Source organism: Syngnathus acus, chromosome 10, assembly GCF_901709675.1.
Source record: "Syngnathus acus chromosome 10, fSynAcu1.2, whole genome shotgun sequence".
Classification (NCBI taxonomy): domain Eukaryota; kingdom Metazoa; phylum Chordata; class Actinopteri; order Syngnathiformes; family Syngnathidae; genus Syngnathus; species Syngnathus acus.
This window is the reverse complement of record NC_051095.1, coordinates 22,239,269-22,343,380: the sequence shown is the minus strand read 5'-3', so window position 1 is coordinate 22,343,380 and position 104,112 is coordinate 22,239,269. Positions and strand designations below refer to the sequence as shown.

At 40.6% G+C, this 104,112-nt stretch overlaps 7 protein-coding genes and 1 long non-coding RNA gene across 14 annotated transcripts in view; 3 read left to right on the top strand and 5 right to left on the bottom strand.

The window, feature by feature from the left end:
• Positions 1-5,296: 5,296 nt before the first annotated feature.
• Positions 5,297-16,331, top strand: slc7a2 (solute carrier family 7 member 2). 2 transcript variants are annotated; one of them, XM_037262249.1, is made up of 12 exons: positions 5,297-5,459; positions 6,259-6,636; positions 6,729-6,884; positions 7,028-7,193; positions 7,293-7,429; positions 7,618-7,840; positions 9,538-9,674; positions 12,610-12,712; positions 13,329-13,543; positions 14,022-14,188; positions 14,285-14,393; positions 15,102-16,331. In XM_037262249.1, the coding sequence occupies exons 2-12, from the start codon at positions 6,267-6,269 to the stop codon at positions 15,254-15,256; spliced, it is 1,938 nt and encodes a 645-aa protein (XP_037118144.1). In that variant the 5' UTR covers positions 5,297-5,459; positions 6,259-6,266; the 3' UTR covers positions 15,257-16,331. The 2 variants fall into 2 exon arrangements, with proteins under 2 accessions (XP_037118144.1, XP_037118143.1); XM_037262248.1 differs by lacking the exon at positions 9,538-9,674 and adding an exon at positions 9,187-9,326.
• Positions 9,747-11,239, bottom strand: LOC119129165. Its single transcript, XR_005099138.1, has 2 exons — positions 11,163-11,239; positions 9,747-9,866 (listed from the first exon to the last, which is right to left on the bottom strand). It is a non-coding gene; the product is annotated as an uncharacterized LOC119129165 (long non-coding RNA).
• Positions 16,332-17,039: 708 nt separating the features above from the next.
• pdgfrl (platelet-derived growth factor receptor-like) lies at positions 17,040-22,522 on the top strand. The gene is made up of 6 exons (XM_037261964.1): positions 17,040-17,258; positions 18,783-19,056; positions 19,186-19,337; positions 20,514-20,807; positions 20,907-21,043; positions 22,202-22,522. The coding sequence occupies exons 1-6, from the start codon at positions 17,204-17,206 to the stop codon at positions 22,388-22,390; spliced, it is 1,101 nt and encodes a 366-aa protein (XP_037117859.1). The 5' UTR covers positions 17,040-17,203; the 3' UTR covers positions 22,391-22,522.
• A 960-nt stretch (positions 22,523-23,482) lies between these two features.
• Positions 23,483-42,422, bottom strand: mtus1a (microtubule associated tumor suppressor 1a). 2 transcript variants are annotated; one of them, XM_037261963.1, is made up of 13 exons: positions 42,240-42,422; positions 38,218-38,457; positions 37,774-37,872; positions 37,145-37,258; positions 33,533-33,741; positions 29,710-29,776; positions 26,900-27,114; positions 26,645-26,750; positions 26,468-26,541; positions 26,298-26,390; positions 25,841-25,957; positions 25,644-25,741; positions 23,483-24,429 (listed from the first exon to the last, which is right to left on the bottom strand). In XM_037261963.1, the coding sequence occupies exons 3-13, from the start codon at positions 37,802-37,804 to the stop codon at positions 24,201-24,203; spliced, it is 1,353 nt and encodes a 450-aa protein (XP_037117858.1). In that variant the 5' UTR covers positions 37,805-37,872; positions 38,218-38,457; positions 42,240-42,422; the 3' UTR covers positions 23,483-24,200. The 2 variants fall into 2 exon arrangements, with proteins under 2 accessions (XP_037117858.1, XP_037117855.1); XM_037261960.1 differs by lacking the exons at positions 37,145-37,258; positions 37,774-37,872; positions 38,218-38,457; positions 42,240-42,422 and adding an exon at positions 36,263-36,727.
• Positions 42,423-53,112: 10,690 nt separating this feature from the next.
• On the bottom strand, positions 53,113-58,431 carry sybl1 (synaptobrevin-like 1). Of its 3 annotated transcripts, none has more exons than XM_037262123.1 (8): positions 58,283-58,431; positions 57,751-57,918; positions 56,792-56,849; positions 56,430-56,567; positions 54,595-54,685; positions 54,340-54,407; positions 54,150-54,242; positions 53,113-53,995 (listed from the first exon to the last, which is right to left on the bottom strand). In XM_037262123.1, exons 2-8 carry the CDS (start codon positions 57,894-57,896, stop codon positions 53,930-53,932), a joined length of 660 nt encoding a protein of 219 aa, XP_037118018.1. In that variant the 5' UTR covers positions 57,897-57,918; positions 58,283-58,431; the 3' UTR covers positions 53,113-53,929. The 3 variants fall into 3 exon arrangements, with proteins under 3 accessions (XP_037118018.1, XP_037118020.1, XP_037118019.1); XM_037262125.1 differs by having other exon boundaries at positions 58,230-58,292; XM_037262124.1 differs by having other exon boundaries at positions 58,214-58,290.
• A 179-nt stretch (positions 58,432-58,610) lies between these two features.
• On the top strand, positions 58,611-62,378 carry polr1d (RNA polymerase I and III subunit D). The gene is made up of 5 exons (XM_037262127.1): positions 58,611-58,753; positions 59,226-59,323; positions 59,410-59,486; positions 60,775-60,857; positions 62,112-62,378. The coding sequence occupies exons 1-5, from the start codon at positions 58,715-58,717 to the stop codon at positions 62,157-62,159; spliced, it is 345 nt and encodes a 114-aa protein (XP_037118022.1). The 5' UTR covers positions 58,611-58,714; the 3' UTR covers positions 62,160-62,378.
• Positions 62,379-64,118: 1,740 nt separating this feature from the next.
• LOC119129082 (endothelin receptor type B-like) lies at positions 64,119-77,925 on the bottom strand. The gene is made up of 8 exons (XM_037262114.1): positions 77,771-77,925; positions 73,224-73,743; positions 71,693-71,805; positions 71,399-71,603; positions 69,849-69,998; positions 66,129-66,262; positions 65,907-66,015; positions 64,119-65,146 (listed from the first exon to the last, which is right to left on the bottom strand). Exons 2-8 carry the CDS (start codon positions 73,608-73,610, stop codon positions 65,006-65,008), a joined length of 1,239 nt encoding a protein of 412 aa, XP_037118009.1. The 5' UTR covers positions 73,611-73,743; positions 77,771-77,925; the 3' UTR covers positions 64,119-65,005.
• Positions 77,926-102,564: 24,639 nt separating this feature from the next.
• Positions 102,565-104,112, bottom strand: part of cysltr1 (cysteinyl leukotriene receptor 1) — a 1,972-nt gene continuing 424 nt past the window's right edge. For 2 of the 3 annotated variants that reach the window (XM_037262531.1, XM_037262534.1), the window contains exon 2: positions 102,565-103,693. In XM_037262531.1, coding sequence (XP_037118426.1) covers positions 102,722-103,687 — 966 coding nt within the window. In that variant the 5' untranslated portion in view covers positions 103,688-103,693 and the 3' untranslated portion in view covers positions 102,565-102,721. Of the gene's footprint in view, positions 103,697-104,112 lie in introns of all 3 variants that reach the window. The other variant, XM_037262532.1, reaches the window with a different exon arrangement.

Here is a 104,112-nt window from a genome sequence, read left to right as displayed (position 1 = left end):
CATGGCGGCCTCCGTATGATATCCGGTCTGCGATGGAGATTAAAAAAACAAACAATGTTTGACAATAACACACCATCAAGGATTGCACCATCGCATCAAACGATGTGTCGTCAATTATGAATTTTACTGACTAAGTGTGTTGGGCAGGATGGCTGAATGCGATGCGCGATTGACAACAAACAAGAAGAAAGGTGTGATTTCAAGTTTTATTTCGAGGGAGATTTTCTTCAAAAATTGTTGTACCCATGCATAATGCGCACCCCAGATTTTAGGACAATAAATTAGTTACATTTTGCGCATTATGTATGGAAAAACATGGTAAACTTATACATCCACCTGCAGCAAACCATAAAATAACATTTTCTTCTGTGTTCCAGCCAGGCATGGCTCCAGGATTTTTTTTCTCTTCCACAGGCTCAGCCCCATGATATATTCTCTCCCGGGGCTCAAAGGGTGCTTGACTGATCGGGTGCTTAAAATATAATGTATATAGTGACTGAAATATGTATTCAACACATCACCAATTTTATCACTAAATATATTTCCAGCAGTAGTACCAACATAAGATTTTCATCAGATGTCGGGAACAACCCAAGAAATACATACATGCACAGCATATTTTGGAATATCAAATAAAATGATGATGATGATGAAATAAAATGCTGAAGGTGCTTAATCGGGGCTACACAAATATCTTAATTTAATAATAATTTTTTAGATACATACAGTAGGGGGGCTGAGAATATAACTTCTAAATATATGTAGTCTGCCTGAAGCCAGCAAAGATACATATGTTCCAGCTCATTGCAACCTTGAACTGCACATGTAATAAATAAATAAATAAATAAATAAATAAATACAATTAAAAAGACGTTGGATGGATTTCAGTCTATGCAACATCAGCTGTGTATTCATTATCTTCAGCAACAAAGCAAACATCTGAATAGTAGTAAATCTGCTGAGTTGTTTTATTGTCAGTGACCATCAATTTTCTCAGATACTACAAAAACATGGTGGAACATATTCAGACAATTTTTTATATTCAGCATTGTTTTGCACACCACTTGGAAGATCAGCTGTTTTGGGAAAGTAGAGAGATGAAAAACAGTAAAAGTAGTTAGTTAAACTAAGCAGAAGTTAGTAACTTACTAATGCCTGGCAGCGTCAGCATGACCGTTCTGCATCCATGCGTGAGAGAGGCTAAATTGTGCTCTGATTACATAACACGACTCAGAAGCCTCACCTCTGCTGAGATGAGCTATTCTATTATGGTCTTCTGCTATTTAACAATCTGCCAATCTTGTTGTCAGAACACAATTGATATTTGTTACATGACTGGTGGATGTAGAAAATATTGTATCAAAGGCCTTGGAAAGTATCTTTATCTTGACCTCGTGTAGAATGAGAACCTCGAACAAATATTGAATTATCCTGAGGTTGTAATGTCATAAAACCCCATTTGGTTGGTTATTGAATGCTCTAGAGGCAGAGATGGGGACTCGAGTCACTGTGACTTGGACTCGAGTCGACTCGAGTCGCTGTTTTGATGACTTGTGACTTGACTTGACAAAAATAAAAAAAACTTGAGACTTGACGTGGACTTGGAAGTTAAAGACTCGGGACTTGACTTGACTTGGGACATGATGACTTGAATGACTTCAGTGTTATTTAGTTTATGTTTTCAGTTTGAATATAAAATTAACAATACATTTAAAAAAGTAATATCGATAACACGGTAGGAGCGCAGGCTGAGAATGGCGTTGTCATGATTGGATCGCTACCCTGTCAATCAATCAGTCGTGCCCTCTCTACCTACCTAACGTGTTTATTGGAGAATCACGCCCCTTTATATCAGACATGCACAAACATGTCAGCGGGAGCGGTACCGCGAGTCATCACCTTCAGCTATCGTAATTACCTTTATGACGGCAAAAGACGGACAGCACAGTGCAAGATATGCAACAGAAACATTTCAGACAGCCAGACGACAACTTCAAACTTTGTCCGTTTGAAGTTTATAGAGCTCTGGTGTCTCCAGATGTTACAGATGAAACATAAAATGTTTCTAATGCTCTTTAATGTGTTTCTTCTTTCAGATTTTTTTCAGATTATTTTTTCATATTTACAACTCAAATGTGTCAGACACTGTCGGCAGACGTTCATTTGTTTAGATTGAGCTGTCAATCATTGTATGAGGTAATTTCTTTTTTGTTTGATTCCATGGTGTATTTTACTGAATATCAGTAATTACAGTGCAAATCCAAATTATTGTCATATTTTTTAAACAGGTTAGACACATTGGACAATGATGGTTACTTAAAGTTACTTATATCTTGTCTTTTCACGTTACTAAAATCAGATTCTGCGGGTAAAATTGCAATAATAAGGTGACTTGACTTGGACTTGACTTGACCTATTTAAGGACTTGACTTGGACTTGACTTGACCTATTTAAGGACTTGACTTGAGTTGACTTGCCCAAGAAAAAAATGACTTGGGACTTACTTGAGACTTGAAGGTGAAGACTTGAGACTTACTTGAGACTTGTGTGACTTGGTCCCATCTCTGTCTAGAGGTAATCCAGGACAAACATGACCTACATTTAATCAAACGATTTCTACTTCATTTGCAAAATTCACTTATCTTTTTGTCATCTGCCTGTCTTTGTTTTGTCACTTTGGAGTTTACTGTCCAGATACATTTCGATCATGCAAACGATTTGAGGTCCTTTTTATTTAATGTATGATGGATGACGTAATCTCCCACAGTGGTCATACAGACTGACAAAAGGTATTTGGTGACATTGGACAAAGTAAAGACCCTTATGTGAAACATTCCAAACTACCATAATTTGTGGACTATAGGCCACTACTTTTTGCACAAGCTTTGAACCCTGCGGTTTATAGTCTGGTGCGGCTTATCTGTGGATTTTTCATGATTCTTATGATATTGTAAAATCATTTGTTTTGGTGTTACAGGTAATTGAAATGAGTATATTTCATTTAAAACACCTGTGGTTTATTGTCTGGTTCAGCTTATACATGAACAAACCCCCTTCATGTGTTGTTTGTTACAGATTCTAAATGACAAAATAATTACTTCTTTTCATTACCGTTGTGAACATCATTTTCATTTATGGCCTGACTCCGAGACTGACTGACTCATATAAAGACAGGAAATCACTCTCAGCAGTGCACTTAGGTAAAACATAAGGAAAAACAAATGCACAGATAAGACCTCATCCCGCTTAATAAAAAGAGAATTAAGTTACGTAAGCGCAGGTTTTTGTCTGCTGGCTCCTGTGCTGATATTGAAGAAAAATTACTACATGTAAAGACTTTGTACCGTTGACCTCAATTCGAGAAGCATAAAATCTCATCATTTGTAATTTACACCTCTACACCAAGAGACAGCGGAGATGGAGGTGTTAATGGTGGTGACTCTCTTGCACTCGTCCCCCATTTAGCAGATAAAACAGATTCCTTGGTAGGGTTAGGTCTGGAGCTTGATTTGGTCACTCCAGAATCTTTCACTTTATTGACTGTGTTTGTTGTTTTTGGGAGTGTGTTTTTTGTTTCATTATCTTGTAGCATGATACAGAATTTCATTGAATTCTTAATTTGTCATAAATTGACAGAATTGTGTGTGGGAATATAGTACCTTGGTTCTCAAGGGCAAAATATGCATTCTAAACAACCAATTGTGGAAGAATTAAAAAAAACAGCAAATGTCACTGGACTCTTGATAAGGCTGAGTAGGGCTGGATTAAAGAATAGAGGCCCATATGTTTAAGTCTTCAGCTTTTCTATCGTGTTGGGAAAGGCACAGTATGGTATTTGTCTCATCAGTTTGTAAAACCTTCTCCCAGAATATTTAAGACTCCTTGACCAATTTTGACCTGGGTCTTCTAATTCTTCTTGTTAATATCTACTTTGCATCTTCTGGTGTAGTCTCTCTGTAAAGTAGAATGACTTTTAGTGAGTCTGACTGTGAGTTGTAACTTTACATAGTAGGTTTAGGTGTTGACTTTGCCCCAAAATTAATTTTCAGTCCTTTTCTAAAATATACCAAGTTCTTGTCTACCATCATAGTAAAAGTCCATTCAAGCATTTCTTGGTGACACCGGTGTTAATTGGAGCGAAAAGTCCGGCGTCCCAAGACAAACACCACTCAATCTGACCATATCCACATTTTTGAAGCTGGGTCACTCAGCCATTGGTGGGCAAATAAATTCAATTGGCTTCACACAATTAGTGCAAGTCAACAATGAGGTGGAGCAGCAGGTTGCTTTTCAACCGTTCCCTAGTAACGGTTGTCTTACATGTGGGTGATTATTTCTATGCTCTTATATTGTCCGCAACACCGTTTTTTTCTGTCATATAACAAGCCAGCTGCCACTTTCCCACTGGGGTTCTAAGATTGCTTGAGCAAGTTTTGTCAGAAATATTCCCTGATAACCAAGAGTTGCGATCTGAAATTTTAGATTTTTTTTCCCCCTTGTGACCCTCGGTGAGCATATGTGAGGCAGAATATTGATTCATATGCGGTGGTCCAATAGCTCATAGAAGATTGAGCAATACCTGTCATCCATTAGGAGGGCGACCCCCCCCCCCCCCTCTTTCCTGTTACTTGTCCATCCTTCAGTGACCAATCAGCAGCTATGCTTTTAGCAGCACTCCTCTTGCCTGCACTGGGTAAACACAAATGTTTGACACATTGTTTGTCAATGCCAGTTGCTCAACTACTTATCAGTGCTTGCTAAGCAGCATCTGAACCTGCACCATAGGCCTCCTTTTGCCTCAACTAGATATGATATTAATATTATAAATATGATAATGACAATAATAGCAACTTGTCTTGCATTGTATATTCTTATACACATATATACATATGAAAAGACATTACTGCCGTAAAAACAAATATCAAAATGTTTTTATTCATTTTTTACAATATTTTCTTTGGAGAGGACATCGGGACTTGGTTATGGCAAATGTGAAAAGCCGAGGATGTCCTCCGTAAGGGCCAACAGGAATAGCCAGCAGGAATTAACAGGAATTAACTGTGGAGGACAAAAGTGAATTGCTGGGTCTCAGGAGGAGATACATATATGTATATATATACGTACATATATATATTTAAACTTACGTTGTACATTTATATTCCAAATAACAAGCATGGAAATGAGGAATGGGGGCATCTCTCTCCTGGGGCGAGGCAGGGCAGATCCTATAAAGTAATACTGAGAACAGAGGGGAGGAGTAAAAATCCTGCTCAACAGTTTGCACAGTGAGGGAGGTGAATTAGTCTGGAAGCTAGTTTTCAGTCACAACTTAAGGCTGGAGCTCAAGCGATCGCCAGTCTGACTATAACGGACCTGCAAAGTTTCCATGCAGAAACATCTTGATACTTGTTACTTTTTCTTCCGAATTTTGGACTATCCTTGTTGAATCATATTCACAGGTAGGAGCGTATCTCTGATTGGCTATGATCATAAATGCTTTAAAAAAGTAAATCTGTTTATTTTGGGGGGTAGGGGTTATGCAGGATCCTTTTAGGCAGATAAGGAAAAAGCTGCACAACATATTCTAAAACAATAAAAATAATTAAAAATGACTCAATTTGGTCTTTAGGGTCTACATTTTTCATGAACTCTAACACCATGTAGACCATATAATGGAGCTGAGCTGTCATCCAAAATCCAGTTCTCGTGGTTCTCTAATGGTGATTAATGCACAGTTAAATTAAGTTAAAAACCTGAAGAAAATGATTCTTTTAACTGGTAAGGAGAAGGAATTAACTTTTTTTTTTTTTCAATATATATTGTATTCACAAATGGAGTTATTTTAATGAAACTTTGCACTACACTTTCCGGCGGATTCTCTGTTTCTAGTGCAGGATAATTTATATTGAGCGATATTGGAATGCGGTTGCTGGGTCATAATGATGCATTCATGCTCAGTGAGTGAATGCAGTCCTTTGAATTGTCCGATCTGCACCATAACTCTAAACAATTGATTCCTAATGGAATGCTTACTCAATGAATGGTACCCCATTGGCAGCATTCCCAAAGTGTGTCCCATTTCTCTTGAGGCGCATTTCAAATTGCTCATTTGCTCTTTCTGCCCTCACCTGGCTTCTTTTATGTGTGCTTTGGTGCTGATGCATAAGAGACAGAGCTTTTCATCACGATGAAATTCAGTACAAATAGTCACGCTTTAACTGCTTACATATTTTCAGAAATTCTTTTCTGTGTTCACAGGCGACAACATGTTAGAGCAGGTTCTGTCCTTTGGCCGTTCCCTGGTGCGCCGAAAGTTGGTTGACCTTAACAGTTTGGAGGACTCCAAGCTCTGCCGTTGCTTGGGAACTGTGGACCTGATTGCCCTCGGCGTGGGCAGCACTCTGGGCGCGGGTGTCTACGTCCTGGCTGGAGAAGTAGCCAAGGGAAACTCCGGTCCCAGCATAGTCATCTCCTTCCTCATTGCTGCACTGGCTTCTGTCATGGCCGGCCTTTGTTATGCTGAGTTTGGAGCCCGCGTCCCAAAGACCGGTTCGGCTTACCTTTACAGTTATGTGACTGTAGGGGAGATATGGGCCTTTATCACCGGTTGGAATTTGATTCTCTCCTATGTGATTGGTGAATTACCGCCACATTATTGACATACGTATATCTCTGTTGGTATGTTCATCATAATTCACGTGTATATTTTGTCCTCTTCTTTGTAACAGGTACATCCTCAGTAGCTCGGGCTTGGAGCGGAACATTTGATGAAATGACAGGAGGACATATTGAAATATTCTGTAAAACTTACTTTCGCATGAACTCTCCTGGTCTGGCTCAGTATCCTGACTTCTTTGCAGTCTGTTTGATTCTGCTGCTGTCTGGTAAGAAAATAAATGATCCTCACTATGTATTTTGTATTTGTTTTCCCCCTTAACCTAATTGTAATCAAGCATAAAACAAACTGAATTGCACTAATAGCAATGGATTTGTAGTTTTTATGCTCATTGTGTTTGTACTCATGCAGGGCTCCTGTCATTTGGGGTTAAGGAGTCAGCCTGGGTCAACAAAGTCTTCACCTCTATCAATGTGCTCGTGTTGTTCTTTGTTATCATCTCTGGCTTTGTAAAAGGAGATGCAAACAACTGGAAGATAACAGAAGATTCTCTAGTAAATCTTACCATAGCATCCAGGTGATTATTTTCCCATTGCACAAATTGTACAGTGGCTTAAAATGTTTATTTAAATACCAGTAAGAATATACTTCCCTTGACATTTTGTTGTTGTTTTAGGAACTTATCAGCTACAGGTAACGTGAGCAGTGATTATGGAGCTGGAGGATTCATGCCATACGGTTTCAGTGGAACATTAGCTGGAGCCGCCACCTGCTTCTATGCTTTTGTGGGCTTTGATTGCATAGCAACTACAGGTATGAGCTTGGCCTTACGGTTGTAAAACTTAGTTTTTTCATTTCTTTTGATAAGTATTGCATTCAAATGTACTCATGGCACAATTCTCTGCCACACTGAAACAGAAATTGGAGTGGAAAAAAGCATGATGTTAGATTGCAACATTACGACCGATGTATTGTACAGTACTTGTTGTTTTCTACTGCAGGTGAGGAGGTGAGGAACCCTCAGAGGGCCATTCCTATCGGCATAGTGGTGTCACTGACTGTGTGTTTCCTGGCGTACTTTGGTGTTTCGGCCGCGCTCACACTCATGATGCCTTACTACCTGTTGGATGAAAAAAGCCCTTTGCCCATGGCTTTTGAGTATGTGGGATGGAGCCCTGCCAAATATGTGGTCGCTGTAGGTTCATTATGTGCCCTGTCTACCAGGTAACTCAAGTGACTTTTTTTGTACATTCAACGTCATAATTTGTGGATACAAATATATATCATTGTGCATGCTGCCAGTCTTGCTATTGATTCGAAATGATTATATATGGGCGGCCAAACGGGAGTGTGGGTAAATGACTTGTTTTTTTGCATCGCTGATTACATATCAAAATTCACATTTTGCGACTCATATATAACACACATGAAGAGCAATACTGTGAGACTCATATATAACACACCTGAAGAGCAATACTATGAACAACCGTCTCTGTGGCAAAAATAAAAAAAACGGTGTCGTGTAGTCAACACAGACCTTGCACGTGAATGTTTTTGATGTATAATTTAGATTTCAAATTTTCTGTTAGTTGGCAGCTTTGCAAAACCAGATCACGCGTTCTGTAAAATGTCTTATTTCCTATTTCTGAATATTTGATTGTTCAATACTCAAATATCTCTAAGCTGCAGCCCAAAATTTAAGTCCCCAGTTATGTCCTTATATTTACTGAATTACCGGGAAAAAAAAATGCTCCTCAAAATTTGAAAATTGTTACACAAATGAAATTATTGATGAGCGAATCTGCTTCACAAATCTTTAAAAAAATGGAGAGCCTTGCATTATATACAGTATATATTATATAACTACGGCAGTAGATGATCCAAAGGGCTAGTGTGAAAGTGAAGCACTCAAAACCCATCAGCTCAGCTGTCATCAAATTAAATTGTCAGTCATTCAAGCCATAATTTAATGAGTCATAGAAAAACGAGTGTGACCAAATAAAAGGTCGTAGAACCAAAATAAAAAACAAGTCTGAAGCCCATTGTGCCTTTCTTTACTGATATGTTTATTTTCAATCTCATATTTCTGTAAAGGAACATAAGGTCATGTTCATTCTTTAATTGTTTTTTTAAATTAACTTAGATTGATTGACAATTTTTCCACGGTCTGCTATTTGTGATGGTGTAATATCCTGCATTGGTGATTTTACAACTGATCAAGTTGTTTTTGCGGTTTTGCCCCATTCTCATTATTTTGTTTGGCTCCATTTCACTGCTTGATCATTGTTGTTTTCAAGCACAAAATGCCGTGACATCAAAACAATAAAAGAACATTATAAGAATAGCACCAACAATGCTTTCCTTGGAGGATTAAGTTACATCTACTTGAAAAAAAATTCCACTTGATGTTATTTGGACTGACTAATGCCCCATCGGAAAAGAAAGGCACACCCTCCCTCCCACTGTGAAGCTTTTAAGATGTGATTGTGGTTGCTGTGTCCTTGTGTGCGTGTGCTTTTGGGTGTCTTGACTAACGTGTTGGTCTTGCATGTCTCTGCTGTCTCATGCAGTCTGCTGGGCTCCATTTTCCCTATGCCTCGTGTAATCTATGCTATGGCAGAGGATGGGGTGCTTTTCAAAGCCTTAGCCCGAATCAATCCTAAGACGAAGACCCCCCTTATTGCCACTATGAGTTCCGGTGTAGTAGCAGGTGAGAGCAAGGGAGCAAAGAGCTTCTCCACCAATCAACTGTGAAAGACACTGCCCAAGAAAAACTCATAGCTACCCATGTGCACAATTTGTGGTTAAAACAATTAACCCTCCCTCATCCCTGCCTTTCACGTGTGCTTTCACAGTTGTGCAGGTGAAATGTGTCCTTTTCTCTGTGTTCTCCACTTAACCATGAACCCTCTTCTCCATAGCCTGTTGGGCGCCATGTTCCCACTACCACGCATTCTCTTTGCCATGGCACGAGATGGCATTCTGTTCAAATTTATGTCCAAAGTGAGTAAGCGGCAGTCGCCTGTGGCTGCCACCATGGCGGCAGGTACCACCGCGGGTAAGCAGCCATACAAGCTGTATACAGGCTTGTGGTGTGGACTTTGTTTGGCTTTGAATCGTCGTCACGCGGTGTCGGTGGTGATGGCTGCATGTTCATGTTTGTGATGGTTTGCTAAAGTGCATGTCAATTCCAAGTCAAGTGAGCTGGTCAACAGGACAAAATAGAAGCTGAGTGTGTTGCGAGTACACGCTAGAACAGGGGTGGGCAAAGTTTTTGACTCGCGGGCCGAACTGGGTTCTAAATTTGGACCGGAGGGCCGAACCAGGAGCAGATGGACGTAGTGTTTGTGTGAAGTAATATAAGCGACCTGTAAAGGTCATTGCATAAAAGATTTTGGCCTTTAGTAGGTAATAAAGCATGGATATTCCAAACAAGTTTTTTGAAAACAAATGCATTTATTAACAGCATTAAAAAAAAAATCACTAAAAAACTGCTATCAGTGATTCTCATAAAATACGACACTATTATTATGAATAACAGTCTCCATCACTTCAGTGACTGCAGGTCAGATTAATGAAAAATGTTTATCTTATGAGATCACATCAAACAGCAAACATTCTGACCAAATATATCATCTTGAAGACTCGGTGAAAGCATACATCCAAATAAAGTAATCAAAACGGCAACACGGTGAGGGGTATCTGAACATCAGAGCAGAGTTTTAACTCACAAACACCTGGTAACAGAGGTGAGGAAACGGGAAACACTTCCTTAAAGTAAGCCTTAAGAACTTTACAGGTTAAGATTAGTCGCAAACAGGTGGCGGGTGCGTCAATGTCCTTGAGCATCCTGCATTGTTTGAAAATGAGAATGGTCGCTAGTTTCAATCCCTGCTATGTGTACAAATCATATTCAAAATGCATTTTTTTACAACAAACGTGAGAGCCTCCCCTTCATTTTCAGTGGGAACAGTGTTGTTGGTCTCCCTTTTTTGCTAGTGCATCATAGTCTGGAGTAAAATTTGTTGTGGCAATTCTTAGGAGAGATCCGTTTACCTCGATCTGTGACGGGTTGATGTGGCTGAACGTCACGTCGCGTACGTCGAGCCAAATTGGCCACTCTTTTAACATTCGGCACTCACTTCTTTTCTTCGGGCCACTCATTTTAATGGAAGGATTCCAGTGGAAGGTTTGTGGGTGGCTTTAGCGTAAAACTGTATCTGAAAGCTCAGCGAGCGAAGTACAAGAATGCTGTCGTCACAGCCCACGCTCTAAATTCGGGACTGATACAAATAGAGCGCGAGTGCGCCATGTCCGTACTACTGAGTACGTACGTACACGCACTTGTGAGTGTGCACCGAGCTTTCTGACACGGCTTCCGGTAGTAAATGCGCAGGCGAGCGGTTCCCCATCTACTGGGGAAACGCAGTCATTGCAGGCAAAATGACAAAAAAAAAAGTTTAATAATACAATTAATTCAGGGTTGGCGGGCCGGATTAAACGGTCCCGTGGGCCGGATGTGGCCCGCGGGCCGTAGTTTGCCCACCCCTGCGCTAGAACATCATTTTTATGGTGACATTATTTTGAGGAAAAATGGAGACCCCCCCGAAAAAACCAAATAGACCTTTTGGGGGGATTTTGAGCATTATTCTTTTTCTGATAATAAATGTTCTAAATGAAATGTCAACTATTTGTAGAATTAGATTATCGCTTGGATACTTTCCACATTGAGAAGATGATGCTTATGGAATAAACTACAGTAATGTCAGCTGCTGAAACAAAAGAGATTATTTAAATTTTTCATATCGGCAAATTGTTCCTTTCCAATGATTCTGTAAATATTATCCTTTTTTTTGTCTGCCTGGTATCTATACTCTTGCCCAGTGAAAGTCTGGTGGATGGCGTGGCTTAAATCTGTACATGTGCAGGCTAGACTAGTTTACTAATTTCACAGAAACACAGTTGGCACACTTTGACACAGTTGACATTTTTTGGGCCGTTGTCGATGTGAACACAGCTGACTTGCCAATGAAGCTGACGGCCAATGAAAGTGGATCCTCTGATTTATTTTAAGATCAGCACACGAGAGGCGCACAGTCCTAATTGACATGGTGGAACCAGAAACTGATTTGCTGGAGTCTGTGCAGGAATGAAGCCGATACGCAAAGTATATTTATGAGGTACTGCAAGCAGACATCCTCGGGGGGATGATGTGAAGTTGACTAGGGCGATCACAGATCACCGCTGTGAAATGATCATATTGCACGTGTCCGTGTGTGACCATACAACCAGGAGGGTCTTTTGAAAAATAAGAAATATGATGAAGATGACAATAATGCATTCTATGAATTGATTTCTCGAGTGATTCAGAGAGTTCGTATGCACCCTGTTGTCATGTTCATGAATGAAATACAATGAAGTCCAGACACGTATTATTTTTTTAATCTGCTGCTCTTTTAACTTGCCATGTCAAAAACAAACATGCAACTTTTTGTTCCAATGCAGCGCCACTTTTACCGTGCAAAATAAGACGTCCAGCTCAGTAGGATGCAGTTGCACCCATAGAGAGTTGTGTCATGCCGGCATACAAAACAACTTTTTTGAATTGTGGTTTTATGTTATAGCACGACATTGCAAAAAGCGGCAGAATTGCACAGACCAGCTGAGATCAACTCCATGCTAGAGTCAGTTGCTGGGACACAAGAGAGGGAGCTGTGAGCAGCACCAAAGTGTCATATCAAACTAAACTCAGTATGGAGATGATGTCTGCTAATTTATCAGATGAAGGAAATATACTGCTGTGGAAATGACTGCATGAAATGTTTATGGTCTTGCTCGATCTAAGTCTTAGCTATAATCTGGTGCTGTCTATTTATGGGAAAAGATTGAGCTTGCAGATGTCCAGGTGGTGGTCCAGTTTTGTGTACGCATATGTTTTGGTGTTTTTACGTCAAATGTGCTAAGTGTGTTTGTTTTCTTTGCTTGCGGTATAGCCGTCATGGCTTTCCTGTTTGACCTCAAAGCTTTGGTTGACATGATGTCTATTGGAACTCTGCTGGCCTACTCACTGGTTGCTGTGTGCGTACTGATTCTCAGGTGAGTACATTTACTCAGTAAACAACAACAATCTTATGTTCGCAACATTTATTTCTACTTGAAAAGCCACAGGAATGATTACCTAATTCTATAAAGTGCAACTTGTGATGTAAGAGCTGTAAATGTGGCTCTTGTATAAATATGAAGGGGGTGACGAGGTAACAGTGTGTACTCTATGCTCTACTACTCAGGATGTGGGTCATTTTCGGATCACTCGATTCATAATGGCACTTTAACAGCACATAAGGACACTTTACAACATATTTTTTCTCATTAGCATTTTTTATTATCTTATTTTTATGTGTAAATATCTCCTACTGCCTCACCTTAAAATGTAGTTGTCACAGCAATTGAAATTACTTTAAGATTTATGTGTTGATCAGGCCTGACAATCACTCGTTCCTCCCAATTGTCCTTATTAAGTTCTCTGATAAGATGGCAGCTATCCCATCTGACTTTGGGCAAGGGGCAGAGTACAACTTAGAGAGGCTGCCATACAACCTATAAAGCTCAAGTTTGCGCTGTGTAATATTTACTGTGTAATGTGTCATTTTAAGGTGTTTGAACTGTAGAAAAATGGCCGGAGACTACAGAACCAATAAATTTTCACCTCCAGGTATCAGCCAGATGGCGCTTTGGAGCGTCAAAGGGAAGGTGGCTGTAAAAGGGACTATCTGTCCTCTAAGGAGGGCGAGTCAGAACTGACTGAATCCGAGTCCCACCTCAACACGCTAAAAGCAGAAGGCTCAATTCTGCAGGCGGTCCTTCACCCACCTGCATCCCCCTCTGAACATTCATCTGGCACGGTCAACTTTTCCATTTGTGTGCTAGGTGAGGCAAATGTCTCATCTATTCGACATGATCAAATAGGACACAGGTGTCAAACTCAAGGCCCGGGGGCCAGATACGGCCCGTCACATCATTTTAGGTGGCTTGCGAAGACAAATTGTGCATCAAATTCTTGTGTCATTACTAGAATTGCAAATTGTCTTCACTTTTAAAAATATATATTTTTTGAATATTTTACCAGTTTTTACTAGTCTGATTTGAAAACGAGTTATCTGTTTTGTAGCTTATACTGGATATAATATGAGGTGCTCATACATTTATTTGGGTTGACACATAATGGCCCTCCGAAAGAAACTATGACTACAATGCGGCTCGTGAAAAAAAATGAGTTTGACACCCCTGAAATAGGAGATCCAGACGAAACCATGAAACTAGTGCAAGTGCCTGACTCATGTTTAACAAAATTAAGATATACCGTGTATGAGTAAGAATTGTTTACATGTCTCTTGTTTAAACACAGTGCTGCTGGTATGTGTGATCAGCTATCTGACCACTTACCACATCGACGCCATCATTGGCATGGAAGTATGGATCTTTGCAACTCTGTCTGTGTGCTTACTTATCTTTGTCGGTTGCGTCGTCATGATTTGCAGACAGCCACAGACCGCTCAGAGGGTTTCCTTCATGGTATGTACCGCACATCTGAAAATTATTGACTGATGTTGAACACAAAAACTCATAGTTATTGTCTGCCTATGTGTGTGTGTGTGTGTGTCACGACAGGTTCCCCTTTTGCCGTTTCTGCCGATTCTTAGCATATTTGTTAATGTTTACCTCATGGTTCAATTGAGTGGAGACACTTGGATACGTTTCTCCGTGTGGATGGCGCTAGGTAAGTCTCTTATCTTATTGATTGCCACCCCAATTAAAATCAGTCTTTTACATCTATAGCCGCCAATGGCGATGAATGAGTTCAAATTAAGCAGGATTATAGTTTTAAACAAAAATCTAATGAAATTATAAAAGCGTGGAGCTGCCATTGTTGAGTAAACATTTTGACTGGCAAATACGTTCTAACATACTCTGAGGTACGTACTCGGGAATACATTTGAATGAACTTGGAAACATTTGAACGTACTCGTCAATAGGGTTGTCGTGAAATACTACAAACGTAGCATTTTCCCCATAATGCCACGGACTATTGACTTGTGCATGCGTGAGAAAAAAGAAGCTATTTTCTTTAAAGCATTTGGCTACTTTAAATATGTTCAAAAATTAAGTGAGCAAAATTGTTTATGGTTTTATTGTGGCTGCAGTGTACTTTTTCCCCCTTGTGCAATGGGATATTTATTTCTGCATGTTGAAAATAACAGAAGTAGATTAATCATGATTAATTATAAAAACGTGCAAATAATCAGTTAAAAAACTAATATACATCACCGACAGCATATATATATATATATATATATATTACTGTGTGTGTGTGTGTGTGTGTGTGTACATATATATATATATATATATGTATATATATACACGTGTGTGTGTGTGTGTGAGAGTGTGTACAGTACATTTATTTTTCCCCACCTGTTCCCTCTCTTAGGCTTCTTGATCTATTTCGGTTATGGCATGTGGCACAGTGTGGAGCGCCAGCGCTCTCTCCAGGGCACAAGCAGTACTGCCAAACAGGCCGGATTGACTGCAGTCGAGAAGCAACAGGAGCGCTTCATCTGCCCAGAGAAGACCAGCCAGTTTTAAGATTCCTTCATTTTAGTGCTAATATACTGTGAGGTGAAACCCAGGCCCAACATACATAATAGCATAGCTCCAGGAACTCATATAAACAGTTTCACCAACGTGGGCCTCACTACATTCGGTCTTTGAAAGCCATGTCAGTATTTTGTGTCAGTGGTCGCATGATGAGCGACTGCTCTGACATTGTGTCTCGGGCACAATGGAAAGGACAGGTAACACACTGGAGAGTGATTTCCCTCAGATTGACACAGTCAGTGCAAGACTGAGATGGTTTTAGTATGGACGTTACTTGTTAGAGAATTTGCTTTTCATTGTAAGAAGGTTGCCTTTGCAAAACTATTTTTTGAATTCCTCTGTTCATTTAATGGTGCAAGTGTATTTTTAGTCTTTTGATAAGCAGATTTTGTGCTATATGCCACAACATTAGGTACACCTGCACAATGGAAAGCAACACTACAACCACAAAAACACATTAAAGGGATACCTTTCTATCCAAGCTCAACATGTGTATTCAGATACTTAAATACAGCGCTTGCGTTACATATCATGACGTACATTGTGCAATGTGTAGCTAATGCTGTGATTGGTGAGTGTAGTTTAAAGCACTTTTATTTTCTTTCATGTTGTACAATGCTCAAAATGTCAATCAGTATATTTTAGATGATTCATCAGTTGTTTCATGTGATTACAATGTCTCGACAAATACAAATTATATTTAGATTGATATGCAGTCTCAATTTAGAAGGCATGTATTTGTTGCTTTTGTTTATTCATGATATGCTAGAACAGAGCAACAAGTGTTATGTAACGATTAACTTTACAAAGAGTCTTATTTAGTGGCCTTTCTGTACGTTTCAACTGTTACAGTCTGAATGAATGATATTTGATTATAATTTCTTACAGTAATTATGTGTTTTTATTTTTTATCACACTATGGCAAACTGGGCTTTAATACTGCACATTACTGATACAGCCTTAGGGACATAATATGTTTCCCAGGTATGTGGACTGTATTGTCTTTATACAGCTTGTACAGCTTCAAAAGATATTAAAGGAAGAGCTCGATGTAGGGTTTTTACATGCTTTCTCCTCTTGGTGTTTAGAATTCTCAATCGTGAGAGCTATATAGGTGTGTGTGTGTGTGTGTGTACAGTGATCCCTCGCTACTTCGCGTTTCGTTTATTGCGGCTTCACTACATCGCGGATTCTTTTCCAAATTAAAAAAACATTTAAAAGTCAAAATAAAACTTCTAAATTGAGGAAGCATGTGTCTAACCTTTAGGACAATGTAGTATTGCTCCATATGTTCGTTTACATTCCTTTAGAAGTCCGTTTTCGCGTGTTGGCACGATCGCGAATTAGCATCTTTCCGCTAACTCGTTAGCCTGCCCAGTACTTCTTGTTGGTGACCGTATTTCGCGGATTTCACTTATCGCCGGTGGTTTTTGGAACCAATTATCCGCGAGAAACGAGGGATTACAGTATATGTTTTTCTTTTTTTTTTTCAAATTTAATGGCAAATATAGGCCATTAGGCTTGGCTCACAAAGGTGTAAAAAGGACTGCCTCATTAACCATAAACCTCACCGCACCGTCAATGGACTGCCATGTACAAAACGACCGTCATTCAAGTAAAAAAACACGATGAAAAGTGCAGCTGAGGTGGTGGCGGTGTTGTACACATTTTTGGCCAGCAGAGGACATTAAAGAACATTTGGGTCAACTGATCCATAAGAAAGGAGGGACGTTCACCAAAGTTCGCTGAGTTTTTTGTTTTTTTTATACTTTCCCTTCCCTCTCATTCCAGAGGAGGGATGGCGCTGGAAAGCTGAAGAGTGCAGCCGGAGCCTACAGACTCTGACCTACATTACCACCCTGAAGCCCCTTTAAAAGCCCCCTCTTGAGAGATCTTTTGCGCTGCTCGGCCTTGGGACCCAACATCCAGCACAGCATGAAGCTTTTTGTTGTGCTTTGCCTCGCACTGTTTTGGGTGGCGCTCCATCATGGTAAGTCTGTTGCAACATTTGTTTGACTTCCTTTTTGGAGTTGCCATGTTCTCCTCATCCTTGTTTCTGTTTTAACGCATACTCCAGCTTCCTCCCACATTCCAAAAACTTGCATGTTTGGAAAATTGAACACACTCATCGTCCATGACTGTGAATGATTGTCTAATATGTTCCTATAGCCTCTAGCACAAACTCAGTTGTGGTAGGCTCCAACCCTCCCACGAGGACCGTTGCTAAATTCTAGAAAAACTGAAACAGAATATTAGTTTGGGGGCACTTTTGTACAATCACATGCAGTTCTCCGAGTTTGTAGTTTCACTACACATGTTTTTGATAAACATGCCTTGTGCTGGAAGTGGTCCTCCATTCGTTATGAAAGTGGAACACCTCATCCGCATAAAGACTGTTTTGTAGATTTATTTTAGTGCTCCTTGAGAATGAAATGACCACCATCAACAGTGAGAGTATATTGGGCCACATATGACAGAACAAAAGGATTTCAAACATCTTGCTCGAATGTTATTATAGCTGCTGGAAGCACACGCGCAAAGAATCCCTAGACACCAGTGTTCAACTTGGGCTTGATTTTAGCCAAGGTTCAAAAATCCGGATGTGAGTTGTAATGAGCACTCTTACGAGACAAAAACAAACATGGACGAAATTGCTGGTACCCCTCTGGCAATGAAAGAAAAAACCCAAATATCTTAACCCAAGTAACTTAAATGTTATCGATTGGGAAAAGGGGAAGTTCGCAGAAGCACCTCATCCACAGTCGCTCACAAATCAAAGAGCGTGGCTGGACACAGTAGTAGAATAAGTGGCTGCTATATTCTCTCTTCCATCCATTCACATAGCATCAAAATGATTTACTAATCTGCCAGATATTGTCTTCTGCGTATTGCTTCTCTTTTAATAAAATGTCAACAGACTCTGATGTGTGTATGTGGAGCAAACGGACTCCTTCGGCTGCCCAACAACATGCATGACCTAAATTAACGTGACAAAGGTCCCCTTCGACTGCCTAAAAAACAAGCCTTTCTAAAAAAAACAACCCACCAAGACTTTCGTTACAACGTGCTTTTGCGGTTAACGCAAGTCCCAAATTCTGGATTCCAAAGTGCGCGCAAAATCGAGCTTTAGCTGTAGTACTGTTGACATAAGTAAATGACCCCTAATTAACATTACAGCTATTGTCAAACTTGTAATCAGTCAGCCTATTTAAAGGGTGACAAATAGTCAAATTGCTAACCTCTCTGGATGTCAGGAAAATCAATAATTTCAAGAGATGAATAAAAATTAACTGTAGGCTAGAACGACTTCCAAAGAAATGAAAGATTAATTCCATGGTCAATGTCAGATCGCACCATCCGCCATTGTTTCCGACTTCATGGGAAGATGGGAGATGACCAAGGACATCACTGTTGAAAATGAATCATAAAACAAATTGAGGCTGGAATTTGCCAAGCATTTCTAAAACAGGTAGCAAACGGTAAAAAAAATAGATTCTCTAACTCTCTTTTAAAGGCTCTTGCCAGCAAGCCAAGAGAAGAAAGGATTCAGGGGAAAATCGAATCAGACCGGGAGGGAAACGGGGGAAGATGCGTCACCCCAAACTGAAGGAGGTAGGAGGGAGAGGTCACAGCCTCCTGACACAGGTATTGGAAAAAGGCCGTTTCCTGCGTCTGGGCCAGAGCACCATTCTGGCCCCCGGGAATGACATAGAGCTGCGCTGCAAAGGCTCCAACATCGGGTGGTCTTATCCCACATACCTGGACACCTTCAACGACTCTCGGCTCAGGTGATCAGAACGTGCATTCATGAACAGCTCTGCAATGTGTACATAAGGACAAATAGCGTATTAGTGCATGGACCTCGAGCTGGATATCACAGTATCACTTCCCATACTTTCTATGTTTTCCTCCTTCAGCATTATACAGAGCGACAAGTACAGTCAGCTCATCCTGACCTCGCCCTCAGCTGCTGACACTGGACAGTACAGTTGCTGGGTGATCGTGTGTGATGGTGGTGAGTGCGAAAAGGACCATGAACGTGTGTATGCCTCCCACATCTATTTTGCAGGTGAATGAACATACAGCTTTTGTAGACATTGTTGATTTTTTTTGTTTTGTAATGCATTTTCATTACAAAACTTCATCAATTATTGTTGTTTATTTTGTGATTACAAAAACTAACAGACAATGACGCAATATTACATGACAGAGATTGATGTTGTGCTCTACTCACCAACCTTTATGAAACTGATTCAGTTCCAGAAATCAGAGAATATTTACGGTTGAGATGCTGAAGTCAGCGTATTTGGACAATTTGAAGATAATAGGGGCTCTAAACCAGGGGTGTCAAACACGTTTTTTTCACGGGCCGCATTGTAGTCATAGCTTCTTTCGGAGGGCCATTATGACCGTCTACCCAAATAAATGTATGAGCACCTCATATATACAGTAAAAGTTACAAAACAAACTGACGAATAACTCGTTTTCAAATCAGATGAGTAAAAACTGGTCAAATATTAAAAAAAAAAAGATATTAAAAGTGAAGACAATTTGCAATTCTAGTAATGATACAAATTTGATGCACAATTTGTCTTCGCGGGCCACATAAAATGACGTGGCGGGCCGTATCTGGCCCCCGGGCCTTGAGTTTGACACCTGTGCTCTAAACGATTAGTGGAATATCAAAATAGTCGTAGATTAATTTGATAATAGTTTGTCAAATAATCAACTGATTTTTGACAGCTCTAATCAAATCACTAACACATTTTGTTTTGTCAAACAATTTGTTTCAAACAATTAAGGCATATTAAGTTCTTGAAGATTTTATGAAGTATGAATGACAAGGGAAATATAGTAGGTGTTGTTTATTCGTTTTTCCCTGCAATATACCCCGTTTGTCTCCCAAAGATAGGCTTATCCACGACTGATGAGATGAATGCATACTTGTGTTGCATGGAAAAATTCACAACCTGTGATTACCAAAATCCATGGCACTGATTGGTAAATGAGTGGGATAACATCATGACAATCTATAAACACCAAGGCTAAGATCTGGTGTTTGGACAAAATTTAAGAAGTGATAGGCAGATTGGACTCCTAACAACACACTCTACCACTCCACCACCGCTATATTTTCTCAAATTTATGGTTCCTTGATTCTTTAAATACGTAGCGGCTTCATGATTAATAATTGTCAAACCTTAGTAAGAAGTTGACAATAATCAATGCCAAAAATCTTTTACAGACAAGGACAACCTCTTTGTCCCATCGGACATCCACTTCCAGATTGTGTACCTGCGCCCAGACAAGCCGGCCGTGGTACCGTGTCGCGTGACCACTCCGCAGGCCAAGGTGTCGCTGCACAGAGAAGTGCCGCCTGAGGAGATCCCAACCAATGAGACCTTGGTGAACTATGACCCCGCCAAGGGTTTTGTCCTGCAGACACCTGACCACGAGTATCAGGGGGTGTTCTACTGCAAGGCTGTAGGCAAAGGAACACCGCAGATCTCCACCAAATACCAGCTGCTCTATGTAGAGGGTAAAGCTGTCTTGTACTTGTTAACTGTCTGCTTATTGGTTCAGCTAAAGTTAGGCTAGTTGGACCTGACCATTCTTGCACACTTCCCACTGTCAACAGTCCCCAGCAGTCCACCATTCGTGAGCCTGAAGGCTTCTTCTGAGCAGGCGAGCGGCGGCGACAATGTCAACGTGACCTGCAGTGTGATAGGGGAGCCGGACGTCGACGTAAGCTTCACCTGGTCTTTTCCCGGGCAGGTGAGAGGGATGTCTTGTTCAAAACAATTAAACAGTCAGCTCACCAGTTTTATGAAGCTGTGCCGTGATCGATTTTGACTTGAGACCTGTCAACTGTGTCATTTTAAGTCGAAAGTAAGTGGCAAAATGGCCGCCTCCTGAGAGGGATGAAAACAAGTGGATTTTGCTGCGTAAACTCATATTCCACAAATGAAATATTAATCAGAATGTGGTGTTTGGACTAGTGGGGAAACATTATTGTACATGTTACTGGGGTTGACGTCCCCTTTAAGTCACGATTCAAACATTTCTACTGGGGTAGCAGCTCTAATTTCTGCAAGAAGGGCTTTCCGGAGTTATAGAGCCCAAACAGAAAATGCTCTAGAAGCTTCAGATTTGTTTTTTGGCTCCCAGAATCACAAAAAAACCTGCATTTCGGTTCTGCGACAGAACGCACATTACCACTAAATTGGCAAGATAAGTTTTGGTTGAAAAGTGTTTTCTTTCTGGATTTTAATGGTATTTTTTATTTTTGCAGGTGTTGGGTTTAAAAACAAAACAAAAAAAACTGTTCATAGCCTTGATGTGCATTTGAAAGTGGAGTTGAATTAAATGGTTTTTTTTTTTTTTGCAGTCACTTTGGAGGATTGTGCTTTTATCTTAATTGCCGTTTAATCAATGATATGTTACAGACACTAAGTTTTTCCTCACACACCTTGTGTTGTCCCACGTCAACTGCGTCAAGTAAAATTATCTGTAAGCTACTTTACTTATAAGGCTAGTGCTTTAAATATTTATGAGGGGAGGAATCATACTTTGTGGTATAGTAAAGATTTGAAGTCAATTTCTAAAAATCGATTCAGCCCCTATTGCGTGAGAATAGATTTACTCTACTGACTTGTGATCAACTCCATGTAATACTGATCATACTAGTTAGTCTATATGCAGTATTTCTTGAATATATTCCTGCGCTGTAAAAGTAAAAAAAGTCAGGTGAACTCAAGTTTTCAAGGAAACACACTATGATCAAACTTTAATTTGGGCAATTCATAATATTTTAAGTTTTTCTGTTGTGAAAAAAGTTGTTGAAGCTTAAATTACTTGTTTTAGCCCCTCCCCACTCCCCCTAAATACAAGTTATGATTTTTACAGAGGGATATGATTTGTTGTTTGTTTCAGGGCCAGCGTCCCGTTCACACCCAAACCTCATGGAGGCTCGTCAATCGAGGGCGGGGTCAAACGACACGTATCACACAAAGCGTTCTCAGCGTTGACGACATGGAGACCATTGATTTTGGAAAGTACATCTGCAAAGCCAAGAACCAGCATGGCGAGACACTTGTCATGACTAGCATCATGTCCAAATAGCTTTTCTCTTTAAAGGGAAAGTCAACACCCAAATTTTCTTTGTAATATGTTCTCTCCAACTGATTGAATCACATTATTTTGATAAATGTTTCGTTTGTGGAATCTGAATAAACACCAGTTTTCTGAAGCTGAGGCGTGATTGGATGTGACCTGTGATTTGGCAACTGTGATGTCATTGTCAGTCGACAGCGTATGGCAAAAATGGTCGCCCCCTGAGATGGGTAAAAACAGGTGGATTTTGCTGCTTAACTCAAATTCCACAAACGCAATGTTAATGTCATGTTTAGACTAGTGGGGGCACATACAACATACTGCTGAGAAAATTTTGCGTGTTGATTTTCACTTAAAGTTGCTTTATTAAAAACACAAAGTGAAACACTTCTGCTCACTATTTAAGTGTCGAACGTTAAAAAGCTAATTGAATACATTGCGAGTCAAATTAAAAAGACAGCTTCCCATTTCCTCCAACATTAGAATGCACTTAGCTGCTGTGTTTCTTCACAGGAGAGGGAGACAGCAGCATTAAGAGATTTGCTGTGGCTTTGTAGCTAGTCACGAGAAGAATCTGGTTAAAGCTGAGAATTTTGCCAAGCTGACATTCTAATTTGCTCCATATGTGGAATGCGTTACACGTGCCCAGAACGTGTTTTGTTTTAGAGCTGCTTCCTTCTGACTTTCAACAATAGAATTCTGCAGAAATTTGAGTATCAATGTCATTATTACTAGAGCATAAAACAATTACCTTCATCTTTCAATATATCACGTCTCCACAACAATATTGTTCACAGTCAGTTTTGATCAATATAAAAACTTCACATTGTACTCACCACAGTAGGTATGTGACAATTGACTTGGCTCCGTCATTACTCATGATGCCATTTTTTTGCTATCACACCATTCAAGTGTTAGCGCTCCTCTAAAAATAATGCAAAATTAAGGCATGTGAACGAATTGTGGAATGCTCCTTGCAAGCATGAACATGAGCCGTTGTGTTGTAGGAGGTTGGTGACCCCTGTTCTAAAGTTTAGAGATCACATTAAGTTCATGTAGTGTCTTATTTTTGCCCAGAAGCCAAATATACCCAACCTTTAATGTTAAAAATATATTTTTATTAGTTTATTAATAGCATATTTCAAACAGCGCTAACTCTCCAAGAATCAAATTTAAACCCAAATTCTACGTCGGAGACATTTCCAAAACAACATGCTGAAGCAAAGCCTCTCCTTGCCAACAGACCCCAGTTTTAAAGCTATATGAGGATGATTCCTTCAGGATGAGTGACGTTGGACAACACATCAAACAGTCAGAATTGGGATTGGCCCTGTGGACCTGCCACAGTATCAGGCTAATGTCTTCTGGAAATTACTATGTTTCATTCTACCAAGACAGTTGGGGGTCACACTTTTACATATTTGTGACTAACCGTGCAGGAATCCACAGCCTCAATTCTGTATAAATATGTGCATCAATGTGCATGCAATGCGCGAGTGCCGAGCATCCAGACAGACAAACCACCAGTGGCTATAAAAATAAAAGATTGCATTTTGTGATACTCAAGTCCTGAGTCTTTGTACCCTCACCCCCATTCTCATGCCTCTGTAGACAGCCAAAGAACAACATGGCCTTGGTTAAGTGCTCGCGTGCAGCATTTTAACAGTCTGTGTCTGTCTAAATCATGACACAGTTCATCTGAAAAATATGATCCACCCCCCACAAGCCGATAATGTTGCTTTGCCAATAGGTCAACAGGGTGACCTTTAAGATGGATAACTTGAGTCTGTTTGCTTCCTGGAAGCGGGGGGAGCCATCGTTATCTGGGTGAGAGCGGGAAGGGCGAGCAGGCCCCAGGGCTGGGAGGTGACTGTAGGCTGAAGGAATGGGATGGAGATGCAGAGCTAGGGGATGCCTTCTGTGGGCTGCTTGGTTCCCCGTTGTGGAGTTTCCAGAGCAGCTCTTCATTCTCCATCGACAAATGCTTGTTCACCTTGGACTCCTTCTGAAGGGATTCTTGCAGCACAGCCTGCTCTGCAAGCAATTGCCTGCAAGTTACAAATACATCAGCTTAAACAACCTGCAAGACCGTCAAAAACACACCTCCACCAATCAAAACAGAAAATGAATGATTATAGATGAGCTGAGCGCATGTTCGAAACTTCCTCATGCATTATGTGCATTAACAAGCGGATGAAATTCAAGTGAAGCCGTATTACTTTGCGGAAAGACATCAAGTAGGGGTGCAACGATTCATCGATACACATCGATTAATCGATATAATGCTCTACGATTTATTGGCATCGATGCTAAACGTAAACATCGATTTATATCGTGTTTGACCTCGGACATTAGACGCGACTTTATTTTGAAATCCAGTTCATTGTTGCTTGCTTCCTCTTTCCGGGAGCAGTACGCGGCGTGTTGTGTTGTGAGCAGAGCAGGCACGTGAAAGGGGAGCCGACAACTACGCGGCTCCTGGGCTGGTGCTATGGCTAGTGTCCAAGAAGACGAGGAAATTCGCTCCCCTTTGGGCTTCAAGTCATTCGTTTGGAAGCACTTTGGATTCCAAAGAAAAGATGGCTCAACGGACAATTAAAATTATTGTAAATAAATAGTTCAGTAATGCACTTTAAAGTTAATGGTATTACAAAAAAAGAAAGAATATTCATTTTTCTTTACTTATATGAGAAAAAATATAGGAATTTGATAAAGTTCAGTGTTAAAATAAGCACTTTGTATACTACAATACTCTTGTAATTTCCTAAATAAAGAGTTTGCAGTACCTTGTTGATTTTGCGTATGAATTGTTATAAATCAGGATATTGTTCTATATTTTTTATTTAAAAAAAAAAAAAAACGATCGTGGAGCACTATATCGTGATGTATCGTGAATGAATCACAGCAGGCTTTAAGATATCGGCAAATATCGTATCGTGGTTCTTTGTATCGATATGATATCGTATCGTGACAAAACCCGTGATTTACACCCCTAACATCAAGATTCGGGAGGCACACTGTATATGTTATGTTCATAAAATGAGTCAAAATGGATAACCAAATTCTGGGGTAAACCTACTGTAAATACACAAGTTTAACCATACACGCGAAGTAAGGAGGGTTAAATTTATCTTTTTGGCCACAGGTGGCAGTAGCAATTTGAAACGCGAAATCCCGTAGAGTGCAGATTTAAAATGAGCAAGTTCCTAGGGCAGCAAATGTGATCTCCTATGCGCGAGGAAGAAGATTGACCACGACTTACTTTGAGAGCATAGAGTATCTCTCCATGCGAGCTTTGAGGTCCTCGTTCTCCTGCTGGACCTTCTTAAGGCTTTCGTCTAACTTCACATTTTTCTCAAGCTGGCAGACAAAACATGTGAACAATGCTTGACAGCACGACAATTTTAATTCTTGTATAACAGGTTGTATAACATGCCTTGTCTCTATTCTAGAACTTACCAGTTCATCAATTTTAATCATCATCTTCTCCTGTTGGTGAAGTTGTTTGTTTTTGATATCCAGCACCACCTTGAGGCTTTCCAGCTCTTGCTCCAGATACACAGTGTGCGAGTCCTTCTACAGGGAAAGAACAAGAATTTTCAGGGCTCTTTTGGAACGTTAAAATAAGATCCCAGTAAAGCAGCGGCAACACACATATTGTAAATAATAAAAAAACTTGAGCACTCTTAATAAAGTTCCCTTAATTACATGGTTGACTGCTGAGTGGGTTCTGAATCAATACTGATATGGAAAAGCAGACTGTCTTTAACACTGCACTTCAAACAAATTTGAAAGGGCAGTGTATTCAGAGAATTGGTATTGGGCCCAATTCAGATCATGATGCCAACCATTCAGGGAAATAAATGAATGGTTTGGTTTATGATTGACATAAACATCACGATGCACAAAGCAGTACCTGTCCCACCGCCAGCTCTCTCCGCTTATTCTCTTCTGACGTTAGCTTTTCGAGCAGGTCAACGTTTTCCCGAGTCAGCACTTGAATTTGTGCCTGCAGGAAAAAGGCGGGGTTTCTTTAAAATACAGTATCACATGCATTCGTATTGGGAGAAAAACTGTTCAGCTTACAATGAGTGCCACTTCTGAATCCTTCAAACTTTCATCCAATGACTCCAGTTGCTGAGTGTGTAATTTCTTGAGCTCTGAAGAAGTTATGGTATAAGATGGAAGAAAACAATTCAACTCACTCAACACACCTCAACTCACTTCACCCCACCTCACCTCACCTCACCTCACCTCACTTACCTTCCAGTGACTGTTCATGTTGTTGTTTAACACATTGCAGCTGTTCTTCATGGCTCCGCTCTAATTCCAGCTTCAGAGTGTCATGACTTCCTTCAAGTTGTTCCATCTTTTGGTGAGACATGGGAAACCGATCAATTACTAGCTCATCCCTATTACTAAAAAGTTGTGCATTTATTCACTATTTATTATGAATGTTTTTGCATTTAGTCACTGGAACCCTATCGGCTCAAGACACATTTGGTGAAGGGGACAAACCTGCGTTTGTAGCAGAGCTTTGTACTTGTCTGCCTCGCCCTGGTAACTGAGGTGGACCTTGTCCCACTCAGCCTGGTAGAAGGCCTGCAGTCTCTGCTCCATCTCTTCCAGGTCCTTCTGGTGCTGCTCCTGCAGTCTCCGCATTGCACACTCCAGAGCATCCTGCAAGTCCTGCTTCTCCTTTTCCAGCCGTTCGGATGAATTGACTGAGCACTCTGCAAAATGCAAAGTGTGTTTAGTCCTCCTATTCTTGAGCTCGGTGATGCCCGGCGAGGTTGCGTAGCTGCAAAATGTGAACCTGGTTACCTTAGAAAGGTTGTCATAATTGTGTTGATGTACATAAACAACTTCAGAATGGGGCCCTTACAAAATGTGTTTAGGATGACAAAGGTGGCACTACTTTTTAATGAATGTCAAAGAAACACATGGGTAGCGCTGGCTACACTGGACGACAGGATATCTGCCAATTACGGCAAAGTTATTTATGGCCAGAGGTTACATATTTTCACATTGTGAAAACTGGACCATGGGTAAAAGATTTCAGCTGGGGCTCTTGTACCTTTTGAACAATGTTTAAGCAGAGGCGTTAGCTCAGCTTCTGTCGACTAGTCAAACTGTCTCAACACAAGCTGCTCAAGGGTAGTTATTAGTGAGTAAATCTACAATGCAGCTTTCATCAAAGGTGACATATGGACCAATTCATCCCACTGACATTCACCGAATCATCCAAAACAACAACGATGTCTGAGAGTCTGATAGTTTAAACTGTATGTTAAGACAGTGGAAGAGAACATGACCGCAAAAGCGTGAAGCAGCAGCACCCGCGACAGAGTGGAATAACGGCAGCAGAGCCAGGAGTAGAGGCAAAGCCAATACTGGGACCAGCTATCAGGCTCTGGCATGCAGAGGCCAAGAAAGTGCATTCCGCAACCATGTGCAACTGTGATCTGGTCATATGAGCCTTTAGTCCAATTCCGCCCATGGAAACAAACACCATTTGGCTCATATAGTGTCTGCAGGTCTGCTTTATGCCAGAACTAAAGTTAGATGCTCTGGCCCACAGTCTGACATGGGATGGACTTTTGGGAGTAACGGATGCAGATCGTGTAGCATAATTAGGGATGTATGGCACTGTCAATATCACAGGACTGGTTGACACATCAATGGATTCCTTTAGGAAGAATGTAAATCCGGCGACAGAAAGTTGACGGGAACACTTTCAAACAGTTGTTGCTACAGTGCGTGTAGCCAGGTCAACTTGAGGTTAGGGTATCTGAAGGACCATTCAACAAAAGAATGTGTTAGAACAGTGCTTAGAATTTAATAGTCATGTGGAAGTCGAGAGGCACTTTAAACAAGGTGCGTGTGTCTGCATAATATGAGGATAAGATCAAATTAATGCAAATTGATCATTTATATATAATAATAAAAGATTTATCACAAGGGTCAAGTGGACAGGAAACAAGATATGGAATTATGGCTGTTAATTTTCCTCACTGAATAGAGAAATACTGTCATTACTCCACCACTGTTGGATCACTCACAATTTCATTTGATTAGTGCTACTGTTCCACTTGGCTTCAATAGTGTTATTATTTTCAAGCTACTCAGAGTCACTATTACCCTATCACCTCATACATACAGTTCCTTGATGACGAGCAATAAAAGCTTAGTCAAACACTGATGAGGTAGCCCCGCGGCAACATACACACATCTATGTATAACTTCAAAATACTGTAGTTCCTTGACACCTCTTAAGTTGCTATGAAGCGGAGCTTTGACGCCATTTGGAACTTATAAGAGCAGCAAAACAGACAGTTTTTCAGTGACGCTTAGCTGAATGCAGTCTCTACAGAAAAAAAATTGAATAGGAATAGGCAAATTCAATAACTGCATATAGCTGGCGTACACAGGAAGAAAAAGTTAACGCTTAATTTTCTCACTATTTTCTTTTAATAATAAACAAAAAGTTTGTTTTATTGACGATTGGTTTGGTCAATCATTTTGGAGATCTACTTGATGCTTTGCACACAGAGCACGTTTTGCTAAAAACGAGATTCAAGCATAAAATACAAAGTGACAAAATTCATTAATAAAAGATGGTACAGATAATGAATGTAATCATTGATGAGTGGGTATTTTTGAGATGGCCCTACTACTTGGGGTGTAAATGAAAATCGCTTTGAATCAGAAATTTGTTTTATTTAACCAAACTGAATTCTTACCATCATAAAATAGACCATCCTTTAAGTGTAGCGAAATACATACCAGATCACCCCGTATGAGAAATGCAGGAGGTACCGTAATTTTCGGACTATAAGTCGCGGTTTTTTTTCATAGTTTGGGTGGGGGGGCGACTTATACTCAGGAGCGATTTATATACATATATATGGGGTTTTTTCACTTTTTTGGGCATTTTATGGCTGGTGCGACTTATACTCCGGTGCGACTTATAGTCCGAAAATTACGGTAATAATCAGTATGAAACTATTCAATGTCGTTAATTACTAATTGTTCCTTTGAATCTAATTAACTTTAGTCGGTTGGGCTTTGGAAATCTTTTACATGTTAATAAACATGACAAAATCCACACCCAATTGAACTGGTCCGCTTCAAAATGTGCTGCTCTTGAATCCTAGTGTACCCCATGCACCAAGATACATATGTATTGAATCATCTTTTATCGGAGAGATGCACACCCATTGATGACTGATGGGTGTCAGTTATGAAACATGAAACCAAGTATGAGACAAGTGCCATACATACTGTATATGCGTACAGTCCCAAGTGCATGGCCCGGACCATCTTACCTAACTCTCCTTGGAGGTTGACCAACTGCTGAGAGAGTTCTTGGCACTGCCCCGTGGCTTCATCACGCTGCACAGAAATAAGAACAGATCCAACATATTAAAATCAAAGCAACAGGACAAATATATGAAAAATATTTATTTTCAAAAAAAAAGTGACAGAATTTAGATTGTTACATTAATAATACCATATTGCAACCTATTATTGATAAGTAGAGAAGGTACACTCACAACATGAAAAGACACAAATGTAATTCAAATGTTTAATGAATGCAGTTACCAAGCCAGGATATTAGCAAGAACAAATATAGGACTGCAATATAACCGCAGGTGCTGATGAAAGTAAACATCAGGAATAAGGCAAATAAAAGTTAAACTTGTTAGTCTACTCATGTTGAGTGTTAGCTCATCATTCTTGCTGGCATAGTTGCTTTACTTCCAACACTTGCTGCAGTGCTCTTCAAGGTTTCGATTTGACACAACTTAAGAGAAACAATTCCTTAATTATGACACTAAACACGTGACATCATGAATGGTCATACATGTAAATGTTAAAAGACGCCAGAGCAAAGGCGAGTCAAACATCATTCTCCAATATAAAACAAACACAAAAGCCTGCCCACTGCCATTTACAACAGTACCTACAAATTAAGTGTCAGTGTAAGTTACCTGCTTTGCAGCACAGGGAGCTGTGACGCACAATCTGCTGCCTGTACAACCCATGACAGCCTTTGAGCCCCTGCCCCGCACTGGGGTTTGGACCCACTAAGTAAGCCAGGACAAACAGCGGTCCAGGTGGGCGCACCACCTCCACTTACATCGTCCTGGATTACAAGATGCTTCTCCAGCTGAGCTAACTGACTGCTAAGTGCAGTGCTGTAATAAAAAAAACACACACTCACACAAAGGGGCAGGCTTCCAAAAGAAGAACAGGCTCCTCCCGACTGAGGTGAGGTCACTTTAAGACAGCAGCACATGCAAGCATTCAGAATGGAGAAACCAGATCATTTGTAAAGATGATGGAACAGCCTTTAAGATGGGAAGTGACCTTCCCACAGGGACATGGGGAGAGCCTTCATCACGACCATCCCCCATTCTCATCCAAGGCAGCATTAAGTCATCCACTAAACCTCCGCACCACTCCCTCCTGTGGACCTCATGCTCACAATTCCACTGGTACACACCCTTTTACGACAGTGACAGATCAGATTTCCAGTTTCACTTTCAAGCAAATAATCTCAGGCAATAATGATCTGTAGCTTGTGGATCAAACTCAAACAGGTCAAGGATTTAGAAGCCAGTTCTCAACCATCTGACTGGATGAGAATGACTTCACAGTGAACTTAAACATGATATATTTTAAGAGAACGGTGCATTTGTTTCCTCCGATGCACACAGATTAAAACTTGTGAGTGCTGCAATTGTGTGTTTCTGTATAGAAGCATCTTGTATCCCATATTTTTAGTAAACCACTCCACAAAACATCAACCTACCCACAACAATCCAGTTTCTTTCTACCGGTAGGGTATTTGCCTGTGCCTGCTGGTTTCATAGCCAGTCCACTACATTTTATCTCACAATCCAAATCTAACAGAAGATAAGAAACAAAGTGCAGTGCTGGCTAAGTGGCATGGTCACTCGCTCATTTGACCATATCAAGGCAACAGCTGACAGCATTCTCACACGGTGATGGTAAGAGCCATCTATTCTTGGGCCTTTGAACGACTATACTCTCCAATGGGCACTACCAACACACAACAGATAAAGGTATCCTTAGCTTCACAACACTGTATATGGAATTTTCAGTAATTACTCCAACAACTGTAAGTTTTCCTATTGGAGCTGATGTACACTGTCACTTAAGGAACCAATGAGGAGATCAGTGATTGGGTCAAAAGCATCAGCAGGACATTACATGTGGACAGGTACAACACAGGGATGTTCAACAACTACCATAATTTCCGGACTATAAGTCGCTACTTTTTGCTCAAGTTTTGAACCCTGGGGCTTGTCCTCCTGTGTGGCGTATCTAGGGATTTTTTGTGATTTTTGTGATGACTTGATCACTTTTATACACTCGTAAAAAGGCTGTGGACCGCTGTTGTGCGGCACCGCTTTGCTCGGCGGAGGGATATGTGACACGGTCACTAGGGAGAAGAGTGGTGTGATGATCGCATGTCCATCCGCCAGGCAAATAGTGCCGTATAATTCACACAAAGAGACAGAACGAGATCAAGACGGACATTACTGACAAAAGGAAGCTTTTATACACAAACCCTCATTATGGGGGACAAAAGAAATGCATATGATGCCGCTTTTAAGTTAAAGGCACTCGATTTGGTTCTTAACGTAGGAACTACAGCTGCTCATGCATTGTAGAGGTTTCTTCCGGTCACTAGGGGAAACTGGGCTATTGTTGATGACATCTTGTTGCGTCACCCTTTTCTTTCTTTATTTCCTGGTCACATCTACTCTGGAGCTATATGTGTAGCTCGCTAGTTTAATGTAACTTAGCTCTTCGTGCATGAATAAAATTTGCATGAACAGACCCTCATTATGGAAAATGCTAGAAGAAATGCATAAAAGCGACAATGGAAGAGACTGAGAAAGTGTGTGGCGAAGTATCAAGTATTCCAATCGGACACTGAGGAGGAAGACTTCGATGGTTTCAGTGGCCAGGAGGAACATGAAGACGACGGCTCTCAGTGACTTTTACTGGTATTTTTTTTAACCAGCCCTGTTAGTGCTGTGCTACCGTGTTGCTGCTTTGTTACCGCCGTGTCTCGGTGACTTTTACCGGTATGTTTTTTTCTATAAGATAAGATAAGATAAGATAATCCTTTATTATTCCCTCAATGACAGCCCTATTAGTGCTGTTACTTTCGTGTTGCTGCGGTATTACTGCCGCGTCACAGGCAGTGTTTGGAAAGAAATGTTATAGTATGTTACTAAAACTTTAAAAAGCCTTTCTGTGCACCGTCTTTCTTTGTAAATAACTCACGTGCACATGCGACTTTTAGTACGGTGCAGCTTATTTATGATAATAAAATAAAAAAAATCTTCCTAAAATTTTTGCTGATGCGGTTTATAATCAGGTGCGGCTTATAGTCCAGAAATTACGGTATATGATCAAAATGGCAAATAATTTACTGTAAGCATTTAATTCGCAGCACATTAAGAAACCGAATTGTGGTTATTTATTTATTTTTTATAAATAATATAAAAAATCCCTCATACAAGTCAAACAGTTGAGCACAAGCATATTAAAGAAATAAAAGTAACATCCAATATGTAACCAGCGATTATGACAGTCTACTTTCCCAAGGCATAATTTTGTTTTGACAGTCAAAAAATAAGGAACAAGACTCGAGCTGTATTCTGATGTGAGAAGCTTGTTTATAATGTAGTGGCAAACAATCCCCAGAGGAACTTGGTTTCTGGAAACTAATCACATGACACTGCTTGACACACCATATTCAAACATTGTTTAAATGTGTTTGAAGATCCATGTTTAAACTGCTGAGCGCATAAATATTTGCACATACAAATAGCATTTGGGTTGCATTATTATTGGCATCTATAAATGCAACGTTGGGTTCTAATTCCAGCATTGCAGCAACAAATAACCGATTTCTTTACGTACTGAGGACTAAAATACCAAAACATTTTTCCTTCAGTGTTTTCCCACTTAACGTTATAAAAAAAGTATGAAACTAAACAAAAACAGTTGGGATTAAATATGGCTGTTATTCTCAAAACAAGTGCACATTTATTTTGGTTTAATTGTGAAAAAAAACCTTCAAATCCCCAAAACAAATGATCCTACCTCAGACAGAATGTGCTGTAAGACGATAGTGACAGCTTGAAATCTGCAGTTAGAGGCCGCAAGCAGTCCCTCAAGATTCTGGATCCTCTGGTCATTTCTGTCATCCCGTGGGAGACTGGGTGGCACCACATCTGGAGGTCCTTGATTCTCTTTTGCCTGGGATGTTGACACTTGCTGCCGGGACGAAGTCTTGGGCTTGTTCTTTTCCACTGTAAAAGAATACGCATCAATAGTTGAGACAATGTTCATGATCAACTTCAAACTTCCTTCCATAAGCACAGTACAGTATATGGTCCGATAATACCATACCAGCCTCAACTCGATACTGTCAAGTTGTGGATGGTTCCACCGCCCACAGATGTTCTGACTATTCCCAGTGCTGCTTCACAGATAGCCCGGCATAAAGATGGATCCTCTAAATACAATTAGTTTTCCATTTCCCAATTCAATAGCGAGCGCTGTGGACCTGGTCACTGAGGGCAGCTTGTTCTGCTAGTGCAATTATTTAGATTCCCAGAATCCAGCAAACAAGCAACCTTTGTTTATTATCAACATGTGTGATAATAAAAAAACAACATGCTTGCATCATTAGACTAACAAATAGAATCATTATGTTTATGTATTATAAAATATAAATAATTCCCACCTGCAAGAAAACATGTTTTACAATGGCCAGTTCACCAGGAGGGAGCAAACAGTGATACAGTGTTGTGTAACATGGCGATGAGGTTAAATTGAAACATATCTGGAATACCAGCTTTCAGTGAGTGGAATTTAATGAACCAAAGGGTCTAGTGGGAGTACTCAGAGGATTGTCAGTCCACTCAAGCAGTAAATAGACACATTAGCACCAATTAGTGGTGGAGGTAACATCACAGTAATATTACATTTAGGTGATAAAAAATTAATTCCTTAAATTTTTGTACCATCTTTACAATTACTGGGTCCAGTAATGTGTCACAATACCAAGGCCATAAGACAACATTAGACAAAGCAGGTTGAATCTCTTCATCAATAGAGATTTTTGCTTTTAGTATTACACATTCCTGATCTACTGTATCTCATTTTGTTATTAATTGTATTGAATCTACAATATGTTTGACCAATAATACTTCATGATAATAGGACCACATATTGGCAATATGAAACTTGGCTTTCCCATGTGTGCAAGTTACTTTGAGTACGTTGCTAATTTTATGGTGAACATTCTGTTTTTAAAAAAAAAAAAAAAACTGGGATAGGCTCCAGCACACCTGCGACAGCGGTTCAGAAAATGGATGGCTGTACATTTATTCATATTGGTCTGATTTCATTCCTCAACTAAGCACAGGAGGAAAAAAAATGAAGGAACATTATTATGCACTATTCTGAGTCAATGCTTAAATCAGACCAAACAAAATGCATTTACACATTTAGGCCCTAAACCATAAAACGCAACACAAGATTGTTCTTATTGCAAATTAGTCAAACATGGCAGGCTAGCAGAATTTTAATATGATTTTTTTAAGTATATTACACAATACCTGGATAAACAGGTAAAGTTTATAGTGGAGCAGATTAAAAGTTGGATAACAAGCATTCAATTGATGAACAGGATGTGATCTTTATAATTCTTGTTACTTCTCAGCAAACCTGTGGGTTTATCTGAACGAGATTGCCCTCTGCTGTATGCACAAGAACCATCACTTTCAAACATGAGCAATTAACATGAATCAATGTTTGTATGCACCGAGGTTTTGCTGTGCAGTTTGATAAGGAGATGAAAGATGGAAAGATAAATTCAACAACTCAACTCTATACCTCAAAACGGCCTCTTTAAGATAATATAAACACACAGAGGTAATGTTATGTAACTCAAGGGACTTCCAAGAAATAATGAAAATCTGCAAAATGTTGGAGACTGCTCCTCTTGCTCTGACCATAGATCTCAAAGGTAAAACAAACAATCTATTGTTAAAAAAAAAAACCATCCAAGTAGATTTTAGAACAGTAGTTTTGTAGGCATGTAAGGAGATATCGCAGCATAGAACTGGTGATGAGTTGTGCTGTTTATCACATCACTGAGTTCTTTGTTAGCATAGTGACAGAGAATTCAGTTCAGGCTCATTCTCATTGACATTATTGGAACACTCCATTCGTTAACTACAGTGCCATATTTGTAAACCAAATTATTGTAGTAGTTCTATTTGATTAACACCATTGGAATTGTAATACCCGATGAGACGAAAATTCCTTCAAAATTTCAAAACTAAAAATAGCATTCAAAGCATTCAACTTTTATCGGAACCAAAACTAGTTTCCCAACAGAACTGATCTACTGTCACTGTGAGGCTTCATGTAGAGTCCAAAATAACCTTGGTACATTTCAGGCTGAAATAGGATAAGTGGGTCTCTCTATGTGGCCAATATGAAAGGTCCGTCTTCTTTTTGCCTTTCTTGATCATTTACACACAAATTTAAAAACAAAGAATGGACATGATAGCTACTGCATAGTGAAACCAATCTAACATTTTAATCTTGCTTGAATTCAGCAGTATACTGGGTGAAATTATAGTCACTACTGTAGTTAAATGAAAGCCGAACCTCCTGCTTAAGAGACAAGTAAACAGCCATGCTAAACATAGAGGCACACTTTTTGAAACACAGGTCAAGTACTGTAAATAACAAAATGTTTAACTCAGAGACCATATGGTCAAGTCAATTTCAATATAACAAAATGAGGTGACTAACCTGCTTGGAAAACCACCGTGTTTTTCCAGCATCCTGACAGCAGGTGAATGTTTCTTAGTAGGCCTTTTGCTGTCAGGCGCACGTGGATGTTTGACGGTGAGAGCTTTGGAGACCATAACATCTCGCAGTAGTAAAAGAACGCCACCGTATACATATACTCAAGTATTTGCCAAAAATTAAATTCAATGTTAAAATCTTGGTTAGAAAGCCAAAAAAATCATCCGAGGCAAGAGGCACCCCCACCCCCCCAAAAAACACTGCCAATGGGACATAATAGACAGAAAAAAGTAAAAGCCCTCAGAGGTCACAATGGTACAGCATCCATGTAGGACATTCTACTATTTTCCATAGGCCTTGTAAACCTTAATCCTGCAGGTCAAAGTAGGCTTCAGTCATCGGCCAAAACACCAGCAGCACTTACATAACACGATGGTGGAAGTGCTGTAGCGGGGGCAAGATGCTCGAGCAGGAAGGTGGGTGGGGTGGGATCACAGGGTGGAGAGTGGCGATGGGAGGGGTTAGCAGGAATATTGTAGCCAATGAGAATTGTAGCTCGCTTTCCGTGCTTTCACAATGTTACGCCATTTCTGCCTCAAACTGAGATGAGCAGAGATGACAGGCCAGCTCTCTGCAATGCTGTCACTGTTAACTGAACTGAAAGCAGTGCAGCTGAGATGCTGACATAGCTGTCCCCAGTACTGACTGTGCAACATTCTCAAGTTTAAAAGAGGGGGCTGAAGGTTATTTTAGCAAGACACCCTAAAACGCAGTGTCACGTGTGTTGAAGAGAAAATATTTTTAACTCCTCCCCCCAAGAAAATAGATTTATATCTAAATTAGTTATTTCTCACTGCACTCACCTATGTTAGTGACGACACTTACCTGGTATACTTGGTGTTAAACCAACAAATCTCGAAGACGCAGTTCTTTTGAGAGGACCCGGAGAGGAAGTAGAAGCTCCTTTGTAGGTAGTAGAAGGTTTATTTCTGGGCACAACTGTTGTAGACACCAACACACACATACATACAAAAAACATTTTAGATGCTGGCTCTAATAGATCTTTATCTTTGATGCTGTTTGTGTGTCAATAGTAAAAAGTTACATTGGGATATGATGAAACGTTTAAAAAAAATAAAAAAAAAATAAAAAATAAAAACATCGGATCATAATGACACAATATAAATAAATAAAATCAAAGCTAATAAAAGTTTATTCTCGGACAGGCAATATTGTGCACCAACGTGAGATAAATAAATAAATAAAATCAAAGCTAAAAAAAAGTCTATTCTTTGACGGGTTATATTGTGCACACCAATGTGAGTTTAACGCAATGAATGTGGACATTCGTGCTAATCACTTTAAAAGCATGCATAATTCCTGGCGTTTGATTAAAGCAGCAATATCCGAAGACCTTGAGTTTTGGCATTCAGCTGTGAGAATTTGTTGAGTTGCGACGCATTCCAACAGGCGCATAGATAGGACACCGTTTGTGTAAATGGGTGCGATCTTACTTGGCCCAGTACACCTTTCAAGGGTTGGCATCCATCTTGCTTTCGTTGGAACAGCTTTAACAGGGGTCTGTTTATGTGTAGTGCCAGTTACCCTAGAAACTGTCAGACAAGCATGGATAAGCAGTTGAAAACGGAAAACCGCCATGTGACAAAATAACAAGAAGCCATCGTGATACAACAGACTGACATTGAATTATAGGTCAGCTTTTTACATCTATTTTTTTTTTAGCGGTCAGCAATTTCTTTAGAATGAGTCTTTAGAATGTACTCAGTCTCGCTCTTTCAATGAATTCTATCATTCCATTCTAAGTGAGGTCCTTAACATCACTTTAAAAATAAATAAATAAATAAATAAACCTCACCCTTCAAAAATAATTAACAAAAGCATTATTTTATACTACAAGAATCACATTCTAACATCTCCAATGTGTTGGATAGGCTTACCTTGTGTACTTGCTGCACCTACATTCTGATCACTGTGAATGTGTTCTCTCTTAAGGCTCCTGGATGTCAGCGAGGCCTTTAAGTAGACGCGAGGTAGACGAGAAGTAGGGGGAGGACCACTAAAAGAGGAACCTATGGGAGTTGCAAGAGGTTGGGATATATTCAATTTGGGCTTGACATGTGCTGCCGTGGCTGGCTCAAGGGATGCTTTTCCTGTTGCCCAATTCCTGTGACTCCCTGCTATGACATGAAATGGGGAAAGTGGTTAGGTTGGACATTACACTAGGTGGTACATTTCGCAGGAGTCAAAGGCAACATTTCTAAAAAAACATGTATTACTTAATACTGTTTTTGTTTATCACTTATTGAAAAACAATCAATTATTTTTTTTAAATACCCATACTCCAAAAATTTGTTAAGGCACCACTGCAGTCAAAATGAAAAATTAACAAAACAATACAACCTCATGAACATTGAGTTTCCATGTGAACAGCAGTGCGGAACTTAGATTCCCGCCCTTTCCTTTGTTTTTCCCAAACAACCAAACGACTTCCCATCACAGGAAGACTTTTTCCTTCCCCATGACTGCTGACTGCTTAAAGTGGATGAGTAAGGGAAAACTAATGGGCTGTTTAGACTCATGAGATGACAAGACTTCAGACATGAGAAAGGGCTGTTCGCCAGAATACACACTGGTAAATGTCACCTAACAGAGAAGCTGCTAAACATTTGAAAATATTGTTACCACGTTAAAGGCATTACAGACGATCTTTCCGACAGCTCAGAAACCAGAGCCTATTTGTCAGTTTTTGAATACAGTGATCCCTTGCTATTCCGCCGTTCGTCTTTTGCCGCCTCAGTGCATCGCGGGTTTTTAAAAATATTTAATATTGCGGATATTTCGGTGCATTGCGGCTTTTTGCGGCGTCACTTGGCACGCAGGGCTTCATTTGCCCATATGACTTTACGACACAATTAGCCGGGAGAGGATAATTGCTGACAGCTAAATACTTTAACATTTGTTTTACTGTACTTGTATTAATCAAAAAATACTATACAGTAATTTGAATCCATTTTGATAGTATGGAAAATACATTTTGAACACAAATACCGTATTTTCCGCCCTAAAAGGCGCACCTAAAAACCTAAAATTTTCTCAAAAGCCGACAGTGCGCCTTATAGGCCAGTGCGCCTTATATATGGATCAACTGATGAATTTGTTGATCCATACTGGTTGTACACAGTGCTCTGCCAAAATGTTTCAGTACGTTTTAGTACGACTAGTAAATTACAAGGTCGCATCGCTTCCCAGCATTACGGCAACTGTAGTCAGAGGGCGTCACCGAATAGCTGTTGTACCCGCGAGGCTATTTCATGTCAAAATAGGCTGCTCTGTTAATGTTTCGAGTACCGTATTTTCCGCCCTAAAAGGCGCACCGGGTTATAAGGCGCACCTTCAATGAACGGCCCATTTTAAAACTTTGTCCATATATAAGGCGCACCGGATTATAAGGCGCATAAAATAGAAGCTATACTGCATCAAACTGAGGTTGACTAGGGTTGCGGTATGCATCCACTAGCCAATAACCAACGAGCCCTCTGTAAACAATCGCGTTTCTCAAACGATCTCCTATAAAATGATCAGAACTGACTAAAGTTCGATCTAACGCATTGGTACTACTTACCTATGTTTCCCTTCCATATCGATCCGTAGATTTACTCGAAACATTAACAGAGCAGCCTATTTTGACATGAAATAGCCTGGTACGTATAGCAGCTATCGCAATAGCATTACCCATCCGCAAAGTCTCACGAGCCTCAGTTCGCAATCTCCCATGAGCCTCAGCAAAGTGTAAACAATCGCGTTTCTCAAACGATCTCCTATAAAATGATCGGAACTGACTAAAGTTCGATCTAACGCATTGGTACTACTTACCTATGTTTCCCTTCCATATCGATCCGTAGATTTACTCGAAACATTAACAGAGCAGCCTATTTTGACATGAAATAGCCTGGTACGTATAGCAGCTATCGCAATAGCATTAGCCATCCGCAAAGTCTCACGAGCCTCAGCTCGCAATCTCCCATGAGCCTCAGCGAAGTGTAAACAATCGCGTTTCTCAAACGATCTCCTATAAAATGATCGGAACTGACTAAAGTTCGATCTAACGCATTGGTACTACTTACCTATGTTTCCCTTCCATATCGATCCGTAGATTTACTCGAAACATTAACAGAGCAGCCTATTTTGACATGAAATAGCCTCGCGGGTACAACAGCTATTCGGTGACGCCCCCTGACTACAGTTGCCGTAATGCTGGGAAGCGATGCGACCTTGTAATTTACTAGTCGTACTAAAACGTACTGAAACATTTTGGCAGAGCACTGTGTACAACCAGTATGGATCAACAAATTCATCAGTTGATCCATATATAAGGCGCACTGGCCTATAAGGCGCACTGTCTGCTTTTGAGAAAATTTTAGGTTTTTAGGTGCGCCTTTTAGGGCGGAAAATACGGTAAATCTACGGATCGATATGGAAGGGAAACATAGGTAAGTAGTACCAATGCGTTAGATCGAACTTTAGTCAGTTCCGATCATTTTATAGGAGATCGTTTGAGAAACGCGATTGTTTACACTTCGCTGAGGCTCATGGGAGATTGCGAGCTGAGGCTCGTGAGACTTTGCGGATGGCTAATGCTATTGCGATAGCTGCTATACGTACCAGGCTATTTCATGTCAAAATAGGCTGCTCTGTTAATGTTTCGAGTAAATCTACGGATCGATATGGAAGGGAAACATAGGTAAGTAGTACCAATGCGTTAGATCGAATTTTAGTCAGTTCCGATCATTTTATAGGAGATCGTTTGAGAAACGCGATTGTTTACACTTCGCTGAGGCTCATGGGAGATTGCGAGCTGAGGCTCGTGAGACTTTGCGGATGGCTAATGCTATTGCGATAGCTGCTATACGTACCAGGCTATTTCATGTCAAAATAGGCTGCTCTGTTAAAGTTTCGAGTAAATCTACGGATCGATATGGAAGGGAAACATAGGTAAGTAGTACCAATGCGTTAGATCAAACTTTAGTCAGTTCCGATCATTTTATAGGAGATTGTTTGAGAAACGCGATTGTTTACACTTTGCTGAGGCTCATGGGAGATTGCGAGCTGAGGCTCGTGAGACTTTGCGGATGGCTAATGCTATTGCGATAGCTGCTATACGTACCAGGCTATTTCATGTCAAAATAGGCTGCTCTGTTAATGTTTCGAGTAAATCTACGGATCGATATGGAAGGGAAACATAGGTAAGTAGTACCAATGCGTTAGATCGAACTTTAGTCAGTTCCGATCATTTTATAGGAGATCGTTTGAGAAACGCGATTGTTTACACTTTGCTGAGGCTCATGGGAGATTGCGAGCTGAGGCTCGTGAGACTTTGCGGATGGCTAATGCTATTGCGATAGCTGCTATACGTACCAGGCTATTTCATGTCAAAATAGGCTGCTCTGTTAATGTTTCGAGTAAATCTACGGATCGATATGGAAGGGAAACATAGGTAAGTAGTACCAATGCGTTAGATCGAACTTTAGTCAGTTCTGATCATTTTATAGGAGATCGTTTGAGAAACGCGATTGTTTACAGAGGGCTCGTTGGTTATTGGCTAGTGGATGCATACCGCAACCCTAGTCAACCTCAGTTTGATGCAGTATAGCTTCTATTTTATGCGCCTTATAAGCCGGTGCGCCTTATATATGGACAAAGTTTTAAAATGGGCCGTTCATTGAAGGTGCGCCTTATAACCCGGTGCGCCTTTTAGGGCGGAAAATACGGTAATTTAAAACAATTTATCATGTATCATTTGCATGTTGTGTAGCGTGCGTAAGGTGCGTCGTGACGTAATTCGTGCTGATTGGAATCACTAAGGGAATTGTGAGCAAAATAAGAAACAATTCCAAGGAATTGGTCATGTGGAAACCAGTTCTTGTCGCAATTCCCATCCGTACTTGCAATGTTTCTTTACCTGCAATCCTATTCTTCTTTGACTGTGCGGTGCCCACAGCCAAATTATCTCCTGGTCGCTGCCCGATAGACTTCGTAGCAGGTCTGGGACTGGCAATGGAAGGCTGCGGAAGATATGTCCCTTGTCGTTGGTTTGGGGATGTCTGTCCTTGCCTTCTGCTCTTTTCCAATGTGGCTGAACCCTTCCTTCCAGATTCTGTCTGCAAAGATATTGGTGCAAGATTCCCATCTTTTAATTTTTCCACTGAGCCTAATACATTGGACAAACATGCAAACTAGTTTAAACTAGTTTTCACATTTGTTCAAGTCTAGACCCCTTGTAACTCCTACAGAAAAGTACCTTTAATATAGAGGTAAACAGTTCTTTGGAAAACATGGCTCACTAATTTTCATAATCATACAATAAACATTTACTCATCACTCGGCTGACGTTATTAACCTCTGCAGGACTTGTGTTTGCAGCAGCTCTTTTGGAAGCCTCAGTCTGTAAGGCCAATTTGCTACGGGAAGAGTTGTTTAGGGTCGCAGGTTTTGCTTGTTTCTCATGTCTAGGAATTGTAATGGTACTTGAGGACATAGAAATTGTTTTCCTTTGCTTGGATGGTTCCGATGAAGCCAAAGTCTCTGAAGAACATCGAGGCCTTGTGTTGACTGGACGCAAAGCTGAGACTGACCTGACCTCAATTTTGGATGACACGTTTTTCTTTGGAGTTAGTTTCTGGTCTTTCCGGAAACTTTTAGCAGGGGATTTTTGGGGGGATAACAAACAGAAAGTTTGGTTGCCAGTGGACTGAGCTGGGGAGTGCTCTACTTGGCGTAAAGGAGGACTTGCGTTTGCAGCAGCTCTTTTGGAAGCCTCAGTCTGTAAGGCCAGTTTGCTACGAGAAGAGTTGTTTAGGGTCGCTGATTTAGTTTGTTTCTCATGTCTTGGAATTGTAATGGTCCTTGGGGACATACAAATTGTTTTCTTTTGGTTGGATGGTTGGGATGAGGAAAACAAAGTCTCCGATGAACATCGAGGCCTTGTGTTGACTGGACGCAAAGCTGAGACTGACCTGACCACAATTTTGGATGACACGTTTTTCTTTGGAGTTGGTTTCTGATCATTCTGGAAACCTTTAGCAGGGGATTTTGGGGGGGATAATAAACAGAAAGTTTGGTTGACAGCGGACTGAGCTGGGGAGTGCTCTACTTGGCGTAAAGGAGGACTTGCGTTTGCAGCAGCTCTTTTGGAAGCCTCAGTCTGTAAGGCCAGTTTGCTACGAGAAGAGTTGTTTAGGGTCGCTGATTTAGTTTGTTTCTCATGTCTTGGAATTGTAATGGTCCTTGGGGACATACAAATTGTCTTCTTTTGGTTGGATGGTTGGGATGAGGAAAACAAAGTCTCCGATGAACATCGAGGCCTTGTGTTGACTGGACGCAAAGCTGAGACTGACCTGACCACAATTTTGGATGACACGTTTTTCTTTGGAGTTGGTTTCTGATCATTCTGGAAACCTTTAGCAGGGGATTTTGGGGGGGATAATAAACAGAAAGTTTGGTTGACAGCGGACTGAGCTGGGGAGTGCTCTACTTGGCATAAAGCAGTTTGCTCCATGTCTGTGCTGGCCTTGCTGCATTGGGCTACAGGAGCAGATTTAATTTCTGTCGTGGATATGCTACTATTGCAAGTTCCAATACTCTCAGGTGACGGTTTGGTTGTTAAATTCAGGTGAGGAGCCCCTGGAATTACTTGTCTCTGAGCACGGTTTGCTCTTTTAGTAGCAAGAGGAACATTCGAGGATAAAATGGGACTGCCTGCATATTCAGGACAATATTTTAAAAGGGAAGCAGGCATTTGGCTCCCAATGTTTTGTATTGGTGTGGAAGTCTGGTTACACTTATCCATGTCCTGTTTAGTTGACGGAGAAGGCTCAAAGGAAATACATTTTTCTGGGGGTAGGGCTTCAGGCATATGTGCCAATGCCTCTGATTCAACACAGGCTAACCATTTTTTATGATCTGGAGATTCTTCACACACAAAGGTCGTCTGAAGACCCCTATGATTTTCATCTGGCGAAACGCTCGATATGGGCAAACTCGTATGGTCTTCCTTAGCAGTAAGCTCACAGTTTTTAGACACTGTGAAAATCATGCCAATGTATGGATGCTCTGAGTTCTCAGTATTTCTTTCACACAAAACAGGCAAGGCAGGTGTGGTCAGTATATTGGATTCATTATGCAATGCTGCAAGCCCAGCAGATGGTGAAGTGGAAGACTCATCAAGGGAAGAAAATACCAAGAAGGTCTGGTCCGTCAAACAAAAGCTGTTGCTCCTTAAAACCATTTCACCAGAGCTCATGGAGCAGATATCATCCTCAGTCGATCCTCTCTGAGAGGTTTGACATGAACTCAGTTTTCCGTCTGCAATAAAGTCAGTCACAATACTGTCACTTCCATTCTTCTTGGAACCATTACAAGTGTGGGACTGCTTTGTAGCTTGATAGTTTTGTGCGCTTGAGCTGGTATTGGAGAAATCAACATGGCCACTGAAAGGAGTGGGGAAGCATGTTTGGTTCAGGCTCATGCTTGTGTTACAGAATGATCTATCCTCTCGCGGGGAAGTGTTTTCCAAGTTGTTTACGAATGCACCTTCATTTTGGAAGTGTTCTAGCATGTTAGGGTCAGATGAGCTGCTGGCTTCTCCATCACTGTGATTAGCAATACTACTGGAAGAGTCCGGTGACAGAGACACATTGTTGTAAGGTCTTTCAGCAGGAAGACAAATATGGAAGTTTTTGTGTGGTCCAACAAATTCATTGTATGACAAGTTAATCGTTGAATTAGACATGGAGGGGTTCCGCCAACGTAATATCTTCACATCTGTAGATGAGAGGAAAAAAAAAGTCACTCCTGATGACATTCTAAATGTCCATGAATGCAAAGTCCCACAATTTCTCCTCTTCATTTATTATACATTATTGATAGTTGTGAAATAATCTGGCATATAACTTTGCAAAACAATTGTAAGCATTCTTCCTCATAAGAATTGCGCACACCCCAGGTAATGAATAACAACGGTGCCGTGTCAGTGGAAATTCAGCGACTTGTGTGTCAAAGACGAAGGGAGAGGAGGAAAATGTATCCACAGCACAGAGCTTGATAACACAAGCTAGGGTAGGGTTAGCAGAAAGCTGGAACAGGTGAAAAGGCCATAGTTAGAAGCATAAGAGCAGTGGTCCTATTATCTTAACCATGCTGTCAGTGGCGTAGCCAGGAATTTTTCCAGTAGGGGCGCGCGCCCACAGGAAAAAAAAAAAAAATCGAACACCACCCATGCCGTTCGCTGATCGCTAAAACAACATCCGGGTCCGGGAGGCAAACGGTGAATGGATAACATCGCGCACATAGAATAGCGCAAGCACATTCGCGCAAGACCGAAAGAAAAAAACGGCATGAAAATGAAGAATCGAAAAAGCTAGATTTTTTTCAACCGGGGCGCAGGGAGTCCTAACCGGGGCGCCGCCCCGGCTCGCCCCGGCTTGGCTACGCCACTGCATGCTGTAGATAAGAAGAGAAATGGAGTAGGACTGATTTTGTATACACAACACACTCAACCTGCGTGCAAAATAAGAACATTTCGACACATGTATCACCGAATGAGGCACATTGTGATATGCAGTGCCAACAGGGAGCAGTTGGGGAAAGATTTACAAAGGTTGAGGCATGCACCAGAACGGAGAGGAATTAAAATTAGCTGAAGAACGGCAGAATATATGTGCACGCATAGTGGGGTAGGGTGGGAAGGGGAAAAGAGTCAAATTACAGGGAGAAGACCTCGCCAGCATGGGGGACTTTAAATAGCGGAGAAGTTTCAGGTGCGGCATGTGATAAAAGAGTCTCTACGAGGAGAAAAGATACAATTTATAAAGTGGTGAGGTCTGCCCTGTTGCATCAGTTTTCAGATAGTTGCACTGAAAAGATGACACGAGGCAGTGATGAAGGTGGCGAAGATGATTATAAGGTTCTCGTAATAAAAGTGACCAATGTGTGGAATGGAATGAGCTCAACACGCTGCGTTGCGACAGCCAGAAACAATGATGGCACTTGCAAGGCAGAAACGCTCCAAAGTTTGACTACGTTTCACTAAGAAGGATGAGAATAGAGCGCCATGCAATAGTTGCAATGTTGAAATTTCAACAGAGGAAGGAAATGCTTCTAATATTCAAAGGCATTTGTACACGCAGCATGCCATTAGTTTAGTCCGGTGCGGAGGGACAGTCAACAACCTAACACCAGCAGCAACATTAGCCCAAGCCTGACGTGCAGGTTTACTGCAGGTAACTAACTAACAATGCTTTTTGTGCTAGCTCAATTTCTATAATTTAGAATTTTGTTATAGACTATTTTATCATTAATATTTGTTTTTCAAAAACATTTCTGATTTTGTTTAAGACTTCACTCTAAATTTTGTAGAGTTTATATTGCTAAAATGTTTATGTTATTGTTACTGAACATACTTGACACAGAATATTTAATTTTGTATTTTGGTATAGACTATTTTATTATTTAATTTTCAAAATTTCCATCTATCCATCTTCTATACCACTTGTCCCCATGGGGGTCGCAGGCATGCTGGAGCCTATCCCAGCAGTCATCAGGCAGTAGGTAAGGGACACCCTGAACTGGTTGCCAGCCAATCGCAGGGCACACAGAGACTAACCATTCGCACTCGCACTCACACCCAATTTGGAGTGCTTTTTTCAAAACTGTTTTAACTTAATTTTTTAAGACTTCACTCTGTAATGTCGTACTTACAAAGTTGCAATATATAAAACAAAATATTGTAGTCGTTTATGTGCCCCTTTTTTCCCCCAAATGAGAATCGACAAAATAATCAAAGAGTTGAATCGTTAAACGAAATAGAAATCATACAAATCGTATCAATTCCCATCCCTCGTGTTGACCCCTATCAGGACAAACAAAAAAGACTGACTATTATAAAATGATGCTTGTGGTTTCAAAACATTTGCTTGCACTCATCAACGTCCACCATTGTAACAGTAGCTGGATGAACAAATTATTCATGACTTTTTCTGCCCACCAAGACACAATGAACCATCAACAATGTAACCTTGAGGCAGAGCACAGGACATGTTTCTGAAATGAATCATGAGAAATTCAATAAATGTATGTTACAATTAGGGAGCTCAAAAGACAACAAAAGCATCATTGTCAAAATCAAATCACCAGTCAAGTTGAAGCCTTCAGGTAGGCAGACATTGTGCACTTAAGTTTCAACTACAGTTTAAGTGAATTTAAAAATGTCTTGCTGTAGCATGTTTCACTGAGATTTTCTTTTCATTCATTCTTTCATTAGCAACCCAAATTTGTGTCTGTGGAAATGCTGTTCTTGATGAATGAACCAAGTTTTGGTGCAGTGCAGGGATCCTTAGACCAACAAAATAGGGGAAACCTATTGACTTTCTTTAAAAAAGGGAACCAACAAATAGCAGGAAAAAGATAACTTCATCTGATCCTGCAATTATTGTCTTTGTTTGATATTACTCAAGCTAAAAAATTCACAGTAAACACAAACTAGAAAGTGTTGATGTTAAGAACAACAAGCAAACACTCTTAATATATAGATTAACCATTTCTCATCACCAAATTATGGTGTGACGTAATGGATCAGTGTGCACATGACCAAGGCTCAAGTTCAACCAAGGAATATTCACAAAAGTTAACAAGGAATACGTGTGACGAGGACACACCATAACAAATGAACAGAGAACAGAGCACTAGCTAAGCCGCTGTGTGCGTTATAAAAAAAATGGAGGATTATAATTCAAATCATGCTTTTGTTTGATCCTTGCTAGGGCCTGTAATTCTTGGACTTGATCCCTGCATTAAGAAACAAAAGGACAGGGCACACATTCTGCTTATTTGATCTAGTAGGCTCATGTTAAAATGCAAACAAATCCTGACATTATTTATGGGCAAATTAAATATCATGATTCACAATACCTTGGAAAAATAAACACGTCCAAATGCAGCTCCTTCCTCGCTCGTGTTGTCAACTGTGCAAAGCTAATGTTACAACTTGGGTTAAGGTAGCCTGTGTACTCCTCCTTAGCGCTTCTCTTTTTGAAGGCCTGTGGTCAAACGTGACATTGCTTACAACTCAAGTATTAAGGGTCAAAGACTGTGCCCAGACCCAAGTCAACCAAGAAATGAACACCTTAACTCATCCCTGCTGAGCTCAGTGCAGGGGGAGTGGCCTCAGATGCCAGGCTTAGATGGTATTCACTGTTGCTAAGCAGCCAGAGTCTCTTATGAGGGAAAGGATCAGGAAGAAGATTGGAATGCAGTGTCACTGAGGAATACTGCACAATCCTAAATTCTAGACGCAAAGTAGTTTTAAGTAAACCTTCTGGTACTCCCTCTGTCAAGACACCAGACGATCGTCACTGAAAACGTCTCTGGGCACATATCCTATGTGAACACATATCACTTGACACTTGATCCCAACGCTATGCAGCAGTGTGACACCAGAGTCTAAGACACCTGAAACACTATTTTCGCTTAATCTATCTGTTATGGTAGGACACCTGAGAAGTTGACAACCACTTGTACAAGTAAAAGGCAAAACATTCTTACTAAAAATTGTTTGTCCCTCCAATATGTTGTTCCATGCTAAACTGGCAAGTAGTAGAACAATCGATTAAACAACAAGCGGCCGTTAGCTAAATATTATCAGGCATGGAGAAATTTGGGGTGCGAGTCCAGGCACTAATAATGACTAACAAAGACATGGAAACCAACAGCATGTATCATCATGTTCATGTCAATGTTCTCTTACAGCTCTTCAGGCTGCTAATCGACAGAGATGTTTGTGGCTCGCAATCATAGCAACAGCTTAGTTTCCGGTGATCGTTTGCTTTTCTTTTGGGTGGGTGTAAAATCCTTGGTTTGTTTGATTTTTAGGAGTCGAAAGAAACCTTTCACCCCCGACTAATACAGCCAACAATGACTCCTGTACAAGACATGACCAATGGCAAATGGCTAATGAGGCTAGACTTTCAATATGTACGCCGGCAATGCATTATGGGAGAGGCAGAAAGGTGCAAATCCCTCTTAGAAACTTTGGAAACAGTGGATAAGATGTGACAGGACGACAAAACAGCCATCATTAACGACTACGATCCCTACACAATTGAAACATCCAAAAACGGGCAGAAATAAGACTATTTCACTTACTGACTCATAATTGTCGTCAGCTTGTCTTACTTTCGCTAAAAGAGCACTGGCTTTCCCTACCATTAACCTTAAGGCTAGACAGAAGTTATGTTGGGCTGCTATTCAGGACAGAATCTGACATTTTCTGGTATATGTATACCTTGGCAACAATCACCCAATATCCAACGTAAAATGTACACTGAAATAGTAAGCTCAAACTCTGCAACACTGGCCATCTTTTGTACCCCCTACTTGTATTATTGCAGTCAAACAATTCACAGTAATTCACCATCTCTTGACGATGGCTATCAAATGTATCTAGTCCCTCGATAAGCACCAAAAGAAAACGATGTCGGTCTTCATACAGCATGACAGACACAGATGTGTGATGTCACTAAAACTAGCAGTTAACAACATTATTGAGTGCCTGGACATCACTGCCTGTCTTGACTTGACATTTTCACACTAGCATGATAATTTAAACAAATATTTTGAGCGACAAAAGGCATTTTATTTTGGATGTCCCACTGTACGCCAATTGGGTGTTTGCAATCTGTAGGCAATACCGGTACATAAAAATAGCCTAATAGATTTTGATGAAATCTTAAAAGTTTACAAAGGCATTCATTTGTGATCTATAATATCAACACTGCATGGCACTAGTAGCACTCGTATGTGAATGCCACTGAATGAGCAGAGTATGTATGAATCCTGTTGAGATTATTCGCCAATAAGTTAATTTAAAATCACCTGTTTCCGAAAGTTAATTTAAAATCACCTGTTTCCGACTGCCAAACATACAGAACAGACGGATTATCCTCCAACAAGTGGTCTCTATGTATAGATCAGGATTTAAGTATAGGGTGCTGACAAATATCTGGTAAATGCCTTCTTAAATTCCCACTGCTGGCATAAATCATGCCAAGATAAGGCTACATAAACACTATTTAACTTTATCTAAATGCTTGGTAGTTAATGCTACAAATGGTAACGATCAACTGTTTACAATATTGATTTTAAAATACCCTAAACTAACGCGTTACAACTCGCCAGTGAGAGAAATAGTTTTGACGCCACCAATACGGCATCAGTTGTTCAATTATTCGAAACAGCTTGCAAAATAAAATTACAAATAAATAACAGAGGCGCAAAATAAAGTTACAAATAAATAACCGAGGTGCAAAATGGGCGTTGTAACATCGTTTGCTATCACGAGAGAGGTTGTATTCTTGAATTCATGTACTTTACCCAATAAGGCCACAGGTAATATGAGAGGTAAGCGCACGCTATCCACTGGCGATCAAAGGAGTCAATATTTGTTATGTTTATGGAATAAACATATCGAAACAAAGCACGTGTGTACCTGTCACCTGCAACATGAAGAAACACCGGGAGCGCGCCTTGTATCGTGATGAGGCAAGGACTTCTTATTTCCGCAGATATTCAACTACACGATGTCAGGAGTGTGTGAGTTCGGCCCCTATTTCCGCAATGGGGATGCTCGTGTAATTTGCACACGTGTGACCCTTGCTTTTTACCTGCGTGAACTTTGACCGCCACCTCCACGCCCACCCTCCATTTATGACATGACAATCGCTTTACTTCAGTTACGTCGATTAAAAAACTACAGCGCAGAATTTGTTTCTCCCACTCTTTCTTCATTGAGTTTTAATATACTTTAAAGATAATGTATTTGTTTATTAGTCATTTCCAATGCCAATTTTTATACATACAAGATAAGATTCCTCCCCCACCTCCCCTGCCCCTCCCCCACCTCCCCTGCCCTCCTGCCCCCCTTCCCTGACCTCCCTCCCTTCCCCTCTCTCACTGCCTTCTCCCTTGTCAACTCCTCCACTATCCTAGACATCATTACCTCATCCAAGACAACCACCTGCTCTCTCGACCCTCTTCCAACGACCTTAACTGAGGCCTGCCTCCCTGTCCTCCTCCCCCACCTCACCACCCTTTTTAATCAGTCTTTATCCCTTGGCCACTTTCCCACTGTCTATAAACTTGCAGCCATCACCCCCATCCTCAAAAAGCCCACCTTGGACCCACTCAACCTCTCCAACTACCGTCCCATCTCCAACCTTTCATTCCTTTCCAAAACCCTAGAACGCATTGTCTCCACCCAACTCCACACCCATCTCCAGTCCAACAACCTCTATGAACCCTTCCAGTCCGGATTCCGCCCACTTCACAGCACTGAAACAGCTCTAGTCAAAGTCACCAACGATCTCCTCATTTCTGCAGACTCTGGTGCCCTCAACATCCTACTACTACTTGACCTTAGCGCAGCCTTTGACACTGTGAACCATTCCATCCTCCTCCAAAGGCTGCGCCAACTAGGTGTTGAGGGCACTGCACTCGACTGGCTCACCTCCTACCTCACCAACAGAAACCAGTTCATCTCTCTCTCCGGTCACACATCCATCCTCTCCCCAGTTACACAAGGGGTCCCCCAAGACTCAGTTCTTGGCCCCCTCCTATTCATCTGTTACCTCTTTCCCCTTGGTACTGTCATCCGCAAACTCAATCTGGACTTCCACTGCTACGCTGATGACACCCAGATCTACATACGTACGACACCAACCCGTAACCCTTCCCTCACTCATTTTGAAACCTGCATCTCTACAATAAAAGCATGGCTGACCCACAACTTTCTCAAACTCAACAGTGACAAAACAGAGCTCCTCCTCATAGGCACTAAATCCTCCCTTAACAAAACTGGATCCATCACACTCACCATCGACTCCTCAAACATCACTCCCTCCCCTCTGGCACGCAATCTTGGCGTTATTTTTAACCCCACACTGTCCTTTCAACCTCATGTTAGCTCAGTTGTCAAGACCTCCTACTTCCACCTCCGACGCATCGCTAAAATCCGGCACTGCCTTTCTCTCCCTGCCGCTGAATCTCTCATCCACGCCTTCATCTCATCCCGGCTTGATTACTGCAACTCCCTTCTCACTGGAATCACTGCTCACTCACTCCATCGACTTCAACTAGTCCAAAACTCTGCTGCCCGCCTCCTTACCCACACCCGGTCCCGTGAACACATCACTCCTGTTCTCCACTCTCTTCACTGGCTCCCCATGAAGGAGCGTATCATCTTCAAGATACTCCTCCTCACCTTCAAAGCCCTTCACCACCTGGCTCCCACTTACCTATCCGACCTCCTTGTCCCCTACTGCCCCAACCGTCCCCTCCGATCCTCCAATACTTCACGTCTGACAGTCCCAAAATCCAAACTCAAATCCTTCGGTGACAGAGCCTTTTCCTGCACATCACCCCGACTCTGGAACTCTCTCCCCCAGTCTGTCTGTGACTCACCCACACTCCCCACATTTAAGTCCCGTCTAAAAACTTACCTCTTCTCCCAAGCGCATGACCTCCCCTACCCATAACTGGTTTTCTCTTCTTAAGTTTACCCGATTGTTTCTTCCCCGTCCCCCTCCCCTCATGTATGTCTTTGCCTTGTTCCCTGTAAGCGTCTTTGGGTGTTTGAAAAGCGCTATATAAATTTAATGAATTATTATTATTATTAAGATTATATATAGTCTTAGTGTTTAAGAAATCATGGCAAAAGATCTATAAGTTTGCATTTTCCAATTTTTAACAAACCTGCCATTGTTTAATTGCTGCAGACGTCAACATATTAGACATATCAGGTTTTTATTTCAAATCAGAATGTACAGAATTTATAGTCATTTTATACTTGCGTGATTATGAACAATATGAATACAAAGCCTACACTCGAAGTAAAAGACAAAAAGGTGCATTATGAGAGACCTTAGCATTATGCTGAACAAAAATCACATTTTGAATTGGTAATCAACAATCATCAGTAACATGCCAGGTATTTAATTTTACATACGTAATCATTCAGAGGTACAATATATATTGTTTATTATCTGACTTTCAGCATTTACTGCATGATACACTATGTGATTAGTAAGAAAACACACAAAGGTTTACAACATCTGTTTGTTTCCTAGGTTACTTGTTACATGTATTTTGTCCAACATGAGTATTGGGTAAAAGGACCGTGTCTGGTAAATCTTCTCAACATAACTAAAGCTTGTAGTTTTCATATGTCAAGGTTCTTCAGTCCACATTAAGGAACAAACATGTAAATCAGCTGTTGGTATGTTTTGTTTTCAGTTTGAACGGATGGAAAACATAGATACAGTATGAAAGTGCTACAAATTAGACAGACAAAATGGTTTAAGATGGTATTACTTTGCCACATCAGTTGTTGGCCATGTTGCTGCTGTCCATTTTGGAGGTTATGATCTGGTGGTGGGGGGTGGACCTCCGCTCCTGAAGGCAAGTGTACGCTATCAAAGCAGCAGCAGTGGGAGCAAGTGTCTTTCAGGCAAACTAAAGAAGTAAAGCAAGGATAGCGTCTGTCCATTGGCAACCACAGGTTGAAAAGGTTCATCTCCTTTTCCACATGAGCCCATGGTCTCTTCATTTGACACAAGAGGGCCAGGAGAGGCCACCACAGGACGCAGAGACAATAATGTAAATGACCACCTTAAAAGACAAAAAAAAAAAAAAAAGTTAATTTCTTACAATGACATCCAATAGTTAGTTCACTTTTTTTTGTTGGTTTGTTTTAGTTTTGATTTAACAAATAAATGACCCAATGTTAGGCAGGTTCTCAATTATATGAGATACAATTACTCACCAGGCACACCAGCGCAACAACTAAGGTCAACTTGAGGTTTTTCATACACATGGCCCTGGCAAGATTCCGACTTGTGGTCTTAAACGTGACAGACTAAAATAAAAACAGAAAAAGGAGTTTTAGAATTACTTCACACAAACAGACAGCTGTTATCAGTTATTACACCAGGAAAAAAGGAGAAAATACTCACAGAATCAACCAGATTTTCTGTCTTGTCAATCAACAACTCCAATTTCTCCCCCCTCTGAGCAACCAGATCTGGATATGAGATAATTTAAGCATAAGAACATGCACTCGTGTCCAAAGTCAGTCAACAAAGGTTGCTGTCCATAAGATCCGATTTGATGACTAATTGCAACTACTACTATTGGTGACTAGTTAACTCACAAAATAGTCATTTGTGGTAGTCTTACAATCCACAACCCTCTACACTGATGACACACACCTATGTTGCGGACCATAATGCCCTTCAGGTCATCCACTTGCATCTGTGTTTCAGTAAGCCGATCTGATCCCCGGGGATCCGAGTGGTGTTTCTGCAAGGAAATGGAAAGGAGACATGTTCAGTCCAAAGCTAATATCACAAATGGATCATTATTATCAGTATCATTTTGGAGTGGATGATTAGGACAATCCTCTGGACCAGATTTTTTCAGATGGACATTATTAAAGATTAAGTTTAAAGATTAACGTCCCAATGATCGTCACACACACACCTGGGTGTGGTGAAATTTGTCCTCTGCATTTAACCCATCCCCGTGTGATTTTAATCCATCCCCTGGGGGAGAGGGGAGCAGTGCGCAGCAGCGGTGCCACGCTCGGGAATCAGTTGGTGATCTAACCCCCCAATTCCAACCCTTAATGCTGAGTGCCAAGCAGGGAGGCAATGGGTCCCATTTTTATAGTCTTTGGTATGACCCGGCCGGGGTTTGAACCCACAACCTTCCAGTCTCAGGGCGGACACTCTACCACTAGGCCACTGAGCTGGTTTAGCCTGGCTTGCTGACTTCCTGATGTTTTTACAGCAATTTTGACAGGACTACAGAGGTGATTCTTTCTGGATACGTTTGGGTTTCCTAACCATGCAACAACATAGAAGGACAAAACACATTCAATTAAAAGAGAGTCATCTCAAGCTTACCTAAAGAATACAATTATTGATTAAACCCATTGGAGGTGACATCAACATGAAGTCAAAAACACAGCTTATTGTCAAGGACCACACCCAGATATTTGTATTCCTCCACAATCTCAATTTAAGTGAAATGATAAGAGAGGCTGTCTGCAAGCAGAGGGCACTGGATGCTATTGAATGCTGAGGGAGGAAAATTCCATAAAGAAGAGTCTTGCATGCGTCTTATGCCCCTCAAGATGTCTGGACAAATAGTGTAGCCCGTTGCCAACCCTCTATGGAAACTGCATTGACTCAAGGTGCTGTTCAACGTGCCATGCCAGCGTGTGTGGCGGCAACCAGATGAAGAGTACAAAGACAAGTGGGTCTTGCCTACATGATGGTGGGAGCGTCATGGTCTGGGGCTGTATGAGTGCTGCTGGCACTGGGGAGCTACAGTTCATTGAGGGAACAATGAATGCCAACATGTACTATGGAACACTGAAGCAGATTGCGAGAATATAAATACATAAAAAAAACTACTATACAATGAATAAACAATTTCCAACACAGTCTCTTTGCCACATTGCCATTTCACAAAGCCTCCGCTTCACCCCCCCCGTAATAATCTGTGTATGTCCGGCACACTGCAGTTCTCCGATTTTGTGAGATCAGGCGTGAGTTCACGAAAGCTAATTATGCCAATAAGCTGTCACAGCCCCAACAAAGGCACAAATGACAAACAAAACTGTTAGCGAGGTAAGAATTCCTCTTTGTACAAGAAATATGAATGAACCCAGAAAATCCTAATCCATCAAATTACTGTTCAGGCAATGCTTAATAATTTTGAGGGTTGATATCAGCAACACAGTGAGCATATAATGTATGACTACAGAGAAAAAAAAATGCTTTCTAAGGGCAATTTTTTCCCCCCCACAGGTGCATGTTGATGAGAAATTACGTTAATGTATTTTTATTTATGAAATTAGTGCGGGCAACATATCTTGTCACTTCGAAGCATTTAATTTTTAAGTAGCCTAATAAAACAAAATGAAAATTCAAAACTGCTGAAACTACCTCAGAAGTGGTACTATCAATGAGACATGATAGTTACAGAAGTAGAAGGGGGGCAAAAACTAAAACTACGCAGGTACTCCTGTCATATTCACCATCTGAGCAGCCAGCGTCGATGAGAACTCGCTGTTCATGGCGTACGGCAGGGCTGTTTGTGCTCGTGAGCCATATGTGGTCTGGAAGCGCCGCTTGATCTCACTGAGGAAGCTGAATGCACGAGACCTTTCAAAATCCTTTCACACACATAAAAAGGGTCCATGAATAAACAAATACAAACATAATACATAATCTGAAATGAGACATGCAACCCTCCCGAGTGCATTTTTAGCGTTTTAAAATAAGTCATGCCAACAAAACATCAATCCCGTGTTTGATTGTACATCAGTTTTGATAAGTGGCTGAGGTTCCAAGACATTTAGAAAAAGAATATGTCATGATGGCGTGAACCAGTACTTACATCATCTGTGATACACAGGTATATGATTCTGTCATGGCAGATGTAATGAAAAAGATAGCTGAAAGATAAGGGGGTTTGAAAGAATATTATTTCATATTCTACCCTGTTTGAAAGAACACACTACTGTAGACAAAAGCCGCCATTATTCTTCCCAATGAAAGAAACGAAAAGCCCCTCTTTCCTCATCAAAGTATTTGCTCGAGGATGTTAATTTTTTCTTCAATTATGATTAACCACTTTAGAAAAAACACATTTTGCTACTTTCTGTCAACCGTAAATGACATCACGTGCTCAGCAGGTAACAACAAATAACAGCCCAGCTTGCGAACATCACATGAGCCGTTATTGGTTGGTACTACTGTTATAGGTTCCTGCAATTAATGTGATAACTTTTTTCTTCATTTCTGATTAACCACTTTAAAAACACATTTTGCTACTTGCTGGCAACTGGAAACGACATCACATGTGCTCAGCAGGTAACAACCAATGACGGCCGAGCTTGCGAACATCACATGAGCCGTGATTGGTTGGTACCACTGTTATAAATTTCCCTTTAATTAGACAAATGTGTGTAATCTCCTACCAAGTGCTTGTTTGCAAAGAAGTCAACTAATAGGTAATTGTCAAATGAACTAAGTACAAAAACTACTATGTAAAGATACAATATAAGACAAGAATAGATTGCTTACATTTTACAAACTTCAGTGCACACTTTTTTTCCACGCGCACGCACACACGCGCGCACGCACACACACACACACACACACACACACACATATACACTGCTAAACTGCGAATGCCCGAGTATTTCAACCCTATTCTTGAAAATGTCGTATGTAAGACTCAATCAACTTAACGGCGATACATACGCTAATATGGTAACACAATGGCAAATAAATGCGAAGTCCCACATGAGGGTGAAAACGTAAAATATGCGTGAGGAGCAAATGCCCACCTACCTGCCATGGCTGTATGTCAACTTGTTATTCTCAGAGGGAATTTTGGCTAAGATTTGCTCAGTTACTTCGAGGAAGTTGCCGCCACACCATGCATGCTTGGCTAGGATGGTTGTTCCACGAGCCACCACGGCAAATAGAATTGCCATGGCTACAGTTGTTGGCACAGACCTGACAACACAAGAATATGAAAAGATGGGGAGGAGACAAACCAGAAACGCACCTGTCGAACATTTTCATGATAAGGCCTAATGGAAATCTCTGCGTCAATATTCAAATCAGATTGTGAATAACTCCCAAAACAGCTGGTGATCTGGCTGACGGGAGGTACACAAAAGAACTACAAACTATGATGACATATTTGAGTTTTTTCTAATGTTGACAACACTCGGCATAAGACGTTACTGCAGATCCAATTTTGCACCAATAGTAATACAATGTCACATTTAATGCTTAGTCAAAAAACCTTGAACGCAAGCAGCCTTCAAAGAAGCACGTTTACACAAAACTCCAACATCTCAGACGACTTCCTCACCTAGCAAATCCCTTCCGAGTGACTTCTGCTTTGTAAACCAGCACCCGGACCTTCGGACCGGAAACTAATGTACTGGGTTAAAGGGTAGTGTAGTCCACATTACGTTTCATTGATGTATGCTCCGTGGAACCGGTTAAATGTTGGACTACAAGCAGCGACTTTCTTTTTCGGCAAGGTTTTAATACGTCATAATATTACGACAAAACTTTAATAATTTTTCCTCCGTTTATTCTTGCAGGTTATTTGGAGAGAATTTGTTCTGTAACTGTATTACTTGCAACACCCACATTAAAAAATAAGCTGATATAAAAAATCTGGTCGGTTAAAACATACTTTGAAGCGTTTTCATTGGACGTAAACAAACTCACCTCAGCCGTTACCTGTCAGACAAAACTATGGGTAAACCCGTATGGGTCCGCGTGAGTGTGCAGCATGGCTGAAGAAGGCGAGAAGAAACGAATTCTCGAAATGGTAAGAGTCTTAAACAAACCCTACAAGATTGACACTGACAATATGTAAATATGATTTTAACAATAACCCGACGCTACCTCGGCACCCGACAGGTTTTACTATACATTGCATCCGTAGTGTGATACTAGCATCTGTGGCGCGGCAAGCAAATTGCCCGGTTGTTTACACGTGAAACATTGGTGATAAAAAACAACAATGGTGATCAAAATCAGCACCACTTTAATCAACACTCAAGCTTTACACATTACTGGTGATCTAAAGTTTCACTATAATGCAACAGAGAGGACTTAACTTACATACCTTGTTTACGTTTTTTTTCCACTAGGGATCGCTCTTGATTAGGTGAATTTAAATCTGATAAAAGTTGAACTGTTTTTTGTTGTTGTTGTGTTTGTTTATTTCTGCAATGCGTTTTAGGTCCAATTAAGGCCGGCAAAAGTGAAACAGTTATTTTTTCTGCAATGCGTTTTAGGTCCAAGCCGATGGTTCTGATGAGGGCAGTGTGACATTTGTGATGCATGATGAAGACCATACCCTGGGCAACTCTCTGCGATATATGATCATGAAAGAGTCAGTGCTTTTGACCAAGTTGGCGAAAGAAATGTTTTTTTAGTTTAAACCAAAGGTCACTTTTCCTTTTTTTGTGTTTACACCAGCGAGTCTGTTGAGTTTTGCGGCTACACCATCACCCATCCATCAGAGAACAAGATAAACTTTCGGATTCAGACACGAGGTAAAGAACACTGGCTACCAGTAATGGTGTTTTAGAATATTTTTGTTAATTTGACCAAAAATGTGCAAAATAGTAAGTAGACATTTTCTTTGTCTGGGCTACAAAACCCCACAGGCTTTTGGAAACATACACTTCACTTTGATAAAAGAGCTTATACAATATTTGTGTGTGCGTTTCCCCCAAATTGATACCACGTTTCTAACATTACGTTAAATTGCTTTTATTTTAGTTTTGTCCAGTTATATTTGACAATCAGTGAGGTGGGTAGATGTGGAATTATGTTAGCAAAACACTGGCCCAGACTAACATCACATTGTTTCAGTATTCTACAAGATGTTTTTTTTTTTAAGCTCATTATGATCAATCAAGGGCAAAATAGAATGGAATAGAATAGATCTTTATTGTCATTGTCACACATGTACAACGAAATTTAAAAAGTGCCAACCGATCAGCGCATGAGATAAAAAAATGAATAAATAGAATAAAAAAGATAAAAAATACAAGCTAAAACCCACAGAAGAACATACACAGACATATTCATTTACGTTTAGCGGCATTCAATGTAAATAATGTTTGGGATGGATGAATTGTAATGTTTGGGATGGATGAATTAGTAGACGAACAGATGATGGACGTATGGATGATGGATGAACAGGTGAATGGGGAGGCGGTTGGATAGATGGATGAATGGATTGATTGCATGTCAGTACAAAAGTATTTCAGTGCTTCATCTTTGCTTACAAGTATCTGGTAGAATAGAATATATATTTTTTCTCTCTCCAGGATAAAAGATGACAGCAGAAAAATTACACTTTACATTATACAGACATTAGTGCAAATACTCATCTATTGGTTTTGTCTCTGGATTAACTAGTTAAAATACTAATCTATTGGTTGAACAAATATTTTTGGTGGATTAATTATGAAATTGTTCTGTATTCAGACTGCCATTGTGTTTTACAACATTTTTGTTCCTTTGAGCAAAAATGTGCAATATAAGAAGAGTTGCCAGTTATTTTTCCTATGTAGCGTTGTGAACGTGACCTGAATATGTCTCGTGGCTTTGAGTAACCCGCTCATTCTGCTTTGATGAAAGAGAGCAATGAATATGTTCCCCCCCTTTCCATTATCTGAACTACTTTTCCTCACGAGGTTCAAGGACCGCTCTTACAAAACCCTTAAGATTTTTCGACTGCGGTTTCATCACATGAATGATCTACGCAAAAACGAATGCGTTGGTAGGCCAGTTCCTCACAAGTACCTGCTGTTTCCTTCCCTCCCCCCCTAGATGGAACTCCAGCCGTTGAGTCTCTGAGGAAGGGCCTGACTCAGCTCCGGGAAGTTTGTCAACATGTTCTCACCACTTTTGAGGTAGGCCTTGACAGACTTAAACAAATGAAGGCAAAGTGCAACATTGAAAAAAACATGCTGCTTCAGTTTACAAAAGGTGGTTTGAATCAAAAGTAAAATGGATAAATCATCTTTATCTTAGATCTCACATTAAAGAGCACTTCAAATAATCAGTACCACTACACACAGGCTCTTTCTTTTGGTACATCAGGAGTCTGATCCAAAATGTGTGAAAACCTTCAGATCCAAGAAAGATTTGGAGTGGCTTGGGGGGAACGTCACATCATATGCTCGATGTATGCAAAGACGAGCTTTGATGTTCGGGTTATTGTAGGAGCACTTTGATGAAGCTGGGATTACGTGATAGTCACCGCATGACCACAAAATGGATAATCTTCCTGGAAAACAACCAATGTCTTTGTTTAACCGAGCTAAGACAGACAAATGAGACATAAAGCATTTGTCTCTTACAAGTGTCTATACATTGGCGCAGTTTCCTTAGGAAACATACAAATGCATATGCAATGAAGCAAAGTTGAAACCCAGCAGTTAACTGCCCCCAAAGTGGTGGAATTTATCAACCAACATTTTCTGAAAAAAAGTCAGTTAAAGTCAAAATCATCACATTGAATTTTAATGGCCCTACCGGTTGCCAGCCAATCGCAGGGCACACATAGACACACGACCACCCGCACTCCATCTGGGCAATTTGGAGTGCTCAATCAGCCTATCATGCATGTTTTTGGGATGTGGGAGGAAACCAGAGTGCCCAGAGAAAACCCACGCGGACACAGGGAGAACATGCAAATTCCACACAGGGAGGGCCAGAGGTGGAATCAAACTCGCACCCTCTGAACTGTGAGGCGGACATGCGGTAGAGGGGGGGCAGGAGTAATTGATTGACAAAACAATTTTGTAGTTCAACCAAAAATATACTAAACACTTTGATACCTAAACACTTAAATGATATTTCATAGTAATCTTACCCTTAAAAACCAATTGGCTTATTTATTTTGGAAAAAAAAGTCTGTACACGGTGACAAATAAGTACATTTACTTGAACACTTCAGGCTAAACTTTGATTTTCCCCAACATAGAAAAATATCGGACTCGTGATCCAAATAATACTTGGAAGGGATTACTGTCCTCTTCCTTTAGCGTCAGCGAGCACTGCTCAGATGGCGGTTTTTGAACCCATGACAGGGCCTCTCAGCAAGAGACCCTTGTGTCAATGTTGTCGCAACTCAAGCTGAATGTTCTCTTGTACTATTCCAGGCAAAAGTGAAAGAGTTCAAAGAAAACCAGGAGCAACCCATGGAATGAAGAACATCAAGCCAAATGAAAGAACATAGTTTTATTTATTTAGTAAGTATAGTTTTATACAAAAGGTTGTTGAAATGCAGCCATGCAAATGCTTGTCCAAAGATATTGATTGTCCCCTTTTTTTGTGGGGAAAAGCATTTGGGTATTTTTTTCCCTGTTCCGTATTTCCCGAATTGTTGGCTTGAGGAGGCAAAACATTAAACTCCAGAACAAAAATGATCAGTGTCACGTTGTGTCCTATTTTTTCATTCCTCAACTCCCCCAAGACTAGTTATTTCCTGTGCTATGAATTGTCGCAACTGCTCCTTTTAAAGCAGGGGTCTCAAACTCCAGTCCTCGGGGGCCGCATTCCTACATGTTTTCCAAGTTTCCCTCGTTAAACACACCTGATTCAATTAGCAGGCTCCTGCAGAACGTGAGGATGAACTGATCATTTGAATCAAGTGTGTTTAACGAGGGAAACTTGTAGGAATGCGGCCCCCGAGGACTGGAGTTTGAGACCCCTGTTTTAAAGGATTTCCAAAGCATTGATGTAATCCTTGGAACACAAAATTGTTTGCATCTGTCCTTTTGAAGAGGTTTTTGACATCTCAAGGGAAACTATGGATCTAAAGATTTCACAATTGGCAAAAAAACGCAGTCTGGGTTATTTTGCATTGTGCCGCCAAAGCAGATGCAGAAAAAGAACGAGGGTACTGAAGTTTGAATAATAACATGTAAGGTTTGGAGGGTTAAGCATATCCGTCTGTCACATGGCAACACATAGCTGCGTGTGTGGTTGACAGCTTTGGGAACAATCGTCAACACGTGGTTTTCAAAAAGGAATTTCTATGGTGCAACAGTTATCTCATGTTTTCCACTTAGCCTTGCTGCACCGATAAATTCAAGAGACATTTAGATGTGCAAGTCACAAAATTGATGGACATTCTCTGCAGTGGAGCAAGAACGGGACAGACTGCCTGTATGTAGCTTGATGACAGTCATTCTGTCCTATGCTTCAAGTAAGCAATGTGTACTATATCAGGGTTTTTCCACACTTTACAGTCAAGAAAAGGGGAGATTATTATTATTATTTTTTTATTTTTTTTACAAGAACCCCCTCTCAATCCTTTTGGCGATTAAACTTTATCCAGGGCCACAAGCATAACTCTGAGCAACCCTAAATACCATGGACATAGTTATTTTTTGCAACCTTAATATTCAAGAGCTATTTGATAGAAATAAATCAATTTCAGCTGAATTCAATGCAATAGTCATCCATCATCATCACTAACAGCATAGCTGCAAGCAGAGGGGCAACTTTCCAAACGGACAGTCAATATTTGCTATATTTAGTGAATTCGCATTTTAGCAACTACTTTTCAAAAAAGCAACAATGTCAGTCCTACCAGAGCTTTGGATGGATGGATGGATGGATGGATGGATGGATGGATGGATGGATGGATGGATGGATGGATGGATGGACGGACGGACGGACGGACGGACGGACGGACGGACGGACGGACGGAACTGACAAACAGGTGGCCTGGCTGCTGGTGAATGACATTGGCCAAATTTACTGATGCGTTCATCAAAATAACCCATCTTAGATTGAGGGATTTTGACCTATCTTAAAATAAAGCCAAAATGGGTAAAAGGTTTCACAACCTAGGAAAATGTTGGGGATTTTCCTTTCGTTTTAGTACTTTGCATGCCCTGGTAGAAACATAAATGATTTGGTACGCTGGTTTATTGAGCAGCTCCCTAATCTGTTTGCACAATTAACCCATAAAACCATGGGGCAAAAATTGCTCCCGTTTTTAAATTCCATGACAATCATCAGTGGGAGTCAAACCTTCATAAAAATATTGAAAAAAATAACTTTACTACTGTGACACACGCAATGTATGCGCATTATTTTGCATAGCACACACATACACACACACAAATATAACTAAAAAAAACACAGTAGCGGGCTCGTAGACAGATGAAATATTTTATATACATTATATATGTACATTGACGTAGGGAAATGGCAGTCGACATTAAAAAAAATCTTTCTCAGACAAAGTCCAACATCTTGTACAGTGTTGCCACTTCTATCCCATTCAGAGTTCCCGAAGGTATAATAGCCAGGTGTCCTGACATTTAAAGTGTACTGTATGATGGCACAAAAAGTCTTGTCACAAAAGTTGACTTCCAGTCCAAACGAAATATATAAGAGAATGAGAATGTATAAACATATGCTTCATAAAGACATATAAACCAAAAAGTGCTTTTCAACAGCACAACTAATTAAACACCATTTAAATTTGTCTCTTGGAAGTGATTTCCCGTTGTGGGCCGAGCCACAGTCTCAACAACAGCAACCACATGACAGAGGTGAAAAAAATTACTAACATGAGGACCATCTTAATTAATTTTTCCTTCAAACAGAAACTGGGCAAGACTTTATAGACAGAACAAGTCATAACAAGCAGGGTTAATAAAATAATAGCATCCCGCTCCTCAGTATTGCAAAACGGCAATGGTCTGTTCTACAAAATTTCCTCAAAAAGGCTCCTCTTCACTTAACATTTGGCAGCGTGACATCACTACAATTTCTCCTCTATGATTATGAAGGCGCGTGGGAATGACTGTGCTCAATTTTACAAAATGATTCAATTCATATGCAGAAGCAGCTCAGGGTCATCTCTTCCCATTTTGCTTTTTCTCTCAGGTTATGTGGATATATGTACTATGCATACACACAGTATATATGCAATTATGCATACATACGTATAGACAGATAGAGCACCTCCATTGCCATAGCTTACGTGACATGGGGTTTGTAACAAAAGAAGAATGGTTTAAGTGTGCGAGTGTATTCATGAGGAGCTTGTGTATTTCTGACTGGAGCGGGAGCTGGAGCGATCTAGTCCGTTGCCGTGGCAGGAACCTTTCCACCCTGGGACAGACCCCCGTTCATCTAGTGTAGATGTTCCATAGCACCAGCAGCACAGGCAAGACTGCAAGGACAAATGGTTATTACTCATGATTCAAGCAAGAAAGTGCTAATCTTTTTTATTTAAATACAAGACTTAGGTTGTATGAACTGTGAACTGATGTAACTGAATCAACGCTTCTGTTTTGGGGTTGAATCTTCACATCAGGGGTGTCAAATTAATTGTTTTCGCGGGCCGCATTGTAGTCATAGCTTCTTTCGGAGGGCCATTATGACTGTCAACCCAAATAAATATATGAGCACCTCATATTATATACAGTAAAAGCTACAAAACAAACTGACAAAAAACTCGTTTTTAAATCAGACGAGTAAAAACTGGTCAAATATTAAAAAAAGAAAGATATTATTAAAAGTGAAGATAATTTGCAATCCAATAATGACACGAATTTGATGCACAATTTGTCTTCGCGGGCCACATAAAATGATGTGGCGGGCCGTATCTGGTCCCCGGGCCTTGAGTTTGACACCTGTGGTTTACATGATCCACAAGTTCACATATAGAGCATTGTTAGGGGAGAATGAATATAAACAAAATTTGTACATTACACTACATTATAAATTGTACAACAGCTATGTACATTCCTTGAAAATTTGTTTTCTGCCAGATATTTTATATACTATTGTTCCACTGGATCATTGTGTTTTATTGTATTTAATTATTTTTTCATTTTGATTCATTTAAAAAAGTGTGTGTGTGTGTACCATTTTTTCTTGATTTTCATCAATAGTGACAACTGTCTTGAATTTTGTCTTGTCAATCTCACCTGGAAGCAGTTTTTGAACTTCTGACTGACAAAGTAGAGGGCAATGGGGTTGATGCAGGAGTTAAGGGAAGCCATGTTGATCCCGATGTAATCCATCACTAAGAGGAAGCTGAAACAAGGAGTGGAGACGGGGTTATTCTGTGAATTCAACAGGAAGTCACAAAACAGAGAACAATGTGTTCTCATGACATGTGCAGGTTGTTTGCCTACGTGTACGCCAACCTGAGGAGTTCACAGCGGTTGGGGTCATTTTGGTCGTAGACTGTTTTCTTCAGAATCCGGCTGAGGTGAAGTGGCAGCCAGCAGAGAGCAAAAATCAACACGAGGCAGAACACTGTCTTGGCTACTTCCCTCCTCTAGACGAAGACAAAATGATGCTCAACTTGGGTGTTTTTAGGTTGACTGCAAGTTACAACACCTATGGGTAGAAATCTTTCACCACAATTGGTAGGGCTATGATTCAATTCACTTATTGTTGCATCATATGTCTTATCCTCTCGAGGGTTGCGGGTGTGCTGGGGCCTATCCCAGCTGACTTCGGGCAGCAGGCGAGGGACATCCTGAACTGGTTGCCAGCCATTCGGAGGGCACACGTAGAAGAACAACCATTCGCAGGGCACACATAGACGAACAACTATTCACACTCACAATCACACTTAAGGACAACTTAGAGGGCTCAATTTACCTACCATGTATGCATTTGGAATGTGAGAGGAAATCAGAGTACCGGTGCCAGGAGAAAAGCCATCCAAACGGAGAGAGAACATGCAAACTACACACAGGAAGGCCGCAGCCCGGATTCAAACTCACTATAAATACTTTTTTTTTGCATCGATGAAGTATCAGCAGGTTTCATATTATATCTTAAAGGATTGCTGGTGCTGCTACCCGAGAAAGAGGCCCAAAGAGAACCTTTTTTAACTCTATTTAGACCAACCTTCAACCTCCACGTGTAACTGTCTATTCAAAACTATTGACTCGCTTCTCACCCCCTTCAGCCTATTTGCAGTCTTGTGCAAAATGTGCAAGAGATCCCTGTACGTTTTCATTGATAAGGTTACTACAGGTTAGGTAAGGTTACTCATCTTAAACACCACACTTGACCCCGGTGTCTATGTTCCTTGCTCAATGTTAAATTATTTTAAAGCAGTTTCCCCAAGGTTTCTATAATATACAGTTCACCAGATTAAGCCATTTGACTCCCCTTATGACCCCATTTCTTTCGGAGGTCCTCCCGAGTATTGGTCAGTTTTGGCCATTATCAACAGCAGTCTATAATCTGGTGTAGTCCCTCAACCTTTTAAACATGCTGTGGTGCAACCCCTGCTCACGATAACTGGTCTTGATCAAGGTGTGCTGTGGAACTTTACAACCATTTGATTTATTTCAAATATTCTGTGAAAAGTGATGCACACTCAGTTGAAATCTTTTTGGGATAAAGAAGAAGCTGCATTGCAGTCAGTCTTATTTTAGTCTTTTAATGACATTCTCATTCTAATGACACAGGAAACTTTGTGTGTCGGCTTGTTTGCAGAACTATAGGTGGGCATTAGTGCTGACATCCTATTTGGCAGGCTGGAGTTTTTGTGTGAACCTTGGTTGCTCTGAGTCCCACTCTGGCCCATTGTCATATGGTGTTCCACAGGTTTCAATTTTGAGGCCCCTGCTCTTTTCATAATATTTGCTGCCCCTGGGTTCCAATTTAAGAAAGGATGGTATTTCCTGGCACTGCTATGTGGATGACAGTTGTCCCGCTGAGCATTTAGGAGGCTTTCTCATTAGGGTCACTTTTGGCTTGTCTGGAAGACATCAAAGCCTGGATGGCACTAAACTTGTTGAACTTTAAGAGAACCAAAGTTCTGTTGTTTGGTCCCAGTCGCCTTCTCACCCTGGTGACCTAGGTACCCTGGCATCTTATGTAAAGCCAACAGTCTCGAATTTGGATTTTAAATCAGACAGCGATTTTAGATTAGACAAGCAAAATGGTGCGCTTGTTAAATCTATTTGTTTTCTTAGCCAGCATGTTAAAGTGAAGCCTCCCTTTTCACAATAGCACTTAGAAACAGTGATCCATTTTCATTACATCTTGGGTGGGTCACTGTATTTGGTCTTTATTTTGGAGGGAGCCAGTTCTCCCTCAAATGTCTCCAGTTTGTTTCCAAATCTTTAAATGATCTTACCCCACCTTTCCTCTCTGGACTTCTCCACAGCTACATATCTTCCCCGTGCATAAAGATTAGTGGACTGGACACTGCTGGAGGCGCCAAAAACTAAGCAAAGGTTCAGAGGGGATCGAGCTTTTTCTGTTGCCAGTCCCTCCCTTTGCAATGGCCTTCCCTTAAACCAGGTGTGTCCATAGTCCGGCCCGTGGGACAATTGCAGCCCGTATTCAAATTTCCACCGGACCACAGTCTCTGGCCTTAAATTAATCATGTGTGGCCCGTCACAGTAGAACATAGACAAATACAAGTTGTTTTATATTTCATGAGAAGATGGCAGTGGATCTGTGGCCGCAACTTTGGGTGTTTTGAAAATATGCACGGCTCATTACGAAACTCGCCAAAAGCACTTTGGATGCAGCTGTGGTTGTTTTTAAAGTGCTCTATAAAAGAAAGTTGAGGTGAGTGGACATATTTCACTCATACTCGGGCTGCACAATATTGGAAAAATGTGTATTCTGGATTTTGAACATAGCGGTATCGATATTATTGCAATTTTCATACAGCAAAACAAGCAAGGTCGGTGTAATTAATTTTGATTCCCTAAGATAATGTTGAACTCTTGCATGGCGATGAGCAATGAAGTTTGCAAATTCTGATAAAACGATACAGTTCCACTAAAAAATTATTGCATGTCTTTATGATATGCGTATTGCATAGGCCTTTATCACGATATTGATATTTTGTCTACACAGCGGAACCCCCAAAGTCACCCGCCTCGGCACTCGACTTAATCGGGGTTTTCGACACAAAATGGCGGGATCTTTGCCTCGGTTCTCGGACAAAGTTTTAGAAACCGACGTTAATTGACGTTGTTGTTTAGCGGGTTTTAAACCATTGTGATGCTCGACTGCAGTTCTGGAAAGCTGCACTGGCAAGACCACGGGGATTCACGCTGAAGAGTTGAGTTCACGGGATAACAAGCGTGTAACAAGGGAGCTACTGTAAATATTTAAGTGCCTGGATGACGGATCTTTTTAAGAGCAAGCTTTAATGTGGGGCCTTTTCAGTAATGAACATTTCCACGAGATGCAACACACCAGCTCAACTTGTGCAGTGACAAGGTAGGCCCGGGTACTGGTATGCACTTTCATTCGTCACACTGTATTTGTAAACAATAGCCTTCCTTTCATTCACATTGATTCGCTTTGGGACATTATTTCCACGTCTTTGGCTCATCTACCATGGGTAGATACGTTTTGTGTTTAAATAGTGTTATTTTGTCATGTTTGTGTCACGGGTGGAATGAGCAGGGTGACCAAATGCAGCTTGGACCAGGGTTTATTGAGGGAAGGAAGGGGGCGAACAAAGACACAGGCGGGTTAGAGACTCACGGCCAGCAGACAGACAGAAGTCCACTCAGACACCGGAACAGATTCAGACTGTGAGCCTCCAGACAAGACCGGGGGGAAACCGACGAGTAGCCACATGCGCTCCAAGGCTGTGCTCCAAGCTTTTGCTGTACTGTATTTTGTTGTTTTTGTGGTATTATGTAGTTTTAGACAAAATTTGACCAATTGCTTTCAATGCGCCTTCTGAAATGGGTTAGCGTCGAGATCCTCTATATTGTCCAGCCATAACCCGCCAGCATTACCCAATTTAACAATGAATCGTTTAAATGTATTAAGCAACTCACAATCAACATTGCAATGCATCACATAATTGATCCCCTTCCCCCAACCCCCTTAACTACCACAGAGCACCACAATGCTTGCAATCATACCTGCATCATGTGGTCGTTGAGTGCAATTCGCATGCCTTTCTTGCGACTCAGCATCTCGCAGGACATGAGGGTGTAAAAGATTGCTGTGCAGGCGAGTGGTAGGCAGAAGTAAAAGCCAAACAGCCACCAGACTTTTACATCCTGGTAAAACTGGAAAGATGCAAACACACTCAGAGGAAGTGCACTTTCAAACTCTTTAGTATGAACATCTTAACATTGATAGATGTATCCCCTTGTTGCTCTAATCACTCAACTAGACATAATAAATCTTTTTGGGGATACCAGCAGCAATTCCAAGACAGGGGGGGGAGTTGTGTGAAAGACTACTGTTACCCTAAAATCCTGTGTATAATATGCACATGTTTAAAATATGCCTCCTCAAAAGGAACCCGAAAAAGTAGTGTTTTTCTCTGTACCCGTGTATAATACAGTACCCCAATTTGCTGGTATCATCTGTTTGAATTGTTCAAGTGAATGTTTTTAATGCTCCCGTAAGGCAGCCCACTATACACTATAAAACATGATGGTTTTTAAGTTGCCCTCTTTGTCACTGAGAGTGCCGGGAGGGTGTGCAGGAACAAAAAAATATATACATATTCTTTGGATTTCTTTCAATTCTAGTAATATAGAGTACATCAGTTGCATGTGATTAAACTATATTAAACTAATGTTTTATTGCATTATTTACAGAATAGGCTGTAGATAGATATGATGGTGTAATGATAAGTTTTGCATTTTGCTATTGAATGTTTCTGTTGAGGGGTTGTAATAAGCACCCCAAGCTAAGTACTACGATTTACGGGCTCATAAACGCACAACTTGTTTGCGAAATGATGTCACGACAACAGTAGCAATTTTGCCAGCACATTTAAATTAGCCAAACTCTTCTTGGTCTTTTGGCTTAAAAAAAAAAAAAAGCATGTTTGAGTCAGCCTGGTTTGTTAAAAAGTAATTAGTAGCAACAACAACTGTGTGAGACTGTCAACATTAAATTGCCCAGTCATTTTTGTCATTGCCTCTGAAAAACAATGAGATCACTCTTGCCAACTTTTCGAGCACTTGCTTATCTATTAGCTAACGCAGGAGTCAATGCTGCCAGCAGGAGCCGTATAATACAATAGCAGCATAATTATTTTTAGCATCCTTAAATAACAATTGAACTTGATTTCAGGATGATGTGTTGGTGCTAAGTACAATCAGGATTACGCGTAGCAACAGCCGTCACGCCACGGCACGCTGCCAGGAAAAACTAATATAAAAATAAGCGTCCTAAAAGGATTGGTATTAAAGGCATATGTTATTTGATAAAGTAAGGTTCTTTTTGGAGTAGGCCTTCTCATTGAGATGGTGGTGTGTTATTATCATGCATAGCATAAACACTTGTAGCAGTTGGCTTTCTTTATCTTGACAGTGTACACTAAATAGAACAAAATAAATGATGACCCAAGGCAGAAAGAAATCCTTTGAGAATTTTTTGAATAGAGGTAGTAAAAAATTCTAGACTGCATGGTATTTCCTTTAAATGGAGTGATGAATATAGTTTTGCCTACCTTTACAAAGCTGGAGCTCTGCTCTGGATGCAGCAGACACACACGCAGCTTGTTGCCTCTGTATGGCATCTCCAGCATGTCAAACGCAAGCGCCTCAGGGACTGCTAGCAGCAAAGCAATCACCCAAATCAGTGTCGCCTCCACTGCCTTCCATGCAGGGATCCCCATCCCTTTCACCCTGCTCCATGATGTTACTGCGTGGTAGCTGCACAGACAATGCACACACATATTTGTTTTGGCAAATTCGATCACTGCAGGTCTGCACAATTGATTGTGGATTGCGAATATACACACCGGTCCACACTTAGAGCACACAGGCTGAGAACAGTGATACCCACTGAGGCTTTTTGAATGAATGGTATCATCTTGCAGACGTATACTCCAAATGGCCAGTCCTCTGCTATTAGCTGCATGAAGACAGATCATTTTGTGGTTAGGGAACTGTTTATTACATCAGACTGGAATTGTATTCCTGTTTTTCTTACGTGACAGTCAAAGACAAAACTAACACTGCAGTGTGTCTCCTTTCAAAAAAATTATATCTCCCAGAGGCTGATTAAATCAGTTCAGCATCAGAGCAGTGTCTCAAGTTATCGTGTCTTGAGAGAGAGAAAAAAAACCTCAACTTTCTAAACCCCAGTGGCCTTTTTAACAAACGCTGACAGTTTATTATCAAGCCTTCAGCTTACATTCCAGTGTTGGAGAGTAGACTGAGTTGCACCACACGAAAATACTCAGTATTTAAGACATGTTATTCATGATTATCCAATTAGATTCAGGAAATTGAACCAGTCCCGTTCAGTTTGTGTGATAAGCATAACTGACTGTGGTTTCCACTACATTCAATCCAGCTGGAAGTTTCAACACAAATGGCAACAATGCACTTGATACAAGAAGACTGTTTTAACTTCCCTTTGTCAATTTTAGAGCTGCTCTCAACACCTATGATGTAATAAAGTAATAATCCATCCATCCATTTTGTGAACCGCTTAGTCCCCACGGGGGTCGCGGGAGTGCTGGAGCCTATCCCAGCCGTCATCAGTAGGCGGGGGACACCCTGAACCGGTCGCTAGCCAATCGCAGGGCACACAGAGACAAACAACCATTTGCACTCACACTCACACTCACACTCACACCTAGGGACAATTCGGAGTCTTCAATTGGCCTACCAAGGATGTTTTTGGGATGTGGGAGGAAACCGGAGTGCCCGGAGAAAACCCACGCGGGCCCGGGGAGAACATGCAAACTCCACATAGGGAGGGCCGGAGGTGGAATCGAACCCGCACCCTTCCTAACTGTGAGGCGGACGTGCTACCCAGTGCGCCACCGAGCCGCCTAAAGTAATAATTATAAAATAATTTATTAATCTGTCAATCATTAATAAATTAGATTTTATAATGAAACAATCTGTCCAAATTTTAATTCCAATTTCCAAAATTCCAATTTACAAAATTCAGTTCCTGGTTTGATGGGGTGCAGTCTTGAGGAAAGGTGGGACGCTGCTCGCCAGTTGGCTGCAGGCTGAAAAATACATGCTGTGGGTGATCATTTTTGTGATCGTCAACGACAGACGTTGATCGACATGTCAGTCACATTCTTTTCCATGGAAATTGGCCGATCATGATAAGTGGCTGAGCAATAGTATTTGTAAGCCCAATTGTTGGGTTGCTATCTGGATCCTGTCTGTTTTGCTTTGATCGAGAGCACCTCAATGGGTCTTAGTAACGGTCTCCTAAATGACAGGCTACATTCCTAAACCTGCAGCTGTGGCTGTCTTCAGGGCAACATAAAACCACAGACAGCCAAAGCAACACAATTTCTTTACCTTATACACAGTGATGGGGATGGCGATGATGACATAAAGTAGGTCCCCCAGTGCCAGGCTGCCAATCAGGACGTTGGGTCCATTCCTCATACACTTGTTTTTGTATATAATTCTGAGCAGCGTGGAATTGCCAATGATCCCGACCACAAAGATCAGGCAGGACACAATGGTGTTCACATACTTGAAGGCGTGCTTAATCTCTGTAGGCTTTATGCACATGGGAGGGAAGGAGACCCTCGGCCGGCCCGGCAGTGGGGGTTGACGTGAGATGGAAGCATTATTCTCGAAGACTTCAGAAGTGTCAGGCACAGTCGGGGAGTCCCGGATGAACCGAGAGGCCTCAACCTCCACAACCATCAGGAAGCAGAGCAAAGCGATGGCTTTCATTGTGCAGCAAGGGAGGTTCTTTCACGGGGAGGCGTTTCCTCAGTCAAAGGCAGACTCAACATACACAGTCTCACATACCCATTTTCCACACGTATTTGCTTTTGGCCTGGATCCCTTTCTCAAGATGTTTGTCCTGTGGAGAAAATAAACAAATCATTATGCAGGACAAGCTACAAACCAGCTGTGTGTATTAAGAAGGCAACTTTCAAACAGGCTTGCAGGATTATTGCATTAACGCTGGAGGCTGAAACCTTCAACACGTCCTGAATTCATTAGCCTAGTAAAGTTAAGTAGTTAAGTATCATATCACACAATTTATGGATTAACAAAACGTTTATTTGTATTCTAGTATCCATCTTTTCTCTCTGCCAGATGACTGCGATGGCAGAGTGACATCACATATCCGAAACTGCAGCTGAAGCTACATGCATGTAAAAACATCACAACAATAAAAAAAGATGACATTTATATAGAGTGAAAGGCAGAATACAATAATCCCTGGTTTATCGAGGTTAATTGGTTCCATACCCACCCGCGATAGGTGAAAATCCGCGAAGTAGAGAACATACATTATTACAATATCCACACAAGGATTTTATGAACTTTTATTTCATTTTTAAACACTTTTATGTACTTTTTAACGTTTTTTGTATTTTTAAACACTTTTGTAAACATCTTAAAGTCAAATTGACTTTTAGAAATATTCTTATTCATTTAAATAAATAAGAAAATAAAGGAAATGAAAGTGTAAATGTATTGTTACAATAAATTCACACAAGACTTGTAAATTTTTATTGTAGTTTTAAACACTTTATTGTTTATTAAACACTTTTTTTTGCATTTTTAAATACTTTTGCAAACATTTTAAAGTCAAGAAACATTCTTGTTTACTAAATATTTAGTAAACACTTTTGTGAACATTTTAAAGAGAAGCTGACTTTCAGAGACATTCTTATTTACGAACTAACTACTTAAACACTTTGGTAAACATTTTCACTATAGTCTCGAAGTAAAAAAAACTTCGGTGATGAAGCGCAAGTCTGATATGTTAACACAGACAGTGCGGTAGGATGAGCTAAATTGTGGTTAGAACTGCGAAGCCAATCAGCTGCAAGGACACACCTCAACATGTTCCAATTGGCCATTAGTGTCGTATGGTTAGACAAAGCCGCGCGTTCCAAGTGACGCCCGAGGTCGCTGATGGTGGAGGGGTGCACTTGCCTGTCTTGTGTGCTTCATTCCTGCATATGACAATGTGAATGTGTGCGTGAGTGAGACATGAAAAAAAAAAAAATCCGTGATGCACTGACTATCCGCAATATTTGTTTCGAAAAGAATCTGCGATAGAGCGAGGCCGCGATAGGTGAAACGCGAAGTAGCGAGGGAGGGATTACTGTACACCCCAGACTGTTCGCCAGTTAATCACATGTAGATCAATTGTGAAGTACACATTGTTTCAGTATTCATCTGATTCCAGCTATACTAACCTATACCATAAAAGTCCATGTAAAAAATCAAAGGATTTTTTTTTTCTTACCGTAGCGGTAAATTTTGCAAAACCTTTGGCATTAGATTTATAACTCTATGAACACATTTCTGGCAGAAGGAAGACCATCCCTAATGCAAAAAAAATGTTTTAGAATGACATGAACAGAGTGCTGCTATGCGTTAAACAGAGCCAAATGTTAAACAAATGGAATGGTGATAATAGGTACCAATTTATGAGTTGGACGGGAAACTAGTCTGCAATGAGTGCACATGTGTGTCTTGGCTTTGCCAAGGGCATCTCTTAGGATTAAAAAAAAAATCTGTTTACAATCATACATACTACATGCACAATCTCTTAATGCAACATATGTGGAGAGACTTCCTTGACATAAAATGTGCATGTGTTTAAATTCCAGAAATATATGAAAGCACCACAAACTCCACCCCTCCAGACCATGCATTGTGCTCTTTATATTAACAATCTGAATATCTTGTTTCTACATTCTTTACCTGTACAATGGAAAATCACTTAAAACAGTGTAGATTGCTCCTGGAACAGCACTAGTTTCCTCAAACAATAAGAGTAAAAACAATAAATTGTGAAACAAACCCTGTCAGTGCTCGTGTTTTTCTCGTGACTGGTGTTTTTTTTTTTTTTTTTAAATAGATTTTATTCGTCCTTTTCCCCCTTTTAAATAATGTTCTGGGATTAGACTGAATGCTCATGTTAATATATTAATTAATTCTTTATGGACAAGCAACATTGGACTACTGAAGAAACTATGCATTGGGACATTCAATGCAAGCAGACATGTCATCATCTGGAGCTGAGGAATAATGATGTATGATCACAAAAAAAACAAAAATACTCTCAGGGATTTGGTGCTAACTAATGTGATTTATGGAGTTTTGGATTCTGACTCTAGCCATGAAACGGATAGCATCCTGGACTTTAATTGTTATGCAAACCCACAAATAAATTTTTGGAGGGTAAAACCTGCAATAACAAATAAGATTTAGGAGCTCTGTTTCCACTATGTAATTGTAAAACTCCAACACACTGACGATGTGTGCTTTTATTACACATGTACATCATTGTGGTGAAAAGCACACACATTGACCCTTAGCACTAGATCAGGGGTGTCAAACAATTCTTTTTCGCGGGCCGCATTGTAGTCATAGTTTCTTTCGGAGGCCCATTATGACTGTCAACCCAAATAAATGTATGAGCACCACATCTTATATACAGTATAAGCTACAAAACAAACCGACAAATAACTCGTTTTCAAATCAGACGAGTAAAAACTGGTCAAATAAAAAAAAAGAAGATATTTTTAAAAGTGAAGACGATTTGCAATTCTAGTAATGACACACGAATTTGATGCACAATTTGTCTTCGCGGGCCACATAAAATGATGTGGCGGGCCATATCCAGCCCCCGGGCCTTGAGTTTGACACCTGTGCACTAGATCATCCCACAGCTAACTGTTATTTTAGGTGCACGGTGACAAAATCTGTCTGCACAAGCTAAAAAAAAAAAAAAAAAAATCCACTGTATTTGACAAGGATCAAAGAGCCAAATATATATATATATATTTGTACTTTTAAATACCGTCTATACAAATAAACGTCTGGATTGTGCAACGTGGATTTTGTTTAGTTTTACTGATTAATCTACGGTTCTGCAAGTCTAAAAATTTGTAAAATGCCGTAACAAAGGGCCGTTTTTAAATTGCTGGTTTAATTAGTACACTGATTACCAAATGACTAGACCATTAAAACGATTTGTCCAGATATCTGATACTATAAAGTGCTTTCATACAGACTCTTTCAATGTCAATGCATTTTGAACGGGAATAAGGAATTTAAAACTGAATATATATATATATTATATATATATAAAAGTGGAGAGAATCGAGTACAAAAAGTCTTAAGCTACAGTACCAGATGGTGGTCCATTCCTTTCCACTCAGGGGCAATGTTAGCCCTGTAATATATTACTTCACTGGTTCTTCTATATCAAACAATTTTCTTAGGTTCATTTACCTGACATGTTTCGGCGGGTTCTTCCGCCTTCATCAAACCCGCCGAAACATGTCAGGTAAATGAACCTAAGAAAATTGTTTGATATAGAAGAACCAGTGAAGTAATTGAAAAAGAAAAAACAAGATGAACCTAGTACAACTACCTGTAATATATTGTTCATAATGTTCTGGTTTTATATATATATATATATATATATATATATGTATATACTATATAACTGACTTTTCTGAGAAGTCACAAATTAATTGAGCATAATAATTAACCAACAGAAAACACAATTCACAATCCGCAATGATCGAGAATCAACACAACAATAATAAACAAACCACGACCCAGTGACACTGCGGACCACGAGAAAATAAAAGACGGCTGGCTTGACCGCAGTCCCAATGACGTCGTGTCCGTCACCTACCTTAAATTTCTCAAGCTCTGTAACTTCATAAACGGATACATAGGACCGTCTGATTAATTTATCATAATTTACTTTTTTTTTTTTCAGAGCATGCGCTAAAATATAAACGATGAATTGATGTCAAGGCAGTCACCAAGAGGTGTATCATTTATCCAACTTGTTAAAAACAAATATAATGATTAAATATTTCGTCAAAACCAATCAAATAGCTTACCAAAACACAGCAAGTTGTACACGGGATTAAAGTCTCCACCTCATCAACATTGCACCAGCGTTCCAGTAATTGTCTTGATAAAAGTTGCCAAAGTTTTTCCTCGGGTTTGGCTCCTTTCCACTCTCTCTTCTTGCGCGAGCTCCTCTGACCTAACCGAGCGCAAAGCGCCACTTTATATGCGCCAAACACTCAACCAATCACGTGACAGTATAGCTGCCCCAACTGCGCCTTAACTATGATTCAAGATTCAAGAGTTTTTATTCGCCATAACTATGTGCGCTTTTCTTTTTTTAGATATCTCTTGTACGGGCTATTGGCAATTATGGTCAACCTCTCCCAATGATCACATTCGGATTTTCACTTCACTAGCCACATAATTACACCTGTCGTTGGCAATAGATACTTTATTAATCCCCGGGGGGAATTCACCTACCAGCAGTATCCACACCCAAAAGTGGGCACACAAGAGGGGTCAAAGAACCGATATGCAGTAGATACACAAATTATGACACACAAAATAGTATGCCCTCTTGGGAGCTTCAGATCAGGGGATGCTTTGAGAATAATTGTCAATTTGTTTTGTATATGTGAAGCCCTTTGAGACTGCTTGTGATTTAGGGCTATATAAATAAACTTGACTTGACTATGAATTAATAATCAATTAACAATAAATAAATAAATAAATAAATAAATAACGGTCACGACAAACACGAGAAACAAGTAAGAGAGGAGACTAGATGTGCAGTAGATGCAATAGATACCTGTGACTAAATTAATAAACAATAAACAGCAGTTGAAAGTGTCAATGTATCAATAAACAACAGCAAACATTATTCATTTGCCAACCCAAGATTATGACCGTGAACACACGCCTTACCCAAGTTGAAAAGTCTCACGGCATGGATGGAAAATGATCTCCACCAGTACACCATCACATAGACTGATAAAATATCTGCAGCATCACATTGCAGAAGTTGAAGGATGCCAACCGGCTGTACTTCCTCAGGCGGTTGGCATCCTTCAACTGTGGCCTGGGCCTCCTGAAGTCCAACACCATTTCCCTGGACTTGGCGGTGTTCAGGTGCCATACCAAGTGGACAAACTAGTGAGGGAGGCTCCTGTACTCCTTCCGTCCATCTCGAATACAGCCAACAATTGCAGTGTCGACCGCAAACTTCTGCATGTGGCAGAACTCAGAGTTGTACTGGAAGTCAGAGGTGTACAGAGTGAACAGGAAAGGAGCACCGTTCACTTTTCCCCAACTTCCAGTTTCACTAATACAACACTGTTTTCAAATCTTCCAGATGTGGAATTCCTAGAGGTAATTCACTTTAATCTTCAATGTTTTGGGTTTTTGGATGTAAAAAAAAAATCATGATGAAAGATCAGAGAATAAACATTGTTATGTAAATGTAGCTGCAACATACCAGTTAGCATTTCTGTCCAAACAAAGTATGCAAATAAATGTAACTGCTGGACGTTGGCGTGCCTCTCAGAACCAAGCGGTTACAGTGTCCTGTTGTTTTAAGGCAGGATGTCCAATTTACTCAGCGTCTCGCTGCGCTCACTCTTAATGACTTCAGAAAAATCATAAATGTTGACATTTGTGGACATTTCTGCATGGATTAGATTCTGTTATTTTTTCGCAAGTTAGTTGGCGATGACAAAGCAATAGCAGGGCAGTCGTTTTGAAGAAAACTGATTTACGTTTGACATTTGAGTTTGATGTCTGCACGCAACACGGTATGAATTGATGGTTATCATTTTACACACTGTTTCCCTACTACACCAAGGACATTTAACATTAGCCTGGCCAAGAGTTTTTCAGAAAAAAATGTGTCAAGAGATGCAATATCTTGTTACAGTACATATTGCACACCGGTCTCCTGGTTCATTCAGCTGAATAAATATGCACATTCAGCATATTTGTGCACATACTATCATATTTACTGACTACATAGATTCAATGGGACCACAACAGGCAAGATAGCAGAACATTTCATAATATTTGAGATGACCTTCCCTGTTCGTTCACCACGCAACCCGGTTATTATTTCGCGAAATTAACTGTTGAATGCTCAAAAGGCATCAGTACACTGATTACCAAATGACTAGACCACAGGTGTCAAACTCAAGGCCCGGGGGCCAGATACGGCCCGCCACATCATTTTATGTGGCCCGCGAAGACAAATTGTGCATCAAATTCGCGTTATTACTAGAATTGCAAATTGTCTTCACTTTTAATATCTTTTTTTTTTAAATATTTGACCAGTTTTTACTCGTCTGATTTGAAAATTGTCAGTTTGTTTTGTAGCTTTTACTGTAAATAATATGAGGTGGTCATACATTTATTTGGGTGGACAGTTATAATGGCCCTCCGAAAGAAGCTATGACTACAATGCGGCCCGCGAAAAAAAACGAGTTTGACACCCCTGGACTAGACCATTAAAACGATTTGTCCAGATATCTGATACTATAAAGTGCTTTTATACAGACTCTTTCAATGTCAATGCATTTTGAACGGGAATAAGGAATTTAACTGTTGAATGCTCAAAAGGCATCAGTAATATGCAAAAAAAAAAGACTTGTATTTGGGGAGGCGTGCCTCCCAAGACAGATGCTGAACACAACTACTAGTGTTGTGCTGAAGAACACACTTTCCAAGACCAAGACTTGCTGAGACCAGAACTCACCAAAATCAGATCACGACCTAGACACACCAAGCCAGAGAAAATCCCAAACCAAGACCATACAAATATAATTTAATAATCATGACATGATTGGACAGATTCTGTCTTTAATTTAATTTAATTTTCTACCTCAATTCTTCTGCCAGCTTTGGCCGGTCAAAGTGGTTTTAATTTGTGTCTGAGAAAAAAAGATATTGAATGTATAGGACATTTCTGGTAGAGGCTAAATGTTACATCAGATAAAATGTATGGAGCAGAGGAGTAGTTGCAACAAAAGGATGTTCATGATTTACGGTCAAGAGGATGGATGCATAAGCAGGCTTGGCCAGTGCATCTTCAGCCATTTTAATACATGTGTCCGTTAAAGGTGGCAAGAAATGCAGTACCATAGAACATTTTTAGTCGTAGTAGTAAAATAGCCTACTGTATTTTGTGTGTATTTGCATGATACAGCACAAATTCCATTTTATAACCCACAAAGTGTATTTACAGTGTCATACTGGCTAAAAAATGGTATATCACTGCTGATTTTAGTCTTGTCCAACAGTGTACAATACTTTTGCTGCCAGATAACAAGTGGATGAAATCAGACGTGATGCGTTGCCATGACAGACGTACAAATTGATTTGTTTCTATCTGTGAGCCACATTAGGATGGCTAATTTGGCAGCTGTGGCTGGGCCAGTCCTCTAACTAAAAGTCACCTGGGATCACCTCGAGCTAACTCATCACCCTAGTCTCTCATATCTGTCTCTCTCAAGAGATTACAACCTGCATTCAGTCTCTCAACATCTGAGTTCTCAACTCTGGAGAAAATACCTCTTGTCATGTTATGTTACTTCATTCATGGTCAATCAAATAAGCTCCTGTCATTCCCTAGTCCAGGGGTGTCAAACTCATTTTTTTCACGGGCCGCATTGTAGTCATAGCTTCATTCGGAGGGCCATTATGACTGTCAACCCAAATAAATGTATGGGCACCTCATATTATATACAGTAAAAGCTACAAAACAAACTGACAAATAACTCGTTTTCAAATCAGGCGTGTAAAAACTGGTCAAATATAAAAAAAAAAAAAGAGATTATTAAAAGTGAAGACAATTTGCAATTCTAGTAATGAGACACGAATTTGATGCACAATTTGTCTTCGCGGGCCACATAAAATGATGTGGCGGGCCGTATCTGCCCCCCGGGCCTTGAGTTTGACACATGTGCCCTAGTCGCTCACTGGCAGTCATGACGTGGGCGAAGTGGCCACATAGAGATTCAAAACATCTACGCCGTAAAGTGGGCACTCGGACACTGCTCCAAACCCACAATTGTTTAGGTGCTCCCCACAGCTGTGCCAACAGATTTGTTCATATATTTTATTTACTATGTACACTGAAAAAAAATTATCATTTGAATATTTTAGAGGTTTGTTGTTTGCCTGGGTAAATAAAGGTTAAATAAAATTTAAAAAAAGGCTAAGAGTAGGAAATTATGTCAGTTGCCCACATTTTAATCATGTACAATTGAAAGTTACGTTTTTTTTTCAGTCTACTACTGCTAACTCATAATGACTGTTTTTATTTTTTTATTTCACTCTCCCCATAGGAGGCAATTTAATTCTTGATTGCCAGAAATTCCTATTCATCACCTTACCGTACTCCTAAATTACATGTTTTTCTTACAACAAAATTAGGTTTTCCTCAGTAGTCGACACTCACTTGACAATAAAGCATAATGTTGATCACTGAGTCATACAAAGGTTTTAGCCTATTAAATATGGATGGATGGATGGTAGTGTATGGCACATCAACACTGATGTTCACTGACCTTGGGGCGACAAAAGCAAGGCATCATGGTCTTGTTTTTAGCCCAGGTCCATGTGCCAGTCATATGACCAGTCTGGTAAACATAGTGAGGAAAGTAAATGAAGTAACTGTGTGTGTGTGAGTGTGTGTGTGCATGCGTGTGTGCGTGCATGTGTAAGGCAATATAGTAGGGCAGTGGTCCACAGCTTTTTTTCCTTCATGGATTGGTTCGTGGACTGTAGTTTGAGGCCTGTGCTCCAGTAGATTCTTTATGCCTAGTAGCGGCCCTGTCTCTGCTCAGAATAATGCAAAGGTCATTACGAAGGTGGTGGGATGGGAGGTTAGGTTAGTAATACATGATTGTACTAGGTTCATCTTGTTTTTTCTTTTTCAATTACTTCACTGGTTCTTCTATATCAAACAATTTTCTTTAGGTTCATTTACCTGACATGTTTCGGCGGGTTCTTCCGCCTTCATCAGAGTGTCTGATGGGACACTCTGATGAAGGCGGAAGAACCCGCCGAAACATGTCAGGTAAATGAACCTAAAGAAAATTGTTTGATATAGAAGAACCAGTGAAGTAAGTAATACATGAATTGAAGGTATTGGTTGTTTTACCAAGTGCCTCTACATAGAGTATGTATTTAAGGTCACGAATGTCAGATCAGTGTTGGTCTCAACTAGTCTCGACACTAGTCTCGACAAGACCCTAAAAATGTGGACTTGAGATCAAGACCGTAGAACACAACGGCCACACTCATAAAAACGAATCACTTACCCGACCACCGTGGCTGTATTGTCGGGAGAACATGAACAAGAAATGACTTCCAAATGAAGACACAACAAATGAGAAACATGCTGAATGCATCTGGTTTATTATTGTCCAACATGTGTTTGGAGGGAGAACAATTGGTTAGGTTGTGTCAGGGTCTGTGCTCTGTTTAGCTAGAATATAAACATAAAGAAGAAGGAGCCAGGATGCGTGGGTACTTCCTTTTTACTCTGGCTCTTTGCAGGAAACTGCTGATACACAACGATAGCAGCAGGAGATAAATTCAGATCTGTGGTTTGTGGTTCACATTCAGTTTGGGAAACCTAGATATTACAACTATTACAACACAAACAAATAATGTGTATGTTTCGGAGTCACATGCTTATGTATGCAATTACATTCTCCCCTTTCTATTTTTTCTTCAAAGATTCCACAAATATTTTGTTATCTGCAAGCTAAACTCGCAAGTCTTCAGCATCTACCCTGCAGGTCAAAGGTCAATAGACACTGACAACACAAAGAGGCCAATATCTTGACAAGACCCATGTCAGAGTGAGGTTGACCCAGCCTGTTGTGTGGTTAGCCTCTCCTTCCAGTATAGCAAGTAGAGTTGGGTGATGTGGACATAATTTCATATCTTTATATTTGCACCAGCTATTCTATTCTATTCTATTTATAAAGTATACTTCCTCCATCAGATGTGTGCGATTGAAAGGCTTTAAATGTCGATTAACACCAATCTTGGAAGCAGGATTGTGGTCGGATTGGCTCGAGCTGCACATGGTAACATGATCATGGAAAGTCCATGGCTGACATTGTCTTAATTTGTGATATTTGAACATTCATATGTACTGTAGCTATCGATAGGATAATGATATATCGCCCAGCCCTAATTTCAAGCACAATTGTCTGTATTTACGTATATGTACTGCTGGTTGCATGCTAATCCCCTTGAACTGCATAAAGTTTAAACACGCAGGGAATCGGACAAATGTTTACCATATGCTTAGCGTTTGCTTCTATAGAGAACCTCAAAGGGGTTCATTGATAAGTATCAGCTCTGCAGTGGGGCCAGCACCTTGTGGGTGTCTGCCTTTGCTATGATTTATGAACAATACCATGCTGGACAACGAGCTGCATTTGGCAGGGTGCCTTTTCGGGTCAATCCATCTTCACCTCGGTGCATGTGCTTTTTTGAGTTTCTAAATGAGAAACAAAATGTTTATCATGAAACTCTGGGAACTCCAACTTCCTAATTGCTCATCAAAGTGTTGAGAAGGTTCTTTTCTGTGATGGTTCTATGTCCATAAAGACATGGATGAGTTTGTTGTTAAAGAACTTAAAGTTCACTAAGCACAACCTCGGACCAAATAAATAATCCTTAAAAAATTCTCACACTCATAATTCTCAGTTCTAAAGGGGAAGTTGATATAATCTCAAGGGGCGATGAACTGAAAAGAAAGATTTCATAAGTTATGTGTTACTCATAACAGTAAACACTTTAGAAATGATTTAGGGACACGAATTCCTTAAAATTCCTTCATCTTCCTTCCTCTGACCTTCCCAGCTAACACAAGTATTTTTTATTTGAATTGAAACAACAGGATTTCTAATGTTTTTAAGTTACAATTCAAGTTAAGTAAGTTAAGTTAGAGGAAAGGCACGGGTGAAAACCCCTCCTTACTTAGAAGGTTCGAGCACGAGACCTATTATCTTGTAGGGTCAGTTTGAAGTCACTTTACTTTTTCTCAAGGTCATTTTGTGCACATACTCAACGGTGTTGTCCATTCTTCACTTGAGAGATAGCGTCTTTGAATGGTGGCCTATACGTCAGTATGTGTGTGGCCCCCCTGTCAGGAATGTTGAGTATTTGTTTTGAGAGAATGAGTTTGTTCACTTCTGTTTGCTTGCAGTGTGCTTGTGTGTACAAATATTTGGATCGTTTCGAAGAAGAAGCTCACAACCGACCTCCTAATGAAGTTCTCATGTTCTACATTACTGGGAGACTGGCAGACTGTAATTGAAGACGCAAAGCTACTTGTTGTTTTTTTGTTTTTCTTTGATCAACATACTTTGCACATTTGTGGCCGGGACATTTCGCTGCGGTTTATTATTTTTTATACCACAATGAAATCACAGGGGAGTTAGGCTCTTAGGCATTTAACCTAAATCCTGTTTGAACGGTTGTCCCATTTCAGCAATAAAAAAAAATTAATAAAATAAATAAAGGAATGAATGAATTAAATTCAATTAAATGACTATTTGTGGAATGAATTTGAAGACAAGATTTGTAGCTTTGAACTCCTCACTTTAAATTGAATTTTTCCTCATTTGAGGTTAGTTGTACCACCAAAGTCTGCTGAATGTCTTGAGCTCATTTTGGCCATTACTGAATGTAGTGACATATCCCAAAATGCTATAATGGCTGCACATCTGCTTCATATTTCTTATTGCTCTGCCATGTGAACTGAGTTGTCATCGTCACGGTCGAAAGGAAAGAGGCCCTACAGTTGGACTACAACGGTGTGGACAATTGTACTTTTTTTCTGAACAGATATGACATTATAAAAATGTTATTCTAAGTACAATAAAGCAAAACAAACATACAAAAAATAATAATGGTCCCTTGAAAGTTGCCCTTCCTTGTCTCTGTACTCAAAAATATGCGTTTTATACTTCTTTTCGAACAGGTGTCTGTTTGGGCATTGTTGCAGGTCAGTATTCAGTCAGTATTTTTATTTTTTTAAAATCTTTATTTAACCAGGCAAACAATTAAGAACAAGTTCTTATTTACAACTGCGGCCAGACCCAAAGAACAGTGGCTCTTTGAGGGGGATGGGGGACAGGGTGCTAATAAATAAATAAATACATAAAACAAGGTTATATAACAATAAACAAAACAAAAACAAAAAAAACAGTAAAACTATATAATATGACATGCTTAAACGAACAGCTGCAAGAGTTGGTTAAAACTTGTTGCAATTTATGTTTGAAAACTGTGAATGATGTGATGACATAAGTTTAAGGGTATTTTGTATAGTATTCCAATCATAAGCTGCAGAGAAATGGAAAGAGTTGTGACCAAAAACTGTACGGGCTTTGGGGATGGTGAATTTGATAAGATTACTGGACCTTAGATTGAGGGAACAATGATGATAGTGCAGAAGGGAGGAAAGATAGGGAGGTGACATACCAAGTATGGATTTGTAAATGAGGTGAAACCAATGGTGGAGTCGTCGGGTGTGGAGCGATGTCCAGTCAATTAATTTATACAAGTCACAGTGGTGAGTGGAGGAAATGCGCACCTATGGCGAAGCGGATGGCGGAGTGGTGAAGAGGGTCCAACTTACTGAGAGTGGAGTGGGATGCCATCCTATAGATCAGGGGTGCCAAACTCGTTTTTTTCGCGGGCCGCATTATGATCATAGCTTCTTTCGGAGGGCCGTTATGACTGTCAACCCAAATAAATGTATGAGCACCTCATATTATATACAGTAAAAGCTACAAAACAAACTGACAAATAACTCGTTTTCAAATCAGACGAGTAAAAACTGGTCAAATATTTTTAAAAAAAGATATTATTAAAAGTGAAGACAATTTGCAATTCTCGCAATGACACACGAATTTGATTCACAATTTGTCTTCGCGGGCCACATAAAATGATGTGGCGGGCCGTAACTGGCCCCCGGGCCTTGAGTTTGACACCCGTGCTATAGATGGTGTCGCCATAATAGAAATGGGCAGGATGGTCATTTTGACAAGAGAGTGTCGAGCTGCACGGTCTATTTCAAAGTTTTATTCCACATATACATATATTTTTGCTATAAAACATGCTGGAGATAAATTGAGAATACCAGCAGTTGTAATTTTATCTCTGCTGCACATGATACGGAGAACTTGAATAATTCAGACTTTGCTTCTTTAGTTCTTAACATTTAAACATTTAATGATTTCTCTAGTTGTCACACACTTGCTTCCTAAATCCATAAATGTATAACTCTTTCAAGCACCTTCCTGTGAATGGATAGATGAAACAAAGAAATCTGAATAAAAGGTGCCTGAGTAATGAGCATCTAACTGACGGACATTTGTAAATTCAAACAAACAGAGGTCGGCATTGCGTCCGGGACTGACTGACGGACGGCCATCTTGCAAATGAAAGACAAGGGATGAGAAAGTTCAAAAAAGGACGGACATTCTTGGCTATGACTAACGGCAGTGTCTTATGATTGACAAAGCTTTGAACTGTTGACCTTCCAACATGAATCACAAGTGTTGACTGGTGAGAAAAAAACAAAAAAATCCCAGTAGCAAAAGTACTGTACTATCTTTCGTTGTCACAGAGCCTCTTGCTGTATAGAGCCAGAGGCTGCTAGGCCTCTGTTCACACACCACTCACCCTGCATAGTTGTCAGTGTCGATTGTGAAGGTGACTCAGGCGATTTGAGATGGATGTGCCACCAAAGCAACAGCAGCCAATATAGTTTTAGCAGCATCGATGCTGACCGGTCCATCTCCTTTGAGGTGTCTTTGAGGTAGGCTGCACGACAAGAAAATGGTTGTAGAAAATCACTCTGCCCAGGAACTTCTCAAGGGACTTTATTGTGTACTGCTGTGAGAAACTGATGACATCTTCCACCTTAGATGGAAGAGGGATAACCTTTTGTAGAGTGCCGTGGCAACTGAGGAAGGGTCCGGACGATCAGCTGAGCTTGACAATGAAGCCGTTCCTCTGTCAAAGTAAATGAACTTGCAATTTAGTGAGTGCTACTGAGGATCTTAGCAAAAGACTGCAATCTTCGGGTGAACTGAGTGTTTGGGAAATTTGGGAAATGTGATGAGGACGCTTTCTCTACACTATGATGACAACAATCAGCCCATTGTGAGTATCAGGGTGTAGAATTTTCTGGATGGGTCTGATGGTAGTGTGACGGTGGATGTAGTTGAAGACAACGCTGATGAGGAGACTGTGACCAGGTATCATGTGATGGTAGAAACAAACACAATAACCTCTAGATCAACAAACTAAACAGCCATTTTCCTCAGTGAAGAAGGTTAGTGACCTTTGCCATAGTCACATGCTCCTAATAGCGTAGTCACACACAGGGCTGTAGCTCAAAAGTGTTTACGATCAACCACCCGTTTTGGATTGTGGTTGAACATGAGGCTTTTCCCAAAATGTTCACATTTTACTTTTCCTTGGTGCAAGACTATGTTTTGGAATCATTGTCCTTTGAGAATGACCGACTTAAGGCTCTTCCTCTTCTTACTATTGCAGCCATTGTGCAGAGCACCATTACAGCTGGCAACCCCAGCACATGATGTGACTGCCACCATGTTTGACAGTGGGTGTAGTGTTTTGGGGTTAGAAAGCTTCTCCTTGACTCACTCTTCCAAACATAGCTCTCATTATTGTCATTGCCAAATAGCCCAAACTTTGTCTTAAGTTTTGTCCAGGTGGCATCTGGTTTATCCATGTGAGCGGCTGCAAATTTCAGTTGTCCTTTATTGAAGCAAGGGTGCTCTCTTGGGTGACACCCTCTCAGGACACAGCAATGTAAAACCTAGCAAAGAGCTGAGATTCAGATAACCTGTATTTATTTTGGAGACTGTCTTACACCTACGACTGTATACGTGCATCCGGGTGTGATTACAATGCGGCTTTGGTAGCAGCAGCAAATGCCATTAACCAGTGAGAAAATATGACATGAAGACCAAAAATAAAAAATAATATCTCAAATGCCATCTTAAAACCAAACACGTCACTTTCCATGTAAACATATTGAACGGAAGCAGTCATAGTCCACCTTTATGTTACGTGCACAGTGAAAGCACAAGAAGCTTCATATTGTTACCTTTCTGTATTTCAGGGAAGCATTATTTAATTTTTATAAAATGTTTGAGAATTGATACGTGAAAAAAAAAAACTGCAGCCGTTGAAATATTGTGAGAGCTGTAACAAAACTTAAAAACAATTTCGTAACATCAGCACCAAACGCACCAGAGTTAAGGAACGGCTCACTGATCTTCTTTGAGGAAGTATATGATGGCAACAAAATGGAATAAGATGTCTTCTTTAACATTACAAGAAAAATGCAACCAAATTGATTGGAAGCGCCTTCGTGTAGCGCAGTCTAGCACATCTTGATTTTTGCGCCAATGCAAACCTCATTTAGTTCCTGGATTTGGCAGACAGCCAGACCAAGGGTATTTTCTTTAGTAGCCCCCCAGCGCACCTGAAAACTTAAAAGTAAACTAAACTTTGTGTGGATTTGGGTTGTAGATCATTGTATTTCTTTCACAAATATGAAAACGGTGTGCAGATAACCCTCTGAATCATTATGCAAATCAATTCAATGAATGCATTATTGTTGTTGTTGCTGTTGTTGTTATGAATCTCATTCTATACAGATTCAGACTTGGGAAAAATATTCACTTTATTTCAGCAAACAAATAAAACATTTATTTTATTATATTATGTTGGATATCGATGCACCATTATGGCGGTGGCTATTTGCACATAAACAATTAAAGAGTACAAAATATATGATTTCAGGCCTTTGAGATCATTAATTATTGGGAATCTTCCCGATTTAAAAACTAAGAAATTCCCCATTTGAAACCCAGATGCTTTTGATCCACCGCAGCACTTTTTTTTTTTCCAAATGTTTGTCATTGTGTTTGGAACAAAGACACATTTGTATCCTAAATAGTAATCGACTTAGAGGCTATTATCAGGATCGATACTAGCTGTCAAGCTCACAGGCTTCTACCAAACTCTAAAGATAGGTCATGTACTAAATCTTCAGTATGAAGACTGTATATTGGACTATATACTAGACTAAATAATCATGTGCTCTTATCATTCTTATCAAAGAAACAGGTAGGTGCAGGTAGAGTTTGGCTCGATCATTGAAGCTTGCTCATTGAAGTTCATTGAAGCCACATCATCCAGCCAGCTGGAGTCTTTTGAAGCCGCCACAAGCTGTGAAGAACCATTTTGTCTGTGTCACCTTCCTCCACACAAGTGAACAATGACATCTTGCATTATGCCCTTAAACCTTGCACAGCTAAAATTAAAAACATTCAAACTGCACGGTTCCTTTGAAGTTCACATACAGATCATGGCATGTGTTAACTAGCACTTTTAGGCTTGTACCTTCCATTTTGTAGGTGACTTAATAAGTACATGAGGTGTATTTGCAATGCAGATCAAACAGCTTAAAACAAGGTGTCAAGTTCACAAGCTGCCATAGTTTTTTTTTAAATCACACGTGGAAAACCATATGTGCTAAGAGTATTGCATACAGAACCTGAAGCCATATATATTTTTCACAAATACGTATTTGTGGTATGACCTTACCCTAAAGATCCATGCGGACGTAGGAAAACAATTGGAGGAAAAAAACTTGGTAGACTTCATTAGAAGAAAATAAGTTCAGGAACTAATCATTTAAAGGCAACAAACAGACTTCTTTCATTTATTTGTTGGTCTCGTGCTCATTGTCATCTCTTTCTACATCATCTAAGCACCTCACTCTCCAGCTATGACGGTTCATCTTATTCTGAAAAAAAGACCTACATTTATGATAGTACATTGAAGTTCTGAACCTATCAGGATAACGCTAAGACATGTATGAACAAAGACAGATCATTTACTGTAAGTCTGTCATTGGCTTCATTCATTCCATTCAGCCCAACTTTATTTGTTTGCGCCTTAAATGTAAGCACAATGCTCTAACAACACATTCTCCAGTGTTTCTGTAAAAACATTTTGTGGGTGAGGACAAACTATTTTGCTGGTTGAACACAATGGAAGTGGTGGGAGGGAGATCTGATTCTCTTGATGGCCACCCTCGGATTGATCCCTTTGCTTTTTTTCTGCCTGTGTCAATTCACATTTTCAGCATGATGACAATTCACATGAACAGTACATACAAAGCAGCCAGTAACATGCTGGCTGATGCTAAAAGCAGGTCCAACATCTACAAGACCCAGGTCAGGAGCATGGTGGAGTACTCTTGGCTAGCCTGGATGAACGCTGCTCAGACCACTCTCAGGCAGCTTGAGACCATACAGAAAAAGGCTTTAAAAATCATTGTGATGGATGAGGACCTTGCCATCAGCAAGCTGAGCCATCAGAGTCCAGCAACAACTCTTTTTCATAAGATGCCCAGCTGCCCAGTGGATCTCAAAGGTCTGCTACATAGGTCTCCACATACCAAGCTGTGCCTTGAAGATCCCCAAGTCAAACACCAAATGCTTCGACAGGAGATGTGTCCATTCTGCAATTATGATGTGAACAGCCTCTCCCCTGTAGTTGGAGAGATGTGTCCTCGCTCACTCAGGCAGTGAAGTAACTAAAATAAAAGGCATTGCTTAGATGTGCTTGGTTCTCTGCATACAGTCGCTGTCACAGTGTCTGAAGCGACAGGGTTCATTCGGAGTAAATGAATTGCAACTCACTTATATTTAACAGACAATTTTGGTGATTTTCATCTTGTTTGTGCAGTGTGACCCGTGATTTTTGTCTTTAATATCTAGAAAACCACGTTATAGCTGTGACGACACTAACATGGTTGCAGTCAGAAATTTCTGTCAAAAGTCCCCAACTCAGCAAAGGAAACTTTAAGTGTAAATGGAATCAGGCAAAATCACTTGCATCTTTTCTTATGGACCCTGACATTTTCAAATTTGTTACCAGTGACATTGCATGTCTGAGTCAACACTTATGATATAACATCAGGACAATGAAGGTTTTGTTTAGTGACGTGCATGCGAATCATGTGGTGACATTCGTTGATGTCTGACTCTGAAGTAGAAGTTGTTTTTCAGGACCAGACTAAACTTTTGTTTTATAGTAGTAACTGAGGTCATTATTGTTGTAGAGAACTAACACAGCTACTGTTTCTGACCGCTTGCATAATTTTGACGCAAAAGTTGCTTTTTCTTTTTGTAAACTGTTACAAACAATTCAAGAGCAGTTTTAGATTTCTCTCTAAGCAATGTAAGGCATTTTTCTTTTCTGGGAAAACAAGGAAACAATTTTCTGAACAAAAAAAACCTCCATCCATTTTCTGTATATGAGTATTTTGGGTGTGCTGGAGCCAATACCAGCTGACTTTGGGCAGAAGGCAACATACAGCCTGGAATGGTCACCAGGCAATCGCAGGGCATGCGAAGATAAACAGACAAGAATTCACAATTTAGAGCTGATGTCACCAACTTGGTGGCCACGGGCCAAGGACAACATAAGTCGCTCATGGGCCTGTTTAAAAAATGTCTGAACACAGATGGGACATTTTTCTTGAAATATTCTCCTTAGGTGTGAGTGTGAATGTTTGTTTGTGCCCTGCAATTGGCTAGCAGTTCAGGGTGAACCTCGCCCCCAAAGACCACTGGAATAGTGATATTAGTTTTCTAATTATTGTGAGAAATCATTAACATTATCAGTGCCATCACATACATTAATATCATTAACATATACCGTAATTTTCGGACTAAAAGTCGCTCCGGAGTACAAGTTGCATCAGCCATAAAATGCCCAAAAAAGTGAAAAAAATATATATATAAATCACTCTAAATCACTATAAGTCGCATTTTGGGGGCAATTTATTCGACAAAATCCAACACCAAGTACAGACATGAATGAGCAACAACAGGCTAAACGATAGGTATGCTAACGTGACATAAACACAAACGAAGAGCTGAGAACGGGCCTGACGTAACATTCAGTTATTAAAAAAAACTATTACATAAATAACACGTTTATAAAACCATCTGTGTCACTCCAATTCATTAAATCCATCGATCGTCCTTTGTCAACAATGGGTGCGCGCCGCTGACAGCGCTTGCACTTCAAAATATTCCACAGGCCCATATAACGATATATAAATTAGATATCAAATAACTATTATATAAGCAATAATATTATCAAACCATCTGTGCACTCTAAATCATTAAATCCATCGATCAAATTCCTCATCCTTTGTCAACAACGCCGCGCGTGCGTGCGCCCTGACATCAGCCTCGTCGTTATTCCACAGATCTAGTATATAACTAGATTGTAGCATTAACAAAGTACAAGGAAAGACGTGGGTTTGGTAAACGGCTCTTTATTTAACAAAACAAACTTCCAGGTGTGTGGCGGCGTGGACTTCCAGCCACGGAGGTGGAAGAGAGATCCATAGAATAGGACCGGGCGTGCGTAAAAGCCATGACCGAGCCCCATCCGCCGTCCCCGGACAGCCACCCGGCCGAGCCCCGGCCCCCGACCTCTATCCACGGAGGTGAAAGAGAGCTCCGTAGAGTAGGACCGGGCGTGCGTAAAATTCATGTCCGAGCCCCATCCACCGTCCCCGGACAGCCACCCGGCCGAGCGCCGGCCCCCGACTTCTATCCACGGAGGTGAAAGAGAGCTCCGTAGAGTAGGACCGGGCGTGCGTAAAAGTCATGTCCGAGCCCCATCCACCGTCCCCGGACAGCCACCCGGCCGAGCGCCGGCCCCCGACTTCTATCCACGGAGGTGAAAGAGAGCTCCGTAGAGTAGGACCGGGCGTGCGTAAAAGTCATGTCCGAGCCCCATCCACCGTCCCCGGACAGCCACCCGGCCGAGCGCCGGCCCCCGACTTCTATCCACGGAGGTGAAAGAGAGCTCCGTAGAGTAGGACCGGGCGTGCGTAAAAGCCATAATAGTTTTTCAAACCTTCTGTGTCACTCCAAATCCTTAAATCCTTCAAACTCTTCATCCTCCGTGTCACTTAGAAACAAAGCCGCTAATGATGCCGGTAGTACGTGGGGCCCTTCGTCATCTTCGTCATCCCGTGATCAATCTTTGTCCTTTTTGTAAACAACCGCCACGCCGCGTCGCGCTGCTGACGTCACTTGAAATTCAAATTACAGTAATCCCTTGCTACATCGCGGTTCGAAAATGTTTGAAAAAAAACATATAAGTCGCTCCTTATTATAAGTCGCCCCCCCACCCAAACTATGAAAAAAACCGCGACTTATAGTCCGAAAATTATGGTAATTAGGGTCCTTGATTATGTTAGTGGCTTTGGTCCTTTGGTTTAGGTCTGAACCTTTTGTGCAGGTGTGAATACACTCAAACGAATCCTGGTGCGGATTAAAGAAACGGACGAGACCCACTTTTTGAAGTGGTCTCAGTTCGCTTCTAAACGAACTGTGGTGCGGTTCGCTTCAGGTGTGAATACAAACAGCGTAGATCCAAACCAACAGTACAATAGGAACCGCACCGAACGAAAAAAATTGAGTTCACTTTTGGTCCGGACCAAACAAGCAGACGAAAGGACTTTTCTGGTCTCAATACATCCTTAGACTTGCCCCGACCGGTCCGTCCCATAGATGGAAGCCCCCTGAAGACTGCCACACACCAGACTGTTACACTCTCATCATTTCGGGTAACCATCAGAAATACATCTGGTTTTGGGCATCCCTTCTTCTTCTTTTTCCCCTATTGTTTTTGGAATACCATGGTAAAAACTTCATAATCCGCACATAGACTGGGAGACCTCGACCATAGTTAGTTGGAGCACGTTTTGTCATGCTCACTGTTTGCATTTTGGAACTGCGACATCTCATCCTTCACCTTCGGTTTCTCCTCCTGATCTCTCTTTGATTCCTCCTGAATATCATGAATTAGGGGAGGTGTTTAGTAAGTCTCTGCGCTTTGCCTTCCCCCTCATCGACCGTATGACCGTGCCATTGACTTACTCCTCGGAGCCCCCCTACCATCTGGTAGACTGTACAACCTGTCAAGCCCTGAGAGGGAGGTCATGGAGAAATATATCAGTGACGCTTTGGCTGCCAGTATTAGCCATCCCTCCTCCTCGCCTCTCGGTGCTGGATTTTGGAAAAACAAAACCCTACGACGATGCATCGACGACAAGGGACTGAATGGCATCGCCATTAAAAATAGGTATCCCTTTCCCTCATCGACCCCTCCTTTGAGCCTCTCAATAAAGCCACTATTTTCCCCAAACTAGATATTCACAAAACTTATAAATCTGGCGTCATTTTGTCTACTGTCTGCTTTTGGGTCTGAATCCTGCACCACACGTGACAATTATATTAAACATAATTTGATCAACCAGTAGCCAAAAAGTGGCACTCAGTTTCAAAAAGGTTGGTGACCCTTATTTTGAGTCTTCAGTTAACGCGCATATTTTTTGGAATGTGGGGAGGAACCGGGTTAGACGGAGAAAACACACACAAGCACAGGAAGAGCATTCCAAACTTCACACAGGAATGCTACTTTACAAACACAAATACATTAATAAACACATTGGTAAACCAATTAAGATCTCCGGCTTTTTTCATCAAGTTATTATCTTTGTAAATGTAGTGGATTGGAATAGAAGTGTGTGAGTACGGCAGCAGGGTTTTAGTGAACGCGTCTTATGAGTTATGAAAACAGCCACCTATATAACTCATGTTTCATAAGAAATTAGATTGCTATTGTGCCAAAGGTAATATACGTATGCCTATCCACCTTTACCAGAGGTCTGTCCTGTAGGAGTGAATGTGGGAGGTAATTGAGCTTCACGTAACAAAGCAGTGTATTTCAGCGTTTTTCTACACCCTCTTTTCTAAACAATCATTAGCCATCATAGCATTGAACAATGTCTGCATGGCACACATTTTGGGAGCTTTTTGCGCTGGTGGCGGTTGCACTAACAAGCAGCAGAAGTTGAATCCAAAAGTGTTGTTTTGAACAGTTTTTCCCAGACAAGGAAAGTGTTCGTTGTGAACCTCCAAAGATTCCAGTTTCTACCCGGGAATGAGGGACCCAGGCGAATTAGTCTTAGAGTCATTTGAAAAGACCATCTTGACGTTGTACATGTGCTCCTTTTCATTTCATGCACAAAGCACGTTGCAACACTCGCACTGAATTTTGTGCTAATGTGCTTGCATTAAACCACCGGAGAAGATTCACCGGGCGAGTGCCACAATTATCAAGATCTGTCACAGTTTGTTTCCTTGTTTTAATGTCATAGTTTCGGTTCGCATGTCTGTGTGCTCGCCCCTCCCCTCCTGTGCTCCCCTCCTGTAATCTATGTAATCGCCGTCACCGGCCTCTCGTTACCTGTCATGTATTTAAGTCCTGTCTGCGTGTCACTCCCTGTCGGATTGTTCTCGTCTCTCGTCTTCTTGTTTCTAGTCTGTTCTGTTCTAGTTTTTTCTGTTCAGTTATTCACGTCCCCAGTTGAGCATCTATAGTTTGTCTTTTGAGTTCTTCAGTAAACCCTGGTCCGAGCTGGATTTGGTCGCCCTGCTCCATTCACTTCATGACAACAATAACATCGGGTATTGTTTTCACTGTGAGTGGGAGACTTAAATATTTGTCAAACTCTGAAATTACTAAAAGGATTGCCGCAGTATTTTGCATTTTATGGACAGTAACTACCATGTTTTGTCAAGCTGTAGTGTGGCAAGGAAGACGTTTTGCTCATAAAATTCAATATACTGAAGCCGATTGATTGTTGTAATATTTGCAGCGGGCGTTTGAAGTTGACAAAAATAGACGTTTACATGAACTTTGAAGAATGATTACAGTTTTATGACATTGAGCGACATGAAGGTCTTTTACAAGAAGCATCCCAGTCATGTGGTTATTATGCAGTGAGAAGTGGTTTGGATGCAAACATATACGTCTGCTTGAAGCTAAGTAAGACCGTGTCCACCCTCTTAACTAAATGCAACCAACTTATGACTGTGACTGTCACGTGGCGTGCCAATTGCCCCCCGGCAGGTAACATTCCTCCACAGACTATCGGCCACAGCCATGCCCACTCATCAGAGGCAATCACCTGCACCTATCCCTGCTTGTTAAGGACACTATTTAAACCCCATGAATCCAACCAGCCCTGATCAGTTCGTCTTGTCACCTAGTCCTGTTCGCCTGTGTAAACGTCCGTGGCGGTGCTACCTGTGCCTAGTACCTTGGCTTATGCCTTATTTGCCGGTGCTGACCCACCCCTGCACAACTGACCTACCACGCCCAAACAGCCCGTGCCAACTGCTCGATCATCGACCTCGCCTGAACGCAACCAGCCCTTACCAACTGCCTGATCATCAACCAAGCCTTCACCTTGTTCTTTGACCACTTCCCTTTCCCCAAACATCAATAAAGACTCAGTGTGTCACATTTGGTTGTCTTGTCTGCATCCTGACAGTGACGGTATTGATACTCCTCAAAGCTTTTGAGATTCACCACGACTGAAGCAACAGAGTTCAGAATGTGTGTGAGTAGACATGTGACTGGACCTTGTCGCTGGCCATCTTTTTTCCTTGACCTCTACCCTACAAGAGTAGCAGGAAGCAACGTTGAAATGTTTTTTATGAGCTGCAACAATTGCCGTGTCCACATTGTTAAAGTCCTCAACTGTCAATGTAGCGTGTTCCCATAGAAATAAAACGCTGGTTTTGCTACACTGGAAGTGCCTCCCACATTTCATGCAAAGGATCATGGGCGTAGGAATAAGCTGGATAACTAACGGTGTAAGAAGTTCCTTTAAAACACGTTTTTATTGATTATTTGATTATTGCCTTGGTATTGTTTTACTGTTTTATTGTGTTTACAGCTTTTTTGCTACTAATGTATTGTTTTAACTGTCTTAATCTTTATGTCAGCTTTTTACTTTATGTACAGTACTTTGTATGCAGCTGTGGTTCTTAAAGCGCCCTTCAAACAAATCGCGTTGTCTTGAGTTGTTCTACTTTTTTAATTTTGCCTGGTAAACTGTCCACATTGTTCATTGCCTTAAGCCAGCTGGGATCGCTCAGATCATGATAAGGGCGATAGTTCCCCTTAATGATCGGTGGAAAAAATGGTTTATCTCCGGACCTTCTTGATTCTCTCTATTACTTTGGCTCATTTCTCTCGACGATCCCTCCTCCGAAAAGTGAATGAATGCCTGCTCCAGGTTTGAAGTCACCCCTTGCCATTATACTAGGTAAAGGAATGAAATCAGCCACAAAATGTAACGGTTAAAGCACTGTAATAAAAACAGTAAAAGAGAAACAGTACAAAGTAAAAAGAAATGACACAGCCTCTGTGATTAACTGAATAAAAAATGAATAAACAAAGGTTGACGTGACTGTTGTGGAGCGTTTAATTGTTACAGAAAAGAAAGATCCATCACAGCGATAATTTGGGGAACCCAGCATGTCATATCCTAAGTGAATGAACACAACGCTTAAGAACTGGATTATTGTCCCCATCGTGACTAGCGTTGCATTTAAAACTTGGGACAGCATCATTTGATAGACACAATCCTGGTTGCAACTCATTAGTAGCTCGGCGTCCACATCTGTCTGCATTCATGTTTGCAGCTGTTTTTGCACATGTAGTACATCTAAATAAAACCAGGCCCTAAATGTCTCCAACCTGATTGTTAAATGGGTATGCTCACTTGACACCTTTTTTTTATTTCTGTTTTTTTTTTACAATGTTACTCCAGGGCATGCATATCAATGCCTCAAAACGTCAAATTAAGCCTGGTTTGAGAAGCCATACAATACACATACATTTCTAATGTTATTCATAACCACACAAAACAGTCTTCATGGTACTTTCCTTGCACTTTAAATGCTAGATGGCGTAGACAAACTAACAGTGTAACCATGGTTACCATCTGTGCTTTCTGACAGAAACAAACATCTTTTTGTGCAAACAGAAGAGAGAGTTGATCATGTGCTCGATATAATCTTTTTATGAAGCACTAATACAGTGGCTTTTTATCTGCTCATCACCAGGGTTGGTCTCAGCAGTTAGATCTCAGAGTCACGTTATGTTCGTAGTAATCTGTTGCCTAAATATATGTTTAAATGTGGTCTGTTTATGGGTGTTCAAAGAACTGCTACAGATGAAGAGATACACTCTCACACATGCAGTAAAATAGTTGCAGAACAGATTTGATTTTATTCCCGTGTTTTCCATGCATAATGCGCAAAATGTAACTAATTTATTGTCCTAAAATCTGGGGTGCGCATTACGCATGGGTACAACAATTATTGAAGAAAATCTCCCTCGAAATAAAACTTGAAATCACACCTTTCTTCTTGTTTGTTGTCAATCGCGCATCGCATTCAGCCATCCTGCCCAACACACTTAGTCAGTAAAATTCCTAATTGACGACACATCGTTTGATGGGATGGTGCAACCCTTGATGGTGTGTTGTTGTCAAATATTGTTTGTTTTTTAATCTCCATCGCAAACCGGATATCATACGGAGGCCATCATACGGAGGCCACCATTACAGATGCGCAGAACGGATGCGCAAGACACGTCAGCTATATAAAGAGCGAGAGTTCAGTTCTCTACCTAAATGTGTATTACAGGTAATATTTTATTTCACAACACTTTGCCTTGTTCCTTTCTTCTCTGCTGTTCACTTCAAACACGCTCCATACGAACACAATGCTCTCGTATCAGACGCTTGCTCGATCACCTGCTCGTTTGCTGTCACAATGTGCCCTACACAAATCCGAAACATTTCTTCGCTATCGAGTTTGCTACCGCATGCGCAGTGATACTGACCGGCAGAATAACATCCGGTTGTTCCCAAAGATGATCTTTTTTCTGAAATAATTTTACGTTTACGGACTTAAGTAAGAGTCAAAATTTGGGTGCGTATTATACATGGGTACAGGCTTTTTTCCAGCATCGACATGCCATTTTTAGGGTGCGTATTATGCACGGAGGCGCATTATGCATGGAAAAACACGGTACTTTCTCAAGTCCCCTTGAGCAACTACCAATGGACATGCAGCTGAATAATCAAGGTGGAACGGTAGTCGACAGGTTAGGACGTCCGCCTCTCAGTACAGAGTTTGCGGATTTGATTCTGTGTAGCTTGTATGTTCTCCCTGTTTCCTCCAGGTGCCCCCGTTTCCTCCCATATTCCAAAGAAATGCATGGTCAGCCGATTGAGCAAATTGCCCATGGGTATGAGTGCGAGTGCGGAGACTCATGAGGAAAAGCAGAGAATTAATGGATGGATAGAAAATAATCAGGATGGGCTATTGAAGAACAAGGACAATATCTGTGCTGGTGTAACACCAAGTGGACACAATCCGTAACTTGTCAAGCAATCTTAAGGAAAAATATACTTAACTTTTTAAAACTGATACCTACATTCCTGAATAATGTGAAGGGCTAACAGTTACTTACAAACCTCAAATTCAAATGGAACTTGAATTACATATTATTCAAAAATGCAAAAAGTTCCCAAAAAAATGATTCACAGGTTTTACAAAAAATATCACTGAGTAATTAATAGGATATCAAAAACATACAGAATACCAAAGCTGAAAAAAACAAACAATACAAGGGTAACAACTAAGAATCTCACCAAAGCTAGGTTAAGCAGCAACGAAAGATCATAGCATATACTGGAATGAAAAAAATAATAATTCTGGAAGTCTAGAAACAAAAACACACTTGCTATCGTATCGGGGATAAAGGTCAAGCTTATAAACATGGGCTGGTTCAAAGACATGGCAGGATGCCAAACAATCTGACAAAGGATAGGAATAGATGCAGACTTGAGGCCTCTTCGCATAGTAAAATCTAAACTAGACACCTTTCCGCCACCTTTGTTGGATAACGTCATCAGGTTAGGGAGTGATAGAAAGGTGCTTCCTTTCCAAAAATAGGAAAAGATTGATTCCACTTCTCTGACGTCATTGCACGACGGCAAGTGTTGGTAAAATCAGTCTCTCTTGCGGACTTTCCCTGCAAAATATTAGCATAAGAATAAAATGTAAAAGACATATACTAATTGTTGTTTTTGTGCAAGGATCAATAATGACTTTTTTCATCGATTTGCCTATTCTCTAATACAAATTGTTTATAATTGTATTTTTTTTAGAGGAGCCACACGTGTCCTTTTGCTTTGAACATACGAATATTTATTGGCCTCATTGGCTATCCACTTGTGACAAAAGAACTTCATTACTATTTTAGAAAAGGAAAGGAAATTTCATAAGCAAAAGAGAATTAAAGAGGCACTATTTATACACAGGGAATGGACCAGAGGTGGAGAAGTCCCCATGTCGTGGAAAGACGAGAGCACAAAATAAAGGTTCTGGAACAAGAGGAAACGATTTCTACAAAGTAGCAGCGGACATGAAAACATAAAAGACAAGACTAAAAACTGAGGCTTTACCTACCTACATGACGAGACATATGACAATTATAAACAATTAATTATATTAAACAAAGTGAAAACACATACCACGTTCAAGGGAAATTGATATATATTTTGAAACACTAATTTAATAAACCACAGCTAGTATTTCATTTTCAAATGATCACTCCTACAAAAAGTTTGCAAAAAAAAAGAAAAACTCGCTGCCTGCAGGCACCATGTTGGCGATCCTTGCAATTTACATTCACCCATGTGACTCCAAACACTCACCACAAATAAAAGCATGGGGTAGTCATGTTTATGACCTTTCTGGCCTCGGGCATGACAAGCAAAAACATATTGCAGTGATACACATTCACAACAAACTGCCTGTATACAGTATTTTTATTTTGATAGTTTGATCTTTATTGTAAGTTCCATAAAATGATATATAGACGAAACCCAAGGTTAAGTAAATTTTAGTAAAAGGAGAAAAAGATTAGCAAGGCACTTGCAGCATTCCCACATAGGATCAAGTGATACTGTTATGATACATTTTGGTCAAAAAAGGGCTTTTGAGCACTTGAAAATGGACTGGTGGTTGCAATTTGTAACGTGCCTAACATGTCTTTCTTATTTTAAGTAAAATTTATGGCAGTGAAGAAAGAAATCTATGACAATACAGTGCCTTGCCAGGAAAATGAATTTTTTTCTAGTGATATTTTGAAAATAAACTTGGAAATACACTGTCCATATGGTCAATAGGACTCCAATGCATTGTTAGGGCTTTGCAAAAAGGTTAAGCCAAGTACAGGGAAGCATTGAAGCATGAAAGCAAGACAGGAGTGCTTTAAAAAAATATTTAATTCCCCATTGCAAAAAAATAAAAACTCGGAATATTGAAAAAAAAAACAATCTAGCCGAAAAAACAAAACAAATTTTCAGAGTAAGAAACAAACAAATGATCAGGAATGACAAACAATGAACCAACAAAGACCGAAAGACACCAGGGAACTAAATCCAAACAAACTGACAAGACAATGAGGAACACTTGGAAAAGACACGAGTGGCTAAGGGAGCTGATTGGAAGAAAGAAAGAACCGGGCTGTCGAGAACAGGGGCACACAAAAACCTAACGAGGAAAACAGGAAAAACATGGCACACGGAGAATAGGACAAAAGTAAATCGAATCAAAACCAAATCAACAAAACGACAATTCATGACCTAAATGTCTATTATATATATTTTTTCAAGTCTATTTTCCCTGGGATCGACTGTCCACCGATTTTGATTGTATACTTTCTCAGCTGCACCACTGTGATGTTGAAAAGGAAATGATGGATATTTTCTTAATAACACAGTAACCACAGTAATTCAAAGGGAGTCTTCAGATTCCAGTGCTTTAATTTTTGTGAATAAAATTACAATACGTTAGTTGGTGAGAAGTCAACCTTTTTGAATGTGTCATTCACCTTATCGGACTGTGCTCATGTTGGGGATAAATGAAGTGGCACTGGGATTTCGGCTGACGCCAGTCTCTATACTAGTGACGTTCAGAAGTTGATCGTGACAGGCGCATGGAGGAAAGACGGTTGAGAAAACCCTCCCCAGAGAAAAAGTAAAGCAGAGGGTCAAAGCATGAATTGGCTGCAGCGAGACACAACGTCACAACAACTGACTTTTGCATAACAATCCTTTCTGAACAGGAAGTGCCGTACAAGGAGTGTATGTGGATGGAGCGTTGCACATGATACGGCATGAAGCTAACTAAGAAGGTTAGTAGGACGATGACGATCATTCGAATGGCTTTAGGGCCCGTGTCGTGCTGACGTCTAGCCCCCGACGTGCGGGACAGTAGGGTGTGGATAATACCAGCATAGCAAAGCAGTATTATAAGGAAGGGGAGGAGGAAACCAAGCACTAAAGACAAATTGTTCAACATGACTACTTTTGACACATCTTGCCCTATCGGAGGTTCAAAGCACTTTGTTTTATTGGTGGCGGGGTCAAATTTCTGGCCAAGCATCAGGAAGGGTGACGAGGCTAGACAGATAAAAATCCAAATGGCCACACACACCAGGCGTGCACGTTTCACTGTCACCATGAGTCGGTTCTGCACAGGGAATACAATGGCAAAGAAACGCGTCACAGACATGGCCGCCATGAAGTAAATGCTGCAGTACAGGTTGATGTAGAAGGCGCAGGAGGTGATGCGGCATAGGAAGTCTCCCTGGTTCCACTGTCCCTTGTTGACGTAATACACAACCCGCATTGGCAGAGTGCTCACGCACAGCAGGTCGGACACAGCCAGATTGAGCATGTAGACTTGGAACGGAGAACTCGGTCGGGACGTTCCGATCAGCACCACCAATGCAAAGCCATTTCCGGACAGACCTAACACCGTGATGAGGGAGTAGGATGTGGAATAAACCTGATTACGGAAGTCATCGATGGTGGGACACAGAGTAGAGTTGCTCTCTACACCGCGGATCTCATTAACTTGTTCCATCCGCAACTGCTGAGACGAGGACAAATCATAACATTGAATGTAAGACACCAAAAAATGTCACAGTTGACAGATTAGTTCACAGATTTTTCACCTGTCGTGCTGACAGTAGGAAACCCGAAAATCTGATTAACATGGACACCCTGTCAAATGGTAATTATTCCATCAGAAAGACTACTTTTCTAAAAATCTATCTAAAAGAAAAAGAAAAGACTAAAATACTCAGGACACTTTTTTTTGGGGTGGATGACGAACCCTACTCAGATGAAGCGACTTTGTGCCCTAGTTACTAGAAACTGTAACAACAAAAATATGCTTTGCAAAGTTTCTTTTTCAGCCAAACGTTAATCACTACAAAAAAGTTTAATACTCATCTTGAGAGTTTCACATACTAATGAGATTCATATGCACATGTATTTAGGGGAGCT

What these genes read in the sequence shown, in the direction of transcription:
- slc7a2 (XM_037262248.1), top strand. Translation starts at nt 6,267, where the DNA reads ATGTTAGAGCAGGTTCTGTCCTTTGGCCGTTCCCTGGTGCGCCGAAAG. An exon ending in CTTTTCCATTTGTGTGCTAG is followed by an intron (nt 13,544 to 14,021) that starts GTGAGGCAAATG and finishes GTTTAAACACAG; the next exon opens with TGCTGCTGGTATGTGTGATC. An exon ending in CTCCGTGTGGATGGCGCTAG is followed by an intron (nt 14,394 to 15,101) that starts GTAAGTCTCTTA and finishes TCCCTCTCTTAG; the next exon opens with GCTTCTTGATCTATTTCGGT.
- pdgfrl (XM_037261964.1), top strand. Translation starts at nt 17,204, where the DNA reads ATGAAGCTTTTTGTTGTGCTTTGCCTCGCACTGTTTTGGGTGGCGCTC. An exon ending in TTGGGTGGCGCTCCATCATG is followed by an intron (nt 17,259 to 18,782) that starts GTAAGTCTGTTG and finishes TCTCTTTTAAAG; the next exon opens with GCTCTTGCCAGCAAGCCAAG. An exon ending in CCTGGTCTTTTCCCGGGCAG is followed by an intron (nt 21,044 to 22,201) that starts GTGAGAGGGATG and finishes TGTTTGTTTCAG; the next exon opens with GGCCAGCGTCCCGTTCACAC.
- mtus1a (XM_037261960.1), bottom strand. Translation starts at nt 36,416, where the DNA reads ATGTATACGGTGGCGTTCTTTTACTACTGCGAGATGTTATGGTCTCCA. An exon ending in GAGAGCTGGCGGTGGGACAG is followed by an intron (nt 25,958 to 26,297) that starts GTACTGCTTTGT and finishes CTTTCCCTGTAG; the next exon opens with AAGGACTCGCACACTGTGTA. An exon ending in TGATTAAAATTGATGAACTG is followed by an intron (nt 25,742 to 25,840) that starts GTAAGTTCTAGA and finishes TTTGTCTGCCAG; the next exon opens with CTTGAGAAAAATGTGAAGTT.
- sybl1 (XM_037262123.1), bottom strand. Translation starts at nt 57,896, where the DNA reads ATGGCAATTCTATTTGCCGTGGTGGCTCGTGGAACAACCATCCTAGCC. An exon ending in TTGACATACAGCCATGGCAG is followed by an intron (nt 56,850 to 57,750) that starts GTAGGTGGGCAT and finishes CTTATCTTTCAG; the next exon opens with CTATCTTTTTCATTACATCT. An exon ending in ACCTGTGTATCACAGATGAT is followed by an intron (nt 56,568 to 56,791) that starts GTAAGTACTGGT and finishes TGTGTGTGAAAG; the next exon opens with GATTTTGAAAGGTCTCGTGC.
- polr1d (XM_037262127.1), top strand. Translation starts at nt 58,715, where the DNA reads ATGGCTGAAGAAGGCGAGAAGAAACGAATTCTCGAAATG. An exon ending in CGATATATGATCATGAAAGA is followed by an intron (nt 59,324 to 59,409) that starts GTCAGTGCTTTT and finishes TGTTTACACCAG; the next exon opens with CGAGTCTGTTGAGTTTTGCG. An exon ending in ATGTTCTCACCACTTTTGAG is followed by an intron (nt 60,858 to 62,111) that starts GTAGGCCTTGAC and finishes GTACTATTCCAG; the next exon opens with GCAAAAGTGAAAGAGTTCAA.
- LOC119129082 (XM_037262114.1), bottom strand. Translation starts at nt 73,610, where the DNA reads ATGAAAGCCATCGCTTTGCTCTGCTTCCTGATGGTTGTGGAGGTTGAG. An exon ending in AGAGCTCCAGCTTTGTAAAG is followed by an intron (nt 69,999 to 71,398) that starts GTAGGCAAAACT and finishes GCATCTTTCCAG; the next exon opens with TTTTACCAGGATGTAAAAGT. An exon ending in AACCGCTGTGAACTCCTCAG is followed by an intron (nt 66,016 to 66,128) that starts GTTGGCGTACAC and finishes TCCTTGTTTCAG; the next exon opens with CTTCCTCTTAGTGATGGATT.